Genomic DNA, 144,179 nt, shown 5'->3' with positions numbered 1-144,179 from the left:
TTACATTCAGATTACCACAGGTGAGTATAAAGTGATTACTTTAAAATCTGCAGTTTTTAACTACCAAAGGCTTCCAAACTCTTGAAGTCTCTCTCTTCTGTAAATTGCCTCTTTGGACCCTTTGCTCATATTTCTTCTGGGGTTTTTATTTTTATCTTGTGCATTTCTGTTTTATCTGTCACTTTTCTCATCACTGTATCCAAAGTCCTGACAAGAGCAAATCGTCTAGTCTCAGGCCTAGAAATTCGAATGTATTCGACAGACTCCGGGCCCAGGGCACCTGCTCTCTGCTGTCCACGGTGTCCTCTGCTTGTTCAGTGCTTAAATCTTCCCAAAGGCAGTGTGCCATCTACAAGAAAGGACTGAGAGGGTTAGAGCTGCAAGGTCCCTGATTTCCCTCAAGTGGCCCCTGTTTTGAACTGGATGTTTATGTCCCTGTGAGTCACATATTAAAGCTGTAAAGCCTAGTGTGATATTTGGAAACAGGGTCCATATTGGTCAGAGAGAGAGAGAGAACTAATGGAATGGATATATAGGAAGATACATACTATAAATAGCTATATTAATATACAGATACAGATTCATAGTTACATACATAGATATCAGACACACATATAGACATCCAGAAAGCTGGTTGAGAGAGGATCTACTAACTGAATTGGTTTGTGTTATGTGGAGGCTAAAATGCGAGAAGAGACCATCTGCAAGGTGGATTCCCTGGGGTGCTGGGAGTGTGGTTTGGTTCAAAACCAAAAGCAGTAGAACCAGGAAGAAGGCCTACAAGCCTGGGAACAAGTCTCAGAAGCCATCAAGCCTGACATTCTGGTGTCTTTGGGGCATGAATGGGGTGTCCAGGCTCTGAGAGACAGCACCTTCACATTTTTTCTCTTTTTGTTCTGTCCAGAATACTAGGAAGATTAGAGTGTGCTGCCCACATCGATGGTGGGCCTTCTGCTGATAGAAAGGCTCTGTCTGCTGGCCCTCTTGGCAGCCCCTGAGAGTGAGGTAAGGAGCAGAAGAACCTAGGGGACTCGGGGGCCAGAGCCCTCAGCCTCATTCCTGGCGCTCAGCACCGCCACCAGCCAGCCTTGAGCCACTCTTGCCCCTCCTTCCACTCCCTGCAGGAGATGGCAGATGCACTGGCCCCTCCCTCCCCCATGCCAGGCCAAGGGGCACACCACCTTGCCAGCCTCTCGTGGATTTGGGCCCCAAGCACACCAGCTTTCTCTGGCCCATTTTATTAGGACATCACTAGGTATCTGATGCATCCCTCATTCTCCCTGGGCAGTTAAAGCTCAGTTTCTTCTTTCTGACCTCAATGCCTGAGACCCAAGAAGAAATCCAAGTCTTCCAGCTGCCTCGGGAAACTAAGACCCATTTTTGAACCACGTAAGCCCGCCTGCACCCAACCTCGATGCTCCAGTCTTCCAAAAGTAATCCTTTCCATGCTTGCCACTGTGCCAACCTGGCTGTGTCCTGGCACCCTCTTTGCTCTGCATCCTCGTTCCCAAGCTCCCTACCCCAGCCTGCCAATGCCAGCTCCATGATGAGAAGCCTTGTGTCTCCTTTCACCCAGGCCCACCCTCTGTGTATCTGGTGTCCTTGTTCTGATGGATCTGTGGCTTCCTCTCTTGGATCTCCATCCTGGGTTATGCTGACCATCTATAGACATCCTAAGAAAACAGGAGAGATGTCCTGGGGAGGCGAAGAGCCCCACAGAGGCAGCAGGAGGGCACGATACAGACGTAGATGGCCAGCAGTGTGTTCTCTTTCATGTTTCATATCTGTGGTGTGCTTCGCAAATAGGCTAATCCAGACTATTGGTTAGCAATCCTAAGTGGTCATACACCTCCCTGCCTTGCCCAGGTTACAGAAGAGAATTCTTAGATCTCACGTCTGTCTTTATGGACACTTACCACATTGTGAGATGGCCCACAGCACTGCCGGGGCCCACATCACCTGCCCAACCTCAAAGGAGCCCATCTCCTGTTCCTGGGGAGTGGGCTTTGCTGTTTTCCAGGCTCTCTGGGCACCGTGGGGTGTGGGTACACCTATTGATCACTAGCTCAACATAAAAGGGGTGGGAGAGAAGGCAGCTCAGATGTGAAGCAGGCTCAGCATTGCCAGAAGGAAAGGTCTGCATGCACTGATAGCCCCTCACTACCACAGGAGCACTTGCGAAACTAGGAAACACCAGGGGGAAGTCCCTGCCTGCTCCCTCAAGTGTCCTCTTTATGGGTTTGTTTTTCTGTTAACACTTCCTTCTACTGGAAGTGTCTCACTAGGGAAGAAGCGTCTGTGACCTTGGCCTGGCCCTTTCATCAGCAGTTAGCATTTTTGAAAGGCTTGACAGGCGTGCCAGCTTTACAGTAAAACTTGTTGTTCCCGCTCCCTTAGCACAAACGTTTCTAAGGAAAATTTACACTGCTGGTTACCTCTCATGTGCTGTGAGAACACCAAGCAAAGGACGGAGTGGCTGTCCCAAGGTGGACACGCTGGACTGAGCTGTTCCCTTTTGGCTCTTCAGTGTGCAGCTGCTTTCAAAGTATGAACCTGCCCAGATGCCCAAACTGGACCAGGTCCCCCAGAACTCAGGAGAAGGCCCCCAGAACTCAGGAGAAGGCTCCCAGAACTCAGGAGAAGGCCCCCAGAACTCAGGAGAAGGCACTGGGTGAGAAGGAAATCTGCTGGAATTAATCTCCTTTCAAATGAAGCACAGATGCCCCTCCCATCTGCTTTCCTGGGCTGTGTCCTCAGGCCAGTCCTCCTGCTGTGCCCCTTCTGGAGCTGAACCTCGGGCTCCTGCACCCACAACCTGCAGCCACAATGCAGCAGCTTGCTCCTCCGTTTTCCATCTCCAACACTCAGGCTTGTGCTTCTGAAATAGCCTTTAACTGTTAACTCTCAAGCACACACTCTGCCCTTCAGAAGTATATAATTCTGTAGTGTTTTTTTTTTTTTAAATATGTTCAGATAATATGCTGCCACAGATAGTTTTAGAAGAACTCACGGCTTCCAAAAGGAAACCCCCTGCCTTCAGCCAACTCCCTCATGTCCCTCAGTCTATAAACAACACACACACACACACACACACACACACACACACACACACACACATCCCAGGTACTCTAGAATCTACTTTCATTTCTTTATTTGTGCGATTCATTCTCTGTAAATGAATCATGGCACCCACCCCTTGTGAGTGGATTTTCTAGGGAGCATCACTGTTCTGGTTCACCTTTACTGGGGCCTGTATGAATGCATCATTCCTTTCCATGTGTGTGCTCCGCCTGGGTGTACTCTGCCTGAGTGTACTTGAGTGTGCTCTGCCTGGGTGTGCTCTGCCTGGATGTGCTCTGCCTGGCCTTGAAGAGGGACCATCCTCCTTACCATCAGGGCCATCTCTTCAGAGAGTTCCCTGAATCCCAGCTGGTCGCCACCCAGGGGCCAAGCAGGCCCTCTTCCCACAAGCCCCTTTGTTTATTCTTTTAATCCCTCCACAATGTGACCCCTTCTCTCCACTTGCCAGACATCTGCCTCTCCCCTGTGAAAACAATGAAGAACTTGGTTTTTTGTTGTTTTTGTTTTTGTTTTTTTTAAATATTCATGACCACATCCTGGCTTTTCGTGTTGGTCCCTAGCAGCATCATCCAATCACACATTGAGAATTCTGGATCCTTCTCCAGCTCTGGAGCTGCAGTTTGGTCTAATGACAACCAGCCTGACAGCCACCTCCATAACCTGACATGATGGCCTTGCTCTGGCACTCAGTACCTGCTGTCCCAAGCCATCACAGCCTTGGACCTTACTCACTGCCCTCTGTGCTGGCAGCTCCTGTTCAGAAACTCGATCAGCTCTGCCATGCAGCCTGTCGCAAGCACCTGGGCTCTGGTGCCCTTCCAAGTCCACACTTACATGCTTCTCTGAATTTTCCACCCAGAAAAATAAACACAATCTTACCTGGCAAGGGGAATGACCAAGACACTAATTTATTGCACAAATATTCCTGAACCAGGTGCTATATGCAGAGCCCTGAGCTGGGCACTGGGTGAGAAGATGAAGCTTGAGCCAATCCAGAGCCCTCATGCCAGGCACAATGCTTGGCCTTCAGGGTGAGCCCCTCTAACTTCTCTGCCAGCACTGATGAAGGAAGCCAGGACTCATCATCACTTACCCAGAAACCACATCTCTACCAGCAAAACTCTGAGCTGGGGACAGTCCTGATTCATGAACAGCATAGAGGGCAGGGGGACTTCAGGAAAGGGGCCTGAATGGACATGGCAGCAGGAATGTCCCCCAGTGACCAGATAGACCCAGAGAGGGACAGATTCATGGCTCAGCAGTGGGGTGGTGGCTTGGAGGTGAATAAATGGCACAATGGAGGACACAGGGTACTATATGCACTGACTAGTTCTGTTATAAGATTAGCCTCACTCTGCCTCCCAATGCTGGTACGCACAGGCACCAAGGATTCCTTACTCAATAAGAATGCTACAGTTGCTGTTTCCCATGATGATGATGGTGGTGGTAGTGATGGTAGTGATACAATATAATAATGAAGATGATTTAATGATGAAGATATTAGGATGTGAAGGTACTGATGTGGCTCATGATGATGATGATAATGATAACATAATGAAGATGATAATGATGAAAATGCTTCAGCTAATGATGCTGATGTCATATGATAATGATGATACAGCTGATGCCGAGGAATGCTGCAAGCCACAAAAACACACAGAGCAGGATTTCAGCTGATTATGACAAGCTAGTACCTGGAAGAAGCCAAGCACCTTCCAGAGGTAAGCTGAGGCTCAAGGAGTCTTGGCAATATTGGCTTTTGATTATTGGCCATTTCCTACTACGAATTTCTCATGTCCTATTGTAGCTTTTCCATCATTTATTGGGCACCATTTCCCCTCTATTAATGGAATATTTAAATAACCTTCTGTGCTGACAGCTATGCACAGCTAGAACCCCAGTTTAAGCCTCCCTGTAATTATTGTCATTGGCAGCATCCAGCCAGGTCCATCCCCAGATGGAGTAAAAGTACCTTATCAGAGAGGCTTCTTTACTCTCTAAGAACAGACTTAAGTGTCCAAACTACCTGTTTGAGAAGGCCTGGCAGATGTGCTAATTAAGCTCAACTTTCTCTTTTCTAAAGTCTTATCTCTAGTTTTAAATCCACCCTTAACAATTTACTCAAAACTAAAGGGTTCCAACTTATAGGTACATCTAGCTGTGATGGAATTTGCCTAGAGACTGAGCACACAAGAAATGGCAGGAGCAGAGATAGTTTGGAGAGATAAGTGTCAAAGGGGTAAAAATGCAGTTTTATTTTTGGAGAACGATGAGACAGAGAAGAGAAAAGAGAATGGAAGAACTAGATGGGTAAGAACTGGAGAGGAACGTACTGAGATTGGAAAGAACCAGATTGAAGGGCTAGAAGAGAGTACTAGAGGAACGAGATGGAAGATGAGGAAGAGCCAGATGGGGAAGAACAAGCTGAGGAAGAAGGAGATGGGAGAGGAGCTGAGATGGGAAAGAACTAGATGGATGAGAACCTAGATGATGCAGAACTAAGATGAGAGAATTAAGATAGAACTTAGAGGGAACAGTAACAGTAGATAATTACTGAGAGAAATAAGGCAAGAAAGGAGCTAGGCATGAGAACAGAACTGAAGAAATGTGGATAGGATCTTATCCCAGAGGAATAAAGTAGACAGACAAAGAGCTTGGTGTACTTAGATTTATTTCCCCAAAATAATTCTCACCATTCATAGTTTCTCTTCTGGGCCCCTGGGAAGTATATTATTAAGGCTGGTCCTTTTAATATTATACAATATGGAGATGAATATAAGGTGCTATTGATGTGCTGATGATTGGATGGTGAAGATGCTGCTGACAATGATGGAGATGATGAGGATATGATAATGTGGATTATGATGATGATGGTGATGGTGATAATGATGGTGATGATGGTGATAATGGTGATGATGGTGATGATGGTGGTGGTGGTGATGATGATGATGATGATGGTGATATTGGTGGTGGTGATGATGGTGATGGTGATAATGATGGTGATGATGGTGATGGTGACAATGGTGATGATGGTGGTGGTGATGATGGTGATGATGGTGATGGTGGTGATGGTGGTGATGGTGGTGATGATGGTGATGATGATGATGATGATGATAGCTGACATCCATGGAGGATGTTGGTATTCAGTGGATTCTATTATAACTTCATTTTGCAGATGAGTTTGCTGGACATGAGGCTTAAGCAGCTGAACTCAAAGATTCTGGACTGTTGGTCTTTGGAGAGGGTCTGTATCTGGAAGTGTCTCAGAAATGAGTCTCCATCACTTCTCTTCCTGACTTATGACCAAAAGTAAATCTAACTATGGTGAGATGGCCAGCAAGAGCCAGGGAATCAAAGATGTGGGTCCTGTTCACAGTGTCCAGCTTCTCTGAGAGACTTCAGGCAGTCAATCTTTCACTTACATTTTTCCATCATTGCTTTAACCATTAACCTCACACTATGGACACTGCTATGCTGGCTACCAGGTATAGAAATATTGCGGCTTTCCACAAAGGCCCTCCCATTTTACATATGACTATGGGCCAATACTGTGATGGTGGTGTGACCTGGGAACCACGGGCCACCAGAAAGTAGACCTTATCCTTCCAGAGAAGCTGGGGGCATTTGTAGAGGTGACATTTGGGGAGAAATGCAGAGAATGGGAACAACAGAGCTCTATCTGTGTGCACATCTATATGTGTAATCTGTGAAGGTGCAGACGTGCTTTGTGTGTGTGTGTGTGTGTGTGTGTGTGTGTGTGTGTGTGTGACTGGAAGGGTAATGTGAGTGTGCATATTTGTGCACACATGTGAGTGTGTTCCTCACACAGTTATATGTACATGCCCACATGCCACACTGGAAGAAAGGCAAGGTTTTCCATTTCTCTCAATGACCAGCCATTGTAGAGGCACTGGGTCCTGAAAAGCAGTGCCCATCTGTCGACTGTAAGCCGTCCAGGACTGTGAGAGACAGGACAGAAAGGAGGTCAGGGTCACAGAGCCCTCTCAGCTCTGCTGCAGACTCTGCCCCTGACTGAACACGATCACCAAACAGCATCTTTCTCCCCCCACAGTGAAAAAGACTCTATTTCCCCAGTTCAGTCATTGTAAAGACTCAGAGCATTATTGAGTATTAGCCCTGGTTCTAGAGCCCCACTTTCCATGGGCAGCTGCCTTAGCACATTGAGTAGCCTTTGCTGGAATGGCACAACCCCAGACAGGCACCAGTGGGGATTCTCATGAATGGGATGCATAGCCATAGATATCATCCACACATCCAGGGAGGCATGGATGGGTATTTTTTTCTTAAGATTTGTTTTATTTTATTTACATGAGTGATTTGCCTACATGTATGTATGTACACCATGTGCATGCCTGAGTATTTGTGAGCCATTGTGTGGGTCCTGGAAATTAAACATGGGTCCTTTGCAAGAACGGCAACTGTTCTTAACCACTGTGCCTTCTCTCCAGCCCCATGGGTGGAAATTCTCATGAATGGGCTGTATAACTCACAGGTACCATTCACACATCCACAGACGAACAGAGGTAAATATTCCATGGGTGGGCTGATATTCACAGCTATCATCATTCAATCTTCATTTCTCCTTCTACCAATTGCTGCCCACAACAATCTGATCTCACTCCCACGTGACCCTTTCTTTCTTCCATTATATAAACCTCATAGCTTACATACATGCATGCACACATGGGTATTACTATATGTATTTGTGTGTATTAGAATACATGAATATTGTATATGTTCATATGTGTGTATTTGTGTGCATATATATGTTGCCATTTACCTCTAAACCTGTTTGTATCCATCTTTTCACTTTTATTATTGTTTGTTTACATGATCTCACTATATACTCCAGGTTAGCCTCGATCTCTGTTTTTCTCCCTTGGCCTCCCAAGTGCTGGGATTACAAGCATGTGGATTCCAGCTTTTCACTTAGACAAAGGCCCCCACCACATAATCTTCTGCCTGTGTCTATCCCACAGTCTAGTCCCACACTGTTGACTCATAGGCATGCCCTTGTTAGCTACTTATCTCAATACTGAGACCAAATTCTTGACAAAAGAAACTTAAGGAAGGATCTGCATGGCCTTGCAGTGTGAAGGTCTGTCATGGTGCAGAAGGCATGGAGGCAGGAGCTTGAGGCAGCCAACCTCATCAATGTCTGCACTCAGGATCGGAAGAGATGAATGCTGGTGCTCGGCTCACTTTCTTCTCGTTTTTTTTAGCCCACAACCCCAGTCCATAGGATAGTACTGTCCATATTTAAGATGAGTCTTCTCACTTCAGCAACCCAATCTATGAATTCTGAAATGATTTGAACGAGAAATGTCCCCCATAGTCTCTGGTGTCTACATACTTTGTCCCCAATTAATGGTGCTGTTTGGGGGGGGGGGTTGGGAAGTGGCCTTGCTGGAGGAAATATGTCACTGGGGACAGGCTTTGAGGCTTCAAACACTAAACACCATTTGTACTGACTGTTTTTTTTTTTTTTTTTTTTTTTTTTTTTTTTTTTTGTGTGTGTGTGTGTGTGTGTGTGTGTGTGTGTGTGTGTGTGTGTGTGTGTATGTGTGTGTCAACTTAACACAAGCTAGAGTCATCAGAGGAAGGAGCCTCAGCTGAGGAAATGCCTCCTTGGGATCCAGCTGTAAGGCATTTCCTCATTTAGTGATCAATGGGGGAGGGCCTAGCCCATGGTGGGTGGTGCCATCCCTGGGCTGCTGGTCCTGGGTTCTATAAAAAGGGGGCCTGAGCAAGCCATGGGAAATAAGCCAGTAAGCAGCTCCCCTCTGTGGCCTCTGCATAAGCTCCTGCTTCTGGGATCCTGCACTGTTTGAGTTCCTGTCCTGACTTCCTTCAGTGATGAACAGCAATGCTGAAGTGTAAGCCTAATAAACCCTTTCCTCTCCAACTTGCCCTTTGGTCATGGTGTTTAGTTGCAGCAATAGAAACCCTAAGACAGGTAATTTTTTTTTTAATTTGTAGATTGTAGAAACTAACATTCTGGCCAGGTGGTGGTGGTGCATGCCTGTAATCCCAGCACTGGGGTGGGGTGGGGGGGCAGAGGCAGGTGGATCTCTGTGAGTTCGAGGCCAACCTGATCTACAAAGCAAGTTCCAGGACAGCCTCCAAAACTACAGAGAAACCCTGTCTCAAAAATCCAAAAAATAAATAAATAAGTAAATTAACATTCTGTCATCTGTCTTACATATATTTTGCAAGAGAGCTGTCATCTGAATACTCTTGCAGGCTCCTTATGTTGTAGGTAGACATTCTAATTGCTATAACTAATGTATTAAATTTAAGCAACAGTGTTAGATTTCTTTATAAGACTGTACTTGTTAGGATGTCTTTATTCCACCTAGAACTTGCTATTGTCTTATGAGTAAGGCACTCCGCCTTGTTTTCTGTCTGTCCTAACCCCACCATCTTGTGCATCCTGGCATCAGTAGTCCAATCTTGGCCTCTGTCTCCCTCTTTACACACTTCCCTGCTGTGGTGGATAATTTTATTTGGTAACTTGACACTATCTAGAATCAGCTTGGAAGAGAGTGTCAATGCAGGACTGCCTGTATCTGTCTGGCCTGTGGGCATGTCTGTGGGAGATGGTCTTGATCGCATTAATTGAAGTGGGAGTGCCCACCCATCTGGGTGGCACCATTCCCTGAGTTTGCATCCTGGACAGAGAAGGTGAGCATGGTGTGTGTGCATTCACTCTCTCTGCTCATGACTGACCTCCCTGCTGTGATGGACATAACCTGGAATCATGAGCCACAATGAACCCTTCTTCTCTAAGGTGCTTCTTACCAGGGTAATTTATCACAGTAACAGAGATGAAAATAGGACACTGTGTGTCTCAGTTCTTTTCCCCTTTCTCCTAAATACTCTTGACATTGGATCTAGGCTCACACTGTGTCCACAATCATCTTGAGATCCCAAATGCCCTGCCATCTACAAAGATCCTCTTTCCAACAAAGTCACATTTACAGGACCTGGAAGATCTAGAATAAAATGTCTTCTGTGGAACCAAAATTCTTTCTGCTACAAATAGAGAGAGAGAGAGAGAGAGAGAGAGAGAGAGAGAGAGAGAGAACAAATTTATAGGCAAGGAGAACAAGATTTCTGGGATGCAAAGAGAAGTCCTCATGTGACCTTAGTGCTAACTGGCAGCACTGCAGTGGTCTGTCTTTTTTTTTTAAGAGCTGGAAGTTGCAGTAACAACTTTGAGCAAGGACCAGAGTCCACAGTCCTATCTGGGCCAATATCCCACTGAAGTAGGAGAGAGGCAGCACCAGATAGGAGCTCTGAGGGACTGTCTAGTGGGTGTCCTTCATGAAAATCACTGGAAAAGGAGACTCTCAGATCACAGGCCTGGGCTGAGCTCAGAGTATTTATCTATGCAAAGACTGTGTGAGAATGTGTCATAGGATTGCTCATTGAGAACTCATGAAAAATAACTACAGCGGAGCTTCTACAAATCCCACAACATCATGGCAAGAATTATGAATAGGAGAGGAGAAGGGAGGAAACCACACGTTCCAAGTCTCATTGAGGGATAAGGAAAAATTAATTTAAAACTTATCCTCAAGAGGACAGGGGCAGAATTGAGGAAATCCTACTGTGGAAAGAGCTGCTGCACTGTGCATCCAAAGTAGACATACTTGCTGTACCAAGACCCCAGAAACTATGGCGGCAGTTAGGGAGGGTGGAGAACACTGCCAGTCACAAAAACAGGAAGGAGCACACAGAACAACAGACAGGCAGTCAAAACAGCAAGGTGAGTGAAAAGGAAAGGGAAGATAATTAAACCTCAAGGAACCGAGGACAGAAATCAATGCAGTGATGAAACTAATGGGATAGAGGACAAGAATAATTCCCAAAGCTGAGTCAGACACATGTGCCTGGAGAAGGGGCAGGCGGGTGAGGGGCAGGCGGGTGAGGGGCAGGCGGGTGAGGGTCGAGAAGATGCTGTGAGAACTGGGATGACTAGAAAAACAAGAGGAAACTTGGATCTCCAAAGATGCATGGACAAGATTGGACTGCAGGCAAAAGGCCGAGGACCGCCTGGATTTGAATCTGAATTTGTAAAACCTTTGAAGGCTACAAGGTTCCCTTATTTTGTCTGGGCTATATAAAAAGATGCATATTTTCTCATTTTATATTCGGGGGGGGGGCATGCAAGACAGGGTTTCTCTGTATAACCTTGGCCGTCCTGGACCTCGAACTCAGAGATGCACCTGCCTCTGCCTCCTGAGTGCTGAGATTAAAGACTTGTGTCACCACTGCCTGTCCTTATTTTATAACTTCAAGACTCGTATTTTAATGTGATAGAATCAGGACATCTATAATATTATTTATGTATCTATGTAGCTAACATCTCTATATTATCTATTTAGTGTCTATCGTTATATCTATCACTTACCTATGTGTCACCAGGCCATCTTACCTATCATCTATCTACTTATTATCTTTATATCATTTATCTAATTTTAAGTAGAAGTATTGAGGACCTCAGTGTCTGTCAAAATATGTAATTTTGTATTAATACATTATGGGGGAAGTTTTTGTTGTTTTTTCAAGACGGGGTTTCTCTGTGTATCCCTGGCTGTCCTAGAACTCACTCTGTAGACCAGGCTGGCCTCGAACTCAGAGATTCAGGCTCTGCCTCCTGAATGTTGGGATCAAAGGCATGCACCACCACTGCCCAGCATGGAGGAATTTTTTTAAAACAATAATCAAAAGACACTCAGCACATCTGGCATGCTGACTTGCCATTCCTAATGAGATCTTCCAGCCAAGTATAGATAGAAGGAAAAAAATGCTTAATCACAAGATTCTTAGTGAAAATCACTATCATTTTTAAATGGCAAAATATCAGCATTATTTTATCTAAAGCCAGGAATTATATAAAACTGACAGCTTTTTGTAATTTTTGTTTAACATAATATGGGTGATTCTAAAAGCACAGTAAAAAGTAATCAGTGAAAACCCCAAGAAAAAGTGATATAATTTTCTTTGCTGAAGACATTAAGTATTAGAAAGCCAAAGAGGCTTTAGAATCAATGTGAGCACATGCACACAAAGTAAAATGCAATTATCCACAGCATTTCTCTGCATCCACAGAGATGTTTCTAGAAATAAAAACAACAAGAACTATAAATAGTGAAGGAAATTATAAAATCTTATTAAAAGACATAAAGCAAGAATAGAAAGGATTTGGGTTTTGGTGGGAAGGCTTCAGACCACCTCCACAAAAATGGTATTTCAATCTAGTCGCAATTAGTATCCCAACAGGAGTTTTCATGGATTGGCCCTGAGTGGTAAGAACAAAGAAGACCTGAAGGAGCTGAGGTGTCAAAGAACACAGCCTGAGCACTGTGGAGCCATATCGGATCCTGCAGCAGAGGCAGGTCAACATTGTGTGCCGTGCCGGGAATCAGGTGGACAGGTGGTACCTGGGAAGGTCCAGACTAGCCTCCTGTCTCTTTGAGAAACCAATATTTAGCAACAGTGGTAAAGAATAGTCTCCCAGGACTTCTAGGTTGCCCCTGCTATGGCTGAACACACATGGAGCCACTCGGGACTCTGACTCCTCAACTCCAAGTTGGTCTTTAGGGCGCAGGGCTGGAAGATGACAGTACTCCGGGATGGGGAACTCTTAAGGAGAGTCAGGAATGAGTCAGCACCTAGGCCAGCTCCATGAGCCAGCAGCCCAAACCATGCAACCTCTTCCTTTCACTTAATGTGGGCTCTGAATCTTTGTGAGGTAGTTGTCTGGATACTCCAGCTCTGGCCAAGATAAGTGTTTTGGAAACTTTTTGTTTCATGTGAGATTGTGGCTTTCTCAGTGGACTTGGAAAGAACAGCCTTTTCTGAGCAACTGAAATTTGGATTTCACAGTCAAGGGCTTTCCTCCAGCTAAAAACCCAGAACCTAGCCTGCTTTGGAACTGTACCTTAGCTCACATAGTCCTTAGTGGTCACAAATGGAGAAGGCAATACTGTTGTGGGATAATCTTTTTGTACACTGTGAAGATGTGTCTCTGCCTGGAAGTCCTGCCCATCCTCTCCTCCCAATCAGAAGGCACCTTAGGCAGAGATACATCTTTATAGTGTACAAAAAGATTATCCACAATACAAGCTTTAATAGGTTTCTATCACCCTTTGTGATGGCGCCACATGGATGGGGGAATGCCATCCCAGCTCCCTTTGGGCTGGAGCTCCTGGTCAGCTAGGACTCAACTGGCATATAGTAGTACATATCAGGAACCCAGTGCCTCATTCTTCTCCCCAGGATATGGGTGGAACAGCCAGTATCACTAGAACCTTAGCCACTAGGGGAACTGGAGACATCTGTCTCTCACAGGACATGGTGTTGCCTTTGAAGAAACTGGGTGTCTATTGGTTAGGACCAGAAAGTTAACACTGGACAGACAAGCAGCAAGGTCTTTCCAAATGCTGTGCAGGCCCACATGAGGTGAGGACTGGTAAGGACCACACAGTGGAGGAACAGAGTGGTCAGGATGCAAATAAACCAGGAGGGCCTTGTGGCTTCAGGTGGCACAGGGAAGTCTAGGGAGAGTGAAAGGGTCAGAGAGATGATGTTTGGAGGATGAGCAAGAGTCAGCGTCGGAACTGAGGGGCAGCAGGTGTGCAGATTAAGGGTGAAGGGAGGAGATGGTGAGTGCGCCCCCAGGACCTGCTGTACAGGCTAAGCCCAGGGGAGGGGAAAGCCGAGGGACCTTCTGAGGAGGAGCAACGGGGGAGTGCCAAGAAGTGTTTCCCACCAACTTCTGATTCCTGCCTGGCTCGGGGCATGTGTGCAGTGCCTGCCCTGAGTCTGGATCCCACTCCAGTTCTGTCTCCAGCCATAGTTTGCGGGCATGCTTTAGTCCTGAGAAGTCTGGTTTCGACACAAACCCTTAGATGCAATCAATATGCCGGGTGAGAGGTCCTCCCACATGCACAGTGCACTCAGGGCCTGTCGGGCACACTGCAACCTCTGGCAGGAACTGCAGTAAAAGGGGGCTAGCCAGATGTGCTCATCGATGTCACTGATTCCCAGGCCTCATCCCAGCATGCGGTCATCTACACACTTGGTTTTCCAGCTCCGGCACCTGCCATCGTCACTGTGGACATTGCTAAGGTCCTTCTTCCACACTGACTGGACTCACCCTCCCCTCCTCCTCTCTGGGAGACAGCAGCCTGTGGTTCTCCTGAGCTGTGAGACAATAATGGCCCATGTGCATCTTACCTGGTGCTGCTCAGTGAGAAGACAGTGTCACCCTGGGAGCCAGTGCCTGCAAGAGCAAGTGAGTAAATGAAGGACAGACAGTATTTCCAGTCTGACACATACCTGAAAATCACCTCCACCTTGATTGCTGTAGTGCCTTATCTGTAACTACGGTCTGGAGGCCTGTTGACCTCCTTTGGGAAGAAGGAGAGACGGCTGGAAAGAATTCACTAGCTACCAGCTTCCAAGGAGGCCAGCATATTGCAGCAAATCTCCTCCAGGCAGAACCCCAACCAAGCCTTCCAACCAACCCCTCAAGGCCAGCCTGCTGAAGGCTCTGAAGACAGGTGCCACTGCCTCAGCTGTGTGGCAGTTTTCCATGCCTGCTGGCAGCCAGTATGTCTTTCTTCTCACACAACACTCGAGCAGCTGAGAGTCACATGAATCAGCTTTATATTAAATCATGCACCCATGAGGACAGCACCTGTGTTTTAGTTGTGGTTTCTATTGCTGTGATAAAATACCATGACCAAAAGCCACCTGGGGAAGAAAGAGTTCTTCCAGCTTATGCTTCCACATCACAGTCCGTCATTGAAGGAAGTCGGGGCAGGAACATGGGCCAGGAGCTGAAGCAGAAGCCATGGGGGAGTCTGCTCACTGATTCGCTTGCTCAGCCTGCTTTCTTACTGCTCCTCAGATCACTGTCAGGGTGTCACTGTCACTTGAGCTAGGTGCTCCAACATCCATCATCCATCAAGAAAATGCCCCCAACCAACTCTTCTACAAACCAGTTCCACGGAAGCATTTTCTCAATTAAGGTTCCTTCTTCCCAGATAACCCAAGCTTATGTCAAGTTGACAAGTTATGTCAAGTTATCCAGCCCAACATGTATCCATGGCAAACTGGCTAAATGGATGAAGGAATGAATGAGTGGATGGATAAAGCCTTCAGGTCTGCGAAGAGAGAAGGCATCATCAACTCTATAGTGTCAGTCTTCCTCGGTCCAGGCCATATACCAGGCCAGAAATTGCTCAGCTAATCGGAGCACAATTATTTCCATCTTCCTCCCCATATCTAGACCCAGAGAAATGTCTCCTCCTCTTGAGTGTGCCTGCTTCTTCCCCTCTGAGCTTATGTTGTATCCCTGGAGCAGGCCTTGAGAAGAAGAAAGCTTCGGCTTCCAGTCTCTTGAGGCCTGCTCTCACTCAGCTGTCATGCTTCAGAGACCCATAAACCACATGGTAGAGTCCTGCTCAAATCCCAGACAAGCTTCTGGCCAGCACTAACATCACCAAGAAGGTGTGTGAGTGGGGACACCACCATCACCATTGGGCTGCAAAGGCTGCAGGAGACCCCAATTCCAACCATCCAGTTGAGCCCAACAAACACCTACAGGAAGAAGATGGAGGACTAGAAATAATGTGAGTACTTTTTAAAAAAATCATTATTTCTGCCTTAAGTTGCTAAGTTTTGGGGGAGAATAGATACTCAACAAAAGTAAAGGAACAGGCAAAGGAGTAAACAGTGTTGTTGAAACAGAGATAGCAGCTGGGTGACTGTCAGTCTCCCAACAACCCTCCTACTCCATTCTACTTACTAAAGTACAGATGAGCCTCTGCTAAGCAGAGCCACATCACTCCCTTACATCAGTTTGAGTCCTTTGAGAGACAGGTGTCACTAGGCATCATCCGCATCATACATCAGAGGAAGAAGAGGAGGTATCATTTAGAGGGTCTTTAGAATGTCCACTTGCAAAACATGACCCTGTGGTGATTCATTTCAACTGCCAGCTTGGTGAGATCTAGAAGCCTCTGGAAGATGGACCTGCCTGTAGGGGATTATCTTCACTAGGCTAAGTTCAGAAGACCTGCCCACTATGGGTGGCACCTCTCCCAGACTGAGATCCTAGACACATAATATAGAAAAAAAAAAAAAAAATGGGTCGAACACTAACATTCATCTGTCTTTGCCTCCTGATTGTTGATGCAATGTGACCAACTGCCTTGAGCTCCTGTGGCCGTCATTTCCACTGTATGATGGAAAGCTGGGAGGAAATAAACCTTCCTTCCTGAGCTGATCATCAGAGAGTGTCAACACAGCAGCAGAAAAAGAACTAAGACAGTCCCCAAGGCCACTCACACTGAAGCCTGAGCCCATGCAGCTTGTTCATTAATGTAGTATTTTCTCCCAGGCTCACTCTTTGTGGATGTAAAACTGTTTGCCCAAAGACCTAATATTTGAGCATGACCAAGGTTTTTAATAATGGATCATTAAATAGCTTCAATGTAGACTATAAGTCAAAGTGAAACCCAAGATTATCATATGAATAAATATGACTGGGTCAATGGCATCACTGTGGTAACCCCCTGATGTCAAACAGGTGAATGTTCGTGTGACAAGAATTTTAGTCACCTCAAAACTCACTGAAGAGAGTCGGAATGGGAGCAGAGCATGGCGGCACGTGTCAGAAACACCAGTTCTCAGACTATGGAAGCAGGTGTGTGAGTGAGGAGACAAGAGGATCTAGAGTTCAAGACCAGCCTAGGCTGCACAAGCTCCTGCATCCATAAACTGGTCAGAATGTTATAGCCAAGACCTGAGGGTAAGCAAGAAGTAGTTTGACTGTGTGGGAGAGAAGCTCTTTGCTGGACAACAATGTCTTCCTCCAACAGACTTCTGATAGAGTGTAGACCCTGGTCCTTAGGAAGGCTAGCTTCCTTCCTGCTCTCAGGAGGGCAGTGAACAGCCACAGCCCTCTTCATGGGAGTTTTCATGGCTACATTAAGGCTCAGCACAGACTGAATTCAGTAGTGACAGAGAACAAAGGTACCCCACTGTGGAGAAGAGTAATCAAGACTGTCTGAAAGAGCTCAGAGTATTCCACCTCCTCACATTTACAAATACGGTCTCAGAAGACCCCACTTGTTCTTTCTCATATGCGGCATCTAGCCAGTAATACATGTATATGTGAACAGATGCACACGTGGGCATGGTAAGCCACTAAGAAAGGAGAACAAGAAGGGCTAGTTATAAGGGATGCTGACAGACATGGTAATGGACATTGAAGGTGATTCCTCAGCACCGGAGTGACTTCACAACCATGCAGGACAGCATGCAATGCTGATGCAGAACCTGGAAGCCTTAACCACTGGCCCAATCCACAGAATGCTTCATGCATCTGTGTACCAAAACAACGAATTAACTTTTATTTTATTTAAATAGTCCTGACCACACAGCTATCAGTATAGGTTTTAATGAATATGCATGTGCCTGTTTAACTTGGACTAATAATCATCCTGAAAGTATTTTCAACAACAGTTTCTATATGAAAACTCAAATTTCAAAGAATACTAGGTAATGGTGGTACTTTGAAAGAAAATGGCCCCCATAGGCTCATCGGGAGTGACATTATTAAAAAGATTAGGATTTGTAGACTTGGTGAAGTAGGTGTGGCATTATTGGAGGAAGTGTGTCACTGTGAGGTTTCAGAAGCTCAAGCCAAGCCCAGTGGCTCACTCTCTCTTCCTGCTGCCTACAGATCCAGATGTGGAACTCTCGGCTCCTTCTCCAGCACCATGTCTGCCTGCATGCTACCATGCTTCCCACCAAGCTTTCTCCAGTGATGAAAATGGACTAAACCTTTGAAACTGTAAGCTTACCTCAGTTAAATGTTTTCCTTTATAAGAGTTATCATGGTCATGCTGTCTCTTCACAGCAGTAAAACCCTAAGACAATAATGCATACTGACATATTCTGTCCGAGGGCTCCAGATTTCATAGAGCCTCCCGTACTTAGGTAACAGTCTCCAATCAAAGTGGTTCACAATACATTTTTTTTTTTTTTTTTGGTTTTTCAAGACAGGGTTTCTCTGTGTAGCTTTGTGCCTCTCCTGGGACTCACTTGGTAGCCCAGGCTGGCCTCAAAATCACAGAGGTCCACCTGGCTCTGCCTCCCAAGTGCTGGGATTGAAGGCGTTCGCCACCACCGCCCGGCCCACAATACATTTTTTGATTAACTTAATTTTGAAGAAATTTGTATAAACACCACCAAAAGATAGGGGGAAAGGTGGTGAATGAGGCAAAGATGTTCTGGATGGAGCTACGAGATAATGGTAAAGTAGATGTCATGTCTAAAAAATAGCAGAATGTGCTACAGTCACTGAAGCAGAAGATAAAAGTTGGGTCTGCCACAGATAGAGAGTACATCCAGGGTATGGTTCTAGTGAGCAAGGCAACTGTAACAGTTCATCAGCAGCTAATGATCCGCAAGGAAGAGATGCACTTCCTCTGAAAAATAAAGGTGCAGACCTAAGGTGTTTGAACCAGCTCAAGGACACCTGAACTCTAAATCCAGGAGAGATCACGCAGACCCAAGTTCAAACCACGGTGGAGATTCTGAAAACGAACAGCTGGTTGAATAAGATGTGATAGATAGTGAAGACGCTTCAGCAGAGATGTCACCAAGCGGTCACACCGGACCAGGAGATTACCAAAAAGGTGCTTGACATTCCCACTGAAATGTCCCAAGAGGAAACACTTCCAGCAGGGACTTGTGGATGAAGAGTCACCAGGAGACACCAGATTCTCCAACAATGCTCAGCAAAGGGATCGTGTTTCTGTTGGATGCTTCAAAAGAAAGAAATGTGGAACCTTTCCTTGTGGTGGTATTGTGTTCCTCGAAATAAACTTATCTGGGGTCAGAGAACAGGACAGCCACAATATTACACATGAGGATAGGGGGTGGTAGCACACGCCTTTAATCCTGGCATTCCAGAGACAGAAATACCTCTGGATCTGAGTTCAAGGCCACATTAGAAACAGCCAGGCATGGTGACACACATTTTTAATCCCAGGGAATGACGGCAGAAAGTAGAAAGGTATATAAGGCGTGAAGACCAGAAACTAGCAGCATTTGGCTGGTTTAGCATTTGGCTGGTTAAGCTTTTAGGCTTCTAGCAGCAGTTCAGCTGAGATTCATTTGAATGAGGACTCAGAAGCTTCCAGTCTGAGGAAACAAGACCAGCTGAGGAACTGGTGAGTTGAGGAAGCTGTGGCTTGTTCTATGTCTCTTCAGTGTTCACCCTAATAACTGGCCTCAGGTTTGAGTTAATTACTAAGACCTTTTAAGATTCCAACTACATTTCCTTAATCATAGTTGTTGCCTCAATCTCTTGGTATAGAATTTTTTGGGTTTTTTGTTTTGTTTTGTTTTGTTTTTTTAGAAACACAGGAATTTTCCATCCGTGGCCTTCTTTGCCAACAAGTGCAAGCAGGAACGGAACTAATGTGAGATTGTGATTATGACTCTGGGACACACCTGACAGGGAATTCCTCTGCAAATGTGGTTAAAAAGGGAAGGGAAGAAACGATATAAGCCAGTGTCCAGTGCCTGCCTGTTTATGAAATAAGCTGATCTAATCTAGCTGCCGTCACAGCCTTCAGTAGCCAGCGAGACTATGGCTAGTTCCTTGGTTTCCCTTACCCATGGAATTCATCTTTTATTTCTGATTTTATGTAATTAGGCCACTAACAAAATAAGGGTATTTTCATATGCATCACATATGCTTGCTTCTACTGTCATTTAACTTTATACAAATAGAATGGAAATACATATTTTATATAAATACCACTGTGCAATTTATAGCTTATTCATATCTTATATAGTAAAAACAAAATTACAGTACATTTGTATGTTCTTTTAAAAATCTTATGACATGTAAGTCTAAGTGAAGTGGCTGTATGTTTTAAACAATTTATATCCTAGCCAGAGCACTTAGCAAGACAGAGAAACAAGGGCATCCAAGTCAAAAAGAAGAAACATAATTTTTTTTATAGATGGTATGTTTTTTTATGTTTTAAAAAAAATTTTAAATGCACACATACACAAACTGTTAGGACCATCAAAACAATTCCATTAACTTTCAGGGTACAAATCACTTAGAAGTTCTTCTGTCTGGAGCTGCATTAACTCTAGAAATATATTTGGATGGAATTTCTGTCTTTGTGACACTGTACCCACTGATCCATCTGTTTGGGCTTTCTATAAAATCTCTTTATGGGCCGGGCAGTGGTGGCACAGGACTTTAATCCCAGCCTGCAGGAGGCAGAGCCAGGCAGATCTCTATGAGTTCGAGGCTAGCCTGGTCTACAGAGCAAGATCTAGGACAGGCATCAAAACTACACAGAGAAACCTTTTCTCAAAAAACAAGAAAGATGAAATAAAGAAAGAAAGAAAGAAAGAAAGAAAGAAAGAAAGAAAGAAAGAAAGAAAGAAAGAAAGAGAGAGAAAGAACGGAAGGAAGGAAGGAAGGAAGGAAGGAAGGAAGGAAGGAAAGAAAGAAAGAAAAAGAAAGAAAGAAAGAAAGAAAAGGAAAGGAAATGAAAGGAAATGAAATGAAATCTCTTTATGTGTATAGGTTTTATATGTATGGGTTTCAAAAGTACCTTTTACATTTATTCTAATGTAATTTACATGGGATTTTATTATGTTATCATTTTGTCATTGAATTTTGTATTTAAATTTATATATAGCCATCTTACTAATCATGTTTCTTTCCAATAATTTATACAATTTAATGTTATTGTCTTAGACACACACACACACACACACACACACACACACACCACATCCTACTGAATTCATTTAGTGTTGTTCCTATGTGTGTGTCTCTAGGGCTGACCATTTGGAATCATTACTGATGCAGACTGGTTCTCCTGCTCAGGGGTCATTACCTACCAGTAGGTATCCAACTAGGGGTAGGGTCTTGTGAGATTTCCCCCATCCACATGGACATGCCAACTTATATTGTCTTGTTTAGGCAGCTGTATTGATCCGACTGTATGGGTGCCGCTGCCCTGTCATGTACAGGAGAAATGATCTCACAGCCGGCTGGCACGCTGGACCTCCGGCTTTTACCATCTTTCTGTCCCCTCCTCTCTGAGACTTCCTGAGCCACAGGTGAGGGTTGCCCTGTAGATTTATCAGTTAGAGATGTGCACTCACAGTCAGTTGTTCGCTGCATTCTGACCAGCTGTGGTTTCCTGTGATGGTCTCTGTTTCTTTAATGAAAAGCGAGAGCTGTGCTTATCTGTGGATTCACTGATAAGCATTTGGAACACAGTTAGAGATGATAGCGGCTTGGGAGAGTGGCAGTAATAAAATGGGTCATCTTATCTTGTTGCTGATTTTATGCAGATGTTTCAAACATTTCATGACTAGAAATGTCTTCTTAGTATACTGGCAGACACTTAGCCAGTTTTATATCACCCTAACAAAACATCCAAGATAACTACATTTTTTTGCCCCACAGTCTATGGAGGCTTTTTGTGTATGTGTTGTACATCTCTAGAAAAGGAGTCCCAGGATTTCCCCTCCTGTGTGCTGTGTCTTGCTTCTTCCTGGTCCATGATGCCAGCTGAAGTTGTCAGTATGAAGAAGCCAAACTGGCAGGATGGTAGCAGGCTCTTCCGCCATCTTCTTAGATCTTTGAGCTGCACATCAGTCTAGGGCTGATCACTCCACACTGGTTCAGCCTTCCTGTGAGGTTCACAATGATCTTCCCAGCCCTGTGGTCATCAATGATTCCAAATTTGCCAATGTAACCATGCACTGTTAGGAGACGAATAATGAGTTTAGGGCATGGTCTGATCAAGACCTGACATTTGCCTCTCTTCTCAGAATTGATGATGTTCTCAAGAGCATCTTTCAAGACATTCATGTGCACCATGGTGGTGTGCAAAGATGTGCACCATGGTAGTGGTGTGCAAAGATGTGCACCGTGGTGGTGGTGTGCAAAGGTGTGCACCGTGGTGGTGGTGTGCAAAGATGTGCACCGTGGTGGTGGTGTGCAAAGATGTGCACCGTGGTGGTGGTGTGCAAAGATGGCAAAAGGAAGGTAGCCAGCTTTTCAAACTTTTCCACACACTTCCTCCTGCACTCTCACACCTCTGCTTTTTGAGTTCATGAGGAAGCAGTGCTTCAGGGCAGGCAACAGGGAAAAGAGAAAAGGGGCTGAGTGTTCCACGGTGACCTCAGTTCCTTTCCCTGGGCTCCATCTCCTCAAGGTGCTGAACACAGGGACTGGATCCTCTCCATAAGACTTTTGGGCTTGAGGTTAAGTCTTCTTAGAAAAGGTTCACTGCATCTTAAATCTTTATTGCAAACCTCTCTTAACGCTGTTCCTTTAAAAACTGTCTGTGGGGGCGTTCGGGCTGCTCAATGGACAGCTTCCTGCGTGGTTGGCCACAGCAGCGGTTTCCAGGGATGAAACTTAGTGACTCCAGCAGGACGGGCAGAGACGGAGGCTGAGGGGAGTGGCTGCTGTTGTCTTCATGATTCCTGAGTCCACCAAGACTGTGAACAACGTGCTGCTGCTCCCGGAAGACAGCGGAGGAGGCAATCTCAGCTTCCAGAGCACCCTTCTCTTAGAGGCCTCAGGAGTTGTCGATGAAGGAGCCACTCCTCCAGCTGGTCCACGAGCTGCCATCAAGACAGTCATGGCTAGGGACTGTTGCAAAATCCCTCTGGGTTGCCCAAGGAAAACTTAAAACCAGCTTCTCCCTGAAAAGACTGTTTTCTGGTGGAAATCACCTTCATGGCCACCTCTGTGACTCTGCTTTGCCCATAACCAGTTCAGGTGACCCTGAGATGATTCTGCTTAGATCCACTGCTGGTCACCTCACTCACAAACACTGCAGGCTGCAGTGCAGTGGTCCTAAACCTGGCTGAGGAGGAGGAGGAGGAGGAGGAGGAGGAGGAGGAGGAGGAGGAGGAAGGGGAGGGGGAGGGGGAGGAGGGGGAGGAGGAAGAGGAGGGGGAGGGGGAGGAGGAAGAGGAGGGAGAGGGGGAGGAGGAAGAGGAGGGGGAGGGGGAGGAGGAAGAGGAGGGGAAGGGGGAGGAGGAGGAGAAGGAGGGGGAGGAGGAGGAGGAGCATTTCTTCCGCACACAACACTAATGTACGTGTCTGACTAGCGGTAAGAGCAGGCTGAGTGCCCTCACCTCCCAAGCAGTAGTTCCTCACGATGCAGCTCAAGCGCCATCAACACTTCCTCCGAGTGGTTTTCGTACTGACTTGTGAGACTTTGTCATGGGTGCTGTGCTGATTACCAAATGAACAATCCACTCCCCCCCCCCCCCCCCCCCCCCCCCCGGTGTTGCCAGCCTTAGCAGAGCCCAGGAGGAGGAAGACGATGAGTTCCAAAGAGCATCCTGGTACAGAAATGGTAGAGAGCTGAGCCCATGGAGTACTGAGAAGAGGAGAGACCATGTAGAACAGAGTGCAGGGCCTGAGGGGTCACAGGGAGTCAAGAACACAAGTAAACGCCAGAGACTGTGGAGAGCTGAGGCCACGGAAGGGTGTCTGGCCTTGGCTGCTGGAAGGGTGCTGCAAAGCCATGAAGAGTTACTGGCTTCAGCTTGTGGGGAGCTGTTTCACTGACAGCTAAGTTTTCCTTGTCTTCAGCCCTGGCTAGAGTACTAGCTGCTAGATGCTGGGCCACCGGCACCTGAAACGCAGAGCTAAGAAAACCCTGAGTGATGGGTTCCCAACACCCCCAATTCAGAGACTCTAGTGCTAAGGGGATGCACTTCTCCTAATTTTATTTCCACTCAAGAAAAACAAAAGAAACTCAGCTTGTTGGTGGCAATCCACCATCCCGTGGTAGTTCTTTAGGCATGGGGCCAAGCTTTCACCACCACAGCCCTTGGGAGACAGTCAACATCCATCATATGACATTAGAAACATATCCTCTGGCACTTCTCTGTGAGAAGGTTCCTACTGTCCTTGTGAACAATTAATTTTATCAGACTCTTCTGAGATTTTTTTTTTTCTAAAAATTGTCAATTTTTAGGCTTTCTTATACAAAAACCTTGGGTTCCTACATATCAGTTATTATCATTTTCTCATACACTGTGGTTCTCCATCTACTCGTATCCTGTTAAGATCGTCACAGCCATTTTTGTAGGTAAGATAGGTGTAAAATTGGCTTTACTGTACTGACTTTAATGTTCCTGATCATAACGGCTCATAATATGAGCATGGGTAACATCATGCATAGAATATTACCTCAGCGTGGTTTCTTCAAATTGGCTTGCTTTTTCCACTGAGCCAGATGGAAATAAATCCAAAGTAGGGCCAAGATGTGTTTTTATACGTTATAAATATATAAATAAGCATCTGTTTACATGAGCTTAGTTCTAATTTCTTGGGGTGCACTCTTTAAAATTGCTTATAGGGCTGGGGATAGAGTTCAGAAAAATATCTTACCTAGAGTTAAGGAGGCCCTGGGATTTGATCCTCAGCATCATGGGAAAAAAACAAAGAACAAAAAAATAACATGCTGATGAAAGAATTACCCAGGCCAGTTGAGTTTGAATGTCAGGGAAGCCCAAGTGCTATTATTGAAAGTGTCCTAAGTGAGTATATTCTGCAGCCTGGATTAACATCACTGCCTCATAAGAAGCCAATTTTTCTTTCCAATAATCCAATTACATCCACACAGAAATCTTATATACTGTCATCTTATAATAAACCAGTCCAGTTTATTAGACAGTATTTGCTCACTGCTTGGCTTGTTATGGGAACACAAAAGTCCTGATGGAATCGGTGGGGTATGGTTCCTGGCTTGTCACCCCCTCGGTTCCAGTTAGAGAACAATGAGCTGAGACCTATGTGGTAACAATGATGCTGAGTCCTGCACATGCAGGCTGCAACAGACTAGGAGGCATTAGGGCTCATTCTGCTAATGAAATCTACCTCTCAGGAAAGGAAAGGAACACCAAGATGTTAATGACCTGATGTCCTTGCAGATCCAGAACTCTGGGTGCTGATAATGGCATTCTGTAACATTTTTACATGAGGAAAAGTTGAAGGGACAGGCAACAAATAACTGTGCTAATTTCTTTGTGCTGAAAAGACTTGTTAGAGGGTACCAAGGGTTGGACAGGAGGAATAGACGGTAATGACTTGTTGCAAGATGTGACAGCAATGGTTAATAACAAGCCACTGTGCGTTTCAAAACCACCGGAGATTTTGAAGAAAGGAATAGTAAACACTGGGGTTACAGACGGGTTAATTATCATCATTACAGCATTCCATGGTGTGCAGAGGTGTCCTAACACACATGGTACTCTACGAATATATACAATTTAATGTGTCGATTAAAAGTAAAATCAGATCTATTTTAACTTGCTTGTAAGGTTGTATCTTAGTCTCTTTCTTATACGATAAGGAAAAAATAAACACATAATAATGTAATGACAGTCTTATTTTATTTAAAGGACTTTTTTTTTTCCAGAAATATTTTGTGCATTTTAACCAGAGAATAGGAAGCAAGGATTTTGTATAGAGCTTAAGCCTAGTGGTACGGGCTATAATCCTGGCTGCTCTGGAGACTGAGGAATGAGGATTCAAGTTCAAGGTTTACCTGGACCGCAAGTGAGGCCAAGGATAGCCTGGGCAATTTAATGAGCTTCAAAATGTAGAGTGAAAAGAGAGACTGATCTACAGCTTAGTGGGAGAGGGCTCACTTAGCTTGTGTGAGGTGTAGGTTCAGTCTCTGGTCTCTTCCCCTACCAAAATAATAACAATAAAATAAATAAGGACCCATGCAGGAACTAGGCCCTCTGCATGTGGGTGACAGTTGTGTGGCTTGGTCTGTTTGTGGGGCCCCTGACAGTGGGACCAGGAATTATCCCTGGTGCATGAACTGGCTTTTTGCAGCCCATTCCCTGTGGTGGGATACCTTGCTCAACCTCCATACAGGGGGAGGGGCTTGGTCCTGCCTCAGCTTGATATGCCAGGCTGTGTTGCCTCCCGTGGGAGGCCTGCCCCTCTCTGAGGAGTAGATGAGAGATGAGGTGGAGGTGGGAGGGGCATGGGAGGAGGGGAGGGAGGGGGAACTGTGGTTGGTATGTAAAATGAAAAAATTAAAATAATAAGTAAATAAATAAGGCTAAAGTGTAGATCAAGGAAAAAGTTGTGTATGGCTTCTTCTCTGGGAAACTCTCTCCAAGACTCTGGTCCTTTCTCAGTCTCCCCAGAAGCTGTTGGCTCCTGAGGGCTTTGTTTCTGTGTGGTGACTCAGACTTTAGCAGCGACAACTTGACTCTCTAAGCCTGGTGCCCAACCCTTTAGGCAAGTTTCTAAATCTTGCCAGGTATCCCTTGAACTAACAGAGGCAAAAGGAACTGACCTCAAAACATATTTAAGGATAAAATTACCAGCAAAGTACCCATTGCAAAAAATATTCAGCAGACTACATGTGGTGATGATTGTGTGTAGCCCACTCATGGGACGCAGCTTTGCTCAAGTAGTGAGCTCGGGGCCAGCCTAGGCTATATAAGACCCTGTCTCAAATAAAACACACTCAACACACAGGGCAAGCAATATGTGGAATTGTAGCCATAGCTGCTCAGGAGGGCGAGGCAAGACAGAAGACCTCAGGTCTGCTTGGATGGAAAAAAGATAAAAGGGAGGGAGGGAGAGAGGGAGGGAGGGAGGGAGGGAGGGAGGCAGGCAAGCTTGGGATTGGGATATAGGCAGTGATTCAATTCCTAGTGTGCCCATGTGCATACACACACACACACACACACACACACACACACACACACACACTCACTATAAAAATCTTTACTCAGCCGGGCGGTGGGGGCACACGCCTGTAATCCCAGCACTCAGGAGGCAGAGGCAGGTGGATCTCTGTGAGTTCAAGGCCAGCCTGGTCTACAGAACTAGTCCAGGACAGGCTCCAAAGCTACAGAAAAACCAAAACAAACAAATAAGACAAAGAACAACAACAAACAAACAAAAAAACAAAAAAAAAAACACCAAAAATCTTTGCACTATCACTTGTTGAAGATGTCTGACCAAACCTCAGCATGTCAGTAGACTGGGGGCCTGGGTGTGGTGATATTTTGTTTGTGCTCTAACAAATAAAGCTTGCCTGGAGATCAGAGCTAGCCAGTAGTTAGCCATAGAGGTCAGACAGGGGTGGCACACACCTTTAATCCCAGCACTTGGGATCTCATGCCTTTAATCCTAGCACTGGAAGATGGAGACAGGAAGTGATATGGCTGGGCAGAGAGAGGAATATAAGGTGGGAGGAGACAGGAACTCTGCCTTTACAGGCTGAGGAGTTGGTTGTAGGACATTTCCTTATAATTAATTTCCTTGGCTTATTGCCAAGTGATGGAAAATCTTTTTTCAGGCTGAAGAGTTGGTGAAATAAGGAAGGGGTGGCTGTGGTTAGCCCCTTTGTCTCTCTGATCTTTCATCATTTACCCCAATATCTGGCTCCAGGTTTTTATTATTAAGACCAATTAGAATTCGAGCTACACCTGGGCTCCTGCTGGGAAAGGCTAAGTGGGATGCAGGATGCAGAGAGACCTCGTCCCCCAAGGGCCTGGGAGATAACAAGAGGCTTGCTTAGCCATGTCTTGTGTCATTGGCATGCCGCCTGGAACAGGCCTGAGATGCAGGCAGAGAATAGGCAGGCTTTATCTTGGGGCCAGAGGGCTCCCTGTGGCACTGGATAATGGGTCCGTGGTTAACGGGTTCCCGCTGAAGCCATTTCCTATAATAAGCTCATTACTTTTTTTTTTTCAATAGAGCATTATGCAACCCCTCTGTTCCGTGGCCCTAAGCCAACCTCCCTGTGTGGCTAGCTCCTCCTCGGCTAGAGGAAGCTAGCTGAGCACCAGCCTTCGCCCTTCACTGCTTCTGACGACGTGTGACCAGTCCCCTCACACCCCTGCCGCCCCGACTTCCCCACCAGAAAACTGCTAACCAAAGTAAACCCTCCCTCCTGTCAGCTACTTTTGTCAGGGTGCTTCACCACAGCCAAGGAAAAGTGACATTGTCCCCACATGTCACCTCTGTCTACTTTCACACCCTACTTCCCAGCTAGGGCACTCTTACACACTCAGTAAACACAGGGGCTTTCTGAAGGCCATTATTCCTGGGTGTCTAGTGCTGAGCCAGGGCAGTCCCCCATCACCCCATCAATGGAACTTCAGAATGAGTTCCTATGGGTAAAAACACAACATTCATTGGCCTCTCCTGAAGCTGGGCAGCAACTCCATAAACTAAACTCTCAGAGTAGAAATGTTTCCATACTCCCGGATCTCACTGCAGACTGTTAGAGCACATAGGTTCCCCACCCCACCCCCATTTTCCCACTGCTATCCCCCTTCTTGAGCATGACCAGCATTGCAGAAAGTATCTCTAGAGTGAGCTCTTCTTTAATTTAAAACATGCTGTTTACTTCTGGGATGCTTCCAAGTGCTCAAAAGAAATAATTTCAGAACAATAAAGCTCATCACTCTAGGATATTATGGCGTTTTTCTGTGCATGTTTCTGAGAGGGACTCTCCACTCAGAGAGACCACCAGCCATGCCACAGGCCAGCAGTACTCCCTCCAAGGGGACACCTGAAGAGCTCCTTCTTTTATAGCAGGTTATGATCAGGACAGGACAGGAGAAAACCCTGAGCCAGGCTGTCCCCAGCCCAGGACCCCAGGCAAGAGGGCATGGTGGAAGTAGACATCTGGAGGAAGAGGAGTGGTGGGGAGCCATCCAGTACAGGCTCTCGTTTTGAAGTTTAGTGTGTGTCACACCTGGATTGTCCATTTCCTCCCTTGCTCACCCACAGCTACTGTCGATGTGAAGCAAGACGTGAATGAGCTGGCAGTATTAGCTGGGATCTGCAAACACAGTCAATGACGGTTTCCTCTGAGAGCCTAGTTTCCTCCTGGATTGCTTCTTGTCTGTGGCTCCATGACAGATTAGAAAAACCATACGGGCAAATGGGTGCAGAGCCATCAGTGCACACCGAAGTATTCTCATCAGTGAAGGAATGGACGAATGGCAGCCGGTAAGAATTCCAGCGCATGTCGACCTGAGAGCAGCCTAAGAACATTACACCAAAGTGGAAAAGCCACTGGGAAAAGAAGTGCCACCACGGGATTCCGCTTACGTGAGACAAAGTCGCAGGGACACAGAGCTGGTTGCCAGCGAGAGGGAAGGAGGGAGTGTCCAGGAAAAAGCATTGATGAAGGCTGGTGAAGAACAGCAGTGAGGAGAGCTTGGGAAGGAGCAGTGAGGAGGACTTGGCCAGAGCAATGGGGAGGGCCAGGGAAGGGGCAATGTGGAGAGCTGGGGGGCGGAAGAGCAGGACTTTGCTGCTTAATCGGCATATGGTTTCACCCAGGGTGCTAGAAATTGAAGCCAGTGTTATATTAAACGTGATCAATAATATTCATAGCATGCACACTTTACTGCAAAATAAACCCCAAACCCCACAATCTGTTATCTCACAGGTTCACAGGTTCTGGGACACGGCCTCAGCAGGCTGATGTTATGATGTCAGAAATCTGTCTCCTTCAGGATGTTTCACACAAGCAAGATCCAATTCTCATCCTCCAGATTGTTCCGGTGGAACTCACTAGGACAGAAACCCTAGCTGTCATCTAGGACTACTCTAAGCTTCCAGAAGCCTGGCAGGTCTATAGCCGCTGCACTGACCAATTCCTCTTTACAGGAGGACTCGGTGACCTTGAAAACACTCACCTATGAGGTCTGACCTGGATTAGCTCAAGGTCAGCAGTTTGTAAAGTAAACACAGGCATGAAATCCCTTTAGGATTCTGCCTGATATCCCAGGAAGGGTGTGGTGTAGGGTGTGCCTGGTAGGGAGTCAAGGGAACTACGTCAGAGTTTTATCTGTCCAGCCTTTGCCTCTGCAGGAGTGACCTCAATTAATCTGGTTAACCCTGAAATCAGCAGATGATGATGGGCAAGCTGACGCCCTTTGGTTGGCTGATAGGACCCTGTGAGAAAGAAGATTTTCTACAGTGAGATGTAGAAGGAATAAAACCATGTCTGTTCTAGAGGCCCAGCCTGCTTTAAAGACCTAGGGAGCCTCCTTGATAAGACACAGGCAATGGAAAGGCCAGCGTGAATCCTTCCATGTCTCTGGTAAAGGAACCCCTTGTGGCTCTCAATTAGGCAATGCTTCCCCGCTTAATAGTCTGGCTCCAGCTGTTGCCTAGACTTGAAAGCCATGAAGCTGGGTCAAGCGAATGATTTCAAGCCTCCAGAGCAGTAACTCCTGCTAATCAGTTTATCTTCTAGAATCTGCCAGTGCTTTGAGGACAAGCCAAGTAACAGTTCCCCACCACAGCTCCCTGGGAGAGACCTGAGACCCATGTGCCCAGTCCTGTCCCAGCAGACTCTCCAGAGTGGGCCTGGTCTTCCCAAAGCCACTCTGGTGATCCTAAGAGACAGTCAAGGTAGAGAACCAGATGATCATTGGGGAACAACTTCTCCTCAGATGAAAATCATAGAAGTTGATTTCACTGAAGGAGCATCAGCTTATTAGAGCAAGAAGTACAGCTGTCCAGCGGGGACCAATGAGTTGTGGCAAGAAGCGACATCCGGGCTCATCTGATGAGCACTCAGAGTGTACCCTCAAGTACCAGATGCTAGAGGCACAGCCAGTTGCACACAAGATGGACAGGAACCCTGCCTCCAGAAGGCTGCAGTCTCCTGGAAATGTACTACACGGGCTGATGGATCCTTAAAGTGCTAAGGACCTGGAACTTTTACATGGAGCATAACTCCACCATTTTGTACTCTTTTAGGTAAGAAAATCACATCATGGTTGTGTTAAGACAGAGTGCATCTTGGCTTCTTTTGCTCCTAGAAATTTATGGGATGATAGAATGTGGTGTGTGTGTGTGTGTGTGTGTGTGTGATGTGTGGTATGGTATGTGTGTATAGTGTGTCTGTGTGTGTGTGTGTGTGTGTGTGTGTGTGTGTGTGTGTGTGTGTGTAAGCTCCCTGGAGCTGGGCAGCAGCTGCAGGAGAAGCATCATGGTACCATTCCCCTTTCTGTATGCTTGGAATTTTCCATAATGAAAAAGAACTAACAAATTTAAATTTAATTTTAAGATGGTAAATCAGGAGACAAAGGGATTGCTTAGTGATTTTAATTTTAAACTTTTATCATGTTCTTATTTATTGCATGGGTGCACATGTGTCATGGTACAAATTTGGAGATCAGAGGAAAGCTTGTGGGAATCAGTCTTTCCTTCCACTATGTGGGTCCCAGAGATAGAACTCAGGCCTTTGGGCTTAGTAGCAGCTACCCACTGAGACATCTGTCCAGCCCTCATTTAAGTCTTTAAAGCCAAATTAAAAAGAAAAGGCCAGGAGTTCTGCGTGGAGTGGACGGCAGCTGCCAGACACTGAGGTCTTCATGTCCCATCATCAGCATCAGTTAGTCCATGCATCTGTGATTGTGCAGGCAAGAACACAGACTGTTGAGAGACCCAGGCCCCACTGAAGCCCTGCCTCCCACCGGGGCTAAGCCAAGAGCCATGTGCAGTGCTCAGGAGAACCTGTCACAGAGTGTGGGAAATCAGTGCACATTTACAGAGCTGAAATGGACCAGTAGGAGGGCTCTTCTCTCTCACTAAGTCCAGACTCTTGTGGAAGCATTTCTAGACTTAGAGAGGATAAGAGCATGTTGAAAATGTGAAAAGATCATCCTTTGCCACCTCCGGAAGGAGCAGACGGCAGGGAGCCCAGGCAGTGGTGGTTGCAGACGCAGTGGTCAGTGTCTTCTCTGCAGATACTCAAAGAAAGAGATATGGATTTCTACCATGGCAGCAAGGGTGTGCCATACCAGACTCTGGAGGTCCAGGGTGGTATCTCCACATGTGGAGAGGAGCTTGTTTTCCAATCTTCTTGAGCAGACACCATGATGCTGGGCACACGGGAGTATGTGTCAGAGGGAGAGGGGGAAGAAGAATGGAGGGGAAAGTCAGTAACGGAGGCGTGAAAAGGTCCCTGGAACCTCACTCTACGCTCACCAGTACCTATGTTAGGAGGCTCACAACTGCCCATCTGCCCCACCAAGGGACCTGACGCGTCTGCCCTTGCAGGCACCGCCATCATGCACACACCCGCACTCAGACACATAAAGTTAAAAAATAACATGTCATGAGATGTGCCATGTGCAATTCATATGAATCTATGTTCCTGGGACATGGTCACTCATGCATCGCTCCAGAACAAGTTGTCTCTTTCTCTCCTTCCAAGTGCTGTTGAGTTGACAGGAAGGTGCCGCGTACTCTTTCCGGACCTTCAGAAGAGGGCTGGAAACAACGCTTGGGATTTGGACTGAGGAACTGCAGTGCTGAAGACATGAGGCTCAGAGCAGTCTTGGAGAACTCAGCCCAGAAGGTGGAAGCGACATGGGAGTCATCTTGACACTCAAGTCCCAAGTGGCATTTCCAGGCTTTAGGATGGGTTGTGCTGTCAAGCTCCTGACTTACCAAGGCAAGTCTAGGCCTCTCCACAAGGGGGCACCAGAGCCCACATCTATCACTGGGACAGTCCGAGCAGGGCCTTGGGATGGGACTGGAAAAGTGACATAGTGCTGCTTTAGCCTGGAGGAGGTGAACCACATTTCCCAGGGGGCCCTTTCCCATATGGTCTGGTAATGTGGGTGGTGAGGAGCTTTTTTTTTTTTTTTTTTTTTTTTTTGAGCAATAGAGGAGACACAGAGCATTGTATAAGCCTCACTGTTGGCATAGAGCAGTAGCTGGATGTGCCCATGGCTGTCCTTCACCCCAGCCTCTTTGGACTTAGCCAACTGTGTGTGTTTAACTCTGGTATGAAAAGTCCAGCTTCAGCACATAGTCGTCAGCTGAAAAGCTGGTATAATGCTTTGGAGTCCTGAGTAAGAGCTCTAAGTACTCCTCCCCAACACTTGTTCCCTGGGTCCACAAGGGCTCCATCTTGCTCTACAGTTACAGGTTGCTTTAGTGAGTGAGATCACCACAGTCCTGTCTTACTGCTTATAACTTCTGTTCCCAAAGGTTTCCTCCAACCTGACTCTTTGCCCTGGCTTAGGCTTCTTACTTAGCACATGCATGCCCCAGAGAGGCCTTCCTCCTCATTTTGCAAGTAGCTCATGGGCAGATGCAGCCTGCTGCACTCGGTCTCCGCTCAGCCTTACCCACCTGTACCCCTCACCTCTGCATCCACAAGGGTCCCCCACGGGCTAGTCCTTGGAATACCTGTGTTCTGGTCTAACAGATCGCTCCGTTTAGTCTCCCACTGCTCATACCAGGTCCCTCCTGGAAGATGACCTCAGCACCCCAGGACTTACCCCCTATGCTCTTATCACAGATGTGGGTGTGCCCCTGCTGGCCTCAAGATCCAGAACAGTGAGGGCTGCTTGCTTCTGTTCACCCACTTTAGTGACCAGCATCCTGGCACATAGATTCTCTCAAGAACTCAGAGTCCTAGTGACTGAGTAGGAGCTGGCTATGTTCTTCACTCCGCTATGGACTTGTGTGGTAGTCTGAATGTATTTGGCCCCCACAATCTCATAGGGGTGGCACTATGGGGAGGTGCGGCTTTGTTGGAGTGGGCATGGCCTTATTGGAGGAAATATGTCACTGTGGAGGTGGGCTTTAAGGTTTCCTGTGTTCCAATACTGCCCAGTGTGTGAGGCTTCCTGTTGCCTGCAAGATGTAGCAGTCTCAGCTCCAGCACCACATCTCCCTGCATGCCCTCATTCTTCCTGTCATGATGATAATGGATTGAACCTCTGAAACTGTAAGCACCCCCCCCCCATTAAATGTTTTCTTTGCAAGAGTTGCCATGGTCATGATGTCTCTTCACAGCAAAGGAAAATCTAAGACAGTTTGTTAGGACCCTCCCTAGTAATAGCAGTTAACAGCCAACGGACGCTCATCCATCACCTCGGTGAATTAGAGAACACAAATGACCAATTTTATTGTAGATCAGGAAAGGAGATGAAGCCAGACCACACTGATCTTCTTTCCTCAGTGTGGGCCTCAGGAGGATCAAGCAGGAGGGCCATCTTCTTCTCATTCCCCAGAGTCCAGCCTGAGGGCCCTGAGAACTCCAAAGGCTCTGGGATGCTGGTAGAGCATGGTGCATTGAGATGGAGCAGAGGAGAGATGGGAGCCAGGTACCTGACCAAGAAAGGCAGAGCAGGGCCTTTTTCTTGAGATTCCTGGAAGAAAGCCAGCATTTTAAATGGTCTGATAGCCAGGTTAGGGACACGGGATTCTATTCAGTTAAAAAACAAAAAACAAACAAAACAAAAAACCACTTTCATCTCTGCCAGGCCTGTTACAATGCCAATGCCTGTGTGGAGGTCAAGGACAGTCCTCTTTCCACTGTGGGTCCCAGACATTGAACTCAGGTCCTAATATTTTACATCACCTTATTACTTTCCAAGTCTTGGCATAGTTTTAACAATACACTGACGCAGGACAAAAGGAGAATGTGTATGATGCTTTCTTCTCCGACCCCTGCACCCACACATGCAGTCTTCTCCCTGGAGTCAGTGTGTGTTCAGGGACATCAGGCAGGCGGTGATGCTGGTGGACTCTGCTACTCACGCCTGCCTTCTGTGCACACGCGGACTCGTACTAGACTTCCGCAAACGCAGGCCGCCCCTCTCTCACACCTGCGCGGCTTTGTTCCACTGTGGACATCCCATAATCGACCCAACTGTCCCGACTGACCACTGCTTTCAGAACTGTCACTTTCAACGCTGCAGTGACTCACCAGGCAAGTCTGTCCTCTCCCACATACCGAAACATGCAGTCCAAGTTCCTGCAAGTACATTTCCTAAATCAAAGGGTCTGAGCACTTTTTACTTGGCGGCATTGATAAAACTGCCATACATACAGGTTTAATTAACATGCACTTGGCCCACAAGATGACAGGAACAAAACTAATTGCTTGGATTTGCATTTCCTAATGAGGTCAGGCATATTTTCACGTTTATTGGCTGTTAGTATTTATCTATCTTGCCAATTTCTCTCTTTGGTGGCCTTTTTCTGTTTGATCTGAAGGCATTCTGTGTTTATTTTAAAAACCAGCCTTTTGATTCAGCATGCTTTTCAATTTGCCATTATCTTATGCTGTTTTGCATGTGGGATTTTTTTTTTTTATGTAATTGAACTTGTGTATATCTTTCCTTTCATGTTTCTGGGGCTTGGGTCATATTTAAAAGATCTTCCTCACTTCAATACTGTAAAAATCAGGAGACTAATTCACACTCCTCCTGAGACACATTGTATGACACACAACCACTGCAGCTAACCTGCTTGACACCTGACAGCTAACCATTCCAGACCCGAGACTGGGGAGCCCTTCATCTTCCTTTGTTGCTACCCCAATGTGTGCTCTTCAGTCTGTTTCAGTGGCCGACTTCCTCCTGTTTCAGAGCTGGGAACTGTTGGAGATTTCTCACTGGGCTTCATCTAAAATTCCTCTGTGAAGTCACACTGCACTGCAGAAGAGAAGTCGCTTGCCTAGTGTGGCCTCTCTGCAAGTGTGACCCTGTGAGAGGGACCTAGTCTCAACCCTTGCCAAGCTGTTCTCGCTGACGTGCCGGGTCACACTGGTGCTATGTGTATGCTAAAACTTAGCCTTGGATTAGTGTCCTGAGGGATGTGGCCTGTGAGAGGAGGTTGGGTCAGAGGGATGTAGGTCTCATGAATTAGTGCCTTCTGCTATATTGGCCCTCATAGAAGGGCCAAACACCTGTGAACCTGGAAGTGATGCTCACAGCCTTGATCACACAATGCTATTCTCCAGAACAGTGAAAAAGCAGTGTCTGCTAGCTATACGCTATTAAAGTTCTTTGTCCTAAATCAGAATGGACCAAGAGTGAGTCCCCACCTCAGCACCTATTTCCATGCCAAAATGAGATACTAAGCCTTTAACAGATGGGCAGGGGAATCTCAGCGAAGGGATCCCAAAGAGCACCGCTGCGTCCGGCCATGGCTACTCTGGGCTGTCTCCTAGGATCCGTGCTGGTGAATCACTTAGCTGCTTTGTCCTCGCCCTCTACACTGGTGTGAACATGAGCCTCAGCAGGTCTGCTCTTGCAGGCTTTTATCTTTTGCAGCATAGTGCCCAAAGTTTTGTCTACCTTATCAGCCTTTTTATTTGAATTATTGATCACCCCTAGCCAGAATGTGTTCTAGTTCATGACTGTTGACTAAGCTTGTTGATATGCAGACCATTACATGCTCCTGCTCTGTCCTTCCCTAGCCGCTAGGTTTTCTTACTGTCACAGGACTTGCTACTGCCTTATATGAATTGCATATTTTGCCTTCTTCAACATTTTGTTGCAAGGTTGAAGGCTACACTTTTATACATTTTTATTCCTCTTATGATCATAAAACATAAAACAGCTTTCCTTTGTTGCCATAACTATGCCTTGGCATGCCTCACACCAAGTTTCACTTAAAATGTATGTACTTCCTGACAACCAAACCACTTCCAGAGGCATGCTGCCGTCTGTGCCATGGGCATGGGCTGCTACATTTCCCTCCTTTCATTGGGAGGTCAGCACTTCTACTACTCTTTCTTTCCTTTTTTTTTTTTTGGTAGTAGTAGTTTGGCATTGGTGCTTCCCATCTGGTTCTCCAACCACTACTCCACAGTAAACACTGGATGAAGGGTGGGGAAGATGGCAGCTGTATTGTATGGGGCTTCGTGTTCTTGCCTAGCTGCAGTTCCACTGGGTTAGTGAAGTGGCCCGATACCGAGTTGTCTGCATCTTACGACTGAAGATGGGCCATGGTGCTTAAGCCCCTTCTCCCAACTGCACTAGGCCTTCTGTCTGCAGAGGCCACCACAAGCCTGTCTCTGTCGTACCGTGACAGCCCATCTGAGCTTCCTGCGCTGCACCAGCTTCTCATCCAACCTCCCTGTCTGCAAATGTCAGCACCGATCCATGGGGGCCGCCGCTTCACCAAATAATTCATCAAATGATTTGCCAAATGGCGTCCGCACAGGCAAAGGCACCACAGAACTTGCCAACAGGACTGAGGAGTTGGCTGACAACCTGACTTTGGTCCTTGGAACCCACAATGTAGACCGAACCGACTCCTGCAAGTCCTTGGACTTCCACACACAGGCCATAGCCTATGTGTGCTCACACAAAGACATAAACAAGCATAAAGAAACTAAGAGGCCCCCCTCCCACAGATAAGTGTAAAAACTAGAAAGTGTAGGCAACACATACAGAGCTGAAGAGCGCTCATGGTGTGTCAGGCGGGTGCATCAGCTCACTCTGGATCTTTCACATGGTTGCTGTAGTTGAGAACTGGGAAATATTTACCAAAATCTACCTGGATAGTCACTGTCCGATTCTCTGTAGTGTAAAAAGCAATCATTCTGACACAAGGCTTATACATCACTCAATGAGAACACAAATCTGTGCCAATTCTTGGGTGCTCAACCACTTCTAATACAGGGCCAATGGGTGCCCAAAACTTTAGTTCTGAGAGTGGAGAGATGAAGGGGCAGAAACAAAGTGTGTGGAATTAACAAATGGCTACAGAATTTCTGTGAGCTTGGACGTGTTCTGAGGTATTCCTTCTCTGACTCATCAAGAAATGACAGCAGGAACGAGAACCATGCATGGTCTGGCTGAGACTATGGCTTTGGCCCAGCACTTGGCTGTGTTAGTGGCTACGTTAGAAAGACTTCACAGAAGGTAGATTACATTAGCAAAGATGACCTAAGTCATGCACACTTTCATCCACCTCCTCTTTGGTTCGCCTTCATTAAAGGTTTTGTTCCTCCAGTCAGCATCTAGCTCACAACAGCCACCTGTTGTTGTGCTGTCTGCTGGAATGGCAACATCATGACCATTTAATGATGACGAAACAGTCCCAAAGACCTGCACGGGGGCCAGTCAGCTAGCTGTGGCTCTTACTACGTGACCATAGAATTCAGTGGTCTGAAATATGACTTCTACCTCAATGGATGCTGGAAGGACTCGGTTCCCAGTATGGTGGGCCCAAGTCTCCCTTCTTAGGGAAGAAAGGCCAGACACAGGCCAGCCCTTCATTGGCTTCTGGCCACTTCGATTTCACAGTGCTCTTCTCCTTCCCTATGTTAACCTAGAGTTTGAGATGTGCCAGACAGAAGGCACCCATGTGACCCCAAGAAAAACCTGGGTTTGATGCTTGCTGAGTTTCCCTGGAAGACCATGCTGCTTAACTGGATGAGACCAGCCCTGTGCTGACTCCTCTGGGAGATGCTTGAAGCAGGTTTCTAGATGTTTCTATGAATGGGCTCTGGTCTGTCAAGTTTTATGTCAACTTGACGTAAGTTAGTCATCTGAAAGAAGGAATCCTCAATTAAGAAAATGCCTCTATAAGACGGGGCTGTAGGCAAGCCTGTAGGGCATTTTCTTAATGATTGATGGAGGAGGTCCCAGTCCATTGTGGGTGGTCCCATCCCTGGGCTGGTGGTCCTGGGTTCTCTAAGAAAGCAGGCTGAGCAAGCCACGAGGGGCAAGCCAGTGAGCATCGCACCACCCTTCCGTGACCTCAACTCCTGCCTCCAGGTTCCTGTCCTGACTTCCCTCACTGATGAACTGTACACTGAAATCAACCCTTTCCTTCCCAAATTGCTTTGGTCATGGTATTTGATCACAGCAATAGTAACCCTAGCTAGGCCTCATTGCTGCATTTCTAAGTTTTCCAATGGAACAAAGAAAATCTGGGAGAATGACCATGCTGAATCCCGGGACTCCTTGAGAGCCTGGCAGTGAGTCAAGTCAGTGAGATGGCATCAGTCTTCAACAACTTAATTACCCTCATTCCACACACTACAGACAAGTCACTGTGTGTGGTATCTCCCCAAAGACACAAGAATCCACGGGGTATGGATTCTCAAGTTGGAAGTCATTGTCAAGGCATGGTGATGGCCAGAGTCAGCACAAGCCACTGACTTCATGCAGCTAAGCCTTCCACTAAGAGGGCTGACAGATAGGCAATGCTCCGTTTACCGCAAGTGCTGAGAGGCACTGCCCCCACCAATGTGCAGTCAATGCAGATATCCCACAGGTTATGGATGGCAGATGCCCTGGACTCTCGTATGTATGGCTGTCTCCTGTCTTCACTTATCTTTGATTCAGAGTAGCCCTAAGTCTCATGGTTCAGTCGGTGTCAATCCCTCCTCAGAGCCAAACCAGCACTGTCAGCTTCTGTATCCTTCAGTTCTGTGAACTCCAGGCGCATGCTCACAGCACATGCTCACTTCTGCACAGACAGCAGCTTTCCACTGTCCTGCCCCGGTCACGTGCTGACACAGGACCGTCTGCTGGTGCATACAGTGTGGAGTGGCTTTGCAAGTGCTTGTTTAAAACCCCTGCTGGTCTGGGACGTGGTCAGAGGTAAGCATCATTGATTTATACTCATCATTTCCATATATTCCAAAGTTCAAAGAAACAAAAGCTTTGGGTTTTTTCCCTAGAATTTGTTTTTATTTATGCTCATGTGTATGTATGTGCAAGGACATGAGGAAACCAGAAGTGGGTGGTTATATTCCCTGGGGCTGGAGTTATAAACAGTTGTGAGCCACCTCACATGGGTGCTGGGAACTGAACTCGGGTCCTCTACGAGAGAAGCAAGTGCTCTCAGCTCCTGAGCCATCTCCCCAGCCCCAGAAGTGTTCAGTTCAAGTCTGTCTTTCTTTTGGTCCACCCACAGAGGCAACTGCTACTCTGCACACGCTTCCTGAGTCCGCTTCAGTGACCGCTTAGGGAATACAAGCACCACAACTGCTCTGGGCAAGGCTGAGAAACCCTACAGGCAGCTGTCTTTACTCCCATAATGCATTTGTAGGGAATCAGACAACCTTGACCTTACTGAAATTGAGAAGAAAACATCCTTCACTATAAGCATTCACTGGAACCACTTAAACATTCTGGAAACCAAGGGAAATGCATGAGCCTGAGTGCTCCACATCTGTGTGGCACCCAGGATTGCTACCTGGCCTGCACTCTCAGTAGAAGGGTGTGAGCAGTTCCGTCTGCTGAGAAGGTCTCTAGATAATGGCATCATTGGTGTGCATAAGCCCAGCACTTGGGAGGCTGAAGCAGGAGGTTCTCAAGTTCAGGATGCCTGAACTACGTAGCAAAGCCATGTTGTGGGATAGCTGTACACTGTGAACATGCATTGCTGTGACTGGTATAATAAAAAGCTGAACAGCCAATAGCTAGGCAGAAGGTACAGGTGGGACTCCCAGGCAGAGAGAAAGGAAGTGGAAGATGAATCTAGGTGCATGGGAAACGCCAGTCAGTGGGATTCTAAAGAAGTCAGACATACAATATAGATCAGCGGTAACTGAGCCACGTGACAGAATGTAAATTAAAATAAATGGGTTAATTTAAGTTATAAGAGCTAGTGGGACAAGCCTCAGCTAAGGCTGAGTGTTCATAATTAGTAAGAAGTCTCCGTGTCATTATTTGGGAGCTGGCTGGTGGGATAGGAAAAGACTCAAAAAGAACAGTCTTGAGAGATCTCCCTGTAAAACTCCAACACTGAGTGGGGAACCATGGCAGTCAGGAGACTGCAGTGAGCAAAGCTGCTACCATATGAGGTACACTGCCTGTATGCTCTGGGTGAACACAAAAGCCCAAGAACATTCTACAAAACCACTAACCCACAGCCTGTAAGAGAAATCACAAGACAGTCTGGGCAGCACTGGTTGAGAATATCACCATGCCATTTGGCAGTGAGGTACTTCCAATGGTTATGGCTTAGTGGTCTTATCTCAGAGCTATACTTACAAATAAGACCTATATTTTAGGAGAGACCCACTGTTGCTAAAATTCTTCCCACAGGGCGAGGAACACAAGCAGTCTGCCCTCCTAAGAGTCTAACCACAAGCTTCACCAAAAATACCAAAGGTCCATTCTGGAGAACCAGTGAGTTTGCTGGGCTTACTCACAGAGCAGGTGAAGGCTACTTAACGTGGCACAGGTGCCCTCTCCACAAGTGCCAAGTCTTCAACCAGCAGGTGGCTTCCCACGGCCACTTAGATGGAGCCCCACCCTAGTCTTCCCCAGCCGCTCCCCGAGGCAGAGTTCTAACATATACCATGTATGATGTTCAGGAGAGGGCACTGTGACCCTCCCCAGGGGATGTCAAGAGTCAACAAGCCCAGCTGGGGTGACCTTTTGTGAGCAGGTGCAGCTGAACTCACAGAGCTGTTGTCTGGCTCAGGAAGGCCCAACAAAACACACCTGTAACTGATGCTCAACGGTACACACCAAGTACACTCCACACAGGACAGAAAACTACTGCAAGAACCCACACATGAGCACGTGCCACGTCTGCCCTGCATTTATGTGCACTGATAAGGAACGTCAACAGTCACTTCTGAGCAGGAGGCTGTTCAATACCAAGGGCCGACAGAGAAAGCTGCACAAAAGCCCTCCACTCTGGAAATGGTCACTGCTGGGGAGGAAAAACGTGACTAGGCTAGCCCTCCCGGAAGCCAGGCAGGGAACAGTAGAGTTCCACGCTGCTCTATATCTCCATTCTTAAACGCCAAAACCCTTAATGGTTCAAGCAGCATGAGGCTGGTTCTGTGCTTAAACCAGGGCAAGGATCCAGCACACCTCTGTCCAGTCTGGAGCAGCTCACGGAAGCTGGAAGGTGCTCAAGACACACTGGCTGACAACCCCAAGCTAGCCCTGCTTCAATGTCTATACCAGAGACAAGAGGGCTTTCTCTCCCAGTAGCCAACTAAGGGCAAATCAGTCACATGATTAGACACATGATCATAATAGCTCTTTATTTCATGACCCAAATAATTGGAACCCCACTTAAAGCACCTGCTGGATAAGCAGAAAACTGTCATGATTCATCAGTCTTCATTTTGGGATTGCTTACTTCACTCTATCCCAAAGGCACAGAAGTCACCTGAGGCCTCAGGTGTCAGCATCACCGCATGGCCCACCAATGTGCAGTCCAAACATTACTAAAGCATAGAGCCATTTCCCAAAGAGTTGTAGTTTTTACTATAAATAATTTTTAAAAGACTAGGCCAATACTGGCCCAATAAGGGACCTGAACTTCTACAAAGGCTGTTTTGCATCAGCCTTTAGAAGCAGAAACACAGATCCAATCTGCCAAAGCGACTCCTAAATGCTAGAAAATACAACTCTTCCCAGACTGCTGCCATCCATCCATGTACAGGCCCTAACAATACACTTCAAAGCCAAGGACATTCTGGATCTTATCTCAGACACCAAGGGATGATACCAGCTCAGTGTGTGGAGATATCTTCACCGGGATGGCTCAGTTGCAGCTGGGTCACAGCTGGTGAGGGTGGCCTCTTGTGCTGTCTGCTCGGCATCCTCATCATTTTCGGGCTGCTCTGGACTGGCTACACTCTCGTTGGTAAGAATGACCCCATCTTTCTTCTTTTCTCCCAACACCTCAAGGCCCATCATCCTGAGATAATGAAGCCTCTCATTCTTGGGTACAAAAGTTCGAATAGAAGCCTTTCCCCGCCACCCACACAGCACAATGGGGCACTGGAGGGCATCTGGATTCCTGCCAACAAAGAAGTTTGTAAGCATTAAGCATCATGTTAGCTACAGCGAATGATACTAACATGCAACCTCTCAAAAAAAAAAAAAAAAGTGCTGTACCCATAGCCCCAATTCCTACCACGCATACAGTCAGTTTTCTGTGGTTCCTGCCACTCAGTAGCTGCCACCCTTACTACCTGGAACTCCCCAAAGGGTAAGCCCTGAAAATCCTGTAGCCTGGGACCCTCTGGCTTTGGCCTTCAAGTGTTGCAGTTACACCATGAGCCACGCCCAGCTACTTATCCGACAATGAGGCATATACACTTACGCAGAATCCGGTTCATACTTCAGCACAACACTCCCCTTTGCTGGAAGAAAAGAGAAACAGACACATGTACCAAGGTTTCCACTTAGTGGCCACAACTAAGATGGGTGTGCGGTTTTCAAGAGGACAACTCTCAAAGGAGCAGGAGGCTGTGAGTTAACTACTGGTTACTTCTCAATACTCACAGTTAAATGAGTTAAAGCTCCAGCTCCTGGACCCAGCCCAGAATAAATAACACGAGAGTTACCATGTCCAATACCTCATCACCTCAAAGAAGGACGAGGGCCAGCCAGACGGCTCAGCTGGGAAAAGTGCTTGCTGTCCAAACCTGAAGACTGGAGTCCGGAGCTCGATCCCAGAACCCATAGTGTGAGGAAGGAACCAATTCCCACATGTTGTCTTCCGACCTCTACATGCACACTATGGTCCACACATACATAATCATCAATGAAAGATATAACATAAACCTTCATGTAAGATGGAAAAAAGAAGAAATCTAAAGTTCCGGTCTCTTTTTAAATAATCTCTCCTTTGAACTGTAGTCCTGTGGAGATGGACTGGGGGTAGGAGTGTTCCAGACTGCATGCCTGTGGCTCACACCAGGGTGAGCCAAGGTCATACAAGCCCAGGACCCTGCAGCTGCAGAGTGAGCTGTCTGTGTGCACCAGAGACACTTGTGAGAAGAGTGCAAACAAAGGAAGAGGGACTTGGTGAAGATGTCACCACCATGACTTAGTGACCCAACACAGAAGTTCAGGAGCTGTATGTAAGAGGATGGTGCAACCAAGACTGTGGGTCTCATGGAACTAACATAGGAAACCTGAACAGAAGAAGAGTCAAGAGGTGGGCCCCATGACCAGGACAAGTAATGTCCAGAACAGCAAAGTGCAGCCAAACAGGGCTTAAAGAGTCAGGCCCAAGTGCTTTACAAACTCAGGGGGTACTTACTGCCTAGTAGCAGACGGGATTCCACAGGGACAAGGGAAATAACCCTCAAAAAGGGGTCAAGTCTTTCAGATGAAATGACAAGAATTTGCACAGAGCCCACTTAGAGCCTCTGTAATGTTATCTGTAGGTGACTTAAAATTCCCTCCAGAGTGAACGTCCTATCCACAGTTGTTATTCAGATCACATGTTGCACAGCCAGGGATAACCTTAACTATCTGATCTTCCTGACTCAGGTCCTAAGTGCTGGGGTTACAGGCAGGCCTGGTTTACATAGTTTAAGGGGATCAAAGTCAGGGCTCTGAACACGCTAAGGAGGACCTGTGTCAACTGAGCACATCCCTAGCCAGACATGATTTTTTTCTCTCAAATATTTTCAATCCATGACTGGTTGAATCTGAGGATGTGGAACCCATACAGAGGGCCTGTCTGAACTGCTACATGTGCCCTACAAGTAGAAACACCTGTTACCGGTGTTGCCTGTTGCAGGCCTCCTGAAGGTAACACAAGCCAGCCTCTGGATCCCTTTACTCACCCAAGTCCTTGACTTGACTGTAGGCCTCACTGCTGAGTTTTCTGAAGAATGGGTTCTCTTGGGTCAACAGTGTCTTCACATCTTCCATTGACACAGTAACAATTCTTGAATTAATAAATGGATACAACGTATATATCCCCTGTAAGAGTCGAGAAAGCACCATGATCCCATGGGTAATTCAATTAAGAAATCGATACAATGAATATATCCCCTGTAAGAGTGCAGCAGTGCTCCCTTGGATATTTTTACTGAAGAGCTTTCCTGTAGGGTTCGTGACTTGACTGAAGTCCCTCCCCTGGGTCAAGACCCTGCAGGAACTCAAAGACCTTCTAGGTGGCCTGGTCAGCTCCAGCAAGTCTTGAAGTACTGAAATCTAGTGGCATGCCATAAGGACCTCTCTTGGCTGTCTCACACCACCACAGCTAAGACTTTCCATTTCCAAATTACCTCCTGTGCCAAACGGAAGGCACAGTCAAACTCTTCGCCACTGTTATTTCGACACCAGACTTTTATCCCGGTGTTAATGACCTGTGAGTTAAAATGAGATGAAACAGGAAATCAGGACGACTGTTTACTGCAGCCTCTTCCACTGTAGGGTACCATGGCTACCTGTAAGCAGCTTTGGAGGGATGGGAAGAGAAACAACCCTTTCTGGAACAGTTTTCCAAGAATCAACTCATAGTCCCACCACTTCTATGCCCATAGCTCATGAACAATTAAACACAGGAAGTCACACGTATCTCAGCATGCATCCAGACAGAGGCACTTCATGTCACTGCCCTAACGGCCCAGCAGACCCTGGAGGACGGAACAGGGCAGCTCCCGCTGGCACTGTTAGAAGACACAGCCAGAAGGCTGGCAAACCTAAGGAAAACTGTCTTGGAAGAAAACAAAACCGGGGCACTGGGACCTGCTCCACCCAAGGAACCCGAGAGCATGTGCAAGGTCCTGCTCGCGGTCCGTAGCGCCCCCACCTTCATCTTCTCGCTATTGTTCAGCAGCACGTTCCTAAGCTCCTTGGAGACCATGTAGAGCTGCCGCTTCTTCCCTTCTGTAGTTCGAGTCAACAAGTTCATCCTCGGGAACGAAGGATCCAAGGCATAGAACTTCCTGTCAACAAGGTGGCGCTGCTTACAGCCAGCCCAAGGCAGACGTCTATGGACCTCACAGCTCCCAACAGGACCTACCTCCAGACACAGTCCACCCTGCCCAGAGCACAAGCAGGCTGTGCCTGAGGACAGCCAGGTCAAGGGCTGCTCCAAAAGCAGTCCTTCTGCTAGCTGCCATTCCGAGGGTGAGGACCAGACTCCCGCACTGGGCAAACAAAGTTTTACAGTGTATGCTTTTCTGTGTTCCCCATGCAGGGTAATCCCACTCCTACCCAGACTTCCTAAATATCCTAAATAAGAGCAGACTGGGGACCTCGGCCACTGCCTGCTGTGCTCAATTGAGCAAGAGGAACCGACACTGGGTTCGAGTTGGCAGCTAACTTCACCTCTCCAGTACTACCCAGCTCTAAGGCACCGTCAGGAGGAAGGCTCTAACTACAAAACACCAGCTGTATGTGACTGGTGATGGCCTGGCTTTGCTACAGTGAATTTTCTACAGTGGGATTCAAATGGCAGGATCCTTACTCAATAGGCGGGAACAAAGGATCATCTTCAGGAATGAACACAAACGGATCTTCTTTAAATCCAAACAACTTCATTTTCTTTGATGGAGGAGGGCTGAGGAGGGGATACGGTGGTGATAAGGCAGTCAACAAGTATGGCAGGGCATTCACTACCACCGCACCCACGTGGTCCCACCCAGCACCCAGTGCAGAGAGTAACACATTCTACACTGTCCTCGCTTCCGGAAATCCTCATGGCTAAGGCTCTGGGGTCCCACTTGGTTGACATGCCCAGATGCAGTTTTCCTCACCCACAAACGCCATCTTTCTTTTCACTGCTCTCTTTGTTCTCGGTGGTGTGTGTGACTTCTGAGTCACCAGCTCCAATGATCACGTGACCATCCAGCTCAGGGAGGTCACCAGGATTCTTCTCTGTGGCACCCACAGGGCTGGATGCTATGTTCTCCCTGGGCTCTGAAGATTTACTCTGTACCTGTCGAGGGGAACAAGTTCATTCTCACACTAAAGCAACACACTTCACCACTGCAAGAAAAGTAAAGCTATCATGTTCAATCAACCAGTTTTATTTTTCTACAGCATTGCAAGACAACAAAATTTTCTTCTTAAAACTATCACTTTTAGAATTTGCTCTTATAACTGGAATTAGCAGGCACCGTTCAACTCTCCAGTGGCTCCACAAGGAACACCACAGGCTGGCCCTCGTGGAGGCCTACAGAGCCAGCCTGTTCTCGCTCAGTAGCCCCGTGTCTGCTCTGGTTAAGGCACACGAAGTTCAGGAGAATGTGAGAATGTGCTAACCAGGGGTCCTACAGTGTTAGGCACAGGCACATAACTGAGGAAACTTAACCAAAAGAGGGCTGTTGGAACTGCTCCAGGACGTGAGTAACTAGGAGAACACTCTTTCAGGGTTTCAGGAACTGGGGTAAAGAACTGGCTTGGAGTAGAAGTAAAGGTTTCAGTCGCACATTGAAGCTCCTTTAAGCCTGGGGACATAACTCGGTATGCTAGCACACTTGCCCAACACACACACAGCCCGGGTCTCAACCGCTAGCAACACTGAAAAGTCTACAAAGCCGTACTCTCTACACACGAGAAGATCAGTTAGATCTTTCAGATCCACTGTCAGATTACAATTTAGGGAGCTTCGGTGCAGGCAAGTTCCAAATTTTCCCCAGGTCAGCAAGCTATAAGAGCCAAATCCAAGTCACAGCAACAGTCTCAAGAGACATCTCAAACAGCCCACTGTCCACAGCTCCTCTGAAAAGACACAGCACAGCATCTATGTCTGTGGCTTTGATTCTGAGTGTTCTCTGCTCCCCATGACTGACTTGTTAACACACTACCTCACAAGAAGTGTGTCCCTGCACACTCACACACAGGGCAGGTCAGACACCCAAACTAAGTAAGAGACAGAAAAGAAGGAGAGAGAAAGAGAGAAACATGGAACCCTGCAAATGACACAACATACTCTAAAAAGCAAGACAACTCATCAAAGGGAATCAACCTTTACACTGCAGAAGAGGCACGGAGCCAGAAGGCACTTCAATGTAGGACAACCTACAACACACTCACCACAGCTCAGAACCACCAGCTATGGATACAGAGCACAGAAAACGTCACTAGTACAAACTAAGACACATCACTTCCAGGGCACACACTACTGGGGCTAGAGGTAGAACTGACCGGTAGAGCATGTGCTTAGCATAGGAAAGGATTCTAGTTTCAATACCAGCTCCTAATAACTAAATGCATGCCACTGTCAAAACACATTGTAAGAAAACACAAGGAAACCTCAGCTGACTACTTGGAAACAGCCTTTTAAACACATTGGCATTAGTAAATTAGTAGTAAAATGCATTAGTCTAGTTAATGCTACTTCTTGTTTTGAAAGCACACTACTGGAAAGACTCCTATGGCTGGCATCCTACCTCTAACTGGAGAGAATACAGCTCTAAGCTTTACTCCAAAGGGGTTAGGCCACAGTCTCAAAGTGAGGACCTTCCTAGCCCACCAAGTTCACGGTGAATACCCAAAAGCACAGGGTCTCTGCCTTTATCAGTTAGAAGCCAAACAGTTACCCTTGGCCACCTGCAACTGTGGCCAGAGTAGGCTGCAATCCTTTGCGAAAACAGCTCCTCTTTGTTTTTCCAAAGCTGAACAGTCCTACTCCTAATCCAAGATGATCTTGAAGAAACAGGTTTGCACAACAATTCCAGGCCACAGTCTATAACCACAGAAGTCTGACTTATGAGCCATAATAACGGCTAGGCTAACAAAGAGGGGAATCACATGGAGATTGGGAAGGCCACGAGACACCACTTCCCATGACTGCTCACTCATGGCCAGTACACACAGGGCAGAATGAACCCTCTGGTGGAGGACAATGTAAGAGCCCCTAGACCTGCCCACCGTCAATCGCACATCATTTCAGCTGCTGCTAAGTAGCTGAACTTTAAGACAGAGTGTGCTACCCACACACAGCCTTTCTCACCATCTCTTTGTGAGAAGTTGCCAGCTTTTTTGAAAATCTGAAATTCAGATGAATGAATCTCCTTTCCTTCAGGCTTAGCCTCTCTAAACATCCTTACCCCTCAAAACCTCCATTTTGCTCTGCATTGAAGTGAACTAACTCTTACAGGGTTTGTCTTGGATGAACAAGTAGTAAGGTCACATGTTGTTAGACAGTTTTGATTTAAAAGCCCTTACCTTTGGCTGACGTTTATTCCATGGCATTGATGCTTTTTTGACCAATACTGCCACAAAGAACCCTCCAGTATTCTGATGATGTGGTAGTATTCGAAGGCTAAAACAGTATATATATATGTATATATAAAAAGTCATACAAATGATCTGATCTTCCCTTCTCGCAAACTCAGCCCCCCTCACAAAGGGCTCCCACTCATATGGTCTGAAAGTTCATGGAGGGAGTGGAGGAAGACAAGGGCAATCACACACGGATGGAGCAATACTGCCACGATCCAGGTACACTGCAGCATTTACAGAGCCATCATAATGAAGCCACTGCTCTGTACAATTACTATACACTAACGAGTAAAGGATAGAAAGCTCATGCAGTTTCCAAAGGATTAACTCTGAGATTCTAACTAGTTTCAGTATTTGTCAACACTGTAACAGCAAGCACCGGGTGCCAACTTCACCAACTCAACAGACCATCTCCCTACTCCAAAGCCCACAGTACCCACAAACTTACCATCGCTCTAGATGCATCTCTTGTAGTCTTTCCAGGTCTTTTGGTGGGAACATAGTAGGTCGAATCTGTGTATGCCTGCCCTGGGGAACCTCCTCCCAGCCTGCAAACCACTGCCCATCTCTAGTCATGACCTGCAGAGAGACCAGCAGCACTACTACAATGAAGGGCACACCCGTACACAGGGCTCATAGCATAGAGTAAATTTGTCTCTCTAGAGAAATCAGACTATTTGCAAAGATAAAGCTAAAACATGCATGGCAAATAACTTATATAGCATCTTTTAAAAATACTGAAATACCTTCATCCCAAAGTCCAGGATAAATATCATCAAGCTGTCTGACCAGGTTATTTACTTATTTAAAAAAACAAACAGACAACCAAACAACCAAATCTCAGACTGTGTGGACAGGGAGATCAAAGGCGAATTGTTTTGTTTATAAAAGCAAAGTTGAATTGCAACCCCCTCCCTCCCCCCACTCAAAAAGGTATGAAGGCTTTAATTTTTCGATGAAAGCAAAGCTAGGTTCTATGAGGAACAAAAACAGAGAAAAATATAGGCAATATAGCATGTCTTTAAATAGAATCTGTGCATGGATTCACAACACCCAAACATGAATGTTTTCCAATGTCTGTAGCTCTTAAATCCTTCAGGTATCCCTGGGTCCTCTGAACTAAAGCCCTCATTGCAGGATTACCTTCCACTGGGAGACTCCAGGCATCCACTTCAGTCCTGGCAACTCAGCAGATACGTCAGCAAGCTCAAGAGCACCTAGGAACATATACGAGGAAAATCCCAAAGGCTGCCCCACATTTGCCCATTCAAAGAAACACAGCAAAGTCCATACAACACGGTTCCATCCTAAGAATGTCCAGGGAAGGCCAGCCATGGACAGAAAGCGGCTTGAAAGAAACACAGCCAAGTCCATACAACGTGGTTCCATCCTAAGAATGTCCAGGGAAGGCCAGCCATGGACAGAAAGCGGCTTGAAAGAAACACAGCCAAGTCCATACGACACGGTTCCATCCTAAGAATGTCCAGGGAAGGCCAGCCATGGACAGAAAGTGGCTTACACAGCAAAGTCCATACAACACGGTTCCATCCTAAGAATGTCCAGGGAAGGCCAGCCATGGACAGAAAGCGGCTTGAAAGAAACACAGCCAAGTCCATACAACGTGGTTCCATCCTAAGAATGTCCAGGGAAGGCCAGCCTTGAGTAGGCCAGGAGTGAGTGCTAACGGCCACAAAGAACCCTCTTTGGGAACAAAGAATGGCCTCAAATTGGACTGTGGGGACAGACAGCTCTGTAACTTTACTAAAAGTCATTTATCTGTATTCTTAAAACGCAAATGAAAACTCAATACATACTGGTCAGGTGATCTGCATCTTCACACCTGTTTGTCAAACACTCCAGAATTGAGTTTAATCACAAAGTTTTACATCCCAGGAGGTTTTCTAAAGTCATGCACAACTGGAGCAACCTTACAGCAGGACAGTGGGGACACACTCCAGTCCTGCAGTCTCTACAGTGACACTGTAGGAAGCTGTACAGTAGGGGCATCAGTCACCATTTAAGTAGCTACCAATACACACTTGTGGAGAACAGTAACAAAGCTCCTTGGAGAAGCAAAGAAAACCCCAAAAAACAAACCAAAGGACCCCACGGAGACCCTTGTGGGAAGGCCTTTCACAGAAGCAGCCTGCTCTAAGAACCTCCTCCTTCAAAGCAAACACAACACCTGACACTGGTTCTCCACCCAGTGGGGCAAACAGCTGCATCCAGGAGAAGAGCTGGCGCTGGGTGAGCTCCAGCCCACCCAATCTACAGTCTCCATGCCTGTGAGCTGCCTTTCCTCCAGCTTCAGCACTGTCCAGCCACAGCGCTGACCACACTCCTTCAGTGCTTAACCAAAGCATATGTCAACTCTTAGAGTGTTTGACATTCCCTGATTTCCCAGAATGTAAGCACTTTCTGTTGCTGTTTTCTGTTTAAAGCGTGCGACTAGACCCAAATGCCAGGCCTGACGACAGAAGGCCCTTGTCACCATCAAGCCTGTGCTTGAGGTGAGATTAGCCGCATTTAGTATCCACACTAGTCAGGAAAACTAGTCACCAATCACTGAGAAACCAAAGTCATTTTTATATCAATAAAAAGACACCCCAAACAGTGTGAACCCCTCAAATCCTACAATTACCCTCAGAGGTTTCTGCACTGCTGGGGCTGGTCATGCCAGCCAAGGACTGTCATCACCAAGCTGCATCCCCAACCCTGGGCTTTCTGACTCAGACTGGCCTTGAATCCAGTTCCTCTGCCTCCCTCTTCCTGCTGTTGAGAGCACAGGCCCTACTCCTGGATTAGCCCTGAGACTGAGCAGTGACAGAAACTAGCTACAAATGATCAGTCTATTGACTGCTTCTCAGAGCTCAGGGCTAGGCTGTAGCCCCATGTAGACATGGACTCTATCAGTCTAGTTACCAGAATCCCGTTTTTCCTAAAAGTACAGCTGACACAGACATAAATATGAGCAAGTCCAATCTGGGGGAGGGGGACAGCTAGAGACAGAGTTTTTCCGTGTGTATAACAGCTCTGACTGTCTTGGAACTTGCTTTGTAGACCAGGCTGACCTCCAACTCAGAGATCTGCCTGCCTCTGCCTCCCCAGGGCTGGGATTTCAGGCATGCACCACCATCGCCCTTCACACTTGACCCAGAATGCCTGAGGGTATGACCTCATTTGTTCCCTTCTCCACCTGCACTTTGAGAAGTTAAAGACTACCAAAACAACTTTTCCAAAATTCCATCTTTACCAAGGCCAATGTGTAAGAATACATACATGTATTAAATTTCAGTCTAAAGGACTCAGCTGAGGGCTGACTACACAACCCAGACCAGCCAGAGCTGCAACACACATAAGGCAAGGGATGGCAGGTGGTGGGTGCCATGCATCAAGATATGTGAGTGCACTTCCCTAATTAAGCTTAACTTCCTCCATGTTTGTGAGGGTGGCACACTGCTGGATTGTGACATTGAAACATGGAGAAAGCCTACTGTTTGCTTTTAGAAAACCCCAATAGAGGGTTGGGGATTTAGCTCAGTGGTAGAGCGCTTGCCTAGCAAGTACAAGGCCCGGGGTTCGATCCTCAGCTCCAAAAAAAAAAAAAAGAAAACCCCAATAGGTAAAGTTAATAGAGAACAGCTAACACTTCAACAAAATTCTAAAACTGAAGCACTTTAATTAAAAAGCATCATGAAAACTGCTGTTTTGGAATACGGTTTGAAAATGCTGCCTGTCTGATGTCTCAGTGTAATTCTGTGTGCTAAGACCTTACAATCAGTCGGACGGATATTAACAAAAACAATCACGAGTCTAAAAAGGACATGACTCAACTGGAACCCTTGTGTACGAGCTGTACAATGATGCTGTCAGTAAAAACAGCAGCCCTCTAAGTCCTCAACACAAGAAGAGTTACCAGAGGGTTCAGCAATCCCCCTCTAGAGGCACATCCCAAAGCAGGGAGAGCAGGCCGTTTAGGAGACTCTTAACACACCCTGTTCACAGCCTCAAGTCCACAGAAGTTCCAAGTAGAAATCCAAGTGTCACCCACTAATGACCCAGACAACTGGGTACTGTTCAGTTCACACATGGAATGAACCCCTGACAGAAACCTGCTGGTACTGAGGCAAATAAGGCCATGAAGAGAAGACAGCTACCATGTGACCCACCCACAAGTCCAGGGGAAAACCCTAATGTTGGCAGCAGGAGGGGTTTCGAGGGGACGCAGTGACTTAACTCAGTTTTGCAGGATGAGGAAGTGAGATGGACAATGGTAAAAAGCTGCATAGTAATGTCAGTCCCTAACATACTGTGCTACAGTTCATGGGATTATTCTACCCTATTAAACACTTCTACATAAACCAACGTAGTAAGGACCTACATAATGGCAATCATTTTGTCATTAGAGGAAAATGAGCAAAGCTGTGTCCTCAAGCCTTTAGATTCCAAGCAATTAACAAAATATGACAACTGCATCACAGAAACCTATTTTAACTATGACAGCTCACTTAAGAGTTAGAGGCAACAGGTTAAACATACATGCAAACAATCAAGACCCCAGCTCCCCACCAGCCGCAGCATGCTCACTGTCTGTTACCAGCACGCACGCGCACCTTCACTCTTCTCCAGCAGAGCAGCGATCACCGCCTCATCCTCGACAGGGTTCAAGGAACACGTGGAGTACACCATCCTGCCCCCTTCTGCCAGCTGTTCAGCACCTCGAGTCGCAATCCGGAGCTGCAGGCTAAGGGAGGGTTGCAGGTTAACACAACAGAGCTGAGGCTACAGAACACCTACTTCCTTCATCACACACAGACATGAAGTGCATGTAATCTTACATAAGTCACGGTGTTCATTCTTTAAAAAGAAATCTACTTTATATTTTTTCTGTTCTGTCACATGTTTCTTAACATTTTGACAAGAAAAGTAAAACATTTGGAGAATTTCTCTATCAAAAATCTCCAAATTTATTCATACATGTGGTTTTTCTATGAAAAATATAAATCCTTTCCTCCACTTTACAAAACCAGTACCATTTAATAAGCAAAATTAAATTATTAATCTGTAGTCAGTTTTTACTAGACCATCCCATTACACACTGAAGGACATGTGCTTTCCATATTAAAAGAAAAAGGACACCAAACTCCATAGAGAGAGCCAGTGAAAATGCTGTGTGAGCTAAAGAGGTAACTCAGCCGTTAAGAGCACTTGTTGAGGACCAGGTTTGGTTTCCAGCATCCACACGGTGGCTCGTGACAATCTATAACTCCAGTCCCAGGACCTAATGCCTTCTTCTGACCTCCACAGGCACAAGGCACACATATATACATTCAGGCAAAAAATTCATACACATAAAATTAAAAAGTGTGAAAAAATGTCAAACAAACAAGGGAATACTAAGCACAGAGATGCTACCCTGAGAAATCCAAGGTTAGTTACATGAGAGGAAATGCATGCTTCAAATGTTATGTGAGATGGTCATAAAACTCAATTTAAATAAACATGCATCTTGACAGAACAAAAATAGCAGTTACTAATCTTTTGTTGTTGTTGTTGTTTTGAGACAGAGTTTCTCTGTGTAGCTTTGTACCTTTCCTGGAACTCACTCTGTGGTCCAGGCTGGCCTTGAGCAGTTACTACTCTTAAAGACTTTAAAGCAGTGGTTCTCAAACTTCCTAATGCTGCAACCCTTTAATACAGTTTCTCATGTGGTGACCCCAACCATAAAATTATTTCATTGCTATTTCATAATTGCAATTGTTCTGTTGTGAATCATAATGTAAATAATGGATATGTAGGATATCTGACAATTGACCCCCAAAGGGTTGAGAACCACTGCTTTAAACCAACTTGTAGTATTCAAGTAAACTTTCATGAGGTAGCTATTAACGGTGGCTCCATGTATGTGTCCAGCTGTAGATGGTCAGTCAGGAAACAAAGCATATTGGCAGTTTGCCTGTCTCCAAGTCTAACCAGTTCACTTACCCATGGAGCTGCAAGCTGTTTAAGGTGGTCCATTTCTTCCAGACATCAATGTTTTTCCTCATCGTGCCATCACCACTGGAAAGAAGATATTTAACAAGCTGAACCCCTGCCTGGGTAGATGTCTGACAGGCATGTCATACCCAAGCTGAATTGCAAAGCAGGTATTATAAATACTGACTAAAGCATGTCTATCCTCATAGAAGACAGTGTCTTTTTACTTCAGCTTTCAGAGCACGACACCTCAACATTCAATTCCAAAAGGAAGAAGTACAGGAGTAGAAAACCTCATTTAACCCTGAAGAGACTCTTTCCATGGAACAAGTATTCCATATTTACAACGCTCCAGAGAAAACAAGTTCTGGGTGTCTTTGGAAGTATGTGAGGAGAACCAATTCTAAATACAAATCTATTTTTTTTTTTTTTATATACCTTACAAGTATGGCCTGAAGATAATTACATGCCATTTTGTGCATGTAGTGTTTTGATTGTGACTTGTCACTTGAGTTCAGGTGTGGTTCACTTGGAGATATGACAAGGACTCAAATGCTTTGGCTTTTGAAGCACTTTAAATTTTCAAATTAGGATGTTCAGCTTGTACCAGCAACATCAATCTGTATACCTAGAACACATGCCCTTACATAAAAGTTATTTAGAAACCTGATTAATAAAAAATGACATTTCAAAACCAGAATCACACTTGTAAAGGTTTGCCACAGCAAATCAATCAAGCCGATTTTATACTATTACCAATTTTCTCACTTCCTCCACTGATTTGACAGAAATCAATGCACGTGCACCTTACAGGACAGGCTCCTATTGTCCTGTTTCATCTACCAGGGTTTGTTCTTGCCCTAGCTGTTGACTCTGCAAAGCTTCATTTCTTTGTGCTTCAGGAGCAGGTCCAAGAGACTGGCAACACCTGATATATAATCCCTACCCTAGCTGGATGTGAGGGCTCATATGGTAGAAACCCTATCATAATTTCAGGAATTTCTTTAGCCTATAACCAAGTGCTTGTAAGACTAACTTATTTTCACAATATAAAAAATGTTTTTTTCTTTTGATTATAAGACCATATGGGTAGAAAACAGGACCCTCAAGGTTAAAGAATATTGTAACCAAGGAAACAAGAGAATTCATGACTCATGTATTTAATTTATAACGCTTCACACAGAACGTTAAAAGTTTTACTTACCATGCTGCAAGTTATTTACGGTAGTCCATGCTCTTAAATTTCATACTTTCTAAAGTTTCAGTTTCCATGCATTTTAACTCAGCCACACTTAGCATTACCAGCTACAATTTTCAAACTAAGTTCTACTACAAGCAGTAAATATTTAACAAAATGACATCCTTCCAAAGAGGTTTCCTAATCACTTTGATAGGTTCTCTCAGGCAGATTCTGAGCTCTGGTCCCCACAAATCCACAATGTTAACTGCTTGGATTTTTATCTACTTCTGAGCTGATGTCTATAACAGGGCAGGATCTTTCCTTGTAAGACAATGTTCCTACACATAAAGTCAAATTCTAACATTTATGCCATTAAATTTGAAGTATCAAGATACAGATAAAATGAGTATTACAAAGGTTTCAATTCTTAAATTCCTTTCACTGAACTACGTAACAAACTTTAATAGAAAACCCTGACATTTTTAATATACACCCTCCAAGAAGAGAATACTTGGGATGCAAATGGATCCAGTGATATCCCGAAATACATCCTGGGTTGTGCGTGTGTGTGTGCATGAGTGCATGGTAAGCTCCCTCTTCTGGAGCTGTTAATCACTCTGTTCTATCCCAGCAACATAACGCCCTTGTCCACACTCCTGGCCACAGTAACCACATGCACCACCGTGTTCATGTGCCACTTCATTTAATCTAATCTACATGGAGGTCCTGATAGATTTGGGGCTTTCTGGTCTCTTAATATAAATACCTGCAAGGAACATCACATAAAATTCGATCATAGAAGAGAATCTCTTTCCTTCCGTCCACATCCACTGTGAGTCTAGGGATGCTGGATGCATCATGATTTACCACCATGATGCAGGGACTGCTCAGCCTTTTGGCCTGGTGAACGAGCAGATAGCAGCGCTTGTTGTCCACGTCATTTGCGATAACAAATCCCTCTAGGAACATAAAATTGTAGTCAGGTGAGATGCAGCAGAAGTGGAATCATTCCCTGAAACACATAACCATAACCTCTGGTCGGCAGGTGAGAAGGAAAGCTCTGTGAAATGTAAGAGCTGAAATCAAGATTTCCTAGGAAATCGAAAAGGAGCTGTCAACATGTGGATTTTATAGGCACCCAAAAATATCAAAACCTCAAGTCTCATTTGTTAGCAGCTATTTACTTTGCACCGCTGAGCTGTAACTGTTGTGCTAATGACTTCTCTAGGATTATTAATTATGAGGGAGACAAAGAGAAAGGCACACAAAACCTTGCCCATGTGCCAGAGCTCTGCTCTAGAATGAAAATCCGGCTTGGGGCAGGGTCTCATCACCTGAGACCATCAACGGGCCCTGGGACATGGTACTTGGTGTCCCAAGCTCAGAACTACCCCTGGAAAGTTTCCCAAGCAGTGACCCTGCTCATTCCTGGATCCCCCGACACTCCAACAAATAAGACAAAAGAAGCTTAACAACATTTCAGGCAGGATCATCCTTCCCAACATCAAGGAGCCTAAGACATCAGGAACACACAGAAAACTGCTCCTGCCAGCTAAGAAGGCCCTTCACTGACAACACGGAGACATTAAAAACAGGTAACAAAGATGCTTTGGGGGGAATTATTATCTACGAGGGCTTTAAAAAAAAAATGACAACCAAACAAGAGGGGAGAGAACCATGCCGGGCAGCTGGCTGCTCAGACAGCCAGCACAAGAGACACTGGCAGATGCAGAAACGGCTGCCACCTCACGAGCACTCTGCCACCTCCCCACACCACTGCACATCACATCCCACTTCAAATACGGCACCTACGCTGCCACAACCCACTGCCGAAAGGTGAAGGGATGGAGGTGGAGAACAGCAACACCTAAGAACAACATGCCACTGCTTCTCACCTATGGCAGGAACTGACCCAAGCAGAGGTGTACTACCAAAGTTCGAAAGTAGGTCTGCATACGATGCCAGGCCTGACACACACCTGCCCATTTCCTATTACACATAGCACATACAGAAAGGGTCTCAGAGTCTGTTCGTGCTGGTTTGAGAACTCATCAACAGTGAGCTACCTTAGGTTTAGTCACAGGTGACTTCACTGCCCAGGAAACAGGAAAGGAGAGGACTTTTCCTGGCCCACAACCCACCAAAGTAGCTTCCCTGCCCCTCAGTGATTACCTGGAAAGGGGACACTCATGTCTGCATGCAACATTTCAATTAACTGTGTGGTCTTTGATCCAGGGGCCGCACACATGTCTAAGATCTACAAAACCAAACAAACAAGAATGCATCACTTTTTAAAAGCTGTAATACTCTACATTTGATCTTAAACCATCTCGTGAGTCACTCTAATATGCTGACTTGCATTCCAAGACCTAAACTGCACTTTTACACGATGGAGAGAACGTTCTCTGCTCGTAAAACCAAGAAGTCACACAGTGACAGAGGCACAGCCTGCACAGGGATGGGAACAGAACGAGGCTGGGAGCTGCAGAATGGAAATGAAGAAGAGTCACCCCAGCATGACAGGGAATGGCAGCCCCACAGCAGGGACCACTCCCTTCACGTCTTCCCTCTTCTTACTGCTCCCAGACGGCTGTGTGGACAAAGCCAAGCCATCAATTTACTTAAAATCTTCGAGTCCATACCATTATCAAAAGAAAGGAGGAGGCAAAGGCTCCCACTTAGAGGGCTCAGCAGAGTGGACAATCATTGCCCACACCTACTTCCCATCTTCTTTCTGGTACACTACCTTATGATGTGGCTCCACGCCGAGCAGCAGTGGGGGGATCATGCTGACTGCCTCCTGCCGGCTGATGTTACCCTTGGGGAGAAAACCAGGAACAGTAAGAAAAACAGCACTTCAAATGAGGCAAGTGTTGAGTGCAATAGGAAAAGATCCCGTAACCTCTGAGAACAGAAAACTCCACTATCACTCAAAAGACTCAGTGAGGAGAGTTCTGAGTGAATGGATAGTTGCTTGCTATCTAAAGATCATTAAGAGCAACCCACTAGCACCAGGGCTAGACTGTTGGGTATGACACTGGAGGCTAGTACCAGTCTAGGTCCTCGTAAGCACAGGGTTGGACAAGTGTCCTCAAGGGCAGTCTCCTATCTACAGAGCAGCAAGTAGCCAGGAGGGAAGAAAGCGGCTGTTAGGCAGTAATTCTTCTCTTCCCGGGCCTGCTTCATCGTGGAGCCTGCATGTCCACTTTCTAGATCTAAGCACCTTCTGCAGAGACGGGCCATCAGCCACCGATGCTGCCTGTAGCTGTCCAACAGCTCTCACCACCTTGAGTCGTCGTCTCCCAGAGCATGAGAGCTGGCAGACGGGGCAGGAGACAGACCAGCACTGCCGCAGTCACAACTCTAAGTCACCAGCTTTTCAGCACCCAAAACACTGGCCGAACACTGACGCAGGACAAGTCAGGCATTGGACAGTCAGAAGGGTTCCACCTGCCACTGCTCTCGCAGTCTCTGGGCAGCAGTGACCCCCCGGTACGTTGACTCACTCACCTAGATACACTGACACGAGCTGCCGGTCTACCCATGTGACCCCTGTTCCGAACTCTGCAGAAGTTACAAAGCCAGCTCTCACTCACAGCTCTCGCTACCTAGCTCCTGATAAAACCCAGGAGCCTTCCTTCCAAACAGGCACCTCCTCATTCCACAAACGGGGTTTCCATTACCCACTAGCTGCCTACCACACTGGTCCCCACAGCCTCTGCTCTCCCTAAGGCACAAACCTGATGCTCACCAATGAATCTTTTATTGAACTCCCACAAATAAGGAGCTGGGCAGAGCACAGTACAGACAGGGAGGTGGCAAATATATGCCCTTTACCTATTTTGGCATAAAGCCATGGTGGTAGGAAACAGGCAGGAATTGGAACTGAGCAAGGTGACTGACATTCAGATTGGCAATGGTGCCAGGAAAGAAGTACAGGAACCACAGTACTTCTGAAGCCTGGTGAACAAGAAGCCCACTGCGTCTAGGGCACAGAAGGGCCACCTGACCAGAAAGAGGTGGACAAGAGGAGGGGGACCCGAGTTCCAAAAGAGAGAAAGCGACAGGACGCGCACTTACCCACCACATGAAAAGACCGTGTCTGCTCTGGGGACACCTCTGGCTACAGACCTGTGACTGAAGCCGCTGGAAGCAACCTGAAGGACAGTACCATGGACCCCAGCTACACTTAGCTACAAGCATTTGTTCTCACTGCTCAAGCTACATGGCAAGACTCAACAGGATAAAGTGCAGAAACGCCATTAAAAGTAAACTAGACTACCTCCAGTCCACTAAGTGCCCTAAAATCTTGTACTTTTCGTATGTATGACAGTAAGTAGAATGCAGCACATCTAAGAAAAGGAGTACACACTAAACACAAGTCCATGAGTGACTGCCTAGTCCTGCACTCATCCAGATTCTACAGCCATGCCAATCCACAGGAGACAGTAAGACAAACTGGCCACTGTGACAGGTGAACTTACTATCCTCACGAGTGCATGACTGAAACAGGCAGCAGAGGAATCACTATCCAGACACTCAACTCGTGTGTCCTGCCTATGCCCTCTACAGTGCCAGTTCCAGCACTTGTGTTGTCAGGCCCCCAGCACACCCACAGAACCAACTTACACACTCAGTCTCGCTAACCAGGAACTGATGAAACTTTGCCAACAGTGGGGACTTTCTCAAGATTTTTCGACTTAAATTTGTATGCCAGGCAAGTTCTTCAGGGTACCTAAATGAGACGAGATGAAAGTTAAGAAATTCACCATTTTCAAACAATAAGGCACGTGTAGCAGATATTTAAGTGTTTGACAAATATCTCATCATGATTTTCTTAAACTATACAAAGCAGTTCTACAAGGCAACAAAGGAGGAAACCGCCATGATGCTCGTTTTTTAACTCCTAGACCAGGGCTGAAGAATAAAGCCTCTTTGCCAACTGTGTTACTCCATGGACATTCTATCTTTATGAGGTCAGTGAGTGGGAAATGGGTCACATCTGGCCTGTACCTCATCACCAGTCCACAATGGCAGAGATGAGGGCTCTGATATGACCCACAGAACAATGCTCACCATGCCTAGTTAACCCAATGTCTAACAGGCCAGACAGTGATCAATCTGTGTGTCACTGCTGACTGTTACACCTGAGGCACAATAATGAACTCCATTAGCAATGCAGGTCACCAAGGTTCTATGTATCAATCTGTAGCCATGGTAGCAGCTGGAACAATGAAATCAGGCTGACTGGAAAACAGACACAAGTGACGAATTGGAACTTGGGACTGACGCAGAGAACAAACTTTTAGCATCACAAGACCCTACTCAATAGCCATGCTTTAAGATACATGTGATAAGTTCTGTCTAGTAAACTACGAAAATGGAACTGACTGGATTTTACACACAGCGCCCTCCACTCACACAGTACTGCAAAGATATGTTCCATTACCAGGCAGCTAAAAACTGAAGTATTTGTTCTGGTTCACTAAATGCAGTAATATAGAGACCCCCAGTTTGGGCTCCTAGTGTTGTATTTGAGAAATCTGCTGGACCACCGTGTCACCTGAAACAGAGGAATAAAATGCCAACTTTGATATAATTCTGGCAATCGCAAACTTGCCTGTGACCAATGACAGTATATCTACAAATTACCAAGTCACCAGAGCATCAACGTGAACGCCATATGCCACTTAGACTTACTAGAAATAACTGAATGTGCACTTCAAGTCAAGCAACCTACACACAGTCTGAGTAAATAGGTTCTACGGTCCTCCTCATGGGTCAGTTTCTAGTCTCAACAGTTAAGGTGTAAGTTTACTATGGTAAGCTTCAAGTTCTGTAGTGAGTATGACAGCTATTGATCTTGTGATTAAAATGTTTTAAAACTTCCAAATAGCTAAATACAAAAGTGAAAAATGAATAAAAAACAAATTGACCATACATCTTTAGAATAGCCAGCAAATACATATATATATTTTTAAGACAGGATCTCATGTGCAGCTTTGGCTGGTTTAGAGCTCCCTACATAGACCAGGCTGGACTCAAATTTCTGCCTGCCACTGCCTCCCAAGTGCAGGGATCAAAGGCTTATGCCACCTCACCAAGCAATGGCAAATAATTTCAAACATGTACTTTTAAGATCGAAAAACCATGAACATGTATATTTGTTGTGGAATAATTGTTTGGTACACTGTGAAGATGTCTCTTTGCCAAAGCATCTTCTGATTGGTTGAATAGAACTGAATGGCGAATAGCTAGGCAGGGAACGAGGTTAGGCAGGACTTCTGGAGACAGAGATCCAGGAAGAAGAATGGAGAGTCAACAGCAGAGGCAAAGGGAACAGACATGCAGAGGGGAGATAAAAGCCAGGACTCACGTGGCAACACATAGATGAATAGAAATGGATTCAATTATAAGATCTAAGGGGGAGGCCGGGCGGTGGTGGCGCATGCCTTTAATCCCAGCACTCGGGAGGCAGAGCCAGGCGGATCTCTGTGAGTTCCAGGAAAGGCATAAAGCTACACAGAGAAACCCTGTCTCGAAAACCAAAAAAAAAAAAAAAAAAAAAAAAGATCTAAGGGAGCAAGCCTAAGCTATAGGCCGAGGTTTCATAATTAATAATAAGTGTGTCATTTTTTGCTAGCTGGTGGCACAAAGAAAACTCCATCGACATTTTTTTTTTTTTTTTAATGAGTATCTTAGTTAAAAACCCATCTGAGGTTTTTCTGAAGACAGAAGCAGCCCTGCTATCTTTTTATATTATGCCGCAATGTGGCCAAAGGCTAGAGAGAATACCCTATGGCTGCATTCTGAACAGAGAAAACCACAAGTCCCAGAAAGCCACTGCATGGCTGCTGAGATTTCCAAGTGTCCAACACTGACATGTAAACCTGATGAAATAACTGTCATTGATAATGGGAAAAGCTATCCATTAGGAACCGAAAGCATTCCATCTTTTTTCATACTCCAGCTGTATTCAGAAAACTAAGCACAGCAGCAGCTACTGCCGGCCACTGGCAGAGAAAGCCACTTCCCTTCCCCACGCTTCTTTGGAAGCTTCGGGAGGCTCTGCCCCACCCCCACACAACTGCAGACAACGACACAGGAAAGCAGCCACAGGCCTCAGCTGTGGTGTTCAAAGCGCTGTTCAAAGAGTGTGTTGTGGAGTTTGCTGGAAAGTGAAGGGCAGAATGACTACAAGGACTTGGCCTGAGTGGACCTGCTTCCTAGAGATGCACGCTGAAGGACCTTTCTACGGACTGAGGCCAGTGAACAGAGGCTTCCTCATCTGCAAAGCCTTTCTGCCCAATCCCTGTGCAAGGTTTATGGAACACATGTCTTCAGGTGAGATGTAAAGCAGTAACTCCATGAGAAACTAAGACACCAGAAGCCTCCACATCAAGCAACACACAAGCACCACTACCACCAGCTGAAGTCTCAAACCAAGGCTCAACAAAAGGTCAGTCAGCTGTCTGTTACAGGGGATGAAGGCTAGATGCTGAGAAGCCTCCGGACCTTAGCTAGTCAACAACCAAAGCAGCTAAGGCACATCTTCCTTCTCACCGACTCACTACAACAGACTTGCAACTGAACTACAGCAACATACACGCGAGTCACTCCAAACTATAAAAATCTAACTCAAATGCATAATCTAGAAGGGGGGATTGCATAAAGCTTCAGGTCTCTGCACTCTGCAGCAGTGACATTAGGTTTGGATCATTGCTGCACATTGACTTCAGTGTCTGACATCCAGTATCCATTGAAATGAACACGTTGTGCCTAACTATGCTGAGGATACCACAAATCCAAATGGCCAGTGAGAAAGGCCAGCTGCATTCCATGATGAACAAAACCCTAATCTTGGGTTGTCACCAAAAAGATTACCCAACAATAACTGAGGACAGCTCCAATTCATAGTCAAAGCTCCAGACATGGTGGCACAGGCTTTTGATTTCAACAGAAAGGAGTCGGGGCCTTCAAGCTGTGAATTTGAGGCCAGCCTGGTCTACACAGCAACTTCCAGACCAGCCAGAGCTACATAATGAGATCCTGTCTCAAAATAAAAAGCATAACATAGTCAAAACTTCCAGTTACCAGTAAAGACATACTAAATTCACCCTTATATAGCAATGAGTTAAAAGATATTTTTCTTTTGTGAAAATTCTATCCCCAAATCTGAAATCTGAAACCATAATTAAAAACTTCTGTAAGTTTGTTCATTCAGGTATCTCCGGAACATCTGGGCTGTTAGGGGGCACTTCAGGTATTACATGAGTTATCCTATGCCTCAGGCTCAGGATCACAGGTAATATGATCGTGGGAGATATCATGGGAGCAGGAGTGCTTGGCTGCTGGACACAGTGCAAGACTGAGCCTGTCTGGAGGCTGTGCCATCCTGTGGTGAGGCTCTGCCAATCAGAGTCTGTTCTCCCTTCCCGAAGGGAGAGCTTCCACCCTGAAACTCTGGTGTGGGAAAGAAAGGAGGGGCTATCAACAGAAGTGAGAGAAGCCACTCAGAAGCATCAAAGAAGAGGTTGGACCCAACACCAACAGACTGAACTTGGTGTGGGAAGCATGATCAGCAAGTCATTTCCGAACATGTGCACACCAGTCTGACGTTCACAAAAGCATCAGGGAAAATAACCTAAGATGCTGGACAAGTTCACCCCGGCTCTTTATGCCAACAGCAATTACAGAGCTGAGAGATGCACCCAAGGGACAAAAACATAAACAAACAAGTAAATAAATAAGATAAAAATCCAAGAAACACCCAACACGAGGGAGGATTTTCTACCTACCAGCTTAGTGGCTGTGGAACTTCAACTTTCTGTCCATCTACCTCCAGGTCTTCCAACTCCTTAAAATACTTGTTCTTCAAGCAATGGAGAATCTCTTTGGCGTGGCTATGAAAAAATAAGCAATTTTCACAGTGACCTAAAAAGCTGAGTTGGTAGGATTTGGTAACTTTAAGACTAACAATATTTTTAAAACTAAAACCAACTCTGAAATGTTCCTTAATCATCCAGGGGTGTGCAGCCTTCTAACAGTACGTCACTGTTAATTTTTAAGAATTCAATTTGCAAAGCAACAGAGCCAACTGAATGAAACAAAAAATCCTTCTAGTTTACTGTGCTGCATTGGAGCACAGGTTGGACACACCTTCAAAATAAGGCGAATGCAATACAGCATTTCTGCCCGGCTTCATTTTTATGTGCAACACATCTTGGGGATGATGTACAATGATGGGCGGGGGTGGGGGGAAGAGAGGCAGATGAGATGCCACAAATCTCCCATGCTCCTCAGGTGGACCCATCCGCTCACCCACCTCCAGGAACCAAGTCTTTTTCTCGGGTTGCGTTTTCTATTCATATTCTGGTCCTTCCACCTGCAACGCCGAAGCAACCTAGGCTGCCCCCCTGCACCCTATCTCCCTGTCCAGATCCTCCAAGTCCACATCCCCAGGAAAGACACATCTGTCTTACCTTTTGTAACCAGTGATTCTCAGCGTGGCCGGGAGGGGCTCCCGGAGAGAGCCCATGAACTGGTCCCACTCTCCCTCGGGCACGATCTTGAGCTCCTGATAGTAGTGCTCGAAGAGCTTGTTCTCCTTGATGATCTCGGGATAGCCACCTTCCCAGTCCTAACAGGAAAGCGAGGGGTGAGCGAAGCCCCCACGCCCGCTAACCCGGCCCACGAGCAAACCTCCACGCCCGAGCCCACGGGGCGCCCCTCTCTCCCCGCGCCTACCGCCTGGCCGCGCTTCCTGCCGCCCTCGGTGCCGTCCTCCGCGCCTTCGGGCTGCGCCTGCAGCCGCCGGCCCCTCGCCCGCCGCCCCATGGCCCACGCGGCTGCACACGCGGAGCGCACACAGCGACCGGCGACAGCCAGCTCGCACGCCGTACTTCCGGCTGCTCCCCGAGGACCCCGCGGCCGGGTCCTCGCCGGGGCAGCAAGAAATATGCCTTGGAGGACGCAACACTCTCTTGCCGAAAGAGCACGAGACGAAAGGGTGGTCGCCCTACAGGGAACATGTTTCCCCACAGCAGCCCCCAACGCCGCTGAGCCTCCATCAATCCCGTCTTCCACGGAGGCTCAGGCACCTACCTGGACGACCTGAGCACGGCGCGTGCGCAGAGAGGCGAGCAGCGCCGCCGCTGTCAAGGAGGCGACGCGGTGGAGGGGCGTGGCTCGGGTTGCAGAGCTGGGCGGGGCGGGATGCAATTAGAGCCAAGGGACGGGGCCACAGCGGGGTAAGCTGGACGCTGGGACTCTGAGGGCGGAGCTCCGGCTGCAGGAGAGAAGGGGCGGGTCCCTGAGTTCCTGGCTCTTGCTCTTCCTTCTTCTCGCCCGGCCGAGTGCCAAACGAGCTCCAGGCCAATGTGTAGCGGGATCGCGGGTGGGAAGGGACGGGGCTCTCTGTGTGGGCGGGGCTCTGCGCAATCGGGCTCTCCCTGGGAACCCCTGCGGGAGGGTAAGGTCTGATGGTGCTAGCTTGTGGTCCAGTCGCAGCCTGCACAGGTGGCTCGCCCCTCCCCTGGGCAGGTACACACCGCTGGGGCGCTGGCTCGCGTGGGCTGCTCTGCGCCTTCCTCCCGGGCTTATATGTGGCCTCACTTGGACAGCCCGGCATGGAGCACGCTGCTCGACCTCAACTATGGTCTGGGACGAGTTGCGCCTGCTGGATGCTCTCGCTTACCTAGAGGGTTTCATGGCCTTTGTGATCTTCGCAGTTCTCAGTTTGGTGGGCTCTCCCTACGGCCGCTACTCGTCGCAGTTTCCCGGCCGCCAAGTGCCGGCGCGACCCGCCTGGTTCCTGCAGGAGCTGCCCTCGATGGCTTGGCCGCTCTATGAGAGCGCCCGCCCTGCAGCCGCGCGCCTGGGCAGCCTCCCCAACCGGGTCCTGCTGGCCATGTTTCTGATCCACTACGTGCAAAGGTAATGGTCTTCCCTCCTCAGCTCGCTCCTCCCCACGCGAGGTGTCTCCCGAGAACCTGAGGCTCGGAGATTTCATTCCGAAATACATAGGATTGTCTCGAAGGGGAGGTAGAAAGGACCGCATGAAGTGGTGGAAGTACGTGCCTGGTCAGGGTTAGTGGTACAATGGTCCCGATTTCTTCTCTGGCTGTCTGCGGGACTATCAGCGACGTCACCGTGGCAGGATGATGTTACTATGTTTCTCTGTTTCCCCTTGGGGAATCTTTATCCCTGGTACAGCTTCTCTCATAGCCGGGTGACCCAGCTCCAGCTTGCGGACAGCTTAGTAGTCTCTTGGAACCACACTGGACCCGAATGCGGACTTTGGCAGTTTCAGAGATGTGCTGCCTTCTTTGTTTGAGAGGGGCTGGCTTTCCAGGGCTTATGAATCTTTCCCGGGAGAAGTTATATGAACAATGTTTCAGTGACTGCCTCAAGTCTTAAGGTTTTCTAATAATTTGGACTGAACTGTCTCTAATTCTCGCCCCTAACTGACTCAACATTTGTAAGTCAACATTTAAATGTTTTCATCTAGATTCTGAAAACTGCACAAAAAAAGAGAATGCCTCTGTATCTACAGGAGTTGAGTTCTGTGATGTTTGCAAGTCTCTCGACCTCTGATTTTTTGGGGACTCACCCTGAAGTATCCATTTCCTGGAGAGGCTGAGAATTCAGTGGTGTGTTGGTAGCCTGTTCTTTTCTCTATTCCAGTAAAGAGGTAGAATGGCTTCCTCACTACCACGAGTCCCCGGTATCCAGCATGGTACAGGAGTTGGTTTCTATACAAGCCCCTCTCACCATCTTGGACATAGTGTGCTTCTAGTCACCTTTAGTACCGGTGTTTTAAACGGGGGCACTATCAACCTATAACAATGACTGAATTCTGTGTGCCTCGAACAGTTGATAGAGTATTCCAGAAGCTGAGGAGATGACTCTGAGGGTAGCTGTGCGAGCCGGGGACCGGCGTTTGCATCCCACACAAGCTGCTGCAATACCAGTGGCCCTGTGGGGAGATGGACAGAAGAGATAGGAGACGGGGGCTAGCTAGACTGGTATACACGGCAGTGAGCCAGGCAGAAGGCAAAGACAGACAGCTGAGATTGTCTTCTGACCTCCACATGTACTCTGCGGCACACAGGCACCCCACACGCACTCACTCACATACATGCACATCACACACAGAGATTCAAGTAAAACCACAAAGAAGATATATTCTACCAAACAAAGTTGTTATCAAAATGCTTAATCTATTTTTATGAACGGCTGGGGAGTTCCTGCAGTTTAAATACCTACTGAACTCTTGTCCATGGAAGCACCCCATAAAAACACCAACATTTGTGTCTGTGTGTATCACCGATGGATAAAAGTCGGTTCTGGGAGGCAGACTGTTGGAGGTATGTCCATCTAAATAACAAATCCTGGAGATTCCCTTTGGACTGAGAATGTAGCCCAGTGGCAGGACCTTTGCTTAAGATGTGCAAAGAGGCTCTGAGTTAGGGGAAAGAGTACTAGCCCTGAGAAAAGGGGGAAGGGGCTTACAGACCATTGGAATGAGAATGTATGTACCATGCTACATTGAACAACCAACAAGATTATCAGAAGCAGCCTCGGGATTGCATACAGTGCTTTGAAACTATTACTTGGCTTAAAGAGTTATAACTGGGGAGGGGGGCCAACAGTCTAAGGTTAAACAGACATCCTTGCAGGAGCTATTTTTGGTGGGAGGTTGTGGTGACCATTGCCCAAGGTTGTAGTGCTGGCAGAGTCTTTTGTGATAGATAAGTCTTATCAGGAACACATTCGTGCAAGCCCCTCCCCAGTTACTTCTTGTCTTCCTTATCTGTTGTCATCAGTACTTGACAGGGTGGACATTATTTGCACAGCTGTCTCCTTTCTCCCTCTGATGGAACACTGTCTCAGAGGGGCTGCCATTCGATGTGGCCTGGGCCTATGAACAAGTGCTCGGTAACTAGAGATCAGTGTTCACAGTGCCCGCGTGTGTCCAGCACAGGTTGTTTTAATAACATCCGTTCTTCACAGACCTGCCACCTGGTTGCAACCTGCTTCATCTTTCGTTTTACTCCATTTCTTTCTTTCCATCCCGGGGCAATCCAGCTATAAATAAACAAACCAACTAACTAACAAATAAATCGTTCTACCACACAGAATTCTCTCATACAAAAATGTCCCATTGTTCTGTTTGACTTTTCTTACCTGAAATACACCCTCATAACTATCATCTTCTTCAGGACTGTCTTTTCTATTTGCTGCTTCCTTTCTACCTCACTTAGATTTCCCTCTTTACCTTTATGTCTTGTAAATAATCTAACTTTTAAACTTTCCAATGTAGACAAAATTAGTCTACTCCTCACCAAAAGAACATGTCTTATGCCATCCATCCAGTTTGCCTAACCCTCACCTCCCCAAAAAAATCACTTTGATTTTTCTTATGTCCTGTATCTGTGATGAGACAAAGCCTGTGAAAACAAGTCGTCAACATTGAAATTTTCTCGTAGATCAATGTTTGCTGTAAGTACATATATGATCACAGTGAATTGTTTAAAGTGGTCATGCATATTGCGTATGGTGACTCCTCCTTTGCATAGCATTGAACAAGCCCAGAGGACCTGAATTTACATTTAGCTATTGGTGTTTCAGAACTTTCACGTAACTTGGGAATTACTCAAATGCTCAATCTCACCTTTTAGAATTGGGTTCGATCCCCAGAGAGGGAAACAAAGGGAAGGGACGAAGATGAGAATGGAATTGGGGGAGAGAAGTCAGCCTCCCTCGGACTTTCTTACAGTATTGCGTAATTTGACATAACTTTAAATTTCAACTTACACAGGTTTGGTGTGCTGGCACACTCCTTTAACCCCAGCACTCTGAGTTCCAAGCTAAAGATGCTAAAAATAATTATTTTCAACTTACATGAAAAGTCCATTTATAAACATCCCGTTTACAGTTACCTAACTTCACTAAGTGTTATACTTAGATCACTTGTGAAAAAAAGACGTATCCGACAAGCAGTCATCATTTGAAGTTACTTTTCTCTCCAAACTTTAGGAACTATGGTCATGCACACCCGTAACGCCAGCACTGTAGGCAGATTTTTCTTTTGGCTGCCACCTCACAAATGATGACACAGAGACTTCTTATTAATTATGAATGCTAGCCTATAGCTTAGGCTTGTTTCTAACTAGCTCTTATACCTTAAATTAATTCATTTATATTAATCTACATTCTATCATGTGGTGTTACTTCTCTTTCATCTTTTTTCTTTTCTTTCTTTTTAGTTTAAATAACAATTTTCTTCATTTATTTTACATACAGACTGCAACTTCCCTGCCCTCCTCTCCTCCAAGTCCTCCTCTCCTGCTACTCCCCCCGCCCTCCATCTCCATTCAGAAAGGGGAAGGCCTCCCATGGGCTTGAGCAAAGCATGACACATCAAGTCTGTCCTCTCTTCCATCTTGCACCTCCTGTTTCCTCTCTGTATCTCCTGGTATCTCCTTCCTTCTTCTTCCCAGAGTCCTCTCTGTCCCTGGAAGTCCTAGCTTTTGGCCATTCAGCTTTTCATTACACCAATCACAGCAATACATTTTCACACAGTGTACAAATATCCCACAAGACAGTTCTCAGGCCAAAGCAAGAGAATCTCAGGTTCAGTGTCAGCCTGGACTACATAGTGGGACCCTGTCTCAAGAAAACAGAGAACATGCAATGCTGTACTGCATGGTCCTTTTAAAACAAAACATCATCTGCAAAATGGAGCGAGCGTATTAATGCAAGGTCCCTGGCCTGGGAGCAAGGGAGGCGCCAAAGAGAACTGTCCTTTTAAGTAGGAAGTTTCTTTGAAACATTACCAATACTGTGAATACACAGACAAGCAGACAGTAAAGTGTTGGATGCTCTGGAGGAGTTCAGTCTCATGAGGCGGAGTAGAAGTCCCTTCTTGCAAGTCTCAGAGAAAGGGGAGACTCACAGCACAGGCCTGCAGCCAGGCTGTCCCTGATTCCCAGGTGGCAGAGAGAGAGTAAAGAAGAAGAAAGCTGGGACTCTGAGAATGTGGGTGAGGTGAGGAGGGATGCACATCTGGCGGAAGTGTCACCATCGCTACAGGCGGAGATGGACGCCTCTTAGCTCCCTGATGCCTCAGAGTCCGGCATCTCCAGTCTAAGAGCCTCCTCCGAGAAGTGAAAGCGGCCCCTGTCACTCCTCTGGAATTCAGACACACCGGGAGGCCCTAGGTGACTTGTCTGTCTCTCTGTAGAAATCCAGAGGACAGACAGAGGGCAGCATTTAGGCTTAACTGAGCAGTCTGGTCTGGGACTCTGGCAATTGTTTGGTTTTAAGCTTTTATGAATAAACGCTTTCAAAATGTTTTGGGGGGGGGGGTGGGGGAGAGAAGAGAAAAAGAAAGGCCCGGAGAGTACACTCTGCCTTGCACTTGCAACTGCACATTTGCTTTTAGGAGACGCTCATGCTTGTGATCTTAAACCCCTAACAGATACCTGTAGCTCTCCCTGGCCCACCAACCAGGGCAGAGCTGACAATCCTGAGGACATTTATTTCATTTTTGCCAATGAATTTCCAAACAGTTAGTTCACTCATCCGATTCGCTTAAAACATGGACCAAAAGAGATTTGAGTTCATTGCTTTTTTTAAAAAAAATTTGTTTGTTTGTTTATTTATTTATTTTTTCAAGACAGGGTTTCTCTGTGTAGCTTTGGAGCCTGTCCTAGAACTCACTCTGTAGCCCAGCTGGCCTCGAACTCACAGAGATCCACCTGCCTCTGCCTCCCAAGTGCTGGAATTAAAGGTGTGCGCCACCACCACCCGGCTTTTTTTTTTTTTTTTTTTTAAAATGTTATGCATTTTGGAGTTTTGCCTGCATGTATATCTGTGTACCACATAGGTGCAGTGCCCAAAGAGGACAGAAGAAGGTGTCAGATACCCTGAAATGAGTGACAGATGATTATGAACTTCTTAACCTCTGAAGCCATCTCTCCAGCCCCTTCATTACTGTTGTTAACACTGTTGGTTTAGTTGAGCTATATTTTATAGGGCAGCCTTTGTCCCACTGCCTAAAGGACTTTGCCTTGCAGCACAGTTCACAAGAGGCACAAGAGGTGTGCCCAGGGAACGCCCCCAAATCAGGGAGACATATTGTCATTCAAACCACCACAGCCTTGTTGTGAAAATGTCTTGTAGAAATCGGTTTTTTTTGTTTTTGGTTTTTGGTTTTTTTGTTCATTGGCTTGTTTGTTGGTTTGTGAAATAGAGTTGTCAGTGTACAAGTCATATTTGTAGGGAAGCCTTTTCCAAGCACTTGTTTTTAGGCATACATACAACAGATCCCATCTCCCTTCATTACCTTCCTAATTTATCTGTCTGTGTCTTCACTGTTGTTTGTGGGAGTGGGGTATTTTGTTTTTTAGAGACAGGGTCTGACTGCTTGGCTCTGGCTAACCTGGAACTTGATATGTATAATAGGATCAACAGACTGGCCTGGGACTCAAAGAACTCCTCCTGCCTCTGCCTCCAGAGTGCTGGAATTAAAGGCATGTGCCTCCACACTTGGCTTTATCTGCTCTTTTTTTTTTTTTTTTTTTAAATGGAGTTTGACAAACTGAGCAAATTTTGAGTCTCCCTGTCATCACAGGGCTATCCCAACACCATCGTTTCTTGGGGTAAGTTCCTACACTGTGCAGGGTTTCCCACTGATAACATGAGCTGTTTCTTCCTGATGCCTAACCTTGCAGGACTGGCATGCATGACAAACAGGCTGCTGTCTGAACAGCTCACATACTACTGATACGCCCAAGGGTTTGATAAGTTATGACAGGCACTGGTTTACTGTGACATACATGTGGGCCTATCTGTGTATATTCTGCCAGGCTTGATGCCAGTGAAGAACTTCTGAGAACTCCAGGTTAGAAGGAAAGGCAGTGCTTCCTAAGTTTTTATTATCAGTTTGAGTCAAAGCCTCTGGATTGAAATGCCATGATTAATTGTAGGCAAGTGAGAGAGAGTGGAGACAGCCGTGCAAATGCAATAGTCCCTTCCGGAGTGGCAGAGGCTGAGCAGACCCTTCTGTAGGGAGCAGAGCCCTGAGCACAGCAACCAGTGTTGACCTTGGGCTGCTGATTGGGGGGACTGATGGCACTGGAGTTCTGATCATGAGTGCCTTCTTCATTCATCCATCTGCTTTGATCAGTTTTTAAAATTGGCATTCAAAGTCATGAGCAGTTGCGTGAGTGCTTCGTGATGGTCATCCTTCTCCACCCCACCCCATCCCCGTCCACCCCCTCTCCCCGTCACTCTGTGCACACCTGCTGACCACCTGTCCTCTCCCCAACTACTCTCCTTCTACTTTCAGGTCTCATCTCTTCTGCTGCCGGCTTTTTATTTCTTATGCCCCCATTAAAAGCTTTCCCCTCCTCGAGGTCCCCATTCTAGTTTGACCTGTACCAGTACAAACATGTATATATATATATAAAACACACACACACATATATATATAAAAACCTAGGATCCAGCCAGTTGGTGGTGGCACTCGCCTTTGATCCCAGCACTGGGGAGGCAGAGGCAGGCAAATCTCTGAGTTCGAGGCCAGCCTGGTCTACAGAGCAGGTTCCAGGACAACCAAGGCTACACAGAGAAGTCTTGTCTTGAACACCGCCCCCCCCAAAATCTAGGATACACCCATGAGAAAGAATATACAGCATTTGTCTCACTGAGTCTTGCTTATTTTTGCTTAACACAGGGATGTCCACTTCTGTTTGCTTTCCTGCAAGTGCTATGACTCAGTTTCTTTGTGGCCGAGTAGAAAACTGTTCCAAAAGCACTTGTTTTGCCAGATGTGGTATTTTCAAACTGCTGGGAGATACTTCTGTGGGAGTAGGGAGGCAGTGGAGGGAGAGGGAGAGATACATGTCAGTAGACACATAGCCCATGTAATTCGGTGACATTTAAGTTTTCCCAGGAGAAAAGATAAGCAGTTTCCATTCTCCCCAAGCATCTCATTTATTGGTCATTTGAGCTCTAGCGGCATGTCCTGGAAGAAAACCAGGGTGGAAACAGCATCTGGTGCAGCCAGTCTGGCAAACTCTCCCTAGCCCTTGTTGGTGTAGGGTGTTGTGGGTGGTACAAGCCAACTGAGAGAGCAGCAGAGAACAAAATGGCATGGGCCCAGAAGTGGTGCTAAGGGAGACTGGCCTGGCTCCTGTGTGACTGACTGTACCTGGGGGAAGCCAGACCCTGGCCTTGGGAATATGAACCTTCTCTGATGCTGAAGACAGAAGCAGGGAGGGGGCAGGGGGAAGGGAGGGGCACAGTGGTGGCTGGGAGGTCACCAAGAGTAATGACAATAGCCTATATTCTTTTGGGAGTCCCTTAGAATCCCTTGACTAACATCATGAAGGGAGGTCCCCATGCTTGGCACCAGGGGTTGTTTTGTTAGCTCTTACGGTGAGCAGAAAACAACTGATAACAACCCACCCTACGCCATTCTCTTTGGTTCATGCTTTGGTATATGCACATTCCATAATATTATAACTTTGCAGATTAATTTCGTCACATTGAATATTAGATGGCAACTCCCAAGTACCCAAAGAGATTTTTAAAACATGAAGATTCTGGCTCACAAAACATTGGAAATTATGTCTCTTGCAAATTTACATGATAATGGAGATCTCACATTGAATTTAGGCACCATGGGGAAAAGAAATCTATAAATTCCAACAGCCTTGACTTTAAACTGTGGTGTGGTTTGCACATTGATGCTGTTGGCCTCTGAAATTTCAAATGAATCGAGAAGATCGTTTATGGAGTCTGCAGAGAAGCTCCTTCCAGAAGCCGTGTAGAGCTCACCAGGAGATTGAAGGTCCTCATTCAGGACGAGGCTGCACATCAGTGTACCTGTGAACTATTCTGAACTCAGAGCAGAGACAGCCTCATCCTGAATGGTTTTTTTTTTTTGTTTTGTTTTATTAGTAGTAGTAGTAGTAGTAGTAGTAGTAGTAGTAGTAGTAGTAGTAGACTTTTTGAGACAGGGTTTCTTTGTGTAGCTTTTGGAGCCTGTCCTGGATCTCACTCTATAGACCAGGCTGGCCTTGAACTCACAGAGATCTGCCTGTCTCTGCCTCCGAAGTGCTAGGATTAAAGGCGTGCACCACCACTGCCCGGCTTCTCTACTGCTCTCTTGATCTATCAGGTTCTCACCTCAACATCTGACTCCTAAGTTTTTATTATAGAATAATTTAGATGAATTCAGATCACCAGCAGGCAGATCCAATACACTATGGACTTAACCATCCCCTTTCGCTCTGAGCATAAGGAACAGGCTGTACTTACAGCTGTAGATCTCTGAAGTGTTTGAAGTCCACCTGTCTATCTAAAATATATCTCTGACCTCAAAAACATATCTAACATGAATACAAGTTTGCTGTTATAGATGACTAACTACTAACCTGCATTTCTTAATAATCCTAAATAATTTGTAATAATAGCTTTCAAGGACTAGAACCTCACATTACATTTTTAAATGAGCTGCATAGGTACAATATCTTAAACAAGAGTAGAAACATATATACACACACACATATACATATATTATGTTAAAATAAAAATAAACTCAAATTTGTATCAGTATATAAAAATCCATACCAATGTAAAATATTTCAGTTGCTTTTTAGTTTAAAAGTAGACTTAATAATCTACCCTTGTATCCTGTCATTCCTATATCCCTCCCTTTTTTGTGTTTTCAGAAGAGATCCCTGACTCCAACCCTCTGTTTAGTTTCCTCCCTGACCATGGACAATAACAACTTGCAGCCAGCCCCCCTAAACAATGATAAACATCCAGAATCCACCGAAGGACCAAAAAATCACGCACCTCACCTCTTGGGAATGTGGGCATCATGTTCTTAAAATTACTTCCTGTTGTCTGGGGGTGATGGCATCTTTAGGGGACCCCGAGAAAATTGAGATAAAGATCAAATCCTAGGAGAGCTAGCTGTTGTCCAGTCTCGGTGTGATGGGAAAGTGCAGGGCTTATCTGAAGTCCTGGCTGGAGCAGTCTATGAGGCTGGACCATCCTAGCTAACTGCTTAGAAGTTGTCCTGAGCAGTTTGTAGTTCAAAGCTGATCTTAGTGTGGTATTTGTCAGTTTAGTGGTGTTACCACAATCCTGGTGGCATTGTCATGGTAGGGCCCTGTCATCTTCATTGAGACCTCAAAGCTCACTTCCAAGAATGGTCACAGTTTACTGCAGAAAACTTAAACATCTTAAATATCGTATGCAGCAGATCTCCAAGAGGTTAAAGGATCACCATCTGTTAAGTACATCAAGGGCACACAAACTTAGCCCCTAATTCCTGCTTCAGACTCAACCTTGAAATCATATACAGGAAGGTAGATAAAGCTTATTTCCAGAATTAGTTAGTACTCTATATGACCATAAGTATCATGACAGAAAGTTTAAATATATATAGAACAATTTTACAAATACTGAGATAATATGTATACCTTAAGAAAAGCTTTAAAGAGTAAAAAATAAACCAAAGGATCGTGAGATTAGTGACAATACAATAGTCTCTTAATTTTGTTTTTTCTTCTGTCCCATACCAGGTTTCTCTTCTGACATGAGACAGAGATTTTGGATTTTCCTTTAACAAGCATGCTTGAGTTGAGAGAAGAAGAGAATCATGCTCCAACTCCAAAGTAGCCTTAATTTTTAATTGAACTGAGACTACAAAAAGACCATTTGTATTATATGTTTGTAGAAAATAGCAGAAAGAAACATTCATGAAGATATATGAAAGTTTATCCTGTTGGAGATGTGCTATGCTGTTCAGCCAATTTACTTTTTTTCTTTGGACATTTTCCCCAGATGATTTATCCTTTTTCTTCAGATATCTCATTTGTCCAGTGGTCTTCAGATTCCTTAGTTTGATGCTTTTATTATTCTGGAAAGACAAAAACAAAACATTGCCCCAAACCTAACTTTGGAGACTTCCCTTTTTTTGGCAGGTTATATCTGACCAAATGAAAGGCATTTGTTAGTCTTAATAGTTGAGATTGAATGGCCACACTATTTGATGAATTATCACCTCTCCTAATCAAGAGGTTGCTCTTGTTTGAATTTAATATTTATCAATCTTGATGGAAACAAATGCAAAACCTCTTCCTCAATGTAACATATATCCTGGTTTCCATTCTGAGGTCAACACATCTGTGAAGCATACTGATTTAATTTAGCAGTTTTTCCTACTCTCCCTTGTCTCTCCACAGCTGTTATTCCTTTCTCATTAGCATTTAAAAATTTTCAAGTTAATAAAGCACTGTGTAATCTATCTTTAGGGATCTTTATTGCCCTTTTCTGGGTGGGTTTTCTTTTGTTTAGTTTTGTTGGTTTTTTTGAGACAGGGTTTTTCTTTGAAACAGTCTTGGCTATCCTGGAACTCACTCTGTAGACCAGGCTGGCCTGAAACTCACAGAGGTCCTCCTGCCTCTGCCTCTGCCTCCCAAGTACTGAGATTAAAGGTATGCGCCACCATCACCCAGCCCTTTTATGTTTATTAAGCATATCTTTTAAAGTACATATAGATATTTCTATAACTGCTTGTGCTGTAGAATTGTGTGGTATACGTGTAATATGCTTTATGTTGCAATATGTAAAAAAACTTTCATTTTACTAGAGACATATGCTGGAGCACTGTCAGTCTTAATTTGTATGGATATTCTGATAATGGCCATGACTTCTAATAGATGTGCAATTACAGAATCAGCCTTTTCAGAACTCAAAGCAGTTGCCCATAATTTTCCAAATGAAACACATCCATTTCTTCCTGCAGGTAATGGAGTTTATACTACAAAGAACAAGTAGGACATTTACTTATAATTTTCTTGGCTTGTTACCAAGTGATAGAGAAGTCTTTCTTCAAACTTTTGCCGTTAACATTGTGTTTCATGAGGCATCTAGCGCATTTCCTACCAATAGCTTGTCAATTTTATGATTACCTTATGCCAAAGGACCTGGTAGACCTGTATGGGATCTGATATGTGTTATATACAAGGGATAATTTCTATTTCTGAATACTTCTGGTAGTTGAAAAATAGTAAGGTTAATTCTGAGTCATCTGGAATAAGTTCAGTGGTTTCAATATGTAAAACAACTCTTGCTGCATATTGAGAGTCAGTAACTATATTAAGAGGTTCTGGAAATTCTAATAATGCCATGAGAATCATATGTAATTCTGACTTTTGAACAGAATTATAATAAGGGATTTGTTCTACTTTACTTATTTTTCCTGACTTCTAACCTGCCTTTCCTGATTTGTTTGCATCTGTACAGAGTGTAGGGGCCCAAGAAATTGGTTTTCCTCATACCATGTGAGGAAGGATGTTGTTTTTATAAACTGAAGTCTCTTGGTTTTGGTATATTTTTTGCTAATGTCTCCCCCAAAATTACTGCAAGCTCTTTGCCAATGTTCATTTTTTGACCATAATGAGGCAATTTCAGCATTAGTAAAATGTACCACAATTTCTGCTGGGTCTCTTCCTGCTAGTTGACGAAGTCTCAATTTTCCTTTTAGGATCAATTCAGAATTTTTTCTATATAGGTCTTTAATTTTTTACTCTGTGTGGCAAGAATATCCATTCTAAGATCTTATCTTCTCTCTACATAAGAATTCCTGTGGGAGAATTTGTAGCATGACCAGTATATAGTCCAGCTGTGGATCCAAGCAATCCACATGTACATCCTATAATTTCTTTTCTACCAGAGCCAATTCTATCTCAGCCTCAGCTGATAATTTTCTTGGACTATTTAAGGCCTTATCACCATATAAGATTTGAAATAAATTATTTAGTTCTTGGCTTGTTAATCCAATTGTAGGCCGTAACCAGTTACCAGCTCCCAGCAATTTTTGAAAATCACCAAGAGTCCATAATTTATCTCTCCTGATTTGTACTTTCTGTGGTTGAATTTTCTGTAACCTATATTATGTACTAGATAATTAGTAGAATCTCCTCCTTGTATTTTTTTCAGGAGCAAAATTTTCTTTACTTCATCGAACATTCTTTTCTAGGGTATCTGCATCTGAATCAGGTATTAAGATATCATCCATATAATGGTAAATTATAGATTGAGGAAATTGTTTCCAAATTATTTCTAATGACTATTGTACAGAATATTGACCCAGGTGGGGCTGTTTAACATTCCTCGTGGAAGAATTTTGATTGATCAATGTGCCTGCTTATGTACAACCTGAATGGTTGTTGACTGTTCTTGATAATACTCGAAAATTCTTTTAATATTTTTCTCAGAAGCACATGTTACTTTATGGTTTGTTTCTGAGACTGGAGAAATGTTAACATTTAACAAGGCACAGGAAAGAGTAGCGAGGGGCTAAGAAAGATTCACGGTTTTTTTTCTCATCTGGGAAGGTGGAGAGAGAGGGTTAGCTGGTCACTCCTCCACTGTTTTCTTGATTCGAGGTTTTTTATTGCCCTTCACAGGTGATGTCCTTTCCAGGCTGACAGACTAGGAATATCAGACTCACAAACAGGAGGAACAGGTCCATAGAATGGCACTCCACACTCAAAAAGTCCCAGCCCACATTTGCCACTGAATTTAACGCTGAACCTAAAGTGATGAAAGCTTTGCTCTGGGACTCCAGCCTCCTGGAGAAGTCACCATCCACAGAGTGACGCCTATCTCCGGCATGTCACTCGCCCTTGGGAATTTGTGGCATTAGCCCAGAAGTCTTGGTCAGACTGTTTATTTTCACACCTATTTTGTGTATTTTAAAGCTTTTTAATTTTCCTTCCTCTTTTTGAACTTTTCTTTTGGATCTAGGCTGGAGCACAAGGTGGGTTTTGTTCAGATTGGCGGTGTCCACGTCTCCTACGAGCTGAGGATAGTTGTACTTTATTATTGTTGGTTCATTGTCCAGAACCAACCAACTCATGTACTGAAAGTATTTGTAGAAAAATTACATCTGTATTGAATGAGTGTGGAGTTTTTATTATGTCGACATTCCCCAAAGAAAACAGCATAATACCTGTTTACATTTGATTAGGTTGTGAGTAATCTAGAAAGCATACAGAAAATGAGTGTAGCTGGAGTTTTCCTGGGTCCCTCTCAGTGCACAGCTGCTCAGACCCAAATAAACACACAGAGGCTTCTATTAGTTAAAACTGCTCGGCCATTAGCTCAGGCCTAGCACTGACCAGCTCTCAGCCCATTTCTGTTCATCTGTATGTCGCCACATATTCCGTGGCTTTACCTGTGTGTCATTACATGCTGCTCCCTGGATGGCAGGCTGGCGTCTCCTTCCTTTTCCCAGAATTCTCCTTGTCTGCTTGTCCCGCCTATGCTTCCTGCATAGCTACTGGCCAATCAGCATTTTATTAAACCAGTGTACACAAGCATTATCCCACTGTATTTCCCCTTTTCTGTTTAATTAAAAAGGAAGGTTTTAACTTTAACACAGTAAAATTACATATAACAAACAAGAATTACAGTTACAATATCTAGTTTATTTGTGTTTTGTAAATTTAAAGAAATATTCTATCCTGTATTTGTGAGTCTAAAGTTTGATATCTACCTTATTTCTTATCATAACTAAAGAAAACCATAATTATAACTATCTAGTCTTCAGCTACATCAACAACCTCAGAAGAATATAATAAATGGGGCATGTGTTTTATGAAAATGCTATGCAGTTGTGTGTGAGTTGAGCATCTAACCACTTAGTTGTTTTCAGGGCTCCTGAAACCAGTCTCCAAAGGACAGAGGGACAAATATAAACACTCCGTGTGTGTGTGTGTGTGTGTGTGTGTATGTGTGTGTGTGTGTGTGTGTGTGTGTCTGTCTGTCTGTCTGTCTGTCTTTCTATGACAAGGTCTCTGGCCTAAGGCTTTAAATATTAACACACTGGGACCTAGCTTATTTGGTAAAGAGGTAAAGCACTTGTTCTGTAAACTTAAGGCCCTGAGTTGATTCCTAGAACGCACTTAAGAAAAAACTGGGCACTGAGGAAATGTAGACTAGAGCATCCCTGGAGCCCTGATTAGGCAAGGCTAACTGATCAGCAAGACCTGGCATCTGCTGTTGTCACCTCCTCAGGGCTCGGATTGTAAGTGCTACCTTTAAAAAAAAAAGAAAAAAAATAGCTGAGTACTGGGGATTAAACTCAAATTCTTGCATTTGTAAGACACGTAATTTACCTACCAAAATAGCCCTCTAGCCACCAGTAAACTGTATTTTAACAGGCACATTTTCTTTTAAAATTTTTATTTTTCTCATTTATTTTTATTATTTTAAATTGTGTGTGTGTGTGTGTGTGTGTGTGTGTGTGTGTGTGTGTGTGTAGGGGGTATGTCCACATGAGTGCAGGTTTCCTCGGGTGCCAGAAGTGTCACATTGCTTTGGAAAGAGTTTTAGGAGAGGGGGGATTTGTCCATTTTTTTCTAAGTGAGCGTATCTGTTTCATGCTCTGTATAATTAGAATCCTGAATATTGTGACTGACGGACATGAGTGAAGCATAGTTGGTTCTTTATCTAAAGGCCCCTGATTTTAGACTAGAGTAAACCAACACAAATGTGCACCAAGAATGACATCTATGCCAGAAAACAAACTGGAAAGATCGTGTGAAGCAACAATGTAGAAGCAGGCTCCCCTGTTCTCAGGCTTGCTCCTTGCTTTTGTTTCCTAAGGACTCTGGTGTTCCCAGCCCTGATCCGAGGAGGGAAAGCCACACCGCTGATCTCCTTTGCTGGGGCAGTCCTGTTCTGCAACTTGAATGGCTACTTGCAAAGCAGGTACTTGAGCCAGTTTGCGGTGTATGCTGAAGACTGGGTGGCCCATCCCTGTTTCCTGACTGGTGAGTGCACAGAGATCACCCCTTCCACTCCGGCCCAGAGGCTTCTGTGAGAAAGCTCCAACTAGAGATGAAACCACATGCCTGTAATGTGACCTCCCCAGGGAGTTCAGAGCAGGGAGAGGGAGACTGTCTTTGCTTGCGTGGGCCAGGAGGGAAGGCCCAGCCCAGGCACTTTGATCCCACTGATACTGAAGCACGTGCTATACTACAGAGAACTTGGAAACAGCAACAAGCTGCATCCAGATGAGGGCACTTGGTATGCAGTGGTTGCTTTGACGTCTGTGGGACCAAAAGCTGCCAATCAAGAGTGGGAGAAGAGATTGCTTGTCTCTCTCTTTCCCACCCTCCCTCCTTTCCTCTATTTCTCCCCTCTGTTTCCTTTCATTCTCTCTCTCTCTCTCTCTCTCTCTCTCTCTCTCTCTCTCTCTCTCTCTCTCTCTCGGTAAAGGATAAATTTCAAATACTTACTTTTTAATTTATCTTTTGAGAATTTCATACGTGAGTATTATATTTACAAACTTTCCGCCCATACCTCTTCCTTCTCCAACTCCTCCCATGCCCCTTCCCAACTTCCTCTCAAATTCATGATCTCCTTTTCTTGAATTACTGTGATCCACATGCATACGCACACAGCAAACCTACTGAACCCATCTAGTATTGCTCCTATGTGTATGTGTTTAGGGCTGCTGCTTGGGATTGGATAACCTATCATGGAGGTAATCCCTAGAGAAAACTGATGTTCTCTCCTTCCCCAGCCATTGGTTGCCTGTAGCTCTCTTCCCCTTAGGGAGTTTTCCCCCAACCACATTGGCATGCCAACTGGTATTATCATTCTGCAAGTTGTGTTGAGGCAACCATACTGTTGAGAGTTCATGGGTGCACACTCCCTGTCACGCCCAGAAGACACTGTGTCACAGCAGATGTCATGGTCCCCTGGCTCTTGACAGTCTTTATGCCCCATCTTCCTTGATGTCCCCTGAACCTTAAATGTGGTGCTGTGTTTTAAATGTGTTGGCTGAAGTTGGGCCCTCTGTAGGCAGTGGTTCTCTGCATTTTGAGAGTTGTAGATTTCTGTCATGATCTCTGTCTGCTGCAAAAAGAAGCTTCTTTGGTGAGGGGTGAGGGCTACATTTATCAAGCCAGCCTGGTGCACAGGCTTCATGTCCCCAGCTAGTCCTGGGGCTCAGATGACTCAAAGGAGTCATTTCCATGTGAATCGTTGAGATCATTCTGATACCTCCTCTCAGCCTGTGAGTGCAGTCACCTTCTGAAGCAGCTCATTGGACGAGGACGACAGACTACACCTCCTGGAGGCACCTTTGCAGCTGGTCTACAACCTGAGCTGCCTATTAATTGTTTACAAACCTTTGACTTCTCCACCGTTAAGTGGAAGGACATGGAAGAAAAGATGACATGCCCAGCAGGAAGTGAGCCAGACTAATGGGACTACAAGAGTCCTGCCCCTCAATAGTCCTCTCCCAGAGTCTAGGAAGAATCTATAACCAGCTGATAATCTAATCTTTGAGGATAGGAAATGAATCTATATACATAAAACTCCTTAGTCCATACACTTTATTTTTCTGAGTCAGTTCTCTCTCTACAAGCTTCTATTCTGCTCTCATGTCTGGTTCCTTTCTTGCCTGATTTCTCACTACATTTATCTGCTGTCCCCTCTACATTCTATCTTAATTCTCTCATCTTACTTCTGCCCCATCTAGGTTCTCATCCATCTAGTTCTTCCCATCTCAGCTCCTCTCCCATCTCCTTCTTCCTCGTCTTCTTCTTCCCCATCTGGCTCTTCCTCATCTTCCATCTTGTTCCTCTAGTACTCTCTTCTCGCCCTTCAATCTAGTTCTTCCCCATCTCAGTACGTTCTCTCCCATCTAGTTCTTCCATTCTCTTTTCTCTCCTCCGTCTCATCCTCAAGTCCTTCCCCAATTCCTCTGCTGGGTTTCCTTATACCTCTTCCTCCATCATCTCTCAGGGATTCAGTTATAAACCCAAGCAATAGCAATCCTCTGGCCAAGCAAGGTCACCAGGCTTGAATTCTTCCAGGGTTATAAAGGCAGACAAGAGTTCCTCAGGCAGTGACCACCAGGTTTTCTTTTACAACCCAAAAAGGAAATGGTAAAGGAGGAGGTCAACTGAGAGATGATGATCAGTTAATATATCAAAAAGGGAATATATGTGCTCAATCTACATTCCTAGAAGTGGTTAGGTAAAAATGTTAGGAGTCTTTAATGTTAGTAAGGCTGTATAGGAAAGGAGGGTCTCAGCTTAAATTGCACAAGAAATAAAGCTATCTACCTGACCTAGGAGACAGGCCTTGTTTCCAATAGAGTGTTACCTTAGTTTAGGAGATGATCTGGCCTTGGATGCTTGATAGGCATTTTAGACAAATACACTGTTAGGAGTTCTTTGAACCACACATAGCATACAAGGAAATCATTGTAGGAATTGGCTAATATATATACAAAAGCTAAAGTATCACCAAGATTTCTTAAGCCATGGCTTGGCCTTCAGAAAGGTCATAGTAGCCGGATTCCATTGTCTTTTCTTGTGGTGTGCAGCGGTAACCTGTCTCATTTTTATGTGGAGGTCATTGTTCAGTGTATTGCTTTCTGAGGAAATGGGAAGCTGTGTGGATAGCTAGTTACTGCCAGGAACAAAATTCTAACAGAAAACTTCCCCTAGCAGTAAAAGTGGTTAGTCTGAAAGATTTGCCACCCCAAGTAACAGTCCGAGGAAGAGCCTCTGAAACATAGTGATGTACATTTGGGGGTAGAAGGGCATCACTATGGAAATGCACATCCTGATGCCGACTGCCAGTACATTCAAAGACGCTGAGAGGCAAAGGGAATGTTTAGGAGTAAAATGAAGGAGAATGTGAGAGTTATTTACAAAGATAACGAATGTGGTACCTAGTCAACATTAACTATTTCTGAGGCAGACCCCTTATGGACACCTTCTCCTAGAAGTTTCTGTGGCTGCTGGGTAAGGCTGTGGTTCTGGTAGAACCTGTGTGCATCCCCTCCCCGGCTCTACTGTTCCCATATGTACATGTGCATCCCCTCCCCGGCTCTACTGTTCCCACATGTACATGTGCATCCCCTCCCCGGCTCTACTGTTCCCACATGTACATGTGCATCCCCTCCCCGGCCCTATTTACCTATTTATCTTAGGGAGGGCTTGGCAAAAGTGGCTCCGTTTTAGCTCTGATAATGTCTCAGTTTTTATTCTCCTCAGTGTGTCAAAATACAAGATGAAAGCAATGGAAAGGAGGAAGGGTTATCAGGGTTTGAGGGCGCAGTCCGTCATGACAGGGAAAGTACAATGGTGGTGGCGGAGGCGTAAGGCGGGGTGAGGCGGCTGGCCACACTGCATCCACAGTCGTGACGTGGAGAGGGCTGAATGAGGAAGCTCAGCCCGTATTCTCTTTACTCGGCTCATGCATGACCTTAGCCTGTGGAAGGTGCCACCCATATTCAGAGTGCATCTTCCCACCTCAGCTAGAGGTGGAAGGGAAGGAGAGGACCAGAGCTGGGCTCCTAGGATCTATCTATCCCCTAACCCTCCAGAGGTCTTGTATACCCAGGAACCCTCTTACAGACATATCTAGAGGTTCACTTCAGCCTCCTTCTTTCAGTAAATGGCATATTTTTCATCTTTGTTACTTCACTTTCTGAGCAGTAGCCAAGCCACAGCCTAGATGCTTTCCCCTCTTAACATTTCCTCCACCGAACAAATTAGCCCACTTCCTTTGCCTCCAGCCTCCTTCTAGTTCTCAGGACATGGGTAGAATGCTGCCCACTTCCTTCTAGTCCAGTTCCTGACAGGCCTGTGTTCCCTTCTGAGACAGCATGAGACGATCCTCCACTGTCCATATTTCTTTTGGAATTATGATCTTCTGAACTCCCATCAGGATGGGCCATTAAACCCTGCTTACATCATTCTATGACATTTTTCTCATGAAGTTCCAACTGCTCCACACTCCTGCTATAAACCATTTCCACCTCAGAGGAACCTGGTGGTCACAGTGACAAGTTTGCCACAGCGACAGGAATACCCTGGTTCCAGTTTCGGCTGCTTATTTTTCTCATTGCTATAACAAAGATCATGATTGGAAAGGACAGTCCGTTGTGTGAGGGAAGGCATTGTGGTGGTTAGGGTGTAAGGTCATGATGTGTCAGCACTCAGGAGGCAGAGAGAGGTGAGTGTGTTTGTTTATTCTACTGGCTTTCTCCTTTTTTTTTAACAGCTGCTTTTATTATCATAATTATTATTATTAAGAGATTTTCTATTCATTTTACATACCAACCACAGATTCCCCTGTCTTCCCTCCTCCCACCCTCAGCCTTCCCCCCAACCCATCCCCCATTCCCACCTCCTCCAAGGCAATGTCTCCCATGGGGAGCCAACAGAGTCTGGTACATTCAGTTGAGGCAGGTCCCAGGCCGAGCTCCAGGAGTCCAATGGATGGGAGAGGGGAGGGATTCTATGAGCAAGGGACATCGAGACTGTGATTGGAAAAAGTACAGAGATGATTAGCTAAACTAGTGGAAACACATGTACTGTGAACTAATAGCTGAGGAGCCCCCATGGTACTGGACTAGGCCCTCTGGATAAGCGAGACAGTTGTTTAGCTTGAACTGTTTAGGGAGCCCCCAGGCAGTGTGACCAGGACCTGTCCCTAGTGCACAAGCTGGCTTTTTGAAACCTGGTGCCTACGGTGAGACACTTTGTGCAGCCTTGGTGCAAGGAGGCTTTCTCCTTTTATGGAATCCAGGACTCCAGGCCATGGGATGGTGCTGCCCACATTCAGAGTGGATCGTCTCACTCCAGCTAACCCATGCAGACATGACCAGAAGTCTGTCTCCTGGGTGCTTCTGGATCCCGTCAAGTTGATAATCCATTTTTAACCATCACAGATACATTTTTAAAGGCTTTATATGCTTCTCAAGTCCCACAAATTAAATTCAGTGTGTATTTTGGATGTACACAAATGGTAGTTTTCTTCAAGTCTCAGCCTAGAGGAAAGCTAGTCTCTCAGAAGGGAAATGGGGTGAATAAGTATGGGATCCTGATGACCTGATTTTCTTTGTGACTTTATTTAAAAGCTAAAACAAGTAAATCATGTAAACGTCTAAAGACCAAAAGTTAAAAGAACTACTGAGTCCATTATAGTAACCAGCATATAGTAAACCTTGTCATGGCATTTGATATGTTTAGGGGGGAAATGATATGTCTGGTGGCAGAGTCAGGATGAGGAAACACAGGAACCTGCTCCAAATGGTCTGTGTACTATGAGGACATCCCATGGCCTGGCAACGGGTCAAAGGTTCGATACTCTCCCGAGTGCACCTGCACTGATAACAGTTGCAACATTATTTGGCCTTCACATTTTTAGTATCTCAGAAAAATCAGACTTTTCCTTTTTGTATCAGAGTCATTATTTTTTAAGCAGAGTTTTGGCATTTTGCCTTTTCTGATAGAAAATAACTGATATGAGGCCGTTGCTTTCCATGACAACCACATCTGAGAACCTCTCTCCTAACCTCTGTGCTGAAGCAGATATGAACATATTTTTAATAAAATCTCACACTGTGCTTCATAAAACCAAGAAAACTCCTGAGGATTTGAAGAACTATCTCTGGGAAAGGAACCTCCTAGGTGCTGGGGTGCCAGCGAGAGCCATGGAGTTTCTAGCCCCTGGGCGTGGAAGGGGAGGGGAGGAGTGGCCAAGTGGCAGAGGGGAACTGCCTGGGGAGCTGGGAGCAGGTTGATGGGCTGAAGTCAGGGACATGCACTACAGAGCTGGAAGGAGGGGGGAGAAAAGGACCATAGCTAGGACCCTAGATCTATGCCTCAGGAGTAGGGTATGTAGCCAGTAAATATTTGCCTCTCCTTATCTGGAGAGAACACTGTAAGTATTAAGTAATTTTCGTAAGAAAAGGGGAGGTAAACATACCTGCACACTAGTTCCCCGGTGTCATAAGTCCTGTCTTCTATTCCTGTCATGCTAAAAACACAGGTTGAGACCACCGATGTTTGGGGAGAGCAGATGTCTATAAACATGGTTAAGGAAACAGCCCATTGCTGTGGCTAGCACTGGTGTTTGTGGTGGTGTTGCCAGCCATGGCTCATACTCATGCTCACACCGACTCAAATTGTGGTGTGCTGCTCAGTTGAGCATGGCTTTCGTAACTCTTGCTAGTCATTAACCATAATAATCTTGTTTATTCCTTAGGTTTTGCCTTGTGGTTAATTGGCATGGTGATAAATGTCCATTCAGACCACATCCTGAGGAATCTGAGAAAACCAGGGGAAACTGGATACAAAATACCCAGGGGTATGTACTGAGAAGGACTTTCCAGCAAAGTCGCTTTGCGTGTGGCCAACCTACCCTTAGGTCTCAGCTCTGAGGACTCACAGCACATTATTTAGGGATTGAAAGTTTTCAGTATGTGCCACAGTTAGGACTGTCCTCGTACAGAGGGCCACGTCTGGCTTCTGGGGAGAGGTGGTTAAGCAGTGGAGGGTGTTGGTGCTTGGAGGCAGGATGAGGAGGACTCTCAGACCACAGCTCCAGTACTTAATGTTCAGCACTGTGATGGAATGGCTTCTTCGACTGAATCTTCCTCTTGAAAACTATATAAAATATTATATGGGGTTTTTAAGAAAACCTTTTAAGAGTACATTAGTGTGCTGTGGTAGTTTAAATGTAATTGATAATTATGGGTAATCTCATAGAGAATGGCACTGTTAGATGTGGCTTTGTTCGAGTGGGTGTGGCCTTGTTAGAGGAAGTGAGTCACTGTGAGGGCGGGCTTTGAGGTTTCCTATGCTCAGGATACCACTCCATGTGACAGTCAGCTTCCTGTGGCCTGCATGTCTGTAAGACGTAGGACTCTCAGTTACTCCTGAAGCACCACATCTGCCGGCTCCCCATCATGATGATGATGGACTGAAAATCTAAAATTGTAAGCAAGCACCCATAATTAAATGTTTTCCTTATAAGAGCTGCTGTGGTCATGGTGTCTCTCACAGCCATAAAAACCCTGACTAAGACATGAGCTTCCAGGAAAAGCCATCTTCAGGAGACAGTCTGAGTGTGTGCTGGAGTTCAAAGGGCACTGTGTGACAGTGTGTGACTGGTACCCCTCAGGCTCACCCAAATTCATGGCCCTTGGTCAATCTGAAAAACCTGAAGCTGTGGGTTATGTTCCATGTGGTCTTGTTATGGTGCAGCCACTGACCTGCAGCAAAGCCCCAGAGGCGCCCGATCTCAACCCTAACCCCAAAGCCCTCAGGGCAGCACCCTGGCCAGAGGAAAAGCAGTGTGAAAGCTGTGGGTCTCCAGAGGAACTGGGACACTGTGCTGCAGAGTTCCGAGGACTGGAGGACTGGATCGGAGCAGATCTGAAAGTAAAGACGGCACTGATGGGCAAAGGAGTTGGTTGCAGAGCATGCAACCCATGGAGCTTCTGAAAACAAAACAGCGCCATAGGGGAACCTAAAACTTCGACGAAGAAAGCACATGAGGTTGATTAACAACAAAAATAAGATGTGCACGCACATGTGGACAAGGCAGGGCACTGAAAACAGACCAAAGAAAGGTTCTACCCCAGTCTGGTTAAATGAACCAGGGAGTTGATTGGCATGGCTCGCAGGAGCCTGAGTGACTCAGAGGCGGCTGTGTCACCCAAGGCCACCCCAGCCTGGGTGGTGACTCACTACAGCTGCGTTCCCCTGTCTGACGTGCTCACTGGCAGCTTGATGGGCCCTCCCCTGCAATGACTGCCTTTGCAGTTTGAGGGGCGCCTTGTGAGCCCTATTGCTTTCCAGAGATTCCTGAGCTACCTAAGTGCTGACTTCTGTAGCCCAATTTCTAAACAGTCTTATTAAATAAAGAACATGGAGCCAAATACAGGAGTGAAAGTCTCAGAGATCAGGGAAATAGTGAGAGCTACCAGCCAACCTTAGCTCACCAGTTCTGAAACTTCCAAAATGCCATGACTTCCTGTCTACTCAGGCTCCCCCCCCCCCCCCCCCCCCCGAGACAGAGTTTCTCTGTGTAGTTTTGGTGCCTGTCCTGGATCTTGCCCTGTAGACCAGGCTGGCCTCGAACTCACAGAGATCCGCCTGGCTCTGCCTCCCAAGTGCTGGGATTAAAGGCCTGCACCACCACCGCCCAGCCTACCCAGGCTTTTATTACTGCCTTGTTGTTCTGCCCAGAGGGCCATCGCATACAGCAGCTTGTCCAGCTCACGGCCGCAGAGATGCCAGCAAAACGTCTGTCCTTACCCCTTTTCCTTCTACATCATTCCAGGTTCTCACTGTGTATCCATGGCTGGCCTGGAACTCGCTATATAGACCAGGCTGGCCTCGAGCTCTGTTCTCTGCTGCCCAAAGGCTGGTATCAAAGTCCTATGCTACCACCACCAGCGTCTTTCATTTCTTGATGCCAGTTGCATATTTATGTCCTAACCCAACATGTTGAAACCTGAAGAACAAGAAAGAGAAAGTCAGGACACCTCTGCCAACATGCTGCAGGAGAAAATGGCCGCGGAACATGCATGTCTGAACAGGAATGCCTCTCGCTGGGCGAAGGAAATTGCAGCTGAAATCCCAGTGTGGCTTGTCTATGGGGACATAAATGAAACAGCTGCAGCATCAGCACCCATTGGCTAGATGCCAACAGAGCTCTGCTGGCTTCATGCCTGGTTCCCTACCTGCTACAGCCAGAGCAGCCGTCATCCTGCTGTGAGGAGGGACTGGCTCCTTGTCTGAAGCAGCATGTCCCCACTGTACCAAGTCCTTCTGTGTCCAACTGGCCAGCTCCCAAATAATGACACAGAGACTTCTTATTAATTATGGAAGCTCAGCCTATAGCTTAGGCTTGTTCCTAACTAGCTCAATTAAGTCAACCCATTGATGTTAATCTGTGTTCTATCATGTGGCGTTACCTCTCTTCTGTCTTGTACCTACTCTTTCCTCTCCATGTCTTTTGCCATCTCCTCTGTGCCTAGATTCTCCTCTTCTTCCTTTCTCTCCCTGGAAACCCTATTTATACCTCCTGCCTGGCTACTGGCTATTCAGCTTTTTATTACACCAGTCACAGCAAATACATCTTTACACAGTATACAGATATCCCACATTTCCCTCTTTTTGTCTAAATCAAAAAGAAGTGTTTTAACTCTAGCATAGCAAAACTATATACAATAAGAAGAGTGTTCAGGTAAGAATTACATTCATAATGTCCAGTCCATTTGTATTTGGCAAATTCAGAGAAAGTACTGTACTATCTACTCTATCTTAGTGAGTTCAAACTTTTATACCTAATTCACTTTCTATCCTAACTTGTATTACCAACCCAAAACTCTCATTCTAGATCTCAAAACATTTTTTTTAGATAAACAATTTAAGCTTTTATGTCTCTTAACCTTACACACTTTATACCTCTTATGAAATTTTCTTTTCTGAATTTGGTAGCAAGGAAAACTTTAACTATAACTATATTATCTTCAACTCCATCAGAGACCTGAGAAGGATATAATATTACCTGAGTAAACAGGAAGTGCAGAACAAACAACTTCCAAAACTATAGAAATGACAGAAACAGCTGGCTGCCTGGACCATCACCCAAGCTCCCTCCTCCACGTTGGAGCCATCCGTCTTTGGCCTACAGGCCTAGACTATCTGACAGACTTCTCTGCAAAGCATGAATTTTGAAGGACTGCTCTACCTTGTCTTGGCAAGGTTTGTCAGTCATCTTCTTTTCTGTCCTGTTTGTCCAGTTTGGACAGCACGCTGTCAGCAGTTGAGGGAAAGGTAGTTTTTTTGCCCAGTGGCTAACTTTGCCACAATAAAAGCAAATTCCATATTGAGGTTCTTCAGTGCCCATCATTCTCTTTTGAGGTAAATTGGTGCTGTCAGGAGCAGATGTGTCTTGCTGTCATGAAAAGCCTTATGTTATTAAAACATTTTAAATGACACATTCTGTAGGTCTCTGAAGTGTTTAAAGACCACCTCTCTATCTGTAGCCAGCAAGATTTACCATATCTCATCCAGTCTTAGAGCTGTTCCCATGTCAAGGGATCAACATATACTTCACCTGTCCTGTAGTGTTTCCTAAATTTCCCTCATGTCTGTAACCAATATCCTCAGAAGGTCTCCCCCCACACACTACCCATCAAATCTGACCTTGATTAACTTAAAAGGAATCTATAGTTTTTTTGTCTCCTGTGGAAACAAAAGCACAACCTCTCCCCAAACACAACATATTGTCCAACTTCCATTTTGAAGCCAAGACATCCCTAAAGTATCTAGGCTGGTTTAATTCAGAAGTCTCTCCTACAATCAAGTGTCTCTCAGAAACTGTAGTTCTCTGTTCATTAGCATTCAAAAATTCAAAATAAACAAAGCACCATGTAAGGTCCAAACACCCTGTGTTATAATATTTTTCATCCTTACGTGGCTTATTTTTTTTATATTACTTTACTCTCTTTTTTAAAACCTTATTATTTTAAAATTATTTTATGACTGTCTATACCTATTTTCCCTTTTTTTTTTTTTTTTTTTTTAAGCATCTAAGCACATTTTAAAGCATATTCTACCTGTTCAGAGGTTTCCTCAGTCTGGACCTGACTTTCTGCACATCTGCAGTATTCCCTGACCTCAAGACAAACCTTCAACAGTTATGCCAGCCTCTGCATATCTCTGGTTTAACACATGGCGCTGGTGCATGACACTGGCGGCTGGCTCCAGGCTGCAGGTGGTGGCCATGTGCCATGTCTCTGTATGCCACCAAGCACTGGTCCACCTGAGGACTGCAGAACTAGGAATCCACATCCAGCTTCTTGTCCACATCAGAACTTTGCTTAGCATTCTCAGGCCCTATGTTTGGATGGTCGAGCTTCCATATTGGACACCATATGTAACAAGTCTTTTCTGTCCCACCAACCAGCTCCCAAATCACGACACAAAGACTTCTTATTAATTATGAAAGCTCAGCCTACAGCTTAGGCTTGTTCCTCATTAGCTCTGACAACTTAAATTAACCCATTTATATTAATCTGCATCCTATCACGTGCCATTACTTTCTTCCATCTTGTAACTCCTCTTTCCTCTCTGTGTCTCCTGGCATCTCCTGTGAACCTAGATTCTCTTCTTCTTCCTTTCTCTCTCCAGAAATCCCACATATGCTCTCTGCCTAGCAATATTGGCCATTCAGCTTCTTACTATACTACACCAATCACAGCAAATACATCTTCACATAGTGTACAAATATCCCACAACACTCCATGCTGGTCTTAGAACAAGTTAGGCAGAGAAGCAAAGGCTGGTGTCTCCCAGACAACAGCAGATGCCAGGAGCGCAGAAAAGGGCAAGGTGGAAACCTGGAGGCCAGGCAGGACATCTCTAAAGTTCATCATGTCTAACCCTTGAAGTTAAGATGCACACCAAGGACAACAAAACAGCCAGCAGCTCCCACAGAAGGACATAAAGGATGGAACTGAAAAGAGAGGAAGAAATGGAGCCTGAGAGACTTGGTTTCCTGATAGCTGCACAAAGCAAAGCAGGGCTCAGGGGGCTTGGGACCTGTCAGAGGACACAGAACACACTCTGACAACCATGAGAAAGCCTTAGCGGAGGAGCCCAAGCCTCAAGCCTGCCTTTCAGAAGCGCTCACCACACACCAGGGGAAACTGACAGAAAGCCCTCAGCTGCACCTGGAGAATCCTGTGCTTGGTGGCTTTCCCCTAGCATCCCTTGCATATACTCTCTCAGTGGCTTGAGGGGCCCCAGCGCATGGTGGGTGTGGCCACCAAGGTGCTGTGACAGCTCTGAGTCTTAAACTGACCAACTTCCTGCAGGCTCTGAGTTTCAAAAGGCTTTTCCAACGTGACACTTGACATGGCCACATTTTCTCATGCCTGGTGGGGTCTGTGCTTAAAGACTGAGTCACACTCAACCCTGCAGAGTTATTTACCAGAGCTGAGAGTTACTCTAGTGTCAGGAGCCAAGGCCAAATGAGTTTACTTAGTGGGTCAGTAAAGAGTCAGGCATAGATGTAGACATGTGATCCCAGCTTGTCCTCACATGTAGATGCAGAGAAGGTGCCCAGACCACAAAACCCAGATTGGGATAAAGGGCAAGTGCTGTGGGCTATAGGTGACAGGGACAACCTACTGCTTTTGTTGTTGTTGTTGATGTTGTTAAAATATTTTTAAAAACACATACACGCTTGATTGGCTGGTTAGCAGGTCCCAGGGGTCCTCCTGTCTCCATGTCTCCCAAACTGAGATTACAAGTGTATGTTCCCATGCCTGGCTTTGCATGTGGGTGGTGTGGATTGAAACCAAGTCCTGTGCTTACAGGGCAAGTGACTATGCCATCTGACCTGCTTTATAGTACTTATGCATCGGGCAGTGCATTCATTTATGACATTTTACACACACTTGACATGCCCATGTCCTTATGCTGCCTGATTTAAAGGGACAACACCTAGCAGAGGGGTGTCTGGGATTCTTAGCTATCTGTGTGCTCACCAGCCCCTGCCCTCAAACTTACGTGCTTCTACCAGATAATAAACTCTACACACTGGACACTTAAGAGAAAGGCCCCTTAGTGTCCTGTTGCGGCCTTCACCCTGGGTTAGAGTAGTGTGGCATTTGAAGGGAGGCTGCAGAGGTGCCCACTTTGAGGATTTGGGGAATTTTTCTCATTTTTAATTATTATTATTGTGTGGGTATGTATACATGTGTGAGGGGCACACACATGCTGCACCACATGTGTGGAGCTCAGAGGCCAATTCATGGGAGTCAGTTCTCCGATGCCATCCTGTGGGTTCTGGGGGTTGAACTCAGATCATCAAGCTTGGCAGCACTTGGCCGCACTCCCAACCTCTGGCCCTTTCTTGCACGCTGATCCCGACCCCGAGGCTCCAGCCTCTCCCCTAGACACTACCTATGTACCCTGAGTCCCTGATCACTTTCTAAGATAAGATCTCATGTATCCTGTGCTAAGGTAACAGTCATGTACAACCATGTCTGACTTCTTTTCCTAAGTAGATGAGTGAGACAGTGTCATCCCAAGAAAGGGTCTGAAGTGGCAAATTATCCTTCACAACCCCCTGGACTCTGGCCACACATGCATGCAGACAGGAATTCTTAGAAGCACAGAACCTGAGAAACGTGTGTGTACATACACACACACACACACACACACTACACTAAAAGCCCTAGAATTTGGAACTGACTTTTAAGCATATGTTAGATCACTTACCCTCTTCTCTTTCTGCCTCCCTCTCCCTCAGTGCTGTGTCCTTACACAGTTCCAGGGGACTGGGCTCTCTCATGGTGAAACTGCAGCCCTCTGGATGCTCATTGTGTTTATTGTATACAGTTGAACCGAGAGAGGAGGTTATCGAGAGCATAGGGCTGAGGAGCTAGGGAGTATGGTGTATGACTGGATCAAGGAGGGAGGGGTTAGCTCGTCTTGATGGGAGGTCTCTCCAAGGGAGCAGTCTTTAGGCCCTAAATATCTGTGGGAAGAAAGCTATGGTGGCCATTTTCTGCACACACCATAGCTTTCTTCCCACAGGACCCCTTCCAAACATTGCCGTCTCTCCTAATGTATGCTGCTTTCCAAAGTCAGCTACTAAAATTTACCACAGAAAGGGTTGTTTCCAAATCCTGCTGGCAGAGGACAGCAGTGGCCTGGAGTGACTTTCTTAGCAAAACCTGTCTCAACCAGACTCCGGGCTGGCTGTGATCAGCTCCTAGTCTTTTTTGTGACCTCTGCCTCCTGCTCTGACACCTTCCTGGTTCTTCTTCTTTCTGCTTCCCACTCCTTCCCGTGGTGCCCAGCCCAAACCAAGAGCCACCATTCCCCTCCATATGGTTGTCGGCTCAGAGCCTGACTCCAGTGCTGTTGCGTGGAAAGCTGACCTCCGCCGCCCCCTACTCCCCTACCCCCACTCCCCACCCTGTGTATATCCTGTGTAGGAAGTAAAATTTTGCAAATTTCTCTCCTCTAAGTAAAGGCCTATATTGTCTTTAGTCCCTTGTTCCTGGTCTGTCATTCCATCTCACTAACCTTGCTGTTAACATTCTGCCAAGGGCTTTTTCCAACTATTGCGTGTATGTTCTGCAAATAGTCACCTTTCTGCTTTTCTCTCTTTCCATCTAGGAGGCTTGTTTGAATACGTATCTGCAGCCAACTACCTTGGGGAGATCATGGAGTGGTGTGGCTTTGCGCTGGCCAGCTGGTCCCTCCAGGCCACAGTGTTTGCTCTGTTCACATTCAGCACGTTGTTCACCAGGGCAAGGCAGCATCACCAGTAAGTTTTAAAAACACATCTTTGCACTCTGTTCGCATGACCATTTCCAGGCTAGTCTTCCGTAATGCTAACATGAATTTGAGCTGCCAGTCCCACCGCTTCAAGGACAGAGCCGAAGGAGCAGGCCCTGCTGCCTTGGGGTCCTCCTTGGTGCTGGGAGGTCGGTGTCATGACCAAAGTGGATCGGAGCCAGAGACTGTGCCTTTGTCACTGCTCTGTTGCCACACTTAGGAAAGAAAGTATTTAACTGGGAACTGGCTTATGGTTTCAGAGGCTTAGTCCGTGATCATCCTGGTTGAGAGAACGGTGGGTGGCGTGCAGGCAGCCACTGGAGAAGCAGTAGAGAGCCACATCCTGATCTGTAGTGGATGGGTGGGGGGTGGCTGGACTTGGCATGGGCTTTTGAAACCTCAAAGCCCACCCTTACTCCCTCTAATGAGGTCACACCTCCTAATCCTTTCAAATACTGCTATTCCCAGGTGACTAAGCATTCAAGTATATGAGCCTATGTGTAGATGTATCTGGCTTGTTAAATAAGAAACACAGAACCGATTGCAGAGTTAAAAACCACGAGGTCAGAGCCAAAGCGGAAAACCTTACCCTTCACCGCTTCTGCGGTTCTTCCTCTCCGCAAGAGACCTACTTCTGTGCGTCCTGTCTATTTAAAGACTTTCTGTTCTGTTTTCTCATTGGTTGTAAACCCAGCCACATGACCTCCTTGTCTCTGCCTGTCTGTACAGACCTCCAGGTCTTCTATGGTTGGTATTGAGATTAAAGGCATGTGTCTGCCATGCTGGCTGTGTCCTTGAACACACAGAGATCCGCCTAGCTCTACCTCCCAAGTGCTGGGGTTAAAGGCGTGCACAACCACCGCCCAGCTTCTGCTCTGGCTTGCTCTGACCTCAAGACAACTTTATTGACATACAAATAAAACCACATTTCAATACAAATAAAATATCACTATACCTATGTGATGAAATCAATCTCATTCAAACTACCACGACCTGAAAACCCCCAGAGCTGCTGAGAAAGGCAGAGAGGTATAAAGAAACAAGGGCAAGTACCCAGGACAAAGGTTTATAAAATAGACTTACATTATCAAGTGGCCAAAAAAACAGGGTAAAGAGGGAACTGCTTGCCAGGCCCACGCCTTTAATCCCAGCACTCTGGAGGCGAAGACAGGCTGATCTCTGTGAGTTCAAGGCCAGCCTTGTCTACAGAGTGAGATCGAGGACAGGCACCAAAACTACACGGAGAAACCCTGTCTCGAAAAAACAAAAAATAGGGAGCTGCTCGTTGCCTATGGGGTTGCCAGGTCCATTGACCTAGCTTCAGAGAGAGGAAAAGGAAGAGCTTCGTCCTGCTGGGATGGGAGAAACCTAGGTTGGAAGCCTGTTAAATGGACTCTGGCTGAGTATTTTATAGGGCTTCCCCTTTCTCCTAGTGATAGTTCAGATACCTGCCCCCGTGCCTTCCACTGTCTCACCTCACAGTGTGTTCTGGGGACAAGTAATCGTGCTCACTTTCCCAGTCTACTTACGTCCCTCCAACTCTCCTGCATCCCCCCATCTCAGAGACCCACACCTACCCTGTCAGGGCAATGGCTGCTGTAGTGGCTTCATGCTAAGCAGGGGCAGAGTCTACCCATGGTGCAGGTCTGAAAGAGAAAGAACTCCTATGAGGTGACTCCTGGGCTGGTCCTTGTGGCTTTGATAAAATTCTGGCAGGCAGTTGTGTCTTGGGCTCTTTCTGCAGAACCATCTCTAGAAGCAAAGGGCCAGACGGAGTGGAGAGAAGACTGTTGGAGACCACTTTAGTATCACCCAGAGTAGGCCAGCAGTTACCCAAAATGTCCCCACATCCAAGGCTGGTCTTGAGAGTGATGAACCCCGGATCTACTTTTAAGCATGTTGGTAGTAGCTACAGGAGTGCCTAGAACCACAGTGAGCGATGCCTCAGAGAGAGAGAAGAAATGTAACCGCTGTTCAATTATTGGGTTAAAACAGTAGTGGACCTGTCTCTCTTGGCTTCAGTAGATGTTGAAATGATGAATTGAGCCCAGTTGTCCAGGGAGTATGATCCCCTAAAACTCCAAAGATAGCATGCCAGTCACAGCCATACCCCAAGCTGTCCCTTCCTGCTGGGTGTTTAGGATCAAACCTGTGGCCAGAACCAGCTTCTTCTACCTTTTAGTATCAAGGCCACTTTAAGGGTCTGGTTCTCGAGGATGACTTGGCTTCAGAGGAGCCTCCATCCCCCCCCCCCCCGCCTTTTCCTTTTATTGCTTACTCCATCTATATGAAGATGAGTCAAAATCAAAGGCCCTCCTTCGCTGGGGCCTCACTCAGAAACGTGGAGGGGATGTCTCCTCTGGGTTGATCCTCCTCTTTGTAGACCAGACACTGGTTAGAGCTTACTAGGTGGGGTCTCCAGGTAACTCCCCACAGTTACAGGATGTTCTGAGAGATGCCTCATGGTCCCTTGGAACCCACTTGACCTTGGAGGATGAGGGGAGAAATAGTCCTTTTTTAGCCTCAGCATGGTTGTTGAACACCCAGAAGATCAATATACCAGTTTGATATGCTTAGCTACTGTGTAATATTAGATAAAACTTAACTTCGATAAATTTTGATTTTTTTTTTTTTTTGAGCCGGTCCTTGTAATTGTTATGAAGTGCGGACTCCATTGATTTGAGCAGATGTTTTGACGTCAGTGTGATAAACTTTGACCTTTTGCATAGCATGTCATCCTAGTAGAGTCACTATTGCTGTGATGGAACACCATGGCCAAAGCAGCTTGGCAAGGAATTCTTGAAACCAGTTTGCCTGCCTACAGTGAGCTAGGGGCGAGGAGATGGAGAGATCTTGGGTCAGAGTCACCTTTTGACACTTGAGTTGCCTTGTCCACCTGAACAGGGATGTCCAATCTGTGAGCAGGGAGCAGCTAGTTCCTTCTAGTCTGTGCCCAGGAGAAGTCATCCACAGGATGTCCACACCTCACCCATGGCTCAGTGCTCTGTCACCCCTCAGTTCCCTCCTTTAATAAACCGCACCAGCTCTTGAGCTAGGCCAACAGCCACATTTGCTGGCCTATTCAGCAGCTGCCCATTCCAGCTGTATTTACCTATGTTCACAAAGCCGTGCAGAGCTAGGCACAGAAGGAGGCAGAGAGATGCCCATTCATTAGCCCGTTCACCTACTAGATGAGCTAGGGAACCAAGGTTTAGCTGCCTCATTTTGGGACCCGTCCTCCAACCAACTCAGAAACAATTCTTATCCTAATTCCAAGAGGGAAGAACCAGGGCGCAGTTACAACCAGATCACAGCAAAACAAAAGCCCAACAGTATAAATAGCTCATTACCCAGTATCTGGGATTCACCCACAATCTCCTGGGCTCGGAAGGGCTCAAATGGCTATGCCTCACTGACTCTGCTCTCCACAACACACATAGTTCATCCCATTGACTCAGGCCAGCTTTGCAGTCCTTGGTGGTCATCTACAGTAGTACCATGTGCGAGACTTATACACCACCGATGTCAGCTACCAGCGTGACTTTCAGCTTTGGCCTCCGTGGGACCATGGCGTCTGTGTTCTGACATACTCACACAAGAGTCACTGCAATGACACCGGTCTCTTATTAACCACAGGTCACTTGGATTCTGTGCTGTTGGAGCCCAGATTCCTACTGTCCTTACTCCCAGTGGAGGTGGGGGCTCACCTGGGGTTCCACCACACTAGTCATGGTTGGGGTAGCCCCTTGCTTAAAGGGCCTCCTGGAATACCCAGTGGGCCGCAGTCACTTCGGATGCTTCTCAGTTTTCAGTCAGGTATACAACTGTGTTCCGAAATCCTGGACAGGAGACCCCAAGATATGGGGGTGACAGGTGTCTGGGGAATTGCCACGTTCATTCCCTGGCATGAATAAAGAATTGAACTGGGAAAGACAGAAGACCACGCCATGGAGATTTACATTCAGGGTGGGAGAAGTCTAAGGCTGGAAGTCTATTAAATGGACACTGGCTTGGTAGTCTGGGCATCTTATAGGGTCACTCAGTCTCCCTGCTTCCTCTGTAGGTCCTCTCTAGATCCCTACCTCCACTTCAGGAAGCTGACTTTCACATCCCTGGTCTGCCCATGTCCCACCAACTCTCCTTTAGTGAGAAACAGGGTTACTATGGTGACTGAACTCTCCTGGAGGGCAGAAAGTTCTGATCCCAGTCCCTGTGCACAGTCACAAGTGTGACTGCATGAAACAAGGTCGTACTGGAACTTGGTATGCCAAAGCCACTAGAGTGGGGATGCTTATCACAGGTGCATTACCCAGAGGAGAATATCACATGGAGTTAGAGACAGAGAGGTCCGACAGCTGGGGCCACCAGGAGCTGGTGGGCGAAGTCCTTCAGCGGGAGCATGCCTGTCACAACTATGGTTCAGGCTTGTCAGGGAGGAAGGACCTCATGCTACTGAGCTCTGCTGCTTTGCCAGCACTACATGACACATCAGACTGACACATTTTAAATTGACCGAGCCTTCAGGAAGTTTGGCCTTTGGAGTCTCCAGAGGTCTCTGATAGATGACCTGGAATAAGACTGCATGGGAATGTATCCACTGTACACTAAGTATGCATGAGCAGGTTTTACAGCACCCTGCAGCGTAGGCGCTGAACCTGGCCTCCTGGAGTCCTGTTGCTCTTGGTGCCCCTCCTCCGTTTCCAGCCCCAGGCTCCCTGTGCAGAGGGACCATGGCCTAGTACGGCTGTCATCTCATCCAGGCACGTTGCCATTCTTTACCTCTGCAGTATCTGATGGGAAAACTGAATGGTGGCTTCTCTCTAATTAGACACATGATCATTCATGCTTTTGAAAACTGGATTAGGGGAGATTGAGCAAGACGTGGTCGAGTCCATTGTGGAGCAATTTTCTGTAACAAAACAGGGACCAAGAAAGTCCCTCTCAACATCTGAATATGGGACATACAAAATGGGAAATAAATAATCCAGTTTTCCGAATGAAAGCCTTGCTAGTGAAGATCCCAAGGCATTCTTTGTGTTGCCAGGGAAATCAGGGTCCCTTCATTGGGTGCTCAGTCTCATCAATAAGACATCTAAAAGTGGCATCAGGAGGAGGCTGGAAGACAGCTTCATTAGGACTTGAGAGAAAAATAACAGGGTAGCAAGCTGTGCATCGTGGCGCTTTGTGGCGGGGTGGGGAGTGGGGTGGGGGGGATGGGGGTGTGGGGAGGGTACGGAGGAGAGACCAGCAATGGGAGGAGTCTCCAGCCATGCCAGAAGCTTACAGAGCAGCAGGCAGCTGCACCACCAAAGGGCAGCATCAGAGAAAGAGCGAGAATGTGCAAGGTGCCCAAGACAGCAGGCTTAGGCTTCGACCAGTAACTGAAAGAAAAAAAGAAGAAAACGGAAGTTACACTTTTCAATTCTGAAGAGTGGGCACACTTAGAGCTGCACCATGGTAGTAGCATAAGCAGCCTCCCCGAGGACGGGGTTTCTCCGAGGGAAAAGTAGATTGTCTCGTTAAGGGTTCATTATCCCTCCTGTCTCTTTAACTTCCCGTTGGCCAAGTGACTAACAGGCCCAACTGGATGAACTTTTAATGAAGGAGTCAATAGTATGAACTGTTCTACTCATTGGAGTAGATCAGAATGTAAGGCTCCACCCAAGCAAGGCCATAGATTCCATTCCTTCGACTGGGAGCATATCCCTTTCTTAGTCGGCCTCGGCAGAGCCCTGATAACCTCAGTGGCATCTGAAGCCACCACGACATTTTCCCCCGTAAAAATAAGGCGCTTAAAATCGCTTAGAAAATGGGCCAAAGTTGGGGGATGCATTACAAGCGTGTCCACCAGGAGAGAATCAGCATCCAAGCTCTAGTTTCTGTCCTACCATCTCAGATTCCAGACAGGGTACTCGTCTAAGAGGAGCTCAGAAACCAGAGCGCCCCCTTCTGGCCTGAGAACTGAAGACGTTTCTCTGCTTAGCCAGTTCCTGTCTCAGGCCTTCATCATGTGCAGGGGAATTTCTGAGCTGAAAGTACTTCTGCCATCCATTGTTTAAATGGATGTCGGTGGGGCATAATTCCAAATCCTAAAGAGTAATTCCATTCTGGGAAGGCGTTTCCAGAAATCACTGGCCTTACAAACTGAGGACTGTTATCCCTTTGGGTGATCTTGTTATGTTACCTTGGCTGGTCTGGAATTAAACATCTCATTGCATCCGCCTCTCAAGTAGCCAAGAGTACAAGCATGGAATCATAGGGCTAGCTTATTTATTTTTTAAATACCCCCGTAAGCCCAGCAACTAAACCGTCAGATAAATCACTCAGAAGAAAGCACTTCCAAGATCAGTTCCCAGCTTTGTCTTCATGGCAGTTCATCAAAATAGTGTTGCTTGCCAGCGAAAGCGTAATAACAGTGTGGGAATTTCAGTTTCTAAATGCTCGTGTTGACGGTCAACCCCCAGGCCACTAGCTGTTGCAGCTTGCTAATACGTGTACCCTTTTGAGGGAAAAACTTGAAGAAATGTAAGGGGAGATTTCCCTCTCCAGGAGCCTGAGCAGCCATACGTACTTGGCAAAGCACTGAGTACATGAAAGATCACAACTCTCCATCAAGTGTCTAGATACAGACATGTGCTTGTTCATGCAAAACGCTCGAGCCGGAAGATCAGCCACAGGGGAAACTTACTGAAATGTGAGGGAGATATTAAAATACTGTAATGTTTAACCTGTTTATTAAGTTCCATGTCCCACCTCAGTGTGTCCTCAGGACATAGTAATGGAATTTTCACAGTAGTGATTTAGAAAAAGGAAGACAAGAAAGAATGTGTTTGTGGAATGCTGCCTATTCCCACTGCCTCTCCAGCCCAAGGCTCAAAACAAGTGATCTGTGGCATCTTGGCCAGTTGCTCAGCCCTTCAGGACATGAAGATAAGTCCATCATGAGGACCTGCTGCAGAGAAGCTGAGACCTTAGGCATGTTTGGGAGCCATACAAACAATAGCTGGAAAGCAGATTGAAGACTGATTGGCATAAACTGAGCATGACGAGGTGGGCAATTGCTTTCCTGCAGAGGTGTGTTGGGTCATGAGCTCAGTCAGCAATGATAAGACCACTGGAAAGCAGGAGCCAGGCCTGATCTCGGTCATAGAGGTGACAGCTTTGGTTCCAGGGATGGAAAACAAGGGGAAAAAATACGACTTTTTAAAACTATCTATACATATATGCAGATATATAAATCGGAAAGTCTTCTTTAATCATTTAACCAGCATATGTCCTGCCTGTGCAACAGTTTTTCAGACTATTAAACAAATATCACCTTTACCTCAGAGGCCTTCAACTTCATAGTGGCCAAAGTTGTACAGTGGCCCCCAGCAGTGTGCCAAACCACATAACCAGTGCACACTCTCATCTTTGCCAGCTGGTGCTTTCCTGATGGCTCGGCCCTTGCCCTCCCGAGACCACTGTCATTCAGTAGACAGAAGCAATCTCTTTATCAACGTGGGGTGTCCTGCACAGGTACCCCCAGGGCCTCTTAGGGAAGGAACTGTGCTGAGCGTCAGAGCCCCTAGCAGGCTTGCGTCCATGGTCGCCTTGTGAAGTGGGTACCTTTTTTCCACTGCTGACTCTTTGCAACCTCTGGAAAAGGCCCCCGTCACTGGGTTTCATGCCAGAGAGGTCCAGGGGATGCAGAGGCCCTGGCAAGCTTCTCGTCATCTTTCCTAGGGCATAGACAGCATGTGACATTGACTGTGGTGGAGGACCCCATAGGTTATCATTTCTGTGTTAGTAGACTACAGTCAGACTCGCCAAAAACAGCAGTACATCCCCGCCCCCACTTCTGTCCATTGTCTTATCTTTCTGCTACACTAGCAAATAATTGTTTTCCTTTGTCATCGGTAATCTGCTTAGCTTCTTTTGTACCATTTTTTTTACTATTTCTAAATCCTATAAAGAAAAAAAAAAAGATGTTTTGGAGATGAGGTCTCATGCACAGTTGCTCAAGCTGGCCACCCTCCAACCCAGCCTCTCAAGTGGCTGCAGCTACAGGCATTTGGCACAACTGGCTCCTTCATTTCCATCCTCACTCGGCCCGTTCAGTCGTCAGCCTCCCCAGTTGGCTGCCTGCCTTGGTGCACTGGAAATTCAAGTGAAGAGCTGAATGGTAGACATTACCAGTTGTATTTTTAGGACATGTCAGTACCCCTCCAAAAGGAAAGCTGAATTACCCAGGTCACTTCTGAGACGCACTTCAGTATGTGAAATTATTCATAAACAACAAAGTCCTTAGTGCTAAAAAAAAAATTTAAAAAAACCCAACCAAACAAACAACAACAACAACAACAAAACTTAGGGCTGACAAGGCAAGGCTCAGGAGTTTGCCACCAAACCTGAGGATCTGAGTTCAATCCCTGGTACCTACATGGTAGAAAAAGAGAACCAGTTCCCAGAAAGTTGTCTTCTGACTACCGTGTGTGTGTGTGTGTGTGTGTGTGTGTGTGTGTGTGTGTGTGTGTGTGTACAAATTTTTAAATGTTTAAAACAAAAAACCCTAGGTACTTCTTGCATAATCACTTTTGTTACCATCTTTGAAGATGCTTAAATGACAAAATGAAATGGTTCTTAAACCCTTTTTTTTCTCATTTTAGGTGGTACCATGAGAAGTTTGAAGATTACCCCAAATCGAGAAAAATACTAATTCCTTTTGTGCTTTAGTGTGCTGCCAGTGGCTTTGTCTTTGAAGAATCCTTCCTGGTGATGTCTCTCAAGCACTTATAAATTGTTTTCCCTAATTCTCCTGCAACACCTTTGTTTTCAAGAAGGGCTGTAGGGGTTTTTTATCCCCGGTAAAGGAGGAAGCCAATCATAAGCTGTGTGCTGGTAGGTGCTATGCTGTCTGACAGGTCAGGAATGGGGAGCATTGGGTCATTGCAGCTCAGGTGTCTTTGGCTTCAAACATGCCTCTTCAGGGTTTAGGTTTTGTTTGTTTGTGTGTTTAGATTATGTTTTGTTTTGTTTTGTTTTGCTTTTTTCCAGACAGGGTTTCACTGTGTATCCCTGGCTGTTCTGGAACTTGCTCTGTAAACAAGGCTGGCCTCCAACTCACAGAGATGCACCTGAGTGCTGGGATTAAAGGCTTGCACCACCACCACCCATTGTGTGTACATTTTTGAGACAAGGTGTCACAGCGTAGACCAGGCTAGCCCTGAACTCATAGAGTTATGTGAGGTTTCTGGCATAAAGGTGTGTTTGCCTCCAGCTCTCCATTGCCACCAAACCTGGCAGTGCCCCTGGGTTCTGTGTGGTAAAAGGGTAAGAAGAAACTACTGATCTCACCACCTCTGACAACCAACCCTGTAAGAAATGCCCCCAGGCCAGCAGGAGTCTCCTGCCTCCTCCATGGATGGATATTCTGCCTGGTCAGCCCCGGCTAGAGAGGCCTGGAGGTGTGGGAGAGATCACAGTCCGCTGTCCTTCACTGCAGCTGCTGTCCTCGTAGAGAACTTGAGCCCTTCGATCCAGCGACTGGGAAAAGGTGTCTTTCACTTGTTCCCACTCATAAACACACGATATCCCCAGAAGAGGTGGGACTGTAGAGTGTATCCACTCACTCACTGGCTTTCCCTTTGCTCTCCCTTTGGGCTAGGCAGAACTAAAATTCTTTAAGGCACTTAAAAAAAAAATCCCTTTTGTTATTATTATTATAAAATAAAAATCTCAAAAGAATTTCTTATTTTGAATGCACCTAAAGACCAATCATGGCACATGCCTGAAATCCCAGCACTGGGGAGGCCGAAGTGGAAAGATGGAAAGCTCAGGGCTAGCCTGGACTGTGTAGGGAAACCCTATTTGGAAAAAAAGAAAAGGAAAAAAAAAACCTAAATAAAAAACCAGAACTGATCGGCTAACACTCCAAAGAAGTGGCTGTAGTAATAAAAGACACCGCCCACCCAAGCACCAGAGAGGTCTCCAGGCAGGGCGTGACTCCACTGTGAAGAGCCGTCCCTGCCAGGGCCAGCACTGCCCCAGGCAACGCACTCACACCTGCCCATTGCCGTCAGGGGAAGAGAGGGGACAGTGTGCTCTCTGATCCCACCAAAGGTGCTGTACTAGGACCTGGCACACCCGATGGCGCGCACAGTGCCCATCCCCCCCACCCGCCTTTCCTGCGCGTACCACGTACCTTCCCAGCCCCCACCTCCTGCCTGCCTTCCCTGAGTCCATCCACGCTGGCCTCCCCAGCAGGCCTTCCCCAGCTCTCTGTGCGTCTGGTTTGGGGGATGTCTAGAATTGACACAGAAAACCTAAAGCACCGAACATTGTTCTACTCCTCTCAAAACCTCAGGAGCGAGGCCTGCCTGGGGTGTTCTGGGAGGTTTGTGTGGAAGGAGGTACTCAGCTGAGATCCTGGGGGTGTTGGCTGTGAACTTGACCTCTGTCAGAGGGTGTGATGCTAGAGTGGAACCCAGGACTCTGGGCTGCTAGGCAGATGCCCTGTCACTGGGCCACATATTATGCCTATGATGCATCTTTGTTTATGAAGGACCAAGCTGCCCACAGGCTTGATGCTTGTCCCACCTACATGCTGAGTGAGAGATTAATTTAGAAGAAACTCTGTCCTAACATTGTACTCTACTTCATCTCTTAAAACTCAAACTTACTTGGGTGAACTGTGATTTGTAGCCAGAAGGTTTCTTGGGTTCCCGCCGGGCTCCAGCGGTCCCTCAGATGCTTATAAAATAATCATTCAGAGGCTTAATATTTATTACCAATTGTATGGCCTATGGAAGGCTTCTTGCTAGCTAGCTGTTATAACTTAACCCATTTCTCTTAATCTGTAAGTTGCCACGTGGCTGTGGCATTACTGGTCTGCTGGTATCTTGCTGTTCCTTAGATGATCGCTGGTGGCTCTCTCTCCTCTCCTTTCTCCTCTCTGTATATCTGCTTAGATTTCCTGCCTGCCTCTAAGCTGTCTTACCATAGGCCAATGCAGCTTTATTTATCAACCAGTCAGAGCAACACATACTCACAGCATACAGAAAGACATCCCACAGCAACGGTTTTTAAGGAAATTAATAAAACTGTAGTTCTAAGTCCAGTTGTATTGTTTGTCTTGGCGGTTGGTTGGGACCATCACCTGTTTAGCATCCAGCCCTGGAAGCTCCCCTCTTTCCCAGTGTTGGGTGGTCCTTTAATACCCTTGGGAAGTTGCATAAGTCATAGAGCCCTCTTATGGTTTTAAGGTTATTTTAAATATTCAAATGAAGATCTGCCCCAGTCTGTTTTTAACTGGGATGAAATGAAACTATGGATGTTTGTGGCTTCACCATGTCAAGCTATGATGCTAAATTATCTCATGAAGTCCGCTTCTCCCGTTTGATTTCCAGTTTGGTAACATTCGAAGGCCTTGATTTCTTGTCATTGGCAGCTCATGTCAGAGAGACTTTGAAGACATTGAAGATTCTCTGGATTCCCGTATCATCTGGGCACAAATGGCTTTTGAATATTCTTTTATTTTCTTCTGTGATTTTTGGTCTTTTCTGCCTTAGCCCATGGGATATTTTCTTTCCCCATGTTAAACATCATTTACAATGTTCCTATGGGGCAGGAAAGATGGGTCAACAGAGGACCCCAGTTCATTTCCCAGCACCCATATCAGGCAGCTCATGCCCACCTATAACTCCAGCTCCAGGGGATCCAATACTATTTTCCAGCCTCCATAGACACCTGTGCATGCATGTATGTGCGCACACGCACACACTTAACATAAAAATCTTTACAAACAAATGTTTATATAATTATGCTAAATAATCTCTAATTTTACTTTTTATTTCTGATCCAGAGAATTTTTTAGGATAATATGTTTAGAAGGATACTTTTTACTTTTCATTAATTTGGAGTGTGTTGTTTTATTGTGTTTTGAGACAAAATTGTACTATGTATCCCAAGCTTCCCTCAAACTCCATCCTCCTGCCTCCAGCCTCCCAACTGTTGAAATTATAGGCATGTGCCACCATGCCCAGCTCATTTAGATTTTTACACAAAAGGATTTTTTTTAAATCTTTTATTGCGTGTGTGGATAGAGATTATTTTCTGCTAATTTTCCTTGTAGATCTTGGGTTTTCTTGATAACCTGGAGAAAGTTCACTTTTTATAACAATAAGAGGACCACATCTTAAAGTGTATCCTATTTGCTTCTGTTACTGTTGTTAGTTCAAACATTAATTTTTCTTTGTAACTGATTATCTCCCTTGTTTAATTCTCCTTGTATTTCTGATGAGAGTCTTTCTTCATATGAGGCTGTGTCTTTGTAAACCCCACTTGAGTTGGTACCTCTTAGAGACTTAAAAATCATCCTCCAGTTGACTGCTTCCTCACTTAACGTCTGTTTTGATAAGAACATGACCACACACACATCTGTATTCATCAACCATTTTTTACTTGCCTTTGAGCTTTTAAATAGTCCTTGTTCTAGTCCTCTTTAACAAGTAGATTTTACAAATAATAAATGAGTTCACATTCTCTTAGTGATCACACTGAAATATTTCTCTAATCACTTTCTCTTAAAACTTTTAAAGATTTATTAGTATTTTATGTATATGAGTGTTTTGTATAAATGTATGTCTGTGTACTGTGTGTGAGCAGAGCCCTGTATGTCTGTGTTACTGTGTGTGAGCAGAGCCCTATATGTCTGTGTACTGTGTGTGAGCAGAGCCCTGTATGTCTGTGTTACTGTGGGTGAGCAGAGCCCTGTATGTCTGTGTACTGTGTGTGAGCAGAGCCCTGTATGTCTGTGTACTGTGTGTGAGCAGAGCCCTGTATGTCTGTGTTACTGTGTGTGAGCAGAGTCCCATATGTTTGTGTTACTGTGAGTGAGCAGAGCCCTGTATGTCTGTGTTACTGTGTGTGAGCAGAGCCCTGTATGTCTGTGTTACTGTGTGTGAGCAGAGCCCTGTATGTCTGTGTTACTGTGTGTGAGCAGAGCCCTGTATGTCTGTGTTACCGTATGTGAGCAGAGCCCTGTATGTCTGTGTTACTGTGTGTGAGCAGAGCCCTGTATGTCTGTTACTGTGTGTGAGCAGAGCCCTGTATGTCTGTGTTACTGTGTGTGAGCAGAGCCCCGTATGTTTGTGTTACTGTGAGTGAGCAGAGCCCTGTATGTCTGTGTTACTGTGTGTGAGCAGAGCCCCGTATGTTTGTGTTACTGTGAGTGAGCAGAGCCCTGTATGTCTGTGTTACTGTGTGTGAGCAGAGCCCTGTATGTTTGTGTTACTGTGAGTGAGCAGAGCCCTGTATGTCTGTGTTACCGTGTGTGAGCAGAGCCTAAGAATGTCAGAAATGGGGTTAGTACCTGGAACTGGAGTTCCAGATGGTTGTTAGTTGCTATATACATGCTGTGGATCAGACCTGGGTCTTCTGGGAGAGGAGTTGGTGTTCTTAATTGCTGAGCTATCCCTCCAGCCCTCTTTTTAAAATTACTTTTACAAATCCTTTCTCTTGCTACCTATAATGATTAGGAAAAGAGACTTCGGGGGGCGGGGGGAAGAATACTGAGACTGGCCTCTTGATTTTAGAAGTGCCTTCCACCGTGTCCAGGCATAGAGGTCAGCTCAGCAAGTACTCTTACCACATTTGCTGACGTTAAAATCCTGTACCAGGACTTGGGGTGGTTGCCCTTCAGCACCTGTAGGATGAGGCAGCCGATGAAGAGCCATTCAGATGTGTGCTCTGTGGCTTGGCAGGTCCTGACCTCCAGGGTACAGCCCAGTGAGGTCCTCCTAGATGGTGACAGACAGTACATGACCATGTCACCCGTATTCCTCCTGTCTCTTAACAAAGAATCTTTAAAGCCCAGGAATCAGCTGTATATGAGTTCTCAAGGAGGAACAACTAGGCTACCATCCTCAAAGCAAAACCCCTCAGGCTGGTGTGCTGGGAGGCTGAGGGAGATCTCTTGGAGTTCCAGCCAGCCTGAGCCAAATGGTTCCATATCAGCCCAGACTACAGCATGAGACGTGTTGGTTTTGGGGGGGTCATGGTCCATATGGCTAGGCATCTTTTACCTCACTTTGCAGGACAGCCTGGGTGAGGGTTGATGGTCCCCCAAGACCACTTCTACTCCTCTTTGCTTCTTTTTTCATGAGCTGTGACACAAAGTCCCCATGTGCTTTAGAAAGAGGATAATTCTAGAGAAGTAACTCAAGGTCAAGAGGACATGTTACGCTAAAAACTTGAGAAGATGGAGCATTAGCCACAGGTCACCTGTGGGACATAGTCCCTAGAACACTTGCCACTGGGACAATAGACAGTGGACTTACATTTCAAACCAGCTGTCTAGTAAAGATTTTGTGCAAAGAATCACCAAATCTCACTAATAATTTAAACTTGTATTTTCCTTGTGTTTCTGTGTGGTGTGAGCATTGCTGTGTATGGGAATGTGGGTAAGCACATGCCACAGTGCATGCATAGGAGTCAGGGCAACCTCAGTACATGCCACAGAGTATGCATGGGAGTCAGGACAACCTCAGCACACACCACAGACCATGCATGGGAGTCAGGACAACCTCAGCACATGCCACAGACCATGCATGGGAGTCAGGACAACCTCAGCACATGCCACAGACCATGCATGGGAGTCAGGACAACCTTGGAGTCAGTCCTCACCTCCCACTTTGTTTAGACTGGACTCTTACTGCTCTTTTCCATTGTGTACAGAGTTTCTGGTGTCCCACATCGGTCCACCCACCCATCCTCAATCAGCCAATGAAACGTCAAATTAAAAGTGGAAAGCAGAAAAGGATTCATTCAATGTGGCCACATTGGGAAGAGGGACAAGGATCCAGAGAACCCACCACCCCCAAAGTCTGTCTTTGGGGTCCTGAAGTGAAACCACAGTTTAATTAAAGAGCTAAAGTTGTTCATGTCCAAGCAGTCCCATCATCGTCTGGGTTTTATTCCCTTGTGCGGTTGTCTGACAAGCTGTTAGAACAGCCTGCATCAGGAGCTGGAGAGTTGACTCCGCTGTTAGGAGCACTGTGTTGCTTTTGGAGGAGGTTCAAGTCCGGCTCCCAAAACTGCACCCAGCTATTGGTGAAATTATTAAGGCCACTCCACGTAGTTAAAAGGGAGGTTTATTTTGTGGGCTAACTTACAAATGAAGAGGTAGGTTGCAGGGTCTGGCAAAGGTATAGCGCAGTCCGGTGGTGTTCTCTGGAGAACTCTGCTTGGTCTACCTCCAGCATCCAGGGTCCGGCACCAAGAGAGAGAGCTCCTCCCGATCCTTGGTCTTCCGCTTCCTCCTCCGCCCTCCTTGTGGGCGTGACCATTACCAAAGCCTCAATGGGGGTTGGAACTTCCAGGCCAATGCTGGGATGGCTATCCACTACACCCAACAACAGCCTGTAACTCCCGTTCCAGGGTCCAAGGCCCTCCTCTGGCCACTTCTGGCACTGCATGCAGGCACACACACACACACACACACACACACACACACACACGGGCAGTGCACACACATGCAGGCAGTGCACACACACATGCATGCAGGCACACACACATGCAGGCAGTGCACACACACACACACACAGGCAGTGCACACACATGCAGGCAGTGCACACACACACATACAGGCAGTGCACACACACACGCAGGCAAAACACCCATGCATGATAAATCAATCTATTTTTTAGTCCTGTGAAATTCTTTTTCAGGAGACAAGTGCTTCCTCTGGCTGACACTTTTCCTTATCACAGCATTAGATTCCTGGGGGCGGGCATTTCCCTTCCTTTGGGGGTCCTTCTTTGTTTCAATAGTTGGATAGTCAGACTGAGAGACTCTGAACATCTCTTTACAATATCTTCATTTTTTTGCCATGCCTGTTACACCAGTTGTAAGCCGCTGTAGCTTGACCTGGTCATGGCCGGCCAGCTTCCTGACAGAGATTTCATGTGCTAACATCCTAGAGCCCTCTGTAACCACCTCCTATCTAGGCCAGTCCTCAGAGAACCTCAGTACAGACCTCAGCCCCCTTTCCTGAAAAAATTCTCAAGGAACTGCCCATCTCTCAGTGCCATGCAGACCTGCATCTGCCAGCCTCTGCAGGGAGACCAAAGGCTTCAGGTATCCTGATCATAGCCAAACACAAGACAAAGAATTCATAACCTACACCTGTGTCCTGCTTAAAGCAAGTCTCTCCATGGCTAGTGGCACATGTTTCTGCTTGCCCCACAGTGAGCGAGCACTCACCATGCATATATCCATCTGCTTACCCCATAGTGAGTTCTCAACATCCATACATTTGCTCACCCCACAGTGAGTGAGCATTTACCATGAATTTGTCTCACCCCCAGCAAGCGAGCACTCACCCTGCATGTATCTGCTCACCCCACAGTGAGCAAGCACTCACCATGCATGTATCTGCTCACCCCACAGTGAGCGAGCACTCACCCTGCATGTATCTGCTCACCACACAGTGAGCAAGCACTCACCCTGCATGTATCTGCTCACCCCACAGCGAGCGAGCACTCACCATGCATGTATCTGCTCACCCCACAGCGAGCGAGCACTCACCCTGCATGTATCTGCTCACCCCACAGTGAGCGAGCACTCACCCTGCATGTATCTGCTCACCCCACAGTGAGCGAGCACTCACCCTGCATGTATCTGCTCACCCCACAGCGAGCGAGCACTCACCATACATGTATCTGCTCACCCCACAGCGAGCGAGCACTCACCCTGCATGTATCTGCTCACCCCACAGCGAGCGAGCACTCACCATGCATGTATCTGCTCACCCCACAGTGAGCGAGCACTCACCCTGCATGTATCTGCTCACCCCACAGTGAGTGCTCACCACACAATGAGTGAGCACTCACCACACAAACATCTGCTCATCCCATCAACATGCATGTTATCTGCTTATATCACAGTCGTGGACCAAGAACCTGTGGCTCACAGACATTTCCTGCTCAGAGGAGATGACAAGCAAGAGACAGAGAATCTAAAATCATGTTAGCAAGTCTCCAAGCTTGGTATTTTAATGCAGGGACTTGTAGAAACACCGCCCATCCAGCATGTCACTCCACCCCTCTGGTTCCATCTCTAGGCCTCCTTCCTTGCCAGAGGACCGTTAAGCAGTGCTCAAAGTATTCCACTTTCCTAACCCAAATTCCCAAAGTCTGTATTTCTCTAAACAAAAACATGGTCTGGCCTATCACGGCAATACCCCAGTCCCTGGTACCAACTTCTGTCTTAATTAGGGTTTCTATTGCTGTGAAGAGACATCATGACCATGGCAACTCTTATAAAGGAAAAGCATTTAGTTGGGGTGGCTCCCTTATAGTTCACTTGCCCTTATCATCATGGTGGACATGGCAGCGTGCAGGCAGACATGGTGCGATGGAGGTAGCTCAGAGCCATACATCGTGCAGGCAATAGGAAATGGTCTGAAAGTCACACTGAGGGAAGCTTGAGCAAAAGAGACCTCAAACCTCACTCCCATAGTGACACACTTCCTCCAACAAGGCCACACTTCCTAATAATGTTAGTCTCTATGAGCTTATGGGGGCCAATTATATTCGGACTACCTCACCAGGTATGGTAATTCATACCTGTAATCCCACAATGTGAGAAGCTGAGGCAGATGGGTCTGAAGTTTAAGATAGCCTGGGCTACCCACTGATCTCCAAGACATCCTGTAATACAGAGTGAAATTTTAAAGCAGCACCGTCCTCGGCAGAGGTCCCGGTATAATACAGAACAGCCAGGGTCAGGGAAGGGCTGACCTCAGATGTGATGCAAATGGGACAGATGGTGAGTTCATAAGATAAACTCACATTAACTGTTCTCCTGGAGATGTTTGGAACTGCTCTGAAGTGTCCAGGCGTTTCCTGGAGAATGTATCAGAGAAGAGACGGCACCAGCCTCAGGTGCCGCTTAACAGAGCTTTGGTGGCCGTCAGCCCTCTGATTGGCTTCTGCCTCTCACAGACAGCGCAGACCTCTTCTTCTGCCAATGCAACAAAGAGACAAACAGCACTGTACTAAAGGGAATAAGAGACAGGTTTTTCCCTGGAGCCATTTTGAGGGACCGTGGCCCAGGTACATAGATTTAGTTCACCCCAAATTCCATGTCCCAGTGTGGAAGCAGTTTCATGAAAGTTTGTAGTTTTGCAGAACAGAGAAAATCATAAAAGGACAAGTTTAAAAACACATTGGTGGTTACATCAGAGAGATGGTTGCAGCAAGATGGGGAAGTTTGCTGTCGGCCTAAGATGTTATCTGATGACATTGTCAAGGCTTTGGGTTGTCGGAAGCTAGTGGTCTGCTAAGTGCACAGATTTGAAAGGGTTTTACCTATTAGTCACGGGATGTTAGTTCTGATATCAGAGGTGGGCAAGGAATGGTTGTTCAGGAGGCTAAAACTGCCTGAAGATAATACAATTAGCCTTTGGACCTGCAACATTCCAACCTTTCCACATTATTGTAGTTTTAATTGGCCAGTCACTCTCAGTAAGCAAATACAGTTTATTTCTGGGAAATCTCACTCAGAACTTTGTCCCCCTGTTGGCCAAGCATCAATCAGCTTTCGGCATGCAAAGGCCACATATTATTTATTAAATGTTACAAGATCTTTCCTATCAAAGAAGCTTATTCTAGGATCTAGTGTAGGTGAGGCTGAGTGCTTGGCAGGACAGTGATCTTTAGGAGAGAGGAATAGCTGGTAAGGCCCATGAAGAAAGAAATGGGAGTTTGAGGCCAGCCTGGTCTACACAGTGGCCTACTGTATGGCCAACCAATGCTACATTGAGGGAGCTTCTCGAAAGAAAGAAAGAAAGAAAGAAAGAAAGAAAGAAAGAGAGAGAGAGAGAGAGAGAGAGAGAGAGAGAGAGAGAGAGAGAGAGGGAGGGAGGGAGGGAGGGAGGGAGGGAGGGAGAGGGAGGGAGAGAGGAGGGAGGGAAGGAAGGAAGGAAGGAAGGAAGGAAGGAAGGAAGGAAGGAAGGAAGGAAAAAACTGAATCATACCAAAGCTATCAGCCATCTTGACTTTTTTTAATTTGTCCTCTGTGTCTGACATAAATTAAAATTTATATATGACAGACAATAGAACTATTAGACCTAAAATCAAATAATTGAGAACACAGTTTGACCTAGTCAAGTGAGGGTAACAGATGAAGGAACTATGTATTTTAAATAACCAATTTTACATTTAAAAACCTAATTGACTCTATGTATACTCTCGCTACATTTACAGTCATGTGTACTCCATGAACAATCTATATCCATCATGCCATGTACTCCATGATGTCTAAATGGTTAGAATAGGACTCTGGAAGAAGTCATCATGGTTTCGTCCTTTGTTTTTATTAGCAAAATACAAATATTGTTTAATGTTTTAACCTTATCTGAAAGCATTATAGGACATCATAGACATTAATTTAGTTAAGAAACATCAGTGATTAAGAAAGAAAATATCATGAATGCTGTTATTAGAGATTAAATTTTTCTTGTATGATTTGGATGAGGGTTAACTCAAATCTTTGATTATCTCTAACTGGAGTAAATGAAGTTAAGGTGTAATTGAAAGACTAGGTTTTTTGTTTTATCCAAATTATTCTGAATAATGAAAAAAATATATAAATATATATGGTTTATATAGAGAGACTGTGAAAACACTTGATTCCTTTAAACAGGAAAACCAGTTAAATAGTGCAGAGGTTTGGGGTAAGCAAACAGTTGTTAAAAAAAAACATAATAAAAAGAAAGGACAAAATATCTTCAATTATAAGTTCATTAAAATGAAGGTTAGTATTATTTTATCACAGAAATATACCAGGTAAAATATTAAATATAATAAACAATTTTTATAAATATTGTGGTGATTTTGTGTTCCCCAAAACATTGTGCACCCTAGTAAACTTGTCTGGTGTCAGAGAACAGAACAGCCACTAAATACAGAGGCCAGAAAATTGTGGCACACACACCTTTAATCCTAGCATTCCAAAGGCAGAGATCCATGTGGATCTCTGTGAGTTTAAGGCCACACTGGAAACAGCCAGGCATGGTGACACATGCCTTTAATTCCAGGAAGTGATGGCAGGAAGCAGAAAGGTATATAAAGCATGAAAACCAGGAACTAGAGCAGGTTAAGCCTTTAGGCTTTTAGCAGCAGTTCAGCTGAGATCCATTTGGATGAGGATACAGAGGCTTCCAGTTTGAGGAAACAGGATCAGCTGAGGAATTGGCGAAGTGAGGTTAACTGTGGCTTGTTCTGCTTCTCTGATCTTTCAACGTTCACCCCAATACCTGGCTCTGGGTTTGTTTTTATTAGTGAGACCTTTTAAAATTCACGCTACATCTAATCATTAAAGTATTGCTGGCGGTGGTGGCGCATGCCTTTAATTCCAGCACTCAGGAGGCAGAGGCAGGTGGAGCTCTGTGAGTTTGAGGCCAACCTGGGCTACAGAGTGAGTTCCAGGAAAGGCACAAAGCTACACAGAGAAATCCTGTCTCGAAAAAACCAAAACAAACAAACAAAAAAAAAGTATTTAAGAAACATAAAGTGTTGGATGTGGTGGCACACACTTTTAATAATCCCAGCATTTAGGATGCAGAGGCAGGTGCATCTCTGAGTTTGAGGTCACCCTAATCTACAGAGCTAGTTCCAGAACAGCTGGGGCTACACAGAAAAACTCTGTCTCAAAAATAGACAAAAAGAATTAAAAAGTGAGGAATGTACACTACTCAGTGTACTCTATCATCGGTGGTATTGAAGGCATCGCCCAACATTTTTGAAGTCCACATGAACGGACTGGACTCTCAGATGATTTGAGAAAGTTCACCTGGATGAGTTTCCTAGTCTACGAGGGAGTTATAAGTACCTGGATACAGTCTCACTCTTTTAATCAGATTGGAGTCTTTGATATGCTCTCTCTCTCTCTCTCTCTCTCTCTCTCTCTCTCTCTCTCTTTTCTTTTAGTTGATGTGCCTTTTTCCTGGAACTCACTTGGTAGCCCAGGCTGGCCTCAAACTCATAGAGATCCACCTGGCTCTGCCTCCAGAGTGCTGGGATTAAAGGCATGCACCACCACTGCCCGGGGAAATCTTCTCGTTTTCTTTATCCTTTGAAAAGACTCTGTAACTAATTTAGAATTTTAATTACCACACTTAAAAAGTCCTTTTCAATACATAAAGCCAGCTGGTGTGCCAGATGGCTGTTTATCTCCAAACACTTTCTCCTTTTTGGGAACCTTGTTGTCCATACCTATCCTGCTTTCTCTTTCTGAACACTTGCCTGTCTAGCTAGAGAATTTGTGTGTTGAGTCAGTTTTATGTGCTGCCTTTGGGATCGGCTTTCTCGGCTTTCAGCCTGAGACCATCTTCTCCCCCTGGTTATCCTGCACATTTATGCAAATGTGAGGGGTTCACAACACTTGGTGACTAACCCTTCATATGTGTCTTCCCAGGTGAGCCAACGCAGCTCCTTCTGACCTAGGAATGGGATATATTGATTGGGTTTCTTTATGAGACCACTCTGGATTGTAGGGTGTTCCCCCTGACAGCCACACCTTTGGGTGGGAGGAAACAAGTGCATCTTGTCCTCAGTCTTTATCGCCAGGTGTTCCTAAAACTTCTAAGCAGAGTCTCAGCAGGATCAAAGGAAAAGCCGCAGAGAAAGGCAGGATTATGAATTCGAGGAGGGGTGTCAGGAGACAAAGGCCACGTGATAGTAAGTTAGAGCATTTCAAAGACAAACAAAACAGAAACTGAAGAGCCTTCAGAATTCCAAAAGCAAGCAGAATCCAAAACGCCTTTAGATTTCTGAAAGCAAGGAAACAAATACAAAAGGTCTAGACAGAAATGCTTCCAAAACAAACTAGATACCTCAAATACATTGAAAGCAGACCAAAAAGGTATCTATCAAATTACCCCAAATTCCATGCCCAGGCACCTGCCACATAGTTTTCCACTGTTCCTCCCTGGCCTCGGTAGTCTCAGATAACACCACCCTGCTGCCACCCAGCGACTACCAACACGTCTCCTCAGAGGGACAGCACATGCAGAGTACTGCAGTGTTGAGAGTCACCTCAGGTAGTGAAGGCATGGGCACTTGTGGAAGCTGTAAAAATGCAGATGTCCCCACATGTTCAACAACAATATGTGCACTGTTGGTAGGATGTTTGGATCCTTGTGGATTGTATCACAACAACATACTCCATTCTATATACCCAGATACTTTGGATGTCACCCACTTATAACAAATATGCTCTGCTGCCACGTGGTCTCGGCTCACTGATTCCTTGTGTTGAGCCCACAGACACCTTTGTTCCATTATTTCATGGCATAAGAGTGTTGTTCTTCTTGTGGAGTTAGAATGACATTCATCTGCATATATGTGAAAGATGTATTATCATAGCTCACTGTCCTACAGTGGCCCCCAAGACCCCACACCTGGGCATCACAATTTGTGTGATGCTCTCATGGTCGGTGATGGGGAACGTGATTATGGTAGTCACAGCCACCGCCACCTTGCCAGGAGATAGTCCCTAAGTAAAAGGGCTGTCATTGTGTTTCCCTAACGGTGGGTCTGGGAGGAGCTTAGGGTTCCTCAGTAGGTACTGAGAAAAGAGTGAGACCCTCACACCTCTGATCAGGGAGCTGAGAGCTTCGAACAAACAGCTGAGCCTGTGGCAAGACCACAGTCTGGATTCTAAGACTGGAACACGGCAGGACCCTGTGCAGCAGATGTAACTGAACCCTGCCTGCCTAGGGCCTTGGCTCTCCCAACAATGAGTTTTTATAACTCTGGTAATAACTGTGATAATAACAACTATAGTAGCTTGCTTTGTTTGCAAAGAATTGGCCAAGGACAGGAAACTTCAATACAAATATTCATGTATCAGGACAGGTTAGTGTCCCACTTAGGGTTACTATTGCTGGGGTGAAATGCCATGAGCAAAGGCAACTTGGGGAGAAAAGTGTTTATTTGTACATTTCCACATCACTGTTTATCAAACAAAGTCAAGGCAAGACAAGAACTCAAACAAGGCAGGAACCCAGAGGCAGGAGCTGATGCAGAGGTCATGGAGGAGTGCTGCTTACTGGCTTGCTTCCCATAGCTTGATCAGCCTGCTTTCTTCCTTCCTTCCTTCCTTCCTTCCTTTCTTTCTTTCTTTCTTTCTTCCTTTTTTTACAATTTATTTATTTATTATGTATACAGCATGTGGTTGCTGGGAATTGAACTCAGGACCTCTGGAAGAGCAGTCAGTGCTCTTAACCTCTGAGCCATCTTTCCAGCCCAGTCAGCCTGCTTTCTTATAGAACTAGGGACTACCAAGCCAATGATGGCTCCACTCACAGTGGGCTGGGCCCTACCCTACAGGCTTGCCTATAAACCCAATCTTACAGAGGCATTTTCTCAGCTAAGGCTCCCTCCTCTCCAATGACTCTAGCTTGTGTCAAATTGAAGTGAAACTAGCCAGCACAGCCAGCTTCCCAAGGAGCCTGAACACAGCATTCTAAGACCAAGTCCTGTCTATTCTAACCCCACACTGGTAGGAACTGACCAGGTTGTTGCCCTACCTGCCTTAGATAACTTCAAAGCCTGACTTATAAGAAGGAAATAAATAGAACTTCTAAGTTAGCATAAGAGGTTTTCTGAACTTCCAGAACCTTCTCTGCAGTGACACAATCTGATTAACACCATCAATCAACTTCAGACCAGTTTAAAAACTGGAAGGCAGACCACTCATCCCAGTTTATCTTCTTAATGTCACTCTTTACTTTTCTCTCAGGAAAATGGACCTGAAAAGTCCCATTTGTACCACTGCTGAGTGGTGGAATTGCAGGATAATTTTTCAAAAATGCCCACCTTTTACTCAGAAGAGCCTTATCTCTGTCGAATAAAATACAGATGAAATAACACTGCTCCCACTTCAGTGCCTGGTCCTCCCAACACAGTTTTTACATAAAATGACTACATATCTACGGGAGAAATATAAACATCCCTCGGCATTTAGCAGTCTGTCTGTATGCTTGTTGGCAAGTGGACAGGTGTCTGCCTGTAGAGCACGGAGACAGCAGCACTCTCCTGAATTCTGGAAGGAGTTTTCCACAGGCTGATTGGAGGGGCTGACAGGGGAGTGGAAGGAGACTGTGCCCAGAGAGCCAAGAACCCGGGAATTGACTCTTTTATGCAGCTAGACCCTCTGGAAGGCATTGTTTCTGCTCCAAACAGAAATTAGAGCAGAGGCTGGGGTTATATTCTACATCTCTCAGGTACCAGGTTTGTGCCCTGTCTCTTGGAGGCTGGGGCTATGCAGCTCACATGCGAAAAGAAATCTGCCCACAGGTGCCCCCTTGCCATCCTCCTCCTCTGTGTTCCTTCTGGATAGGTGGCGGAGATCATCTCACTTTATAGATTTGGGGGAGGAATAGATTCTTCAATATCTACAAACAAACTGCTTGAGAAAGAGCGACAGAGACTGTCCCACTTGTGCTGTGGAGGGGCGAGCTGGAGGGCTTTCACTAGTGCTCAGGGTGAGGGGAGCCAAGGGTAGATGAAAGGTCTTCAAAGAGCAACCTAGACACGATAAGTTGTTTCACTTCCATGTCTGTCCTTCCTTCCTTCCTTCCTTCCTTCCTTCCTTTCTTCCTTCCTTCCTCCCTCCCCCCTCTTTCTCTCTCTCTTTCTTTTCTTCTTCTTCTTTTTTTTACAGGGTTTCTCCATGTAGCCCTGTATGTTCTGGAACTCAAGAGATCCACCTGCTTCTGCTTCCCCAGTGCTGGAATTAAGGTGTGTGCCACTACTGCCTGGCTTTCTGTGTCATTTCTTACATGATACACATGGTAGCTTGGCCAGAATGAGCACAAAGAGAAACACAGTCCATCGTTGGGCTGAGGCTCCTAGTCAGGATCTTGCACCGGCCCCCACCACCACCAGACTCTGTCCACACAGCTTTCTAAGATTGCTCCTTCTCTTTCAAGCAGATGAAGCCAATCATTTACATCCACCTAGGGGCTGGGACAGCTCAAGCCATGGTCAGTCTGGACACTGCAGCTCTTGGCTGCCGCATGGTCTTTGCATCTGTGGGCATCCCTACTGTGGTGCTCATTTCAATCCTGCCTTGCCATGGAGACTGTGAGCTTCTTGGAGGTGAGTTCTGAGCCTTGCTCTTCTCACAGAAGTGTGGACCTTAAGATGTGTGTGAATCCCTCCATCTTAGTAAATACAATGTTTTCTATACTTCGTAGGTTTGATAGGATGAAAAACCAGCGGGTTATATTAGTGAGATCATGCTTTATTTCCTTTCTTAAAATCTAGCCAATAAATCTAAAATATACATGTGGGAGGAAGGACTGAAAAAAATCTCAAATTAATTAGTGTCTCTCATAGTGCAGAGTGTGGTTGGTTGCTTCCCCACTGCAGAACCACACTCTGTTCTCAACAGCTCCATGTGTCTGGGAGATGCCTTTTCCCATTCAGCTACTCTGTGGGAGAGTATAACTACTCCTGCTGAACTTGAAAGCATTTAAAAAGGAAATATTTGGCATGAGTTTCTCTCCCTATGGGCTTTGAAAGATAGAGGAATGTCTGGCCCACACAGTCCAGAAGAATCTTTCTCCTGTAAGTGATGCTTCTTGTTTTGGATAGGAAATATCTCTAAAGGCCCATGGGAGAAAGAAACAAAATGAAGTACCACACATACGAAAAATTTTCCACGCTATATCATCAGGGAACTGCAAACCAGAACAACAGGGTTCCATGGCACACCTTTCTGAATGGCCCAAATCAACAATATTTAATAAACCAAATGATATTAGAAAACAGGCCTGAAAGAACTTCCTAGGAAGTCAAAAGGTATGATGGCTTTGAAAGACAATTACAAAGAAAATTTCCAAAGAAAATAAACATAGATTAAAATTTGACTAAGGAACTGGAAAGTGACTCAGTGGTTAAGAACACCTGCTGCTCTTGCAGAGGCCCCAGAGCGTCAGCTGAGTCCCTACTGTGGCTCACAACCATCTGTAACTCCAGGTCCAGGGGTTCTGATGCCCTAACTGGCCTCCTCAGGTACCGCATGCACATGGTACGCAGACACACAGGCAGGCTAAACACCACACACACAAAAATAAAACATTAGAAACATAAACTTGATTCAGACAAGCTCCTACTTACACAGGACATCAGAACTTATATCCACAGAAAACCTGGTACATGAATATCTAGACTCTAGAGTAACTTTACTCAAAATCAGGGCCAGCGAGGTGGCTCAGCAGGTGAAGGTGCGTGCCTTTAAGCCTGACAACCCAAGTTCCAGCCTCAGGATCCACAGGGCAGGAGGAGAGAACCAATTCCTACAAGTTCCCCTCTGACTTCCATATGTATGAAGTGCCGAATGAGTGCCCATCTAATACACAATAAATAAGTGAATGGAGTAAAGGGCAGAGGCAGAGAGAGGGGGAGAAAATAAGGAGAATAAAGAAAAGCTTTGCTTTTTTGTTTTATTGAACCTGGGTCTTGGTTCTTGCTATGGTATCCAGACGGATCTATAATTTACAATTATTCTACCTCAGCCCCCAAAGCAGTGAGGATAACAAGCATGTGCCACCATGCTCAGCCGAGAAAAGCACTTTAAATTGATCATTCTCTGTGTATGTGGTATGTATGGTGTGTACGCCACAGAACATCTCATGTGTCAAAGTCAGATGACAACTTTTGGAAGTATTTTCTCTCCTTCCACCATGGATCTGAGGGTTGAACTCGGGTTATCAGGTTCGCGTGGCACATGCCTTTACCCTCTGAGCCCAGAAAAACACTTTTTAAATTTAAATTTTATTTCGAGACAGTGTCTCACTGTGTAGCTCTTGACTAGACTTGAATTCTCTGGGTAGTTAAGGCTGGCTTCGAACTCACAGAGATCCACTTGCCTCTGTGCATTGCAGGAATGTCAAGTGTGCTGGCCCTCAGTGTCAGAGTTCACACTGATGCTTTGAAAGCTTATTACTGTTTGATCCAGACTCATCACTGGAGCTGAGGAACAGTGTAGTTTAAAGGCAGAGATCATCAAGGAAAGAAGGAAAGGTAAATTGGTCACAAAGGCTGTGAGATGGCTGGGACACGATGCTGAATACCTGGCAGTTGGTTCTTCCACAATGTCACACAGTGTCACCCTCTGGGGAGCCCTAGAAAGAAGGCAAAACTTACTGGGCACTGTTTTGGGCCAAATAGATTTTTGGTCCCAATGAAGCTTCGTACTGAATGAATTTCTTTCCTTCCACCTACCCTAGTTTGTTCATTCAGAAAGTGCTCCTGTGCTCCTCTGGGCCAGGAACACGGCTAGGATCTGAGAGTGTGAGAATGAGATGGGCAGGCATGCCCTGTGTGTGCAGAGTCCAAGGGAGAACGCTGCCATTGAATAGTTACACAGAGAAGGAGCTTGCAATGTAGTCACACATACATCTTTTGAGGCTTTCTCCCACAGGGCCAGTGTGTATTTAGCAAGACAGATGTGCAAGGAGCAGGCATAATGTTCAGCTTTCTGAGAACCAGACAATGGCTTTGAAGTGAGGCTAATCTCTGGAAATAATAGTGCTACTGTCTGACTGGTCAGAGAGAGGCTTGTGTTGTGGAAATGGAAAATGGGGATTGGCCTAAATCCCACAATGGATCCTGCTGGCTGGGGACTCACTGTGGTATTCTTGCCCAATGCCTCACAATAGTAATTGGAATACACACAGCCAGCAATTGGAAGACGATGCGCCTTGCTCTTGGTACTGGTGCGTGTGCTGGTACAACAGAAGGGGACAAGTGGGTGGGTGTCTTTGAATTTTTATTTCCATCCAAACCAAGAAAGCAAAAACAGTAATGCAGCGCTGGGTGGTTTTCAGTGATTCATGAGGTCTTCAAAGACTTGAATGACGTAGGCGTGGTGGTACTGGCGGCATCTCTAATGACTGACTGGTTCATTCTCGTTCTGTGATCTGAATGAGACTTACTTTCACATTTAACTTACCTTAGGTCCTCTCAGAAGTTATCTGGGGTGTGGATTTCCATAAACTCGTTCATAGTGTGCTTCCGGGAGCTGCCGTTCATCCTTGCTTGCCATCAATACCACATAGCATCAGCCGGGCTCCTGGTAGTCGCTATGCCGTGAACTGGCCGGCAAAGGCTTTTCTTTTCTCGTCTAATGTGCACATCCAAGAGGTTTCTTCTTACCTGTCAGACCCGACCATGCCACCTCACAGCCTCACTTCAGAATTATGCTCTCTTTTCTTCTCTCTGCCCTAATCTGCCCGTGAGTACTTGGCTGTTTTGACATCCCGTGAAACACCACACCAATTTCTCTCCGTGCCAGCATTGTACAGGTTGGATTTGGTGATCAGGAAGTGATCAGTCACTTTGGTGCTTTGTTGCTCAGCTGCTGTAACAAAGTGCCACGCCCCCCCCCCCAGCATAAATAATGGTGGCTTATTTGCTCATAGATCTAGAAGCTTCTAGTTAGGCACCAGAAGGGCTGGATTTGGGAAGAGTGGTTCAGGCTGCTCTGTCTGCCTTGCAAAAACGTTTCCTCTTGCTGTGCATTTACGTGGCCTCTCTGTGCTCACAAACGGACCTCTGGGGTTTAGAGTTCTCTTGTTATGAGGGACAGAAGAACTTGTCACATGAGCTGTCAGTTAACACCATGACCTCATTTAACCTGATTAGCACTGAAAGGTCCTACCTCCAATTATAGTCACATTGAGAATTAAGGCTTTCACCTCTGCATTTGAGACACCACAGGAGGTGTCTCAAGTCCATGACAGGTGCAAGGTAGAAAGGAATGCCAGGAATGCTCGCAGGCTCACCCTCTGAATAATGCCTTGGGTACCAAGCAGTCTGAATTACACTGGGATAATGTTTCCTAGGAAACAGAAAAGTGACTGAGTGTCAATGCATTTATAACTGGGATGATGCTCTGCACTGGGGGTACCCAGAATTTAAGAGGCAACATTTCACATCTGAGTGTGCTATTTAGGGTCCCATGCACCCCAAGATTCTGTCCATCCCATTGGGTGAGCACTTAATTACCAGGTGGGTGCTGCAATAGCTCGGCTGTCTTCTGGGACACAAGTGAGTTGCAGAAGTGCACGGCCAATACCACGTGTCTGTTTTTGTTTGTTTGGTCAGGGTTTGTCTTCCTAGCCTCCAGGGAAGAGGCACCCCCATGCCTGCTCTGCAGATGGTTTCTGACACATGGGAGCCAGCTCGAAGCAGTCTGCTGCATTAAGTTCAAGCAGGGAGGACCCAGGGAGATCATCAAGTTGCAAACCCAGTTGTCAACCTCTCCTCTCTTTCCTGGGCTTCCGGATGTTGGGTTATTTTAAAGACAATGAAGTGCTTTAGTATGCAAAGCAGCAGGGCGGCTTCAGTTTGAGTGTGCAAGACGATAATGCTGACAACTTGAAAAACAGAAGCCGCCCCCTGCCCCCCCCCCCCCACTAAAACATTTCTGCATGGAGTCAGGACTCCCCAAACCTTCCCAGGATGCCCTGGTCCCAACAGCCATGCTTGGGTTCTTGGGCATCCAAAAAGGTGAGTTAAGATCGGCCAACATTTGTGCCAGCACAGATTCATATTTCTTCTAGGACAGTAGCTGCTGGACCCCCTCCTCTTCCTCCTCTTTTTGTAGAATCCAAATTAAAAGCAATAAATCACTCCGTGCTGTTGGTTGCCCAGAATTATTCAGAAAAGCAGGGTTTTCACCAGTCTGTGAGAAGGATTTAAACACCTTGGACAGCGCCAGGCCTCTGTCAGTGCTAGGTCAAAGAACAAACACAAAGAACTATAGGCAACTGAGCAAAGCTGCCCTGAAAACATACATACAAGTAATGTTATATGACCTGAAAAGTTATATTTAGGAGTGTGTGTGTGTGTGTGTGTGTGTGTGTGTGTGTGTGTGTGTGTGTGCGTTTGTGTGTGTACAAATATGCATACAATAACAACTAGAAAAAAGAGACCATGAATTTGAAGGAGAGCAAGAGGGGTATCTGGGAGGGTTTGGAGGGAGGAAAGGGAAGGGGGAAATGTTGTACTTATGTTGTAATCTTAAAAATAAAAATAAAAAAATTAAAATAATAAATACAACAGCACTCTCGATTCTGCCAATAATTACAGTAAGCCAGGTTCAGAAGAATCCAAGTTCAAGAGAATTGTTACTGCATGTGAATTTGTTTTAAAATAGATTATACAACCTAATGCCTGAAATTAAAGATGGGCTGAGCATGTGTCTGCTAAAATTTAAATGCCATCTCCTCAGAGGGAAATTCACCTAAACACTGTCCAGCGTTCTAGCCAGCCCTAGGGATGGCTTTTGTGACAGTGGCAAGGCTGGAGCCCAGAGCTGAGAAACTGCAGATGACCGACATGGGGCTAGGGCTGCAAAGGGGCAAGGGGCTGGCTCTGGGCTCAGACTGTCCAAGGTTGACATTGTGAGAAGAATCCTTAAGCCCTGACTCTCACTCTTGGTACCTGTGAATGGGGATGCTTCTGTCCAGAGTTATGAAGGATGAGGGATATTGCCTGGAAGGGTCTCAGCAGAAAGCTGCTTATTGTTAGGACCACCTATCTAAGAATGTTTCCATCGCCACTTTCAGATTCCGAATTTCAGAAACTCAGCTGTTTCTTAAAGATACTTGCTTCTCTGCATAAGCAACTCAAATGGCCATCACACACACACACACACACACACACACACACACACACACACACACACACACACACACCTGTGTGGCCACAGTCATACATTCATATTCAAACATTCCCCTATCTGCATACACCTTCCCACCCCACAGGTTCACATGCATGGCAGCTGCACACATGTTCACTCATACACATCACAGACTCAGTGAATTCAGTTACTCTTCATTCTCCTGCTTCTGAGAAGCCAATGAGAGCTGTCTGCGTTGATGATGGGAGAACCCGGGGAACAGCTCTGTGCCTGCAGCCACAGTTACTCCCTATTCTTTCTGTGTTCCCCCAGCTGTGGTCAAGTGAATAATGCTCTTCTGCTAAAACCTGGGGACCACGAGTGTTCCTTATATGGCAACAGGGACTTAGCGGACATGAGTAAGGATCATAGCAGCACGTATTACCCGGATGTGTTCAGATGACCCAATGGTGTAGTTAGAGTTTTCCTGCCTGGCCCAGAGTCAGGACAAATCTCTCTCACCCACCAGGCCCATAGACGCTCAGACCCAACCAAGCAAACACACAGAAACTTATATTGCTTACAAACTGTATGGCCGTGGCAGGCTTCTTGTTATCTAGTTCTTCTATCTTACATTAATCCATTTCTATTAGTCTATATTTTGCCACTTGGTTCGTGGCTTACCTGTACCTTACATCTTCCTTGTCATGGCGGTGGCTGGCAGCGTCTCTCTCCCAGCCTTCACTTCCCAGCATCCTCCTCTTCCTTGTCCCACCTACCTTATCCTTCCTGCCTGGCTACTGGCCAATCAGCACTTTACTTATTTTAACCAACCAGAGCAACACATTTGACATACAGACCATCCCACAGCACAATGTCATCACAAAGATCCTTTCAAAATGGAGGCAGTTGGGGCTAGCATCTGAGAAGCTGATATGAAGCAATGGATGATGGAGGATGCCCTCTGAGGAGAGGGAGAACAGGGGCTGCAAGCCAAGGACACTCACTTGGAATGGTCCCCCACTAGAAGCTGAGAAACAAGGCATGGGTTTCTCTCCAGATCCCCACAGACCTCTAGACATGAGCCAATGTAACCAATTTTGAACTTCCATCCTCTATAACTATCAGGTGACAAATTTAGATGATTTCAAATCACTAAATTTGTGGCAGCTTCTTGTGGCTTCCACAATAAATTAAAATGTCAATTGTTTTGTGGCAGGTGTACATGTCTGTGTCTTTCTTTTTCTGGACAAATGATTCATGTGAAGTTGGTTGTTTTATGCTGTTTGGAAATTGTTGGAATAAATCCCTAACATAGCAACACTTACAAATATTTTCATTTCTTCTTTGGAAATTTCATACATGTGTACAATGTATTTGTACAGGTGTAATACCCACCCTGTAACTGTATTTTTCTTACTCTTTGGAGGCCCACCACCCAGCTCCCAAATAAATACATGGAGACTTATTCTTACTCATGAATGTCCAGCCTTAGCGTGGCTTGTTTCTAGCTAGCTTTTCTAACTTAAATTATCCTGTTTCTTTTTAGCTACATTTTGCCTCTGGGCTTTTTACTTTTCTTTATTCTATATATTTTTATTTCTTTCTTACTCTGTGGCTGGCCCCTGGCATCCCCTTCTCTTCCTTTTCTTTCTCCTCATTCCTCTTGAGCCTAGACTTCTCCTCCTATTTATTCTCTCTTCCTGCCAGTCCTGCCTAGACTTCTCCTGCCTAGCTATTGGCTATTCAACAGTCTGTTAAAGCAATCAGGTGTTTTAGGCAGGCAAAGTAACACAGATTCATAGAGTTAAACAAATACTACTCACAACTCCAGGGAGGCTACCTAGAAAACAGGACCCTAAGAAAGACACAGGGATTGCTCAGTGACAGAGAAATGGATGAGATCTACATGAACAACCTGGATGACAGTGGGAGTAACGAAGGGCAAGGTTTGAGGGAAAGAAAGCTTAGGGGAGCAGGAGATCCCAGCTGGATCAAGAGCAGAAAGGGAGAACAAGGAATAAGAGACCATGATAAATGAAGAGAATAGGAAGAAGCAGAGTGCTAGAGAGGTCCCCAGAAATCCACAAAGATACCTCCACTGTAGACTACTGGCAATGGTTGAGAGAAAGCCAGAACTGACCTAGTCTGGTGATTGGATGGCCAAACACCCTAACTGTCATGCTGGAACTCTCATCTAATAACTAACTGATGGAAGTGGCTGCAGAGATCCTCGACCAGGCCCCAGGTGGTGCTCCAGGAGTCCAATTGTCAAGAAAGAGGAAGGACTGTAAGAGTGTGAATTGTTGAGACCAAGATTGGAAAAAACACAGGAACAAATAGCCAAACTAATGGAAACACATGAACTATGAACTAAAAGCTGTGGAGCCCCCAGCTGGATCAGGCCTTCGGGATAAGTGAGACAGTTGAATAGCTTGAACTGTTTGGGAGGCTCCCAGGCTGTGGGACCTGGACCTGTCCTTAGTGCACGAGCTAGCTGTTTGGTACCCTGGGGGAATATATGGGGACACTTTGCTCAGCCTGGAAGGAGGGGACTGGACCCGTCTGGACTGAATCTACCAGGTTGAGCTGAATCCCCAGGGGAGTCTTTGCCCTGGAGGAGATGCGAATGGGGGGGATGGGATGGGGGAAGGCAGAGGTAGGGGTGGAAGGGGGGAAGACAGGGGAACCCATGGCTGATATGTAAAATTAAATTGAATTAAAAAAAAAAACAAAACAAAACAAATGTAACATAGAAGAATGCAATACTTTTTTTTTTTTTTCCAGAGCTGAGGACTGAACCCAGGGCCTTGTGCTTGCTAGGCAAGCATTCTGCCACTGAGCTAAATCCCCAACCCTGCAACACATCTTTGTATCATTAAGCAAATATTCCACAGCATAAACAAATGTAACACATCTTAAACTAATATTCCACAACACCACCCTGACTCCCCATTCTAATGCCCCCCAAGTCCTCCTAACAGTTTTCCCCTCCCAACTCCATGGTCTCTTTAATTATTTTGTTTGTTTGTTTTTTTGTCTTTCGAGACAGAGTTTCTCTGTGTAGTGTTTGCACCTTCCCTGGAACTCATTTTGTAGACCAGGCTAGCCTTGAACTCACAGAGATCCACCTGCCTCTGCGAGTATTGGTGAAATTATTAAGGCCACTCCACATAGTTAAAAGGGAGGTTTATTTTGTGGGGTAACTTACAAATGAAGGGATAGGTTGTAGGGTCTGGCAAAGGTATGGCTCAGTCTGGTGGTGTTCTCTGGAGAACTCTGCTCAGTCTACCTCCTGCATCCAGCGTCCCAGAACCAAGAGCGAGAGACCTCCTCTCTATCTTGGGTCTTCCAATTCCTCCTCCGCCCTGCCTTGTGGGCGTGACCATTACTGAAGCCTCAATGGGGGTTGGAACTTCCAGGCCAAGGCTGGGATGGCTATCCACTACATCTCCCCTTTTTGTCTAAATAAGAAAGTTCTAACCTAATACAAGACTATATACAAAGAGATGGTTATCAAATATTGTCCAGGAGTAATGAGGGATAATGACTTAGATAAGTTGAATTACAGTAAGTGCAAACAATATCAAGCAAAAAACACATAGTAAAATCCAGGGAAGTCTAGAGCATGGGTAGGTGGCATGTTACGAAGATCATTCCAAAAGGTGTTCTATCCTAAAGAACCTGAGTCTAATACTTAATATATTCTATCTAAGATATTATATATGTATATATACTAAGTTGTAACTATAACTGCTAATCTTCAACCTCATCAAAGACCCGAGAAGGAATGCAATAATACCTGAGAAATGGGAGAAGGATGCAAGCAACTTTCGGGAGTCTTGCAAGAGTAGACAGAGACAGCTAGCAGCCTGGACAGTCACCTAATGTTTCTCAGCATCGTTGGTGCATTCAAATTGGCTACAGGCCTAGAGTATCTGACAGACCATTTTCAGAAGCAGGAATTCTGAAAGACCATGTTACCCTGTCTTGGCAAAGTATAGTGGTCGCTTTCCTTGTGTCCCGCTTGTCCAGAAAGGACAGTATTTGTACTGTCAGCAGTTGAGGCAAGGGCAGTTCTTTGCCCAGTAGGCCATTTTGTGCCAAGAAGACAAATTTCTAAATGGAAATGTCTTAGAAGTCCAACATTCTCTCTGGATCAAATTGGTGCTGCCAGGAGCAATTGTCTCTCATGTCAACAGAATGCTAAATTATTTAAATGCCATATTCTCTAGGTCCATGAAGTGTTTGAAGATTACCTGTCCATCCGACCTATGTATTTATAAATCTGGATAACCTAACTAACATAATTATAGAGATGACAAGCATAGGTGACAATAAATCTATAAGTCTTATCTACCTAAACAACCTAAGGACTAAGGCTTCATGTAAACAAGGCAAACAGTCTGTAAGCAAATGTACAGTAAAAGGACAATGACTTTAAATTGTGACAATACACAAAATATCTTTAACAGAGGTAGGAATGTATAGTGCAATATGCAATATGATAATAATCCTAAATATATATCAGTATACAGAATATCTTAAACAGAAGTAGAACATACATATAGTATGACAGATATAAATTTACATTTGTATCAATATACAAATATTTCAAATAAGAGTAAAAATATGTGTACAATATAATAAACATAGTTCTGTATTTGTATCAATATACAAATTATCTTAGATAGGAATATAAAAAGTTTATATTTGTATCAACATATAAGAATTGATAACAGTGCAAATTATCTGAGGCTGCTATTTTATTAAATTTGTTTACTAATGTATATGATAGTCTACCATAATATCTTATATCTATCCATTCCATTTCTTCTTTTCCCTTTTTTTTTTTTGAGACATATTTTCTTTCCTTAAGGAGAGTAGTGAGTTTAACAGTTTCTTCCACCCCCAACCCTAGAACCATTATCCATAACCCTGAGAAATATGAAACCTTAGGGAGAAGGGGCGTCGTTTTCTTAGAATTGCTTCCTGCTGTTCAGGGGGCGATGGTATCTCTGTTGGGTATTGTAATCAGATAGTTAAATCTCAGTTAGACTAACTGTAGATTCTGCAGCAACTCTCAGAGTAATGGGTAAGATTGTCTGAAATTCTGGCAAGAAGTGTAGTATGATGATGATTACCATGGCATCATTCCGGATCAGGTAGAGTTGTTGTTGTTGGGGCTCCATCTTCCTTCTGCAGACTTCAGAGATTGTTATTGGAAAAAACTAATTTTTTTTATCAGAATGGAAGGTTTGGATTTAAAGAAGTCATGGCATGTAAAAAAGGATTCCAAGAAATCAAGAGTAAGCATGGAGAGTATCTTTTTCTGTAAGCCTTCATTGTTATCTTTGAAAGCCTGTATCAGTCCCAATAATGACTCATCTTTGTTCTTATTATTAAACCAGTGTTTGAACACTGTGTGAATTATTACAATGAATATCAAAATTGTACAGGCCAGATATGTCTTAGGGAGGTCGTGTATTTCCAGGAAAATGTCATTCATCATACAGGCAAAAAGGTTTTTAAATTCTTGTGAGGTAATGTTGTCAGCCATATTACAAGAATTACTCAAAATTTGTTAGTCAGTTTTAAGGTGTAAAATGATCAAGTACTTTTACTTGAAAGAAGCTTACCTTTCCGTGGTTTTGGGGGGTGCAGTAGCACTTTTCAGCCAGCAGGAGGTGTTGGTATAGCTCCAAAGCAGGGCCTGCTGGCGACCTTGGCTGGCCGCAGCTGAAGGCAGGAGCCAAGGTGGCAGGGAGCCAACACTCAGGGAGGAGTGGGAACGCCTCACTCACAGAGGTTTTCTCTGGTCTGGTGGCTAAGCCAGGGAACTGAGACCGGACTAGCTGCTTTTTGGGGAATGGAACCGTGTAGGCGTCCCCTGGTTAAATGGAACTTTGCAGGTGGGTTTAGGTACCCGCCAGCCAGGGAGGAGGCTGAGGGTGGGAGCCGCCCAGGCCTTTGGAATTTGCCCCACGTGAGCGCCAGATATTGGTGAAATTATTAAGGCCACTCCACATAGTTAAAAGGGAGGGTTTTTTTGTGGGTAACTTACAAATGAAGGGATAGGTTGTAGGGTCTGGCAAAGGTATGGCGCAGTCTGGTGGTGTTCTCTGGAGAACTCTGCTCAGTCTACCTCCAGCGTCCAGGGTCCCAGAACCAAGAGCGAGAGACCTCCTCTCTATCTTGGGTCTTCTGCTTCCTCCTCCATCCCGCCTTGTGGGCGTGACCATTACTGAAGCCTCAATGGGGGTTGGAACTTCTAGGCCAATGCTGGGATGGCTATCCACTACACCAGAGTGCTGGGATTAAAGGTGTGTGCCACCACTACCCAGCCTCTTTAATTATTTTTAATAACCCACTGAGTCCAATTGGTGCTGCCTATATGTAAATGGATGTGAGGTGACCCACTGAGACATGGACAACCTAGCAGGGGCCATATCCCTTAAAGAGCCATCACGTCAGTGGCCCTCAACTGCTGCCAGCTCCACATCTAATAAGGGGGCCTTCGGATCCTCTTTCCTGTCGATGCTGGAAAAAATCCTGACTCGATTTTGACAGCACCGCCTTTTAAAAGGGAGTCCGAAAAATTCCTTTGCATGGGTGAATGTGTCATGTCTGCCGGTTCTCAACACCTTCACATGTATTCATTTCACTGATGCTGTACCTCTGTAACATCAGGTGGCCACACCTCTAGAGTGTCAGCACTGTGCTGTGTCTGCAGCGCGGACTGCAGGCTGGCAGCTGCCTCCCACTCTCATTCCAGTGCAGGGAGCCCTTCCGCATGATTACCAAAAGCAGGGGGTGTAGCAGGAATCTTAGGAGGTCTTATAATAAAACAAACCTGAAGCCAGGTATTGGGGTGAATGCTGGAAGATCAGAGAAGCAGAACAAGCCACAGCCACCTCACCTCGACAATTGCTCAGCTGATCCTGTTTCCTCAGAAGTCTCTGAGTCCTCATCTGGAATGAATCTCAGCTGAACTGCTGCTCAAAAGCCTAAAAGCTTAACCAGGCTTAGTTCCTGATCCTCACACCTTATATACCTTTCTGCTTTCTGCTATCACTTCCTGGGACTAAAGGCATGTGTCACCATGCCTGGTTGTTTCCAGTGTGGCTTTGAACTCACAGAGATCTAGATGAATCTCTGCCTCCCAAGTGATAGGATTAAAGGTGTGTGTGCCACCATTTTCTGGCCTGTCTATCTAGTGGCTGTTGTGTTCTCTGACCCCAGATACGTTTATTAGGGTGCACAATATATTGGGGGACACAATATATCACCACAAGGGGGCTTTGTCCTCTGTCATTTCCCCACTGAGAAAGGCTATCCTTCTCATCCTTTCGCCTGTTGATTCAACATGTATGTTGTTTTATTCCAAAAGATACCTGAGCACATTTTATTTCACTTTTTTTTTTACTACTTGCTCTGTCACGACACGTTTGTTCCATCACAGCAGCTTAAATTTATTCAACTTTCAGTCTGTGGAAATGGCCAAACCAGTCAGTCATCACCCACTTTGACCATGTGTAGTGAATACTCAGGTTTTTGGTTTTATTTTTGTTTTTTGTTTTTATTTAAAACACTGGCATGAATGACATAGGGACCAGCTCTGAATAGCACAGACATAAGTCAAAAGCTGGTGCTCGGGAATGCTAAAGTCACAGATAAGACCAGTGGGCAGAAGAATGTTAGAACGCAAAGGACTGGGCTGGGAGAAAATTACTTACTGAGCAAGCATGAGGACCCAAGTTCAAATCCTCAGCATCTGTGTGAAAAGTCAGCTGTGGCTGTGCACATGCTTGTGATCATGGGGACTCATTGGCTGTCAACCTATTTCCAGCTTCAATGAGAGACTTTGTCTCAAGGGAATTAATGTTGTGGAATATTATTTTAACTGGGTAAAAATGTGTAACATTCGTTTGTGCTGCAGAATGTTACTTTAACCGTGTAAAGGTCTGTTACTTTTGTTTTTTTCTGCATTTGTTTAACGATGTAAGGATGTGTGTTATTTATGTGAAGATGTTTTGCCTGCCTAAGGCCCCTGATTGGTCTAATAAAAAGCTGAGCGGCCAGTAGCTAGGTGGGAGGAAGGATAGGCGGGGCTCGCAGGCAGAGAGAATAAACAGGAGAACTCTAAGCTCAAGAGGAAGAGAAAAGAGAGATGAGAGGTGAGGAATGAGTGAAGAAGGAGGAGAGAACGTGGACACGCCCAGGGCAAGAAACCAGGCAGCAGACAGACAGACAGACATAGAGAGGCAGTGAAAGTAAGATACAGAGAAGTAAGAAAGGTAACAAGCCCCAAGGCAAAGGGTAGATAAAGAGAAACAGGTCAAGCTAGGCAGAAAAGAGCTAAGCGAAGGCTGAGCATTCAAATCTAATGGTAAGTCTCTGTGACATGATTTGGGAGCTGGTTGGTGGCCCAAAAGAAAAAGCCTGGTACAGAATAAGGCATGGGGTGATAGAGAAGAACACCCAGTGGTCGTCTCTGGCCTCTGTGCATATGCACTGGTATGCACCCACACCCACATATTCACACAAAGCACAGATTCACATTCTCACAAAAAGACAAAGAATTGATTTATTCTCAAACAGATCTGTATTTTTACAAAAATTATTGATTCTCAGCATTGTGATTAATATCCAGTAAAATTAAGTTGGCATGTATGAGATGCCAGGTTTACTGGAAACATGGAGAAGTGAACTGAGAGGGACCAGGCTACAATCAGTGGGTGCGTGTGCAGGTGTGTGTCAAGGATGGGTGAGATGGACCATTGGTGGTATCAAAAGATGCCTACAGACTTGGCAAGGCTAGCTCTTAAGCTCATAATAATATACTGATACAGGAGCTGAAGAGATGGCTCAGTGGTTAAGAGTGCATATTGGTCTTGCGGAGGACTGGAGTTCCATTCCCAGCGCCCACAGCAGAGGATCTTCTGCCCTCTTCTGGCCTCATGCGGTACTGCATGCATGTATTCATAATCCAATAATTAGAAGGTAATTATTTGTCAATTAAAATACCAGTACAATCGTCTCTAGAATTAAAATCAAAGACACTGACTTCGTAAGGACAAAGGATATAAAACGTTCCTCCTATGCCAGCAAGAAGAAAAATAGAAGGAAGGAAGAGTAAAGAATGGAAGAAATATAAAGATCAGCAAGTTAAGAAGTAAGCAGCAGTTTATCAACTGGGGTTTTTTAAATGGTGTGATACCCATGGTGCACAAAACCCACGTATGTTACCTACAAGGTAAATCCCCCCCCCCCAAAAGCTGACTCTAAAAGGCTGATATCCAACTTGGTTCTCATCACCTAAGATTCCCTTTGTAAGTCTGGTGTTTTTCATTTCCATGTACATTTTAGAATCAGCTTGTCAGTTTCTGAAACAATAATCATGCCGGAGTTTTACTTAGGATTCAGGTGAACCCACACATCAGTTGGCAAGAATGTTGCTTTTTCTAGTCCATGAAGATGATATGCCCCTCCTGGTTTGCTCCTTTATATGAAAAGATCGCACACATTGCCATGGCTAGCTTTAACTGTCAGCTCGAAACAGTCTAGAGTCACCTGGGAAGGATGTTTCAGGGAGGAGCTGTCCAGAACAGACCTCTGGGTGTGTCTGCAGGGGAGTATCTTGATTACTGTGAAGAACACCCCAGTGAGAGTGTCCGTTCCCTGGGCAGGGGATCCTGGCTTTTTTAAGAAGGGAGAGCGCGCACTTGGCACAGGCATGCATTCATTTATAGCTTTCTGTTTCTTGGCTGTGGATTTGATGTGTCATCTTCTTCAAGTTCCTGTCCTGTGACTTCCCTCCTACGGTGGACGTCTTGGGACTCTGAGCTGACATAAGCACTTTCTCTCTTCAGTTGCTTTTGTGTGAGTGTTGAGCAACAGCAACAGAAAAGATATTCAGATACTCCTCAATTTTTGAGATTAGTAGATCATTTCCCCTTCCTCTCTCCAGAATCTGCCATATACTCCTCCTCGCTCACTTTCAAGTTCATGGTCTCTCTTTTTTAATTCATTATTGTTTCATACATATTTGTATATGTGTATGTGTTCCTAAATACGTAAGTACAACATGCTCAGTCTGTATAGTGTTACTTGCATGTTTTCAAGACTGACCATTTGGTATTGGGTAACCAATTGTGTGGTGATATTGTGTTCCCCAACATATTGTGCACCCTAATAAACTTATTTGGGGTCAGAGAACAGAACAGCCACTAGATATAGAGGCCAGAAAATTGAAGCACACCTTTAATCTTAGCATTCCAAAGGAAGAGATAAGTCTGGATCTCTGTGAGTTCAAGGCCACACTAGAAACAGCCAGGTATGGTGACTCACACCTTAATCCCAGGAAGTGATGGCAGGAAGCAGAAAGGTATATAAGGCATGAGGACCAGGAACTAGGCCTGGTTAAGCTTTTAGGCTTTTGAGCAGCAGTTCAGCTGAGATTCATTCCAGATGAGGACTCAGAGACTTCTGAGGAAACAGGATCAGCTGAGCAATTGTCGAGGTGAGGTGGCTGTGGCTTGTTCTGCTTCTCTGATCTTTCAGAGTTCACCCCTTACTTGGCTCTGAGTTTGTTTTGATTGATAAGATCTTTTAAGATTCGTGCTACACAATTGGTGTGCTCTTCCCTGAGGAAGACTATTTCTTCTGTCCTCAGTATTCCTTAGTCCCTGTAGGCCTTTGTGTAGGGCTGAGGCCTGGTACACAGTTTTTTAAGGTTTGTTTTTAATTATGTGTATGTGAAAGTGAGTGCAAGAGTCCAGGAGTCCTGAGAAGTCAGATCTCCCTGGAGCAGGAACCACAGGCAGCCATAAGCCACCTGACATGGGCGCTGGAAGCCAAACTCTGGTCTTCTGTAAGAGCTCTTTCAACCGCTGAACTATGTCTCCAGCTCAAGGCACACATTTTGATATATGTATTTCTAGGTGTTCTCTTTTATGCTAATTTCAGTGTGTTTTTACTAAGGTCATACTTGGACAGTTTTATAGATGTCTAGAATGCATTATGGTTAATTCTTTCCCCATACTCTCTCATCTCCCACATCACATCTGCCCCCACACTCCAGGCCCTTTTCCAGATTCATGACTTTCATTTTGTTGTGTGACCCATTTGGTGTTAGACTTTTTAATTCTTCTTCTTTACTGTTTGTTTATAGAAATTGTTGAGGTCCAAATGAAAATGTCCCCTCAGCCCCCATAGGCTCATATATTTGAATGCTTGGGCCCCAGTTGGTAGAGATGTTTAGGAAGGATTAGGAAGTGTGTCTTTGTTGGAGAAAGTGTGTCACTGGAGGTAGGATTTGAGGTTTCAAAAGCTCAAGACATTCCCGGTTAGCTCTCTTTGCCTTCTACTTGAGAAACAAGTAGTTTCTCAGCTAGTGCTCCAGCACCTACCTGCCTGCCTGTCGCCATGCTCTCCACCATGATGGTCATGAACTCTACCCCTCTGCAACTGTGAGCCCCAAATCCAGCATTTTATTTTATAAGTTACCCTGGTCATTATGTTTTGTCATGGTGTGGGGGTTTGAAAGAAAATGGTCCCCAAACAGAGTGGCACTATTAGGAAGTGTGGCCTTGTTGGAGGAAGTGTGACACTGTGGAGTTGGCCTTGAGCTCTCTTTGGCTCAAGCTTCCCTCAGTGTGACACTCAGACTGCTTCCTGTTGTCTTTGAGTCAATGTGTTGCAGCTCCTTCTCCAACACTGTGCCTGCCTGCATGTTGCCATGCTCCCCACCTTGGTGATGATGGACTAAACTTCTGGAACTGTAAGCCGCCACCTCAACTAAATGTTTTCCTTTATAAGAGTTGCCTTGGTCATGGTGTCTCTTCACAGACATAGAAACCCTAACTAAGACACATGGTAATAGAGCGGTAACTAAGACAGAAGTTGGTACCAGGAGTGGGGCATTGCTATAACAGGTCTGATCATGCTGCTTTCTGGAGGAATGTGGAAGACCTTGGGACTTTGGACTGGAAAAGTGATTGGATGTTGTTAGTGGGTCCTAATGAGAGATTCTGATAGGAGCTTGGAGGACAATAGTGATGACAGCATGGTGCACTACAGAGATACAGCTCAGGGTTTCAGAGGGAAACACATTATTAGCAATTGGGCTACAGACCAGGGGGATATTTTGGCAAAGAATGAGGCTTTTGTTCTTATCTTAATAATCTGGCTGAGACTAAATTGAAGAGTGTTGGACTAATTTCATTGGCATAAAAGATTTAAAGAGCCTCATACTGACTCTGTCATGTGGTTATTAGTGATCACTCTTGTGCAGATTTACAATGAGAAAAGATTAATAGTCAACTTTACCCATAAGCCATGTTGCTGGCCCTGTTCTATAATTCTTGAATCAATAAATAGGCCAAGGATAAAAGGACTAAGATATGTCAGTAGACGTGAAAAAAAATCTGATACTCATTTCTATATTTTAAGAAAGCTTCTAGAACAGGGCTGAGGATGTCATTTTCTTAATAATCAAATAGCTTATTAAAATCAATAAAGTATATTCAACAATGAAAAAAATGGAGTACTTCCATTAAAATAAAGAGGAGAAAATGTCTACTCTACCATCACTAGTAGATTAATCGCTGATATGAAACTTTTAGATGATAGTATTAGATAAGAGAAACATGGTAGAGATGGCTCAGTGGTTATAGCACTGGCTGTTCTTCCAGAGTACCCAGGATCAGTCCCAGCACTCATACGGCAACTCACAATTGTTTGTAATTCCAGTTCCAGGGGATCTGACACCATCACACCAATGCACATAAAATAAATAAGTTATTTTTTAAAAACAAATAAGTTTAAAAGAAAAAAAAAACATGGCACTGTATGTCATGAAGTAGGAGAGTGGTTTATTATCTATCTGAAGAGCACAAGGGAATCAATCCATTAAAATTATTTAGTAATGAATTTCAGATTAGTGTCTGGTAACTAATCAAATACCCAGAAACTAATAACTTTCCAACATGGCAGCAATAACTATTAAAGTTGAAAAACTATCTACATGTTTTCCTTTTTCTTGAAGATCTAAATACAACATAGGCACTTATTTTATAATATGTACATCTACATAACTTATCATTAACATGATTCATATTAACAGCAGTCACTTCTTGGCTTGAGAATTACTTTAATTACAGCAGTGTTCAACTGCACACAAACTTCCTTCCCTCTCTGATTCTTGCTCACTAGAACAGACTGGACATTCACCCTCTGAAGCACTTCTTCAGGCATGCAAAGGACAAGATGAACAGGTTTCATCTGCCCCTCTCCCAGAAGTGTCAATCCACCAATGCCAAATAGGTATGAAAAGGATCCACCATATCTCTTGGCCTCTCTGCCAAACCTCCAGTCTCGCTATCTTGACAAACCACGTGCCTTTCCTCCATCAATCCAATGCAGCTTCCCAATTATCTTCAGGGAAGCCAAACCCCACCATGGATAGCATGCCTCTGGTAACTTTTCTGGTCTTCCATTGAATCCACCTGGGGCAATCGTCATTCACAAAGCCACTAACCACGGAAGTCAGAATTCACTTGATGCAACTGACTAGCTATTATTGCCAGGAATCTTATACAACTAAAGGTCTTCCCACCAGGAGATTCAGAGCCCAGTCTGCACCTAAATCCATCATCAAAGTTCATATAGGACAAAACAAATTCAATTGCCTTCCCACACTCTTAGCTTCAAGCTTGCCCAGGAGAGCCAAAGTTACCACTGTAGAAAATGAGAATCGTGTATCACTTTCACCCCGAATGTCTCTAGCAAAAGAATGATCTCCTCTCTGTGGACTTTGAACATGTGCCACAACTTTATTTATGTCAGTAACGTCAGTGCTGTGGCACACAGTAAGAGTCAGAGCAACACTGAGAGTGCATACAAGATGTGGGGCATGTCCAGTTTCAGCACTTATTCCCCAGCACTCATGTTGGCATGACTTGATAAATACCAGTATTTCTTCTCTGTTCATGCAATGAAGCTGTCCATCAGATCCAGCACGGTCAGCAGGCAGTGGTGGCACACGCCTTTAATCCCAGCACTCGGGAGGCAGATGGAAGGCGGATCTCTGTGAGTCTGAGCCAGCCTGGTCTGCAGAGTGAGTTCCAGGATAGTCAGAGCTACACACAGAGAAACCCTGTCTGAAAAACAAAACAAAACAAAAAACCAACCAAACAAAAAGATCCATCATGGTCAGGGCCCAATAAATGCCACTAGTTTTCAAACACTCGGATGCACAGTGTTCATAATCAGCTTTTTTTTTTTTTTAAAGGTATAGGAGGCAAAATAATCAGCACGCTTCTCTGGGAACACCCTTCTGCAGTGTGCCCATGCCTACCTGCCAACAGCCTAAGTATTTTCAAAAATAAAATTAGCAATACACTTAAGGAGAATGTGCAGTCACTGTGAAGTATTGGACATTATTGCAAGATAGTTTTTGAACAAGTGAAGACAATGTTCATTTCTGTAGTAGACTTACATTAATCCTTAGATACTCAGTTACAGTTAAATAAAATTAAGTTATAGATACTAAAATGTCATATAATCCAATATACTTTAATTTATAAAACTATTGAGATTTTGTTTTTGAACTTACATTAATAATATTAATGTTATAAAATTTGATTAATATGACTATAGATAAAATAGTATTAATTATTATAACATTATTGTGCATTCTATCTGGAATAACACACTTGCCAGGATGTATAATTTTAAAAGATAATGTTCAATTTTTTTCAGTTAGTAAATATACCAAAAGACTGATTTAAAATGTATTTTTCTGGTCAAGAAGTACATAAGCAAGTCACTGGGGCAGAACGGGAACCTTCGAGCCCCATTCCATGTCTAGTAGAATTCACTATCATAACCTCAGTCACAAGAGAAATGTTGGGACCAATGGCTGACTATTCAGAAGAATAAGATTTCTTTTTATGTTCCATCTTGTTTTCCTTATGTTTCCACACGTTTTCCATCCAGTATAATTTAAATGCATTGAAGTTTTGAATGTAAGACACAAAAGCTGCCATTGGAAATGAACATGTGTACTCAGCAGGTGAGGAGATACTAAATATGACTTAAATGAGGAAAGGTGGTCCATGGATAGCCTCTCCCAACAACTCCTGCCCCTTAGGTCAATCCTCATTTTTAAAATACTTGAAAGCTGTCAGCATCAAAATGTATTACTTGTATTGATTGATTCAAACAGAAAACAAATAAGGCTGGGTGCTTGTGAGGAAGAAGTGTAGTAGGAATCTTAAGTGTTCTTATGAAGAAGAACAAACCCGAGGCCAGTTATTGGGGTGATTGCTGGAAGATCAGAGAAGCAGAACAAGCCTTGGCTATCTCACCTTGCTAGTTCCTCAGGTGATCCTTTTTCCTCAGGCTGGAAGCTTCTGAGTCCTCCTCTGTAGAGAGCTGCGTGCCACACCCTAGAGATGGCGCTGGCTTCTGCCTTCCACCTTCCTGATGGTGAGCGCTCTCGGTGGTAAACAATTCCATATTCGGCTTGGCTTTAGGATCTGGCTTGCTTCCGTATACCTGGACCTGTCTGTGATGCCCACTTGGCGGTTTAGGGTTGGCTACCCAGAGGCTATTTAGGGCTGAGGGAGGGCTCCCCCCTGGGGTCAGAAGATTGTTCAAGGTTCCTGAATAAACTGCAGAAAGAAGAGCTCGGTGTTGCGTCTTCCTTGCTGGTCACTACTTTCAACGAGAGCGCTCACCATCGGGAAGGTGGAAGGCAGAAGCCAGCGCCATCTCTAGGGTGTGGCACGCAGCTCTCTACACTCCTTCACATGAATCTCAGCTGAACTGTGTTGCTCCAAAGCCTGAATGCTTAACCAACCAAATGCTTAACTAACTACATGCTTTACCCTTCTAGTTTCTGGTCCTCATGCCTTATATACCTTTCTCTTTCTGCCCCCACTCCCTGGGATTAAAGGTTGGGTTTCTGGGATTAAAGGCGTGGGTCACCATGCTTAGCTGTTTTTAAAGTGGCCTTGAACTCAGAGATCCGGCTAGCTCTGCCTCCCAAGTGCTGGGATTAAAGGCGTGCACCACCAGCACCCAACTCCTGTTATAGCTTACTCTTCCCATTTTCTAGCCACCATTTTTGGCTTTGTTCTAGTGGCTGTCTGTTCTCTGACCCCAGGTATGTTTATTTCGGGGAACACACAATATTTCAGGGAACACAATACCCACCACAAAGAAGGGCTCTTCTTGGTTGTCTGACAGTTAACACACTACTTGGTCACATGCAAAGCCTTACAGATGGCCCCAATCCTTACTCAGAAAACACTTCTGCAAAGATGTCCACCCACAAACTGGCTGCTCCCTGTTGGAAGGGCACCACCTTTGTGATTGATCCTTGCAATCAAGAATGATTGTTTCAAAGTGTCTTGTATAATCCTCATTTTTCCTTGAAAAGCTCCCTCTTGACTCAACTGCTGAATATACAGGACATGCAGGAAGTCTAGTCACACTGTGGCAGACCTCACCAATAAACTAAACTTGCATTGGGAGTATGTGTCTTTGTGTAGCTGGAGAGTTTCTCTTCGGGTCCCACCAAGCCTCCACAGTCCTGCAGCCCACTTATAAAATAAATACACAGACGCTTATATTATTTAAACTGTTTGGCCTAATGGCTCAGGCTTCTAGCTAGCTGTTCTTATATCTTAAATTAACCCATTTCTATTCATCTTTAAGTTGCCACGTAGCTTGTGGCTTATAGGTATCTTAACATCTTCTCATGGCAGTGGTTGGCAGCATCTCTCTGCCTCAGCCTTCCACTTCCCAGACCTCTCCTCTCTCTTTGTCCCACTTACACTTCCTGTCTGGCTACTGGCCAATCAGCATTTTATTTATCAATCAATCATTCACACCACTTCCCCTTTTTCTTTCCTTTTTTTTTTTTTTTTTAGGAAGGTTTTAACTTTAATATAGTAAAATTACATATAACAAAACAATTATCAAGTAAGAATTACAGTTACACTGTCTAGTCTATTTATAATATTTAGTCTATTTGTATTTGGCAAAATTAAAGAAGATATCCTATCTATCTTACATTTGTGAGTCTAAGGTTTCATATCTAACTTACCTTTTATCATAACTAAAGAAATTATGACTATCTAGTCTTCAACTACATCAAAGACCTCAGAAGGATATAATATTAC

The 144,179-nt window shown here is 45.5% G+C and overlaps 2 protein-coding genes and 2 pseudogenes across 2 annotated transcripts; 1 reads left to right on the top strand and 3 right to left on the bottom strand.

Annotated features, from left to right (window-relative positions):
- Positions 1-21,672: 21,672 nt before the first annotated feature.
- On the bottom strand, positions 21,673-22,054 carry LOC118596037 (annotated as a pseudogene).
- Positions 22,055-41,967: 19,913 nt separating this feature from the next.
- Nsun2 (NOP2/Sun RNA methyltransferase 2) lies at positions 41,968-66,028 on the bottom strand. The gene is made up of 19 exons (XM_036206878.1): positions 65,831-66,028; positions 65,566-65,723; positions 64,882-64,986; positions 60,713-60,818; positions 58,830-58,901; positions 58,256-58,340; positions 56,850-57,042; positions 54,913-54,987; positions 53,541-53,671; positions 50,071-50,144; positions 49,376-49,506; positions 48,871-48,967; positions 46,455-46,636; positions 46,166-46,258; positions 45,506-45,641; positions 44,979-45,059; positions 44,532-44,670; positions 43,055-43,094; positions 41,968-42,748 (listed from the first exon to the last, which is right to left on the bottom strand). The coding sequence occupies exons 1-19, from the start codon at positions 65,918-65,920 to the stop codon at positions 42,478-42,480; spliced, it is 2,259 nt and encodes a 752-aa protein (XP_036062771.1). The 5' UTR covers positions 65,921-66,028; the 3' UTR covers positions 41,968-42,477.
- Positions 66,029-66,362: 334 nt separating this feature from the next.
- Srd5a1 (steroid 5 alpha-reductase 1) lies at positions 66,363-105,327 on the top strand. Its single transcript, XM_036206880.1, has 5 exons — positions 66,363-67,018; positions 81,785-81,951; positions 88,199-88,300; positions 96,145-96,295; positions 104,955-105,327. The coding sequence occupies exons 1-5, from the start codon at positions 66,738-66,740 to the stop codon at positions 105,019-105,021; spliced, it is 768 nt and encodes a 255-aa protein (XP_036062773.1). The 5' UTR covers positions 66,363-66,737; the 3' UTR covers positions 105,022-105,327.
- A 34,539-nt stretch (positions 105,328-139,866) lies between these two features.
- On the bottom strand, positions 139,867-141,056 carry LOC118596410 (annotated as a pseudogene).
- Between the last annotated feature and the right edge of the window lie 3,123 nt (positions 141,057-144,179).

The sequence above is a fragment of the Onychomys torridus genome, chromosome 15 (genome assembly GCF_903995425.1).
Source record: "Onychomys torridus chromosome 15, mOncTor1.1, whole genome shotgun sequence".
NCBI lineage: Eukaryota > Metazoa > Chordata > Mammalia > Rodentia > Cricetidae > Onychomys > Onychomys torridus.
This window is presented reverse-complemented; position numbering and strand designations above follow the sequence as displayed.

Bases quoted from the DNA above. Each gene is read 5' to 3' on its own strand.
- Nsun2 (XM_036206878.1), bottom strand. From the start codon at position 65,920: ATGGGGCGGCGGGCGAGGGGCCGGCGGCTGCAGGCGCAGCCCGAAGGC. The intron at 49,507-50,070 runs GTAATCCTGCAA...GTCTCTCTGCAG, and splicing joins CTGGAGTCTCCCAGTGGAAG to GTCATGACTAGAGATGGGCA. The intron at 45,642-46,165 runs GTAAGGATCCTG...CCTTGTTGACAG, and splicing joins CCTTTGTTCCCGCCTATTGA to GAAGTTCTATGCCTTGGATC.
- Srd5a1 (XM_036206880.1), top strand. From the start codon at position 66,738: ATGGTCTGGGACGAGTTGCGCCTGCTGGATGCTCTCGCTTACCTAGAG. The intron at 88,301-96,144 runs GTATGTACTGAG...CTTTCCATCTAG, and splicing joins TGGATACAAAATACCCAGGG to GAGGCTTGTTTGAATACGTA. The intron at 96,296-104,954 runs GTAAGTTTTAAA...TTCTCATTTTAG, and splicing joins AGGGCAAGGCAGCATCACCA to GTGGTACCATGAGAAGTTTG.